This window comes from Trachemys scripta, chromosome 13 (genome assembly GCF_013100865.1).
Source record: "Trachemys scripta elegans isolate TJP31775 chromosome 13, CAS_Tse_1.0, whole genome shotgun sequence".
Lineage (NCBI taxonomy): Eukaryota > Metazoa > Chordata > Testudines > Emydidae > Trachemys > Trachemys scripta.
Genome location: NC_048310.1, coordinates 11,943,084 through 12,087,262, shown reverse-complemented (window position 1 = coordinate 12,087,262; position 144,179 = coordinate 11,943,084). Strand labels below are relative to the sequence as shown.

The following is a 144,179-nucleotide window of genomic DNA, read 5'->3' as shown; positions in this document are numbered from 1 at the left end:
TCCAGACCCAGAAAACAGCTCAGCACCAACTATCCCATGGTATTGTTAAATCCAGGAACAATGTAACCTGCCTGCCTCCAAACTGAACTTCACTGGATCACAAACTCCACCAGGTTATAGGGTTCTGTAACACCCTGACTCTGGGTGAGTCAGCAGCAGTGGGAATTGAATCTGTGACCTCTAAATCTAAAAGCATGAGCTTCATCTGCCTGAGCTAAAAGGCAAAATCTATTGTTTGCCAAGCTGTGGCAGGTTTATCAACCTCTACGTGTGGCCCAGACACCACTAGAGGGGGAGAGAGCACCACAGTGAGTGGGAGAGGGTTACACTTGCAGCTTTTCACAATATCCCCACCAGGGAGACAGAATAGCTGGAGTCAGGGCCAACAAACAACCTTCCAGTGTGATTGCCAGTCCAAGATGACCCATCAGAGCAACTCCATCCAGACAATGTGGCTTCTGCCTCAAGTCTCGCTCCGAGTCTGTTAGGACTGTCCCCCCGCCCTCCCAGCAAAATGTGCTTGCACAGTGTGTGCCCCTCAGTTGCCTTGCAGATATTGTGGGGCCCTCTCCAAACTCCAGGTACCAGACAGAACACTTTAACTGCACTGTCTCACATCAAGAGTTTGAAAGTTGTGCTACCACTGTCATGGTACGAAGCCTGGTGTACAATGTCTTGCAATGCCAGAAAGCCCAGCTCTGGTCATTACATAGCTGCTAAGTATCGGATCTTGTATCTGTTAGAAAAATAAAAGACTGAAGGCCCAGTTCTCCACTTTGTTACACCAAGTTTGCATTGACCTGACACCAGTCAAATCATCGGAGTCACACTGGTACAGAACTGGCCCTGAGCCTTTAGGCTGCACAAAAATAATTGCTTGAATCAAAGAAGTGAAAACAGAAAATATGTAACTGCACAGCTGCCACACAGAGGGCACAAGCTGCATGTCCCATCCTTCTTACAGACACACAACAAACGTCTTGTCAAACTGAGACTTGACAGTAACTATTGATTTGCCTTATTAAAGAATTACAAAGAAATATTAAAGGAGAGAAAAAATTCAGTATCTGCTATGTGGCCTATATAGCTCTGAAACTGTGATGCTTGTGTCTTCTATGCAGGACACCTTTCAGTCTATCTGAACTCAGTCTGTGTGCGGAGACAGCAGCTATTTTGTTCTCAGAATTGCTGCAGCCTGTTGCAAAGAAGATACAGACACTGCTCTCTCGCGCGGAGATTTGACTTTTGTTCTTTCTTGCTTTCCTTAATCTAAAGTAAAAAAAAATAATTCAGACTCTTTGTGTATGAGACAAAGTAACAGGCTAGTGAGCTGTACCTTCAGTATGAACAGGAATCCTGTATATTCTAGATTCTCCTTTAGGGCTGTCTTTCTGGTGAGAGTAAGTTTCATTAGACCCGACCACCTCAAACTTCAGCTTATCTGGTGCACCATGAGCCACGGAGACATTTATCTCCAGGTCTTTTCCCATTTCCAGTGCGTGGGAGGCTAATGCAGCCTGAAGACCAGATATAGGTTCAACTAAATGAACAGCAATGCTTTCAGAAATCTCGGATGTTGTTGTGTTGCTGGTTGCCAGGATTTCCAGTTGATGCACCCCGGGGCCAATCAGCTGCTGAGAGGTACCATCAAGCGTCAGATTGTGAGGGACAATTCCTTCCTTTGCGCTGGATTCAATCAGAGTTGTATTGTCAGCTGTTACAGTGTAGGTCACTCCAGTACCTGGAAGGTAGGATTTCAGAACTTGGTCACAGATCGTCCAACTCTACCTTCCTTGTCACATTCAGGTGCATAAATAAATGAGCCAGGCAACTATTGCAACAATGTTCTGCAAACATTCATCTCAATTTTTAAATTCATTCACTTCATCTGTTTTTGTGCCCCTTTTGTGTTTGCTTTTTATGAATATTCTAACAAATGAAGGAAGGAATGTCAGTGGAAACAACAAAATTCAAGCAAATAATATTGAATTCTTAATCACGAGCATGCAGACCAGAAGCCTTATTCTAAGAGTTCTGATCACCCAGTCAAGGACTAGAGATATGTCATGGGACATGTTCCTACAAGGTGCTGAGCACTTTGGCCCTGATTCAGCAAAGCACTTAAGCACATGCTTAACTTTAAGGCTCTGAGTATCCCTGTTGACTTCAATGGGACTTGTGCTTAAAGTTAAACACATGCTTATGTGCCTTGCTGGATTGGAGCCAGAGCGTTCACCCGGCTCCCTGGCAGGATCAAGCACTATGTGTCCAATCAAAACAGCATGAATAGTGATTATTGAAAATGTTCAACACAAGCTGCAGACCAAGAACCATCTATAGAAATTATTCTGTAAATAATTTTGAATAACAAATACATTTGAGAAAAATCAGTCTGTTTGTGACAAATTCATCTAATAAATGATTTGTACTGAATTATTTATCCAGCTCTAATATATAATTATCATCCTTTGCAGTTATTTAGCAGCTTTGCCCCACACTGACAATACAATCCATACAAGTGCTCCTGGTGACGATGTGCACCACTGACACAAGGAGACAAGTGTGCACACACAAGCAATTTAATAACTGTAGTGGCTGTATGCTGATGTAAGTTAGTTGAGAACCTTGAGAGCAAAATTCTCAGAATGCTTTACAAATATGAATTAATCCTAACAATCTCCATCTGAGGTAAGTCAATATTGTTATATTTTTTATGCAGATGGGCAGTTGAGGCACAGTCAGGGTATGTGACTTGCTCAAGGTCACACAACGAGTCTGTGCAGAGCCAGAAACCAAGGGATGGGACTTCCAGTGCCCTTGCTCTAACTATTAAACACAGTGCCAATAAGAGCAGAGTGTATTCTTTAGACCTATGCGCTCCTTGATTGTCAGACATATCCAGAAGAGAAAAAGGGTTGTGCTCACATCTGAAGTGTTGCAGAAGTTATAAAATAGCCTCCCTAGCACAGGGATGGGGCGAAGTTAGTTTGAGAAAGTTAACATTTAGTGAAAGCTTTCATTTAAAGAAATACAGATTTGCTTAGTGGAGATTCTGCCTGTGCCCACTGAACCTGCTACTTAACCGTGCAAACTGATTACTCTCACCTCCATTAAGTTCAACTTGGATCCATAACATCTCCCCATACAGGGTCCTGCAGTGAGAACTGTTTCCTGATTCGTACTTGCTGTAGCACCCAGTAATGCTGAGCTGATCCATCTTATCCTGAACGGTCACCAGTTTTTGTGCTGTAACATGCCATTCACTGGTTGTGCATTCCACGAAGACAGTAAACTCTCCAGGAGAGGTATACCGGTGTGTCACATTGCTGGACAGGCTTAAAATGCAAAGGGGACATCCAATTGTCATGGAAGGTTGCACTGTGAGGTTTATAGCTGTATTCTCTGAAAGCAATGGCCACCATTCCTGAATTATGGCTCTAAGGGAGATTGTTATCTCCTGCAACCACACTGATTCCTATTTTGCTTGCGTATTATTCCAGGGTTAAGTTTGTCTCCCTGTCCCCAGCTCATATGTCGTAACACGGTATGTCAAGGATGATCACACTAAATTTCTTCCCTCCCAATTTTTCATCCCCATTTAACCTACTGCTAAAGTCAGTGGGAGCAGAGGATACTCAGCATCTTGCAAGATCATCCCAGTGCTGGCCTCTTTTCTTCTTCCTAAGCATGGTCTTATCTATGCTTGTGTCGGGGACGGCGAGTCTCGAAGACCAGTCCACAGGCACCAGTAAGTTCCAACCTGTTACCCAGTGACTTGCTAACAAGTCCTCAGAACTAGAAGCTGACCTCCAACAGAGGACTCTAGTCCTGGGATCTGATTGGTGGAACGCTGGGGGTCCTGATTGGTTCCCTGCATCTATTTAAACCATGAACAGGAAGTTGTCCGTGCAAGTGAGTGTTCCCCCCCTCCCCAGACTGCTTCTCTGGGCTACCTACTCCTATTGCCTGACTCTGATCTCCTGGTAGTCTGACCCTGCCGGCCTCTTGACTGTCAGTCTGCCCTCTGGTATATCTCAGAATCTGATCTCCTGGTATCTGACCTGGCTCCCAACTCCTGCTCCAACCACTAGCTCAGACTGTCCATGTCCTACTCGTGACAGTTTAGATTTGTTGGCAAAAATGTCTTCTCACTGCTAACACTGGTGCAGCTCTACTAGCAGCATTAATGGTAGGCACACTACTATAGAAAAGGCTCCTGCAGCCACTGGGCTTTGTAACAACATACGGGAAATACTCCAAAGCACCTAAGGGGTTTAGGGTCACAAGTCCCAATTAATTCCCTTAAGGGCTTCTGAAAATCTCTCCCCAGGCTGTCTAGCCCTGCTCAAAGCCCACAGCAGAATAAGGAGGTGAGATAAACCATGGAATGCAAATAAATGCAGAAAATAAATATCCCTGGGACCATTATTTATTAACTATTTATTTATTACAGTACCACCTAGGAAGCTCAATCAAAGGTCAGGGCCACATTACAGTAGGCATCGTATAAACATATAATAAAGGTCTTATCTTGACTATGAAAAAGGTTGAGTTTAGATAGGACTTAGCTAACATGAGTTAGCCGAGATGGGTTAAGCGCAACCTCAGCTGGACCACTTTTTCCGAGTAAGACAAGGCCATAGGAGACAATCCCTGCTCTAGAGTGCGCCCAGTCTAGGTGTCAAACAGGACACAACAGGTGACAGAAACAGACAAACCGGGTTAGTGGGGGATTGAGGGAATGAGGTAACAATAAAAAAATGTTCACTTGCTGAGACATGGTCAAACTAAAAATAATACTGGGATTTTTTTTATAAAGCTCTTTACCTGTGTCATTAATAACACCTTAAGCTATTAACACTGAAAGAATGTTTAACAGCCACTTTACTTTTTGCCCTTTCTGCTCTTTGATTTTTCATTTCGCTCCTCTTGGATTATGTAAATTGATGGATGAGTTTTTAGACTGATTCCTTCTCTGGATTTCCCTGCACTAGAACAATGCAGCAAAGTGTGATTTTCAAATACTGCAGAAAAATATTTGGTGGTTAAAAGAAAAAGTTCATAGATTCCAAAGCCAGAAGGGACCATTGTGACCCTCTTGTCTGACCTCCTATATAACCCCAACCATTGAACTTCCCCAAAATAATTCCTAGAGGATAACTTTTAGAAAAACATCCAGTATTGATTTAAAATGGTCAGCAATGAAGAATCCAAGTTTTCTTGGAATTAGAATAAGATAAAGATAAACAAAGCACCATGGAACCATATTCAGTAATATCAGGTATGGAAAAATACTCTTTGGAAAAAAAACCCAAAATATTAGCCTTAAACTCCTTGGCAGTTTCTCCTTAGAAGGGCAGCAGGTGTCTCAATAATTTTGTGTGTACAGAATCTAGATGAAAGCCCACTAGAAAGAAAAGGAATTCACTCATACTGAGCAGATGAAAGATCAGGGCTGGCAGCTTGATAGAATAGGCATTGTTGCTTTGAACAATTTCAAAGCAAGTTACAGCAAAATCCACCCATCTTGCCTGCATGTCTTGTCACTGCTTTGTTTGCAGCATCTTAAGCGACATGAAACACAAAATACCAAAGCCTCTAAAACTAAAAAATCATGTATAAAAGCTTCATCTTACGTTAGAGGGTAATAGGGATCAATAGTGTGTCCATCTCCAGTGCTAATGATACAGGAGAGGTTGCCAGAATAGGGAGAGAGTAGCCATTTCAGAGAAACGGTAATATTTTCAAAGATAAAGCATGTATCAGTCACGGCTAGTTGCAAACCTGTAAAACATAATGCACAGAGCACAGCATCATCACCTGCTCATTGTAAAATTGTTTTCATGTATTGTTGGCATCTGGACTTAGTTGAAGCACAATTGCTCGATAATTGCTGCCTTGTTAAGACAATTGAGGGAATTCAAGACATGAAGTACTAAGTTGATTTTTCCCTGGTTTTGCTTGTCATGATTCCTGTTGAAACATAATTATACTCTTGAGTGTTTTGTACATACCTGAGATTCCTAGTCATATATAAAAGAACAGGAGTACTTGTGGCACCTTAGAGACTAACAAATTTAATCTAAGGTGCCACAAGTACTCCTGTTCTTTTTGCGGATACAGACTAACACGGCTTCTACTCTGAAACTAGTCATATATATTTATTCAAAGCCCTATACAGCTGCCATCTGACGTGACCTTTTTATGCAATTAATCTGTATTTAGCCGTGTCCTTTGCCAGAGTATGCTTCACTGTTCCAACCTAGCCTTCCTTGAGAATACGGAGCTGAAGGGGAAAAAAAATTGGGGGACTGTGTAGCTCAGGGCACTGGTAGTAGGCTATAGATTCACCTCTGGATCACTGGTCCTATTCCAGCCCAGTTCAGCACTATCTGAGGGCCGTTTGGTGGACTCATTTCAGTTCTGAGGGGACAAGTGTCTATGTCACACTAACTGATAACTTCTTAGCAGAGAGGCCAAGGATTGAATGGGCCTTGGAAATTTAGGAGTGGCCCTTCTTTGTCACAGCTGAAACACTTTGTTGAGGCAGTTTTGAGAATACTTGTTTTATTTACTGCCTCAGCTACACTTATTCTCTGTGTAAGCCCTGTGGCTTGACGCCTACCAGAGATGGGAAGTAACTGAGTGAGCTCTCTGATGGCATCTGCTGGAGAGCAAGGGGAGTTTAAATGAGGCAGTACCTCATTTAAATATCAACTCTGTTCTCTGCTGTCATCTACTGGAGAGCAAGGGGAGTCAACTGTGCAAGGCAGTATCTTATTTACATATTAACTGCAAGTAGTTTGGGGACACTGGGATATATAATTTGACTAAGTTTTGTACTTGGGGCCCATATTTTTGAGATTATCCTGTTGGGAACCCCCCTGGACAAAGCCTGGACAATGACTGGGTATGAGGTCATCCTGATGAAAGTGATGTTTGCTGAGGTGGGGTATGGGGTGGCCAAAGCTCCAGAATTGGCCTTGGAGTCTCCTGGAATCGGCATCAATCTCCTGGTGACTAGTGAAAGCAATCTGGGAGATTTTGATAGGCTATTTTAAGAAAATGACATTATATCATGTTGGGGGGGAAAATCTCCTGGAATAGCTTCAGTCAGAGTTGGCAACCCTAGTCGGGTAAGAGGCCTCGGACAAAGCCGGAGAGAAAGGGCAAAGAATGTACATTGTTTCTGGGTAGTAGAGATTCTGAGGGGTTCATAACACCACTGGTCCCCTTATATCTAGAAGAGCCAAGCTAAGAGCTATAATTGCATTAGGGGAGCAGAGATCACCAGAGGCTTCCAGTTGTCTAGCCAGTGGCAAGCAGAGGTCAGAGCCCTGCAGCAGTTTTTGTCATGTGAGCAGCAGACAGAGCAAAGCAGCACTTGGATTCACCCGCAGGTCACAGCTTGCAATAGGAGAGCAGCAGAGTGAGAGAAGTTGCACTACAGCGAGAACAGAGGAATTCATAGGAACAGTCTGTCAGCCTAGTGACTCTGGTGAGGTCTCCCTGTCCTAGGGTGACCAGATGTCCCGATTTTATAGGGACAGTCCCGATTTTGGGGTCTTTTTTCTTGTATAGCCTCCTATTACCCCCCACTCCTGTCCTGATTTTTCACACTTGTGTCTGGTCACTCTACGGCCTGTCCTAGCTGCTGAAATCAGAGAGCTGCCTACAAAACAGGGACCCTGGTTGTCCTCCTGGACTCTTGGAATCACAAACTATGAGTGAGGAAGCTGGGGACCAAAGAACTGAGATGGGAGACTGGGAAGCAGAACAAACTGCATCAGACATTCGGGGTCTAATTCTTTGGGACTGTGATTTATGCACCCCGAGGTAAATGGTGGTGGAAGGTATTGAACTAGAAATATTTGTCCTAGATCAACCTAACCTTTCTTTTTCTCTTCCCACCCAATAAAATTCATTTGTTTAAACCTCTGTGCTTGAGAGTGGGTACAGATTTGCCTAGCAAAGGCTCCAGAGTGATTTAGGTTCCCAGATTACTGGATGAGGGTTCGAACCAAAAATTAAGGAATGATTGAAAATCCCCTAAAATAAGGATCTGGCCCTTGTTGCTGCCAACACCAGAAAGGTTACATGTGGATACATTAAAATCGCCACTGCTAACATGCCAGCATCTTTCACAAGTACTGAGTTCACTCACACACATATAATTAAATTATTAAAAAAAGCAAATGTCTGTCTTTAAAGTTGGACCTGAACTTGGAACAGTATAGATGGAACCCCTGGGATTTGGGGGAAATTTTGATCTGGACCTGAACTTCTCCACTTGGGGCTTTCTCTGTGTGATGAATCCCAACACTGGGGAATTTAAGATCCAGGTCTGATATTCTTGGTTCAGACCCATCTCTAGCTTCTTAAACTATTTTAAGGAGCTATGTCACCAGTCATAATGTTAAAACATTGTACAGTATGGGCACTATGGCTACAACTTTAATACTTACCTTCCATGCAGTGATATTGAACAGACAAGTAGCTCCCCAATGTAGGACAAGGATCTCCAAAGAAGGTCCCATCTGATGCCACCTGGCACGCCTGGAGTCCGTGACACTGCCCTGGAAAGCATCACAGTCTCATGTGCACTGGCATTTGATAGATTAAAGTACTAAACTTTAAACTTCACAACAACTCAAAGAAAAAGTGGCTATTGAAGTAAAAAAAGGCCATTTTCATGCCATCGATTTCTGAGCAAAATGGGGGAAAGAAGGGCAGGAACAGATGATCAGACAAGCTGCATGGTTTTTTGAATCAGTCATGCTTTGGATGGAGACCAGAAAAAAACCCAAAAACTATTATTGTTACAAAAGTGGAAAGAACAAGGATGTGCATTGAATTTATGGTTATGTCAATTATAAAGTAGAACCCAATTTTTAGGTGTTTAGTAGATGAAATTGACATGATAACTAAATAGGATGGAAAGATAAATATAAGGATGAAATTATGAATTAGAATCAATGATATTGTGCAGGTTCCATGCCAGAGAGACAAGAGAAATGTGGGAAGAAATTGACTTTAATGGGATTTGTGCAAAGGGAACAATGGATGAATAAAGTCCCATGTGAACAGAAAACTTTGTAGCCTAAAATCTGGTGGATAAATACCAGTGTTTTTCACCTGCATGTACTTTTCTTCCATGAGGTTTCACTTCAACTGTCACTGGGCTCTGCCTTAGCAATAAACAATTAAATGTGTTCCATAAAATCTTAGTCTGATAGAAAGAATGAACAAGGCATGAACCTAAACTCTACTGATGAGAAAACTGTAATGAAATGACAGTGAGAGCTTTTGATCATGCTGTGAAAAAATGAGTAAAACTAAAAATGTAAGAAGTGCATAGCTGAATAGTAATAAAACCTAGCTTCTGTATAAAGGTTTTTCATCAATACAGCATAAAGCGCTTCACCATGTTTAGTGTATTTATCCTCACAACGCCCTGGTGAGGCAGAAAAGTATTGTTATCATCCCCATTTTACAAATGGGAAACTGAAGCACAGAGAGGTCAAGTGACTTGCCCAAGGTCACGCAGGAAGTCTCTGGTAGAATAGGGACATGAATCCAGATCTCCCAGGTCCTAGATTAGTGGGCTAACCATTTGACAATGGGCTATATACGAGAAGGCAGCTAGAATCAAGCTTGCGTATATGTAGTTTTTATTTGCCAGTAATGGGCCAAATTCTGCTGTCAGTGACACTAATGTAAAACTCAACTCTGGCCTTGCACAGGTGTTACTGAAAGCAGAATTTGACCCATGAACATCCACAGACATAAAGCAAGGTCAGTTGTTTTAGGTACCACACATTGTAGTGCTTACTGTAGAACTCTGACAAATGCTGCAGTGAGATATTTACCTGCTACTTCATCCTTGACACTGGTCCAGTTGCAATCCTCCTCCGTGTCAAGCTGGAGGGGAGTCTCCAATACACAGTAGTGAGGGGTCTTCCGCCCATAGAAACTGTCACCAATCTGAATGACTTCTCCTGACCCACATTGCATGGTGGCATTGAAGTTATCACAAGCAAGGCTCTGGCCAGATTCTGTTGGGAAAGGAAGAACAGATGTCATCTCAGACAAAGATATACAGTGCATCCTCTGCCACAGGGACTAGGAACAGCTTCTCTCCTACCAGGAATCTGTGTGGTCTTATCCTGCCCAGGAAATGAGACCCCCATGATGATTCCTGAAGGTGGGTCTCAACTAAAGTTATTTTGAAGTGGTTTTTGGGTTTTTTTGAAAAAACGGGGGAATTCAGATGGAATTTTCATGACACTGTCTCCATTTTTGAACAACTACAGAGCTGGTTGAAATGTTTAAGAATTGTGAATTTCTGAAAAAAAAGGGGATTTTTTGGGGGGAAACTGCAGTTCCCTCCCCCTTTTTTGATCAGCTCTTGCTCTAGTCTCGACTTAGTATACTGGCTCCTCAATGCCTGTTAGAATGAGCAAAAAGCTGTATTTGCGGTGTGAAGGAAGTGAGGTGTGGAAGGCTCTGCTGAGTGTGTGTATTAAAAAAAACAAGTTTAAGTGACACTGGGATGGGAAACAAAAAGGTAAAGTTGGCTGTAATTTTTCATCAATGTTTTTAATGAATAATGCCTTTTGTTTTGGGTTCATTTTATTGAAAGTTCTGGGGGTTTTTTAACAAAAAAAAGTAAACCAAAAAATTTCGGTTTTTGTTGTTTTCCCCCTTTCTCTCCCTTTTTTCTTCTCACCCAGTAGAACAATAACAACAACTAAAGAAAAAGAAGAAGAAAATGGGGAAAATGAAAAGAAAAGGGGTGGGGGGCAAAGAACAAAAAACATCATTTTTTTTTGTTTTGAAAACCAAAAGAAGAACATTTTTACAGACTTAATTTCTTTAAAAAATTAAAAGTGAATTAAAAACGAAGAACATTGAAAAAATATTAATTCAAAATTTTTTCATGTAAAAGTTTTGACCAGCAATACTTAAAGGTTTCAGGCTACTTGTAAGATCAGAAACAGCTCCTAGGTAACGTGTGATCTGCTTTAGGCTCAAGAAGTTGCCCAGGAGAAAAGCCTATTTATTCAATAGGGGGCTTGACTGTAGCCTACTCATGGAAGCACCCCTTACTCACATGTGAAGTCCCATTGACTTCAGTGGGACTGTGTGGGTGAGTAAGCATAGCAGGATCATGCCCCTAAACACACATACCTTATTCTTTGAGGGGCAAGCTGATAACTGTCTAGGATTCTTCCAATGACCTGAACTTATTTAAGAAAGAAGATGCCTGAAAACCCTTGGTGTCACTTACGGGAGCCACAGAAGAACATTGCTTCAGTTGCCCCACATTTAAGTACATCATTCTCCAATGGCAACTGTGACTGTTCCTCTTGAAAGCCTTGATTAGCAGTGCCAGTGTGTGCACACTGTGGTAATTGTGTGCTATCCTTATTTAATGGCTAAATCTAAGCCTAGCTGTATCTATAGCAACATGACCAGATTACAGATTAGAGCTGTCTAAATAAGCTTGTAACATAATTTGCTGTTAAATTCTAGTTGGGGCTATTATCTACTGCTTTTTTTTTTTGTTCTTTTCCTTCCACAAAGAAGGTTGTCATTATAGCTGCTCCCTCAGCAAATTTTGCATGGCATTTATGCTTAAAAAAAATAGGATTAATTGACTAACACTATCCATTCAAAACCTGTTTAGAAATGTGTATTTTGACTACAGTATAGTGCTATGGTTTATTATGCATCTAACAGTGAAATGGAAAGAATAAATCCCACAAGGTCTGTGAAGCTTTAACTACAGATAGAGACGCATGAAAAGTTCTGGGAAGAACAATAGAAGGGAGGAAAGCTTAGTTACAAGGCCATCTATCTATCTGTGCTTTTATACTGCACTTACCAACGTTGTATTTGAGCACTTAGACTAGTTTGTCAGACCTTATAGACATTCACGCTGAAGATTCCAAGCATATTAGAAATATGATTCAACCCTCACAATAGCCCTGTGGGGTGGTGGTAAATACTGCGATTCCCATTTTACACCTGGGCAAACTGATGCACAATGAGGTTATGTGAGCTGCTAAAGATCACATAGGGCTCAAGCCAACACCCAGTGAAGCCAATGAAAAGACTGCCATTGACCTCTATGGACATTGGATCAGACTCATAGCATGCAGAACTGATACAAGAACCTAGTCGTCTCTCCCACTCCCCTGCTCTAACTATTAGCGAAGTTTATTTGTGCCTCGATGGATGTGGACTGGAGATATTGAAAACAAGTCAGTGATTTGGATCAATCTCTGAAATGGTTGATTGATGCCAGGAGTTTCTACACTTCATTTCTGGGTTAATGAAGAAATAATGTAATGGAACCCATTGTTATTAATCCGTTTCAGCCTCTAATATTGCTCATTAAAGGCCTGATCCAAACCCCATTGCAGCAAAATCAATGGAAAGAGTCCCTTTGATTTTAAAGAGCTTTGGATTAGGCCCTATGGTAATGAATGCTGACCTCCTTCCAAAGAGAGGGGTGATCATTCTGGTTGTAAAGAAAAATTCCCTTTTTAATTTTAAATACATAAAATACTGTACTTGATAGTGGAGCAGGGCAGGAGCATTGCTAGAGCTTGTAGCAGCCTCTGCCGGAACACTGGATTCAGGGACTATGGATATTAGTCAATCTGCAACCAGACTCTGTTGCAAAAGAGCTGCCGTGTTGGTCAGCCCATCTTGTCCAATATCCTATCTCTGACAGTGACCCATACCAGAGCTTCAGGGGGAGTGTACTGAACAGGGCACTTCTGAAGTGATCCACCCCTATCTTCCCGGGTTCTGCTAGTTAGAGGTTTAGGGTAGCCCTAAACATAGGGTTGAACCCCTGACCATCTTGGCTATTTGTCATTGATGGACCTATCCGCCATGAATGTATCCAGTTCTTTTTAAAATCCAGTCATGCTTTTGGCCATCACAACATTCCATGGCACTGAGTTCCACAGGTTAGTTATGTGTCGTGTGAAAAAGTACTTCCTCTTGTTTGTATTAAACCTGCTGCTTATAAATTTCCTCGGGTGACCCCACATTTTTGTACTGTGGGAAAGGGTGAATAACATTTCTCTATTCATTTTCTCCACACCATTCATGATTTTATAGGCCTGTATCATAATCCACCCCCCTTGGTCGTCTCTTTTATTAAGTAGAACAGCCCTAATCTTTCTTAGTCTCTCCTTTATAGCCGTCCCATAACCTGGAGCATCTTTGCTGCACTTCTCTGAACTTTTCCCAGTTCCATTAAAGCCTTTGGAGATGGGGCAACCAGAACTGGACACAGCATTCAAAGTGTGGCTGCACCATGGATTTATACAGGGGCATTCTGATATTTTCTGTCCCATTCCTAATAGTTCCTAACTTTTTGTTAACCTTTTTGACCGCTGCTGTGCACTGAGCAGAAGTATTCAGAGAACTATCCACAAGGACTCCAAGAATTCTTTCTTGGGTGCTAAAGGCTAATTTAGACCCCATCATTATATGTGTATAGTTGGGATTATTTTTTCCAATATCCCCTTACTTTGCATTTATCAACATTGAATTTTAATTTGCCATTTTGTTGCCCAGTCATCCAATTTTGTGAGATTCCCCCCTAACTCCTCGCAGTCTGCTTTGGACTTAACTATCTTGAATAATACTAAGATGGCCGTGACCTTAGCTCTAGTTTACGTAAATGAGCAGCTTAAAATGCCTCACTCACATGAAACCGATGAGAAACACAAATTCTCCTTATATGTGGGTGTGTATGTTGGCGGAAGTAGTCTAGTCAGCACAGCACTCCATTTCATGGCTGCTTGATCCAAGCCAGGATTTACCTGGGTGGTAAGATTAGACACCACAGGCTGCATTTGTTTGGTTTCCTCTCCTGCTGGAGTGCCAGAGGGAACTACAGGATCTAGTCCCTCTCCTTACCTTAGGGGAAACTGCAGGCTGCAGTGCCGTACAGCAGATGTGGTTTGAGAGAAGACAAGAGGAACATGCTCAGATAATGGTTTCCAGTTACTCCTATGCTCCTAGGAGTTCAGAGTCCAAATTAACCAGTCACTAGTTGCATAGTGAGTGAATGCAGTGGCCTTTCATCTCTGGAACCTGCTTCTATTCTTGGCTTTGGGCACATGTGGAAATGACTTTGGTAGTCCCATCCTTGCCCCTCGTTGCAATCAAGATCCATATCATACAACAACCACTTCCTTTGTTGGGATTAGAACCTGAACCATCAAAGTGCTGAGTACCCACAACTCTCATTGACTCTGGTGCTCAACCCTCTCTGGATCTTTCCCTCTGCCAGCAGATAGGCAAAGGGGACAGCTGCCTGGGTTTTATGTTTTTTTTTTTAAATAAGCTTCATATTTATTTACTGAATTATGACTTTTAACGAATCCTGGGTAATTTAAACATTGCCTGAAATGCAGCATGCTCAGTTTTACCACCATCTGCTGTGCATCTTACCAAATTCACAAATGAAGTCAAACTCCTGACTGCAGTTTTCTGTCATGCCCCATTCATAGCTAGCGTTCTTCAGGATGTATCCACAATTGGCTAAGAGTGACGGCTGATCCTCATGCCAGTTGCTGTAGCTTATATTTGAAGTGTCCAACCAAATCAATGATCCTGTGAACAAAGTAAACCACATCGAAAATGTCTGTAACCATCACTTGGAGTTTGCCAGCTTCTGGAACTCTGGACTAGGCCTCCAGAGTCTAGACTACAACAATCAAGGCTACTGGAGTTGAATTTGGGACAGAATGGACTAGAAACTCCTGCTTAGGTCAGTAGGGAGGTGATAGGGTCAAGCAGTTTGCTGGGCCAGTGCTGAGTCAGGGCTGCTTAGCTGCTCTGGGAGAGGAGGGCCTGACTCAGAGACATAAAGGCATGTTTTAGTTTCAATTTGGAGTTTGGGAGCAGCTCAGAGAGAAGGAGAACAGTTCAGACTCAGTCTCTGATTAACTCCCCTTCCCCACAAAGGGAGTCTTTGAACTTCTGTAGGATCTAGCGCATGGGTCAGGCAGTTCCAGGCCTGCAGAGACCAGCAATGAGTGGCAGAGACCCGACTCGGCTACCGAGAGCCAGCCGAGTAGGTTGAGCAACCATCCCTTATTTTAAGGGACCATCCCTTATTTCATTGGTTTGTCCCTGTCACTGATTTTAAGAATTATTGATATGTATTGTAAGTACCATTTTAAACGTTAAATTGAAGCATGATAATTGCATATGTACTTGAAGTCAGTAGAAAGTTACAGGAAATGGTGTTTCCCTAAAATAGGAGTCGGCAACGTTTGGCACGCGGCTCGCCAGGGTAAGCACCCTAGCGGGCCGGGCCAGTTTATTTACCTGCTGACACGGCAGGTTCGGCTGATCGCAGCCCCCACTGGCTGCGGTTCGCTGTCCCGGGCCAATGGGGGCGGCGGGAAGCCGCGGCCAGCACATCCCTCGCCTGCGCCGCTTCCTGCCACCCCATTGGCCCGGGACGGTGAACCGCGGCGAGTGGGGGCCGTGATCGGCCGAACCTGCCGCGTCAGCAGGTAAATAAACTGGCCCGGCCCGTCAGGGTGCTTACCCTGGCGAGCCGCGTGCTGAACGTTGCCGACCCCTGCCCTAAAATATCACTTAAAATAAAGCGCTGTGCCTTATTTTTCTTGTGGTTTTCCTCCATCTAACAAATGTGGTCACCCTACACAGGACTGCAGCCCGGGGAGCCAGGAGAGGCCCTTGCTCCAACCAGAGGCAAAGACACTGTAAGAGGATCCAGCCAACATTCACAGCAACCCCTCAGCGTACCATCTGCCTAGGAAGGTGCCAGGGAAGCAGCTGGGGGTTGGGAAGAGGTGGGAGGTGAGAAATTTGATGATGTTTTAAGTACTTGTTAATTAACCCTAACGCTTTCCTTCCCCAGATCCTAATTTCCTGCTCCCAGTAAAGTTCCCCTTTGTTACACTGTTGGTTTTGGTGGCATTTCTTTGCTGGGGTTTGTGTTGATGTACTCTGTTTCCTGTGTATTGGATTTTATACTCCTTGCCAGCAGTGGCAACTTATTCAGTTTCCCAGGAGACAGCACTCTTTTGTGTCTCAGCACAATGAGGAAGTCACCTTGGGGGGAGGCCCCAGGTATCACAAAAAAGAACCCAGAACCAAACCCATATGAGGAGAGGTGACCAGCCACTCCAAGTAGCAAGTGCCAATGAAAAGGCTCAAGCCACACTTTGTGGGAGACATGGGCTATTGACAGTAAGAAGCACAGCTGTAAGACAAGTCCCGCAGTCCTTACTCAGACAAATCTCCCACTAAAGCCAACGGCAGTTTTGCCTGAGTCGCGGTGCTAGGATCAAGCCCATTGTCATGAGACATCTGGCACCAACATTATATAGCCTCTCACATGCTTATGCTGGAGTAATGTAGGCATGTTGTTCTGACAGAGATTCAGGTTTTCCTCCTGAGCAGGTATTGAGCCCATGGAAATCCAAGCCACTGCAATAATTGTCTGAATAATTGTCCTTGGATTAGAATTATAATAATATTAACAGTGAGGTGCCTCCAACATTTTAACGTAGGACACCCACAAAAACGCACTCCTCAACCTGTGCCAATCCCTATGTCTCGGGGTCCATGGACACACAAGGTGGACTGGGGATTCTAGTCTATTATATCTCCATTTAAATAAGAATACATTCTCATAAACGCGACTGAGGGGAGAAACACCACTATTTGTCAGACAAACTTATATGAAGCGGCATTTTGATGGAAATGCTCATCTGCAGTTCCTGAATAGGGTGAGCGGATGTCCTGATTTTATAGGGACAGTCCTGATATTCAGGGCTTTCTCTTATATAGGTGCCTATTACCCCTCCACCCCATCCCAATTTTTCACACTTGCTGTCTGGTCACCCTATTCCTGAAAAGCCTATGGAATTTATTGTCAATACATTACAGAGCTCAGCTTGCGCCATTGGAAGAGGGGGGATGAAGACCTGGAAAGGGACTCTGGTTGAATTCATTTTTTAAAATTGTGTTTTTAAATGCCTAGCACCTTTCATAACAGAGTCTTCCAAGTCTCAGTGATGTTCACTGAGGAAATGTATCCTTTTGCATCGCGTTTAGGTACTGGATCATATATATTCATTCATAAATTCATTGAGTTTAAGGCCAGAAGGGACCATTTGATCATCTAATTTGATTGCCTGCATATCACCTGCCCTTAAATTTCACTCAATTACTGTGTTTGTGTGTGTATATGTATATATTGTGTGTATACATATCTATAAAAAAGGGCAAAATTCTGCTCTGCTATACCAGTGAAAATCTGGGGTAACTCCATTCTCTAACTTTGTAGTATAGAGCAAGTCTACAATGGATTTACACTGGAGTTATGAGAGCAGTATTTAGCCCATTATTACGACTGATGAACAACCCTGCCGTCCTTTGATAAAGCATTTGAGATGAGTTAAGCAGAAAGCAAACAGGACATTGGTTTTTCCTTCTGTTACAAGCATAACATTCCTATAGCTTTCGGGACAGTAGATATTAAATATTGTTTCTATCCCCAATATATAGATGGGAAAACTAAGTCAGAGAGAGATAAAATGACTTTACCCCAGGTCACACAGAAAATCAGTAACAGAGCTATGAATAAAACCCAGGTTTCCTCGCTTACAGTTTCTTGCCCTAGCCATTAAATTAGGTCCTGCCTTGTGTTTGAGATGGTCTTTCTTGTCTACATGAGTGTGGATATGTGAGCATGTTTAAAATGGGCCATCAACTTGAAGAGGACCTCAGTAAGGTCTTCCAGATAGGGTCCATATAACAATAGTAGTTATATGTCCAGGTCTGTCGCATCTTAGGCGCATTTAACATGCGCGATTTCAGCTTTACGCGGCCAGCAAAAACAAAACAAAAAAACAAAAAATGAGAGAGAAATAACAATTTAAATACTGTTTCTGTGGTGCGGGCAATTCCACTCGCCATTACACTCAATGTAATTTTGACTATACGCGATTTTCGCTTTAGGCGTTGACTGCGGAACATAACCCCAGCGTAAGATGAGACAGACCTGTATTGCAATAGCATCTAGTGGCCCCAGCCAAAGATTTGGGCCCTACTGGGCTACTCACTGTACAAATGCATCATAGAAGACAGTCTCTGCCCCAAGGAATTTACAGTCAAAATACACAAGGCAGGCAAAGAGTGGGAGGGGGACAAGAAGTGCAAAGAGGTGAAGTGACTTGTCCAAGGTCACACATCAGGTCAGTAGCAGAGCTGGGAATAGAACCCAGACCCTCTGACTCCTGGTCCAGAGGGTAATGATGCCTCTCATAATAGAAGCAGCTCTGTAATACATTGGTATATGCCCCTAGATGTCATCTGATGATACTAGAACAAGAGTGACTCATCAGCAGAACCCTACAGTCGGGTTTCCTTGCATTACTACAGCGATGTAGTAGCTCTTTCAAGTTGCAACCTAACTTAAAAGAAGACACTATTTCTCTTTTGAGATCACCTACCTTCTGTAGTTTCATTCAGAAGGGAACTTGAGGTCAGTCCTATCCACCACTCCCTGTCCTCGGAGATATGTTTCTGCAAGAACTGTTGAGTTTCCCCATTTTCAATAAAAACGAGGTGCCCCCCTCCTCTCTCGCACCAGCTCTGGGCGCTCGTGAAAGTGCGCTGGAGTCTCACAAACTCATAGCACGAAAGGTTGAAAGCCACCTGGTACTTTGAACAAGGTATCCCCTCCTCAAGAGCAATTTGCTCCACAGCCGAACAGAGAACGAGAGAGGAGAGAACAGTGATTAGAAGCCACATTCTTAGCTTAGCGGTTGGAGCCCTCCATAGCACTGGTGTAATGCACCACATCACCCCGCTTTTTGTCCCTCTCTCTTCAAAGGCTTGGGCTGTCATCCTGTTACGCCATCAATCTTTCTTTTTCCTCCTTGCTGTTTGTCACATAATACCAGCAATAGCAGGGGGAACAGATTGCTCCTAATAAATAAAGGTTATTGCAGCTGGGGATACATGTAGCAAGTGTTGATGCTAAGTCACTGCAATGGGCGATATGAGAACCATTGTGTAAACGTCCCATTCCAAATCAAGCCAGTTTGCATAGTGGTCATTAGACTTTTCACCTCGTCCGTGAGTGGAAAAGATAAAGTTGATATATGTTGCCATTGGGCATATGGTACGCTAAGATAACGCCTCCCCGTCAAAGGATTCATTGTACTGAACATTTGTGGGTGAGTGCTTTACAACAACAAAAAGAGCTGTAATCAGTAGGAATGAATGAAGAATGAGAAAAATCAGAATTTAGGAAGACAGGGAATTATAGAGATGGGAAAGAACCAAGCTGCTCATCTAGATTCTTCTAATTGTCTTGAGTTTCTCTTAGTATTATTTCAGATTTTGGATGCTAGTGTAAGATATATATAATTATCATATGATATTCACTCTTCTCTTGTTTTAACACACAGCCGGGGGACTCTCAGCTGTTCCAGTTAAGTTTCACTTTGAGATTTTTGATGCATTAAATTCAAAACAAGTAAACAACCCAGGTGAATTCCATATCTGGTGACAAAAAAGAAAATGCTTGCATCATCCCCTGTGAAGCTAAACAGAGCTCCATTCTTTATACGATCATTGCTGCCTGTAGCTTTACGAGAAAGTGGATGAGGGACTTAATGTTAAAACAAACTTGTTTTTCAAATTAAAATATTGCCTTGGTTATCAGAATGTCTTGGGGGCCTTAAGTTTACATTGTAAGCCTGCGGATCTGACACCCTAATAAGAGGTAATGGGATGGCCTTTGGGAAGCTAGACAACAGTCTTTATGAGCTAAAATGCATACATGTTTTTGAGCTTGCCTGTAAAGGATGTCCTCCAGGTTTCCCAATGTCTGCTGGCTCTGCATGCCCAATAGGATTAAAGCTCTTTTTACCCTAGAATCTCAGGGCCTGATTTTCCTCTTGCACTGGGTATTACATGGTGTAACTGCACCGAATTCAGTGTGGATGCTCGATTTACACTAGTGTAAGTGAAAGGAGATTCAAGCTCTTACATTCGATGATAAATCATGTCTTACAAAGATGTGACACTTTTAAGTCGTACGCTTCAAGCCTTTCTTACAAAGAAAACTGTACGCACTGCAGCCCGTGAGCACTTACAGTATGAGTGTCAATTCAGACTGTCCTACAGCTCCCCTTCCCAGCCACTCCACTCGCTCAGCAGGGCACAGAAGAACTAAGGTATTTTAAGGTAAAATCATGCACTATAAGGTTTGTCACGAGGCGTGGAGCTGAATGTGTGCATTGTTTGCTTGGTTCAATACTGTATATTTTAATTACATTTGTCTGAAAGGGCCTTAATCCTCCCATGCCCTGTTGATCTGGCTGGCGTTGAGGAAGCTTTTGGACTTGATGTAAGTCCCTGGAACAGATGCTGTTTCTGAGAGCACAGGTTTCAGAGGGGAGGCCCAAATAGAGATGGCTGTGCTTTATCAAGTGAGTCTGACTCAGTGATATGGGAATATGCAGTTCCTGCAAACGATACACACTGCCATATTTGTGAGATATGCATCGATCCTTTCATATCTTTTGATCCTTTCTCTGCGGCTGAGAATCTAGTTTCATGCAGATCCTGTTAGAAATGCCAGAATTAGAGATGCCACCGGCAGAACTGATGCAGATCCAGAGACCATTGCAGTCAAGGGAAGTCTTTTCTTTGGCTTCAGTGGACCTTGGATCAGGTCTGTAAGAGCACAGGAGTGAGTAGAGCCGCCTAAAGAATAAAGCAGGTTTTCCAGACGAGTCCCCAGCTGGCAGTTTCTACAGCTGCGTGATTTTTTTTTAAATCTACTGTTGCCTCGAGTAACCCATCAAACCCCTATAAGTGAAGGAGATTAGAAAGTTTCTGACTTTGTGCATTTCACTGTCTCGTGAACAGGGGCGGCTCCAGGCACCAGAGCAGCAAGCGCGTGCCTGGGGCGGCAAGTCGCGGGGGGCGGCCTGCCGGTCCCTGTGAGGGCGGCAGTCAGTCTGCCTTCAGCGGCATGCCTGCAGGAGGTCCGCCAGTCCTGCGGATTCGGTGGCAATTCGGCGGTGGGTATGCCAAAGCCACGGGACCGGCGGACCTTCCGCAGAAACGCTGCCGAATCGGCATGACCAGCGGACCGCCCGCAGGCGTGCCACTGAAAGCCGCCTGACTGCTGTGCTGGGGGCGGCAAAACACATAGAGCTCGTGAACAGTCAGTTACTCTTCTGGTATTTGTGTGGGTCTTTTAATCAGTAGCAGTGGAGAGAGAAACATTTAAAGTCAGCAAAATATCTCTGTAAAGTCACCAAAATCAGCAGGGAGTTTTTCAGGGGCAGATGCAGTACCTGAAACTCCTTTAAACTAATTTTTGGAAACTGACCAGATTTCAAGTGGAAAGTGCCCCTTGAATTTAATGCTTTGTACAAAACATGATTTTTTACATTTTTCTTACCATATAAACTTATCTTCATTTTAAATAGCTTCGTCAAGATAGAAGTTAGTTTGGAGGCTTCATTGTACCGAGATACAATAGTTTGTTGTTTTCCTGGACTGTATGAAATGGGGATACATAGGGGTAACAAAAGTAGATCAAATAGCCATGTGCTGCTGATATATACAAAAGATCATGGTTGGGGATATGACTGCTTGATCTGCATTTGTATATTTCGATGTGGAGACATAAAAATGCTTAATTAAACCTCTCCCTCATTGTCCCATGTAGGTTGTTGGATGTGCAGTTGCTCACCACTAGGTGTTGAAAGCACTGTACAGCACTCTGGTTTCAGCAGGAAAGTGTTAACCATAATGGAGCATTTCAGATATCTGGATTTTGGGTCTGCCCAAAGCCATTCACTCTGTTTTTTGTTTGCCTTTTGCGAAGCACTGAGGTATTCAGACAGACTCTCTAAAAATGTGAAAGAAAGGGCAGGACATGTTAATCCTTGTTGTGTTGCATATCTGTCTGTCTGAGACCAGCCAGTCCTATAGCATGTGTTCTGTCCCAATGACTTGCTAATCTAAAGCACGTTAATCCAAATGAAATGGAGTTTGCAAAGTGATTGTGTCTTGCAGCTTTAACTATAACAGTGACAAAGCTTTTCCATATTTTCAAACCCTCACTCCAAGATGCAATATAATAACTATTTCATTTGTGAACTCCCTTGCTCCTATTGGAATAAGTCCATCATCTTTCTGAGAATTGTGTCTAGGGGTCCTCCAGAGCTTTTACTGAGTCTTAACCTGTCCTATAGCTTATACAAGATGGTGGCCATCAAGTGAAGCCTTCTGGAGGAAATCACTGTGCTGTCTGAAACATCAGAAAAGGCCTTGGTACAAACCACAATGAAATAAGGTCTGGTTGTCAAAAGCACCCTGCAAAACATTTCCCATTTTGGACCTTTGCAGGTGGTAGTTATTGAGTTGAAAGAAAACTGCTAGACTGTTGGGAAGTGTGATGGGGGGTCTACACCACACTGGCACATAAAAAGGTTAACTGGAGGTGAGCTCTCAATTAAGGTACCTGGTTGCACCTGGAGGATTGGCCAGGCCCAATTACTGATGAATCCCAGCTGGGAGAGGAGCTGGGGTTACTATAAAGAAAGGAAGTATGGCTCACAAAGGCAGAAAGGAGTTTTACAGTCTCTTGCTGGGATAAGAGAGTGGACTGTGTCCTGGAGGTTTTCCACTGAGGGCTGCAAACTCAAGCCTGAGGAGGGCAGAGGGGGGTTAAGTTAATACTCTTATTCTGGGATTTATTGGGGGATTTGAGAGGACAGCCCTGTGAATCCAAGCCCCTGTAGGAAGGGTAAGCTGTGGGAGAGCCCTACTTGCAAGCTTGATAGGAAGAAGTCTAGGAAGATAGCAGCAAGGAGTTGGAGGGATTGAACCTTGACTGTCTGTCTTAGGGTCCCTGACTGGAATCCAGTGTTGAGGGTGAACCTGGGTTCTCCTATCTGCCATTGGTGAGGTGGCATAAGCCCCTGAGAAGGGAAGGGATGGGAGGAAGGGGCATATGACCCACTGAGCCTAGATCAAGGACTGTGGGCTGGATGGAGAGCCTGGACACTTATCTTTTGGACTTCTTGTTATCCTGAAAGGGGTGCAATTAAATGCTGACCTGGCTGAGTTACTGGAAGAGAGATGATGGCAGGGCTGGAGCAGCTGTTAGGTGCTCAATGGAGAAAGAGCCTGCTATGCTGTACCCAGCCAAGAGGGGGTGTACCAGCAGTGGGAGAAGTCTTTGACGTTCTCTAGAGGTCAAGAGCTATGACCAAGACTCTCAAAAGTAAGGTTGGGTGCTGAGCTTGTGATGTTTTAAAGGGGCCTTTCTTTCAGAGGGTTTCTGCACTTTCTGAAAATCAGGCCCCTTTCAGGTGTCTCAAGTTTGGTTGCCAAAAATGGAGGCACCCAGAATCACTTGTTGGAACATTGTTGTGTTTGCAAATCTTGGCCTTTTCCCCTAAATGATTGTTATTAATTATCTGGCCCCTATTTGGCTAGTCTTAATTTCTACAACTCAGACTCTACCCTCCTGCCAATGGCTCTATATGTTGTCATATATGTTGCTGCATGACTCTTCAGGGCCCCAAAGGGGTTCTACTTAGTCATCAGACACCTGTGCCCCAATTTCCTTAATGAAGAGACACAGCATTGGCCTAGACAGGCTCCAGGAGCAGCTAGACCTCAGGAGGGTTTCCAGGGAGCTGAGAGGAGAAAGGTGGATCTCTCTGGAGCCCAGGTAGCTGTGCTTTATTACTAATGAGGTCTGTCTACAGAGGGCAACCTCCTGGGCAAAGAAAGCTGCTTTCTATTTCTTCAAAAGTGTGGGGAATGTCAGTGGGTAGATCCTGGAAAACTGGCTTAGGTGCTGGATGGCATTTTATTTTTCTGTGTATGTTGGTTTATCTGAGAAGCCGTCCCAGAGGCAGAGAGGGCATTTTAGGCAAGTAAATGATGGTTTTCTAAGAAGGAATGATTTTCTTTGGCTTCAAATAAGCCCCAGCTGACCTTTGATGGAAGGCTAGAACTGGGGCCTGACCACAGGCTGATGTAACAAACACATAGAAACAAAAAATTAATACGCATGGGAGACTGTGAAGGGAATGTGGTTTAGTGGTTAGAGCATTGACTGGGGATCAGCACTTTGCAGTTCTTGTTCCTACTTTGCCCTTGACTTGCTGTGTGAGATTTTGCTTAAGTCAGGCCTTGGTTACCAGAAACCTTAAATCATTAAGACATACCAGAGGTGCCAGCTCTCACAATTTTATCGCAAGTTTTGTGATATTTGGTGTTTTATTTAAATCCCCAGTTCCTAGAGTCGGGGCATTATGAGACTATCACAATTTACTTTTCTCCCCCCCCCCCCCCCCCCCACAAAAACGTTCTAGCCCTCCTGGTTCTGGAGCACGGCTTGAACATATGATCCCTGAAGTCTAAACAACAAGACGCACAAAAATAACCCAACATTTAGTTTTAAAATCTCATTATACTTAAGCCAACCTCATGATACTTCATGGCCTGACTCATTATTTTTGCACGCTTGGTTAATGCATGTCAGTTTTTGGAACCTCTGATAGTTCAGAGGTACTGAGCACCCACAACTCCGATTTACTTCAGTGGGTGCTTGGCCCCTGTGAAAATCGGGTCCTAGTGTCTCAAGTTGAACCACCACAACTGGAGGTCACTGTTTGGAAATATAAGTCGTACTCCTCATTCAGAATAGATGTGCTGCACTAGAGCCACCGCACAGGGTTACATTCAAACAACTGCAGAGCTCTGTTCTATTTCAAAACTTTCCTGTAAGGAAAGCATGACTCATCCAAGCATTTACAGTTCTCTAAGGTTCATATTTTTGAACTTTGGTCTCCTAGTTGTGGTGAAAACAGTTCCAAAGTCTTACAGGGGAGTTGAGCTCTGTGCTGGCACAGAGCATGCTACGTGGACCAAGGGGGAGGCAATATGCTTCCGTTAACCTGGGATGGGCTGGTTTGCCCCCGGTGTGGGTTAGAGCAGCCATGATGTTCTACTATGGGTAGGGCCCTACCAAATTCACCGTCAATTTTGGTTAATTTCACATTCAGAGGATTTTAAAAATTGTAAATTTCATGATTTCAGCTATTTAAATCTGAAATTACACAGTATTGTAGGGGTCCTAAGGTGACCAGATGTCCCGATTTTATAGGGACAGTCCCGATATTTGGGGCTTTTTCTTATATAGGCACCTATTACCCCCCACCCCATCCCAATTTTTCACACTTGCTATCTGGTCACCCTAAGGGGTCCTGATCCAAAAGGAGGTGTGGGGGTTGCAAAGTTATTGTGGGGGCGGTTGCGGTGCTGCTACCCTTACTTCTGCGCTGTTGCTGGCAGCGGCGCTGCCTTCAGAGCTGGGATCCTTGCCGGTAGCTGCTGCCAGGGCCGGCTCTAGGCACCAGCAAACCAAGCCCGTGCTTGGGGCGGCTTTTTTTTGTTTTTGTTTTTGCTTGGGGCGGCAAAAAACCTAGAGCTGGCCCTGGCCACTGCTCTCAGCGGCCCAGCTCTGAAGGCAGCACAGAAATAAATTGTGACCACCTTAAAATAACCTTGTGATTCCCCTCTGCCACTCCCTTTTGGGTCAGGACCCCCAATTTGAGAAAGTTGGTCTCCCCCGTGAAATCTGTATGCTGTAGGATAAAAGCACACAAAAGACCAGCTTTCATGGTGGATGCATTTTTCATGGCCAGGAATTTGGTAGGGCCCTAACTTTGGGTTATTGCAGCCCTGGAGAATGGTTGGGGTGTAAGCAATTGCCTGATGTGGCCTGGAATGCATCTATGTAGGTGAAAAGGGACCACAGAGAAGAGATTAATTCCCTCCCCATCTTTAAGTGGGGATCTGTAGTGTCTAGGTTATCCTAGCTGCATCACCGTGGAGGCAGAGAGAATTAAATCAAGTTCATTGCGAACCTGAAAGAGGTGCCCGCTTTGTTCCCATGACTCAGTCTGGGACTAATTCTATTCAAGAGTCGCTTTGTGTTTTAATTATTTGTATTAGCATAGTATCTATGAGCCTCCGTCATGGATCAGGACCACATGGTACTAAGGGCTGTACAAACACAGAACAAAAGGACGATCCCATTAAAATAAATTGAATCTACCAACCTGGAGAATGGGGTAGGGGTTAAGCCTCCAGCTAAGGTTAGGACTCAAATTTAGTATTAGGCTTTTTATTGGGATCAGTCCTTGGGCCATACTTATCAAGTACCCTCTAAAACCAACCTACATATTAACTGTCGAGTGTGATATACACCAGGTTGAAATAGTTCCTGATAAATCCAATTCTTATTTGTTATTCACTCATGTAAAATACGGTATTCACCTTGTAGCTAGGCTAAAGACAATGAGAGCTTCACGTAGCTATGAAGGACTTAGGATAAGTTCTACTTAAATGCTTGCTTATAAAACAATCAGGGAGAATGACTCCAGCATGTGCAGAATTTGTTCTTTTATAATCTATAGCCAGAGAAGATGCTTTACTTTTGTGACACAGTAACAAGGCTTTTCTGATATGATGGCTTATTTCTAAATGTGCCTTTCCCAAATTTCTTTGTTAGCAAACTCTCCTATATTATCTGCTTTTGGCTAAACCTATAAATAACTATGTCAAGCTGCTCCCTGAAAAGGCTCAAAATAATCTAGGATTCCAATGAGTTTGATAGAAAATCTCTGGTGAAATCAGCAGGCAAATGCAACAGCAGCCACAACAACCATCTAGACATCAGTGACATTCTCAGCCTGTATGTCTTCTGCTAGGATAAATGCTATGATATTCATTACCCCCAAAGCACTGACTCTTGCAGTTAGGTCTGATTTACATTGGAAGCCTACCATCTGGGCCATTGCCTTCCCTGTTCAGATCATCTCTTTATTCTCAGGTTTCAGAGTAGCAGCCGTGTTAGTCTGTATCCGCAAAAAGAACAGGAGTACTTGTGGCACCTTAGAGACTAACACACATTTATTTGAGCATAAGCTTTTGTGGGCTACAGCCCACTTCATCGGATGCATGCAGTGGAAAACACAGTAGGAAGATATAGATAGATAGATACACACAGAGAACATGAAACAAAGGGTGATACCGTACACACTATAAGGAGAGTGATCAGTTAAGGTGAGCTATTATCAGCAGGAGAGAAAAAGAACTGTTTGTAGTGGTAATGAAAATGGCCCATTTCCAGCAATTGATAAGAAGATCTGAGGAACTCGGGCAGGGGGGGAGAAATAAGCATGGGGAAATAGTTTTACTTTGTGTAGTGGCCCATCCACTCCCAGTCTTTATTCAAGTCTAATTTAATGGTGTCCAATTTGCAAATTAATTCCAATTCAGCAGTCTCTCATTGGGGTCTGTTTTTGAAGTTTTTTTGTTGTAATATTGCGACTTTTAGGTCTGTAATTGAGTGGCTAGGGAGATTGAAGCATTCTCCAACTGGTTTTTGAATGTTATAATTCTTGACGTCTGATTTGTGTCCATTTATTCTTTTACGTAGAGACTGTCTGGTTTGGCCAATGTACATGGCAGAGGGGCATTGCTGGCACATGTGTGTATATATAGATATATCTGTGTATATATCTATCTATCTTCCTACTGTATTTTCCACTGCATGCATCTGATGAAGTGGGCTGTAGCCCACAAAAGCTTATGCTCAAATAAATTTGTTAGTCTCTAAGGTGCCACAAGTACTCCTGTTCTTTATTCTCAGTGCTCTATAACACAGCTCCGTTGCTGCCCAAGCTACATTGGAGGGGGTTGGTGTTTTAGTTTCCTTAGAAAGGTTTGTCTAAGGTATTATGGGGTCTGTTCAAAGAGTGCTCTACAGCAGGGGTTCTCAACCTTTTTCTTTCTGAGCCCCTCCCCCCCCCCCCAACATGCTATAAAAATTCCAGGGCCCACCTGTGCCACAATAATTGGTTTTCTGCATATAAAAGCTGGGGCTGGCGTTAGGGTACAAGTAGTGCAATTGCCTCGGGCCCCATGCCACAGGGGCTCCTGCAAAGCTACATTGCTCAGACTTCGGCTTCAACCCCAGGTGGTGGGGCTCAGATCCCTGGGCTTCAGCCCCATGGAGTGGGGCTTCGCCTTTCTACCCTGGGCCCCAGTGAGTCTAATGTGGGCCCTGCTTGGTGGCCCCCCGAAACCTACTCATAGCCCCCCAGGGGTCCCAGGACCTGGACCTGTTGAGAACCAGTGCTCTACAGGACATAACCTCCATTAGCTCATTAAATTTACTTTCACTTTAATACTTACTTCCACTTAAGGGCCGAAAAATGGGATTTCCCTGTAATTGCTGAGTCTGTAGGTGCTTATCCTGGCCCTGTGCTCAGACTATCACACTGTTACTAGCCCATATTATTACATATTTACCCAGTGCTGTCCTAACCTCTGCCATAGGATGGGCTTACCTGAGTGCTGCACTGGGCAGCCTCTCCCCATCCTGACTGCAACATCACCATTGATTGTTTAATATTACAGCAGTGGCCTCAAATGAAATCAGAACTCCATTGTGGTAGGTCCTATACAAACAGCCTTGGCCTCATGGAGTTTAACAATCTAAAGAGCTTGGGCAGACAAGGAGTGCATTGTTACCCTCATTTTACAGACGGGGATCTGAGGCCCAGAGAGAAGAAGTGACCTTCTCAAGGTCACTCAGCAAGTTTGTGGCAGAGCAGGGAATTGAATCCAGCGCTCCTCTTGAGTGGAGCTGGGTTGAAATTTTTTGAATTTTGAAATATTTCAACATAAAATGGGGCCAATTCTTTTGTAAAATATGTTCCCAGTTTTTAACCAGTTCTACTCCTGAGTCCTCATGTGGGGCTTTAACCACAAAACCAGGCTTTCTCCAGGCCAGTCTGATGTAAGGATGCTCCAGTTAACTTTGAACCCAAGTTTGTGGTGGGAATAGTGGTGCTCTGGTCTCTAAGGGGTTAACTCTAGCTCAGTTTCCCCCAACCCTTCCACATACGCTCAGGGGGACGGGCTATAAGACTAGCTGCTTGCAAGAGAGAATGACTTTGGGAAGACAGGCTCCACACACATGGGTTGCAGGGCTGGGTTGACCCCCATGCTGGGCCATTTTCTGTCTATTTTATGGCTTTCAAGTAGTTTTCATTCTTGTTGTAGACGCCACCCTCTCGTTCTCAAGAATGAACCTTGAAGAAAAGGCCTTGAGACGGATTCTAGGCCCTGCTACAGCCACTTTACTCTGCTTCAGTGGCATGAAGGGGCTGCAGCAACCCTCTGAGGAATGCCTCCAGTGGAGCAGGGCCAACATAGACAGCTGCCCTTGGGTACTGGCCCTGGGGGCTGGCTGGGAGTGAGACAGGAGCATGTTGAAAGCAGGAGGGGGCTGTAGAACAGCTCATAGGGAAGCAGGTAAGGCTGCCCTAAATGAGAGTAATATCTAGGGCTGCTTTAATTTGTGCAAAGGCCATGCCACCCAGAGAGCAGCCTAGCATTAGGAAGTAGCAAAGAGAGTTTGCAGCCACCTTCTCTCCACCTGCTCCTCTGTTTCTCTGCATGTCCTGAGAGGCACAGCACAGAATCTGATTGGGTCACTGGCTGACAGGTTTTTTTCAGTTTTCTGACCTGTTCCACACAGCAGCCTAGCGAGCTCACCAGTGAGCTGTGCCATAGGGCAATTGAGATATTATCTTAATTAGCAAATTAACTCTTGCTTGATAACTTATCTTTACTGGGTACAAAAATTAACTTGCATTCCAGTTTTGGACACTAGAACGTGGAGAGGCTGGTATCAGAACCTTGGTGAGAAAATCTCTCATTTCATATGGAAAGAAGGATTTGGAAGACTACGTACTTTTTGAGCAAAATGTTTTAGGGCCTAGCTGCACTATAAGTCTAGCGGTGCCAGAGCTGATAGGGATCTAGCATCCCTCTGTGTTTATGCCATGGGTGGGACAATGTGGCTACAGCGCTGTTAGGTGAATGAATGAGCTTCAGACAAAAAATTAGCCAATGAAGTGATTAATTTATTTGTTTTGATTTATTAAAAAAAAAAAAAAAACCACCAGTCAAAGCTGCAGGCCCCTTTGCCATAAATAAAAATGACATATTTGGTGAAAACGTTCAAACAGCAAATAGATTTGCTCATGGACAGTTTGCAAACAGAGAGGTGCAATGCATTCAATACGTCACTCGTTGGGAATTATTCACCCATCTCTACACGTAAGTGATAAACCATCACAGACAAGTGAACAAAACAGGCCTATGTGGGGTGAGTGCCAAATGAGAGAGTAGGTGAGGGAGGTAATATCTTTTATTGGACCAACTTCTATTGGTGAGAGACACAAGCTTGTGCACTCACACAGGCTCTTCTTCACAGATAAAGAATAAAAGATATTATCTCATCCATCTTGTGGCTACCACACTGCATAGTGCAAAATGAAACATTCCTCTTGTAGCAAGGGGCAGTTGGGAGAATAGGGCATGGTTGCTCTCTGGGGCAGATTGGCCTCCCATTCTTCCATTCAGCCCTTGGCATATTTTTAGAGGAAATTTAAAAATTGTCTAGGGTCTAGTAATACAAGTTTCTTCAATTGCAGTCTCCTACTCCCTCCCCAGCCGAGACTGCTGCATCTCTTGCCCTTTCCTACACTTGATTGCTGTCAAGGTCACTGGGGGAGAAGCATATGCAAAGAGTGTCTCGTGATCATGCTGGTAATATGTCCCCTGCGCTGAGCATCAGGGTTAGCCTTGAACTCAGATAGCACGTGGAAGGGCTGTATGGGATATCTGCTGATATGTATTGACAGCTCACTAATGGTATAATTTAGATGGTATCTTAATTAGAGACCTGGGCTGTGAATTTATCATTCTAAACTTCCCCGACCTGGGTAAAATATTAACTAGCTTTGCAGTGTTGGACAAGAATGGTTGAACACAAAGTTGTCCATAGCATGGACGGAGCTGCAGAAAGGTTGGCTTGATTCAGAACTTCCAGCCATTGCAACTCCACTGACATGAGTGGAGTCACTCCTACTTCTCTCGGGTGTAAGTGAGAGCAGAACCAGACCTGTTGTTTCTTATGTTTAAACTGGTGCTTAGTTTATCTTCTGCTTATTGAGCTGCTGCTGAGCTTAGAGGAGAGGAGCAACTGACATAAGGCCAGGAGTCAGTTGCTACAGGAGAAAAGGATTACAACAGGTGGGATTCATTAATAATAATAATAAAGCTCTTCTACAATACGTTTCATCAGTAGATGGCAACTTTACAAAGTAGATAAATATCATTATCCCCATTATACAGATGGGGAAACTGAGGCACAGAGCCCAAAGTCATACAGCAGACCCATGACAAAGAACAGAGTAGAAACCAAACTCCTGAGTCCTAGTCCACTGTTCTGGTGGCTTGGCAGCAGGGTGCCTGCAAACAGCTGCAGATTAGTCTGCTGACTGAAAAATTAAAAATGCAATGAAGGGAAAAAAACACTTTGGGCTTTTAAAATTCTACCAAACACCGTAAACCAGAAGATAATAGGAAACACAGTGGAATCCCATTGATCTCTCCTACTGTAGATGCCTTCATACCGCCACCATCCATCACAATCTCACTCAGTCACACAGCCTAACTCCAGCCTCCGTGAGATTTAGATATATTCTTCATACTCATGCAGTCAGAAACATGTCTCGGTAAATTCTAGAACATGCTGGTTGAACATTAAAACACATAAATGGCCTGGCGTTGTTGGAGGTTGTCGTTAGGATTACGTGGCTGAGTGTGATAGTGAGTAAGTGAAGGTGTGGATTGTGCTTGGTTACACGCTATAATGGAGGAGGAGGCTGTTGTGGAATCAGACATCATTGAATGTTAGGGTGTTTTGATGACTGAATGAGTTGAGGTTGGTGTGGATATTAATGTTGGCTCAATTGGTAATAGCCTTGAGCAACCTTTACTCTCGGTATGTCTATGCTGCAAATAACTTGAGTTAAAATAGCAGTGAAAACACAGCTACCTGGCCTTTAGATCAGGTTAGCAGCTTGAGTTCAACCCCAATTCCCTGTAGGCATTAGTTTGAGCTGCTAATCTGAGTTAAAAGCGGAGGTGCTGTGTCTTCACTGCTGTTTTAACCCAGGTTAGCTAATCTGAGTTAAGAACACACCTTTTATTTGCTGTGTCGACACACCCTTACTTAATGATGTTGTGGTGTATTTACTTAAATGATGAATTTAATATTGCTGATCACATCTTCTATATGTAGAATGAACAAAGATGAATGTAGGAAAAGAGAAGTCTCATCATTTAAAAAAAAAAATTCCTTATAGAAACAATTATTTTGGTCAAAACGTTATTGGTAAACAAGTCCAATTATTATAATATATTAGCTATTGCTAGTATAGCTAAGAATGTTATCAGTAGATGTCAATAATTGTTTATAAGTGTTTACACTGGGTATAGGAATTATTCATAGATGATGATAAAGCTGAATGTTCTCTCTCTTTTTTTTTTCAAAAGGACATCAAGTTCACAAGGCAATAGTTAACCAAGATTAAAAAATACAGCTTACATCTCCTGGCACAATGAGATATCAGTCAATATAATTTCAGTAAGATATCAGTTCTGCTATTACAGTCCATATCTGGTAAAGTAATAATAGATGGGAAAATGTAATCAGGGTAGGTTAGAAACTGAATCCAACAATTTGTACCTTCACTTACAAGCATTGATGATAACTTGACTTTTACTACTGAAGGACCTTGAAATTAAAGTGATTTTGATAAATACTTGTGTTTGAAAATACATATAAGCAATAATATCATTGCTCATCTGCTTAGCAAGGTATTAATCTACTTCTTGAGTAGACAAACTACAAGTCCAAAGGTAAACAGATTGCTTCATTATGTTTATATTATCACACAACTATAAGTAGATCTGTGTGAAACACTCACTGCTGTTTTTCCACACACAAAAGCCAACATGCTTACAGTTTGAATTTACTTATTTTATAATAAAGGAACAAGACTAGGTCTTGTTTGGCCTGGAAAATTTTGTTTCCATTGGTCAGCACTGGTGCAGTGGCACTATTTGTAGTAACTTTTAGTGTCATTGCTAGTATTGACAGGAGAAAGGCACAAAATGTCCTGAGTTCAGTCAGCGCTGTATCTTTCACTGTTATTAGCACCTGTGCTAGAAAAGAAGTGCAACACTGTCTGATATAGACGTATATTGTGTGTCTGGCTCCCCTCGGCAACAGTCTGCCCTGAACTGAGTATTAAATGGCTGCCAAACTCTATTTCCAGGGAAAGTGCTCAGAAATGTAAAGCAGCCCTTTGGCTGGGAGGGATCTGACTCTGAGTGGCTTCCACCTGGCTCCCAAATATCATCTACATTTGGAGAACTCTCAACTGCATTTCTATGGCTATAGCTTGCTCTAGGCAGTCCTCCAGGACTAGCCTTAAAGATTCCCCCTTGAGTGTCGCTTCCAGCTGTCATGGCCACAGAGATATGGTGAGAGCAATGCCAGGCCGTGCGATGTAGTGCATCACTCTTTGACTGTGTGTAGTTTGGGACTGTGCTGTAGGTGGGAGAGAAGCTCGGGGATGGGAAGAGGTAGAGTGTGGATGGGGAAAGTGGAAGACAGAGAGAGAGAACAAGACAGAAAGGTGGAGGGGAATCTTTAAGTGGGGGCTCTAGATGGTGCAGGCAAGGGATTTAAAAGGGGGACTTGGAGAAAACGTGACGGGAGTCAGTGTGGGGTGGTGAGTTGGGAAATCCAGGGAGAGGGAAAGGAGCGGAAACTTGAGGGGGTAAAGGATAGATTTGACAAGGGGTGGGAGATGAGGAACTGAAGAATTTGTGAGAGGATAACTTTTGTAAATGAGGTAATGTGTATATATTGATTATTCAAATTAGGACATTGGATCATTTGCATAAAACCTCCAACTTTCTGTACCCACAGGCCTCGGAGATACAGTGCACAGAAAACACACAGCGACAGTGTTCTCAACTCAGCCACCGAAGCACCACCCCGGAGACCTGCTTGGGCTCAACCTGCTTGCAGGCTCTTCTGTTGAACCTGTGCACATCAGCTCAAGATTCAGCAGTCAGACAGTATGGGCCTCTTTCCACTCCGCTCAAGGAACAGCAAAATGGCTGTTCACGCTGCCAGCGGCAGGCTGTACTGAGGTAAGGCTGATACGTAACCATTGGCCTGATTCATTATTTTATCTCGAAGTTAAAATAAACCTATATTTCCTCACTTTCTCCTCCTGTGGTCCTCCTCCACTCCCATTCATTATCTCTGTTCCCTGCATCGGGAACTGTCTGCTTCCATCTTCAAATAAGGTGACTTAAAATGGGACGCTGTAGAACGTGGTCTACCTGGGCAACACACTGATAACCTGATTGCCTTGGCTTATACAGTCTGCTGAGGCAGACAGCTATAGTCCTGGGTACTGATCTCATGTCACTTCAGTGCCCTCACCTGCCTCTGGCAAACCAAGATCTGAGAGCTGCGGGGTGTCCCTACCACAGAGCGAGGCAAAGGTGTAGTCCTGTGCTATGTTCTTTGTCTTCCATTTTATAAAGAGAGTTTGATCCAAAACCAGAGTACAGCAGAGTAAACGCTTCCAGGGCAAGCTCTCAGATTAACTCTGAGCATGCACCATTTTGTGCTGACAATCAGCATAGATCTCAGGGAGGATCTTATTGGTAAAACTATATACTCTTCTCTTTGAATTTCAAAGCAAATCAAAAGAGACAGGCAAGAGAGACTGAAATCACACCCTGCCATGCTCTGACTGCCCGCCACCATCCATATTAGGCCAAGAAACTATCAACCAAGAAATAATCTACTGTCTACATCTGCCGAGAAAGCATTTGCTATAGGGTAAATAAACTCCCAAAGCAGAGGACTCAGTCTACCACAGAGGTAGAAACTCTATTAAGTGATAGGGAAATCAGAAATTTTATCCAATTCCCACCTTTTTCTTTTGCTAACAATATTATTTTAAAATAAATGTAATAATACTGTATGTAATATTACTGGTTGAACATAAAGGGAGGAAAAATACAGTTCTGTAAAAATACCATGAAAATTCATCACCCCAAATGCAAATGCCATCATTAGCATGATGATGAAGGCAAACTAAAACACTTAGCTTGCCATGGAAAAATTTACTTACCCCAGGCAAGTGGGAGAATTGAACTTTGTAAGGCTGCAACTATTGTATTAGCTAAGTGCTATAATACACTTGCCAAAACTTTCAAAAATGGCTCTTTAAAGTTTAAGTATCAAAACCTAAATCTAAGCAGCAAAATACACATTAGGGTTGATTTTTCAGGGGGGGCTGAGCAGCTGCATGGTCTTCCGTTCAAACTACTCTCACCAAGTTTTCTAATGACCTCTTCCTGGACATATCTCAAGGCCTGTACTCTATCCACATCATCCTAGGTCTTTCCAGTGGTGGAGTTAATAGGTTCCGGGGGTGACTGCCCCCCGAGCAGCCTTTAGGTGTATGGATGGCACCTTTTGGAGGCTGGAGAGTGAGCCTGCCCTGCATTCACTTGGCAGCAGTATCCCCTGTCCTGCGGGCTGGGCCTAGCTCCCCGCTCTGGGCATTGCAACGTGGTGCATGATGTCACTTTGGCCTGGCCACCCCTCAGTCATGACGAAGGGACAGCCAGGCCAGACCTGAGAGGTACTGTGACCTCGTGTGCCAGGTTTCAATGTGTGCAGAGGGGAGCTGGGCCCAGGCTTGTGTGCATTGGAGCCCCGCATGCCGGGTGAGTGCGGGGTGGGCTCGCTCTCCAGCCCATGACCAATGACCCATTGCAAAACCTGGCTCCGCCCCTGGATCTCTATGCTGATTTTACATTGTCACTCGTAGAAATGTAGGGTTGGAAGGGACCTCGAGAGGGCATCTAGTCCATCCCCCTGTGCTGAGGCATGGCCAAGTAAAAGTAAGTCAGCCCTGACAGGTGTTTGTCCAGCCTGTTCTTAAAAAATCAAACTTTCCTCAGTGTCTTGTCTTGTCTTCTCCTTTGACCTTCATGACTCTCCTCTTACCTCTCTGACAGTTTCTTCAGCATCTCTTTTAGTGGGTCCTCCTCTTTCCCATTGGTTGTGAGATTCCCACATGGCTCTGTCCTTGGCCGCCTCCTTTTTTCCCTTTACACCTTCTCTCTGGTTTATTCTCAGCCATTCTCATTATTGCAACTGCCGCTGGCGACTTGCAAATCTTCCTATACATCACAGGCTGTCCCATCATCAGCTTAACTGCAACAGGGTCAGTAACTCCTTGGGGCTGATTCTCAGTTACCTCCCGAAGGCCATGAAGGAAGTGAGGAGCAAAGGTGGTTTTAAGCCATCGTTGTGCTCCCCATTTTCTCGGACTGTGCAGGGACCTGTTTGGCTCCTGATGTAATTTAAATGAGACTCAGGCCTGCTTTACGTTCTGCTTCCGCTGCTCTCTTATTCGCCCAGTGCAGTCCACTCTGGCCATGCCCTCTTCATCAGGGCAGGGACCAGGGCCAGTGGAGAACCTTATGTTGCAAGTGAGGCTCTGTGCACAGGGGGAAAAAGGGGTGTAGTGTGAGAATCAGGCCCCTTATCTTTCTTCCCAAATGCTCTCCATTCTCTATCACTGCTAACAAACATATTACTAAGCCTGTGTGATGGAGGGTCACCTTTGATTCCTCCCCTCTCAAGCCCTCACTGTTAAAATCCTGGTGCTTCTTCACTAATGCTACAGACTCCAGCAAAGTACCTTTATTTCCATATTTAGAAGCTGTATTGTGTTATTGTATTATCCTTTATTTCTCTTGGAGCCCACAGTGTGTGAGGTGTTTTCCAAATGGAGAAGAAGGTACGCTGACTGCCTTGAGGAACTGTGCAGTGTGAAGGCAGACTAGGGTGACCAGATGTCCCGATTTTATAGGGACAGTCCCAATTTTTGGGACTTTTTCTTATATAGGCTCCTATTACCCCCCACCCCGTCCCGATTTTTCACATTTGCTGTCTGGTCACTCTAAGGCAGACCTGTGGGAAGACTGCAAGTAAGGACAAAAGGAGTAATATTCACAAGCAAGCAAGAGCTGTCATAGGTAATGAAAACTCCATTTTACATAAAATAAGCATGTAAATATTTTCATTGCTTAATCAGCTGTTAGGAGGTGATTTAAACATATTATGGGAACAAATAAGTCTCTGACTTCCAAGGTAATCTCACATAAAGTTGTATAATATTCAGTTGTACAAGGAGTCTTATCGTTCATGTTAAATGTAGTCCCTTGGTTTGCTCTGCAATCACATGCTTTATATTGAAATAATTCTTTGACGGGAGGATTTCAAAATGAACAACACTGGAATCAGCTAAGAACCTAATCTTGAAACAAAAGCAGTGAAGTTAACTCTTTAAAAAAAAAAAAAGGTCCCTAACCCCGCTTACTCACCATTACATGATTTGAGTGATGTTACAGCCCTTGTTTGTGAAGACAGCCATTTGTCATTCAGAGAGGTGCCCTTTAGCTTACTTTTCAACAGTCTGTTCAAAAAATAAAGCACAGAGCTGTGCACTGATCATTTTCTGCTACTTCTCAGAATGGCACAAGCTTGTATTCCAAAGAGAAGGATGTGATCAGCTCTGGAGACTTTTTTTTTTTTTTTATTATTAGCTCCTAAAAAACAGGATCACAGTAGCAGGTGGAGGTTTTTTGCTCTTTCCTTCAGCATTGTCATCTGGGCAAGGATCCCTATCTAATCAATAACCAAAGTTTCTCAGAATCCCTGGGATTCAGGTGGGATCAGACAATAGCCCCCTGCCGAACTGATCTCTTGTTCAATCATGAGCAAAAAGGCAAATGAATTAGTTCTCTCTGTCTATCAAAGGAATCGAGATAAAGAGTTAAGTGTGGAGAGGGAGGGAGAGAATTATAGTATTATATGTGCTAAGGATTAAAGAACAGCTATTGTAAATTGACAGACTATCAGCCACCAGCAGCTGGCTGGAGGCGCACTTTGGCCTATAAATAACAGGAAAGAGCTGTTCGCAGCCCAGTCAGAGAGGGGACCACAAGAGCAACACCAGCTGTGCAGGGGATATACAGATCGTTTAAGTGCAGCAGACATGGATGTGATCTTTGGTAGAAATAAAGAGGAGCACCCAGAGCCTATAAAAGCAGAGGTGAAAGGTAAGGACAATCTGTTCCAAACTGGGTGGGTATTTTTGTGTTTTCAAATGAGTTAATAATCTGGCACTTGTTTCCCCAAGACAACACTGAGAAGGGGAATTGCTGGGTCTAATGAAAGGGAGAATATGAGAGAGAGATGAATGGCTGTTTAGAAGATTGAGATCAGATCTTATTTCTACCCCCTAATTGCAGGACTTTTCTCACTTTATGGACATTTTTGGGTGTACATTTCCGGGTGTACATTTCCTGCAAGTAAGTTTGAAAAGGAGTCACTGAAACTGGTGGTTGTCGGCAAAGTCAGGTGGATTCAGATCTGGTGCCACCCCAATTCCCTCCCTTTCTCTTTGTCCTTTCAGTTTCTCCCTCTTTCCGTAGTCAGTCACTAGCCTAGTCACTTTCTTCATGTTCAGTTCAGAGGAGTGGCTGACATTGTCATTTTCACTTCCTGGAGACGGAGAGAGGGACTGTAACTCTTTGTAGAGCTGTTTCTAAAGACAAATAGAAAGGCAGACATTACTAATGCCAAGTGGCTTTATTACAAAGAGGGCAGAACAAGCCAGAGAAAAAGGAATGGTTCTCCTGAGACAGGATAATTTAAAGTCATATGATTTAAGTTGGTGATTTAATGAAAATCATTTTTTTTTAAATGCATTTTGGGTGAAGTCATTTCAGTAGATACTGTGACCATGGTTAGTATTTTTACCTTGATTTGATTGCCACATTTTATTTCATTCTAAAGAGTTTTGTGATGCAGCGAGATAAAGAATGATTTATAAAGAGTGGCTGTTGTTGGAACAGCAAGTAGGCAAAAGTGGCACCTTCTTAATCAAACGATCTGCCCCTGGTATGAATTCAGAGTAACATCTGCTGATGTTAGAGACAAAAACAAGATTGTATTGCTTTCACTCCTGTAATCGTGGCTAACACAGATAAGGGGTGAACTGGATTCTGTGTATTCTGGCTTGCAACCCTCAACCAGAATTACTTAAAATCTCACCTGCAAAATCTTTATGGATAGAGATGCAGTGCCTCAGAGGACCCAGCTTGACTCTCAGATTCCAGGTTTAGGTCATGGTGCAGAGACAATAAACACAGAATCCCACAATGCCAATTTTTAAAGTCACTTTTCAGAATAGAACACACTTAAAACAGATGCTGGTCCAGTTACTTATTGGTTGTGAAAACAAAGAGAATCTTTAAACATTCAATATTTTTTCAGTCAGCTACGCACGCCTCCCCTTCTCTGTGTATTTTTCAGTGGCTTGTATTATCACTCCCTGTATGTACTGATCTCAGTCTGCATTTATGAGGCCTTTATTGGCTTTCCTTGTTTCTAGGAACTTCACTGGCATCTCACTGTGCTATCCTGTCTAATAACATGCTCATTTAACATGACTTCATCACTGTAATATCTGATCACTTTTCAAACATTTATGGATTCATGTTACATCCCTCAGGGGACAGAGGAAAATATCATTATCTCCACTTTGCAGATGGAGGGGGAAAAAAATCTCACTAGGGCCCAGATCCTTAGAGGTACTTTAAGCATTACTCTGCTCAGCCTTGCAATGTTTGACCTCAAGGTGGCCTGCTGCTCAGTGGAATCTTCAGCCATGAGTTAGTCTCCGTCCCTCCCACTATAATGCACGAGGAAAGAGTTTTGTGTACGGAAGGGATTTTCAGAAGCCGGACGGCTGAGCAGGGAGCTGCCTAAACTAGCCTGGAATGATATGCTGAGGTGAGCGGCAGAGAGAAGAGAGGGATTTAGACACCTAAGTGGCTGACTCTGCTTGGGAGCCTCAGCTATGAATCCTCTCCTGGAGCTAGGTGCCTAAGACAGGTCACCTGCTTATGCAGCTCATGAACTAGTAGCTGAAACAGTGGCTGTCTGTCTCACCTATGTTTCATAGAATCATAGAATCATAGAATATCAGAGTTGGAAGGGACCTCAAGAGGTCATCTAGTCCAACCCCCTGCTCAAAGCAGGACCAATTCCCAGCTAAATCATCCCAGCCAGGGCTTTGTCAAGCCGGGCCTTAAAAACCTCCAAGGAAGGAGACTCCACCACCTCCCTAGGTAACGCATTCCAGTGTTTCACCACCCTCCTAGTGAAATAGTTTTTCCTGATATCCAACCTGGACCTCCCCCACTGCAACTTGAGACCATTGCTCCTTGTTCTGTCATCTGCCACCACTGAGAACAGCCGAGCTCCATCCTCTTTGGAACCCCCCTTCAGGTAGTTGAAGGCTGCTATCAAATCCCCCCTCATTCTTCTCTTCTGGAGACTAAACAATCCCAGTTCTCTCAGCCTCTCCTCATAAGTCATGTGCTCCAGACCCCTAATCATTTTTGTTGCCCTCCGCTGGACTCTTTCCAATTTTTCCACATCCTTCTTGTAGTGTGGGGCCCAAAACTGGACACAGTATTCCAGATGAGGCCTCACCAATGTCGAATAAAGGGGAACGATCACGTTCCTCGATCTGCTGGCAATGCCCCTACTTATACAGCCCAAAATGCCGTTAGCCTTCTTGGCAACAAGAGCACACTGTTGACTCATATCCAGCTTCTCGTCCACTGTGACCCCTAGGTCCTTTTCAGCAGAACTGCTACCTAGCCATTCGGTCCCTAGTCTGTAGCAGTGCATGGGATTCTTCCATCCTAAGTGCAGGACTCTGCACTTGTCCTTGTTGAACCTCATCAGGTTTTTTTCTGCCCAATCCTCTAATTTGTCTAGGTCCCTCTGTATCCGATCCCTACCCTCTAGTGTATCTACCACGCCTCCTAGTTTAGTGTCATCTGCAAACTTGCTGAGAGTGCAGTCCACACCATCCTCCAGATCATTAATAAAGATATTAAACAAAACCGGCCCCAGGACCGACCCTTGGGGCACTCCACTTGAAACCGGCTGCCAACTAGACATGGAGCCATTGATCACTACCCGTTGAGCCCGACGATCTAGCCAGCTTTCTATCCACCCTACAGTCCATTCATCCAGCCCATACTTCTTTAACTTGGTGGCAAGAATACTGTGGGAGACAGTATCAAAAGCTTTGCTAAAGTCAAGAAATAACACATCCACTGCTTTCCCCTCATCCACAGAGCCAGTTATCTCATCATAGAAGGCAATTAGGTTAGTCAGGCACGACTTCCCCTTCGTGAATCCATGCTGACTGTTCCTGATCACTTTCCTCTCCTCTAAATGTTTCATAATTGATTCCTTGAGGACCTGCTCCATAATTTTTCCAGGGACTGAGGTGAGGCTGACTGGCCTGTAGTTCCCCGGATCCTCCTTCTTCCCTTTTTTAAAGATGGGCACTACATTAGCCTTTTTCCAGTCATCTGGGACCTCCCCCGATCGCCATGAGTTTTCAAAAATAATGGCTAATGGCTCTGCAATCTCACCCGCCAACTCCTTTAGCACCCTCGGATGCAGCGCATCCGGCCCCATGGACTTGTGCACGTCCAGTTTTTCTAAATAGTCCTGAACCACTTCTTTCTCCACAGAGGGCTGGTCACCTTCTCCCCATGCTGTACTGCCCAGTGCAGCAATCTGGGAGCTGACCTTGTGCGTGAAGACAGAGGCAAAAAAATCATTGAGTACATTAGCTTTTTCCACATCCTCGGTCACTAGGTTGCCTCCCTCATTCAGTAAGGGGCCCACACTTTCCTTGATTTTCTTCTTGTTGCTAACATATCTGAAGAAACCCTTCTTGTTACTCTTAACATCTCTTGCTAACTGCAACTCCAAGTGTGATTTGGCCTTCCTGATTTCACTCCTGCCCCTTCCCCGATTCCCAGTCCCTCTCTCCTTCCCCCACCCGTTCAAGTCCCCCATGGTCTCCATCCCAGTCTCTGCCTCAGTTCCAATCTCCTTGCTCAGCTAGTCCCAATCTTTCTGCCGCACCTCGACTCCCAGTTCCCCTGTACCCGTCCCACCACCAGCCAGCCGCCATGCCCTTTCTCCCAATCTATTCTCCTCTCCCAGGTCTTGTACTCACTACCTTTGAATCATGCAATTTCCTCTTCCATGTTGCCTCAGCCCAGCAGGGGGCATTGACTCTCCTGGGCTCTCAATCCACCTACTTTTAGTTCTGGTGGTTGGATCTGGACCTGGCACAGCTCACGGCAGCCCAGAGCAGCAACTACAGGGACAGTCCTGTTCAGCCCAAACTGGAACCAGCTCAGAATGGATGGAATCTTCAGGGAATCTGAATGCTAAAATCCAAGTCTCTACTGAGCATGTGTGAACTCAGATTTTTCAAAGGCTTATAAATTGGCCAAATTTGGGTGGATTTTCAGAAGGATAGCAAAAGGCACGTCCCTGACACAAAGGCCAACCCCCGGTTAAACTTCAAGTCCTTGCTCCAAAGCATGGGGACAGGGAGCAGACAGGCCTAATACCGTTAAAAAAAAAAAATCACCAACATTTTTGAAAATATGAAGAACGTGGTCTTGTCCTGCCAGCCTCGTTCTCAAAACTGGCTGAACAATTCTGGCTGACATTTTTCAAAAAACATTCAGTCTGAGGCTGACACCCGGCATGGAAAATTTCAGTTTCGAAAAGTTCTAAGCAACTGAAAACGGGGTAGTATAATGGAAAGAATCAGGCAACCTTAATAAAAGGCGATTTATCAGGTCCGCCTTTAATACATTCCAAGAACGTTTATTTAACTAATACTGTATACACATTACTACTATTTATATTGTAATTGGTCCAGTCCTGGACCAGAATCCCATTGTGCTAGGCACAGTACAAACATACACACCTTCATATGGTATTAGGTTTGAAATTCTGTGCGGGGAAGAGAATAAACGGATGAAGATAGATGCACATTTGACTGTTCTAACAAAAGCTACAGAAGAGTCTAGGCTCTCTGAAGGGTTAAAATCCATGTGCATTTTATATAACAACCTGGTATATGGTTTTGCCAGCTCTTTTCCAGACCCAAAGTCCAGAGTTTGGTCTGGAGACCAAAGGCCTAGCAAATAGTGATCATCTAAGAGAAAGTTGGGGTAAACAAGATAACATTGCCTTTGATAAAATATGCTTGGTCAGTAGAAATGCCAGATGTTGAAGCAATAACTGAATAATTATGTTTCATCCAATGTTTCAAATTGAACAAAGGATCCCTGTTCCTATTGTGTTTCTCCTGAAGGGAAACAATCTTCTCACAGATCCAACCTTGAGTTTATGAAAAGTTGTCAGTATAAAGATATGGCATCCTTCCACCTCCCTTCCCAGGGACCAATGCCCTCCTTAAGACACACAGAAGACAATCTGTATTATCATATCCTTTTACTGTTTCTTTGCTTCAACCCCTAGGAATGTACCTGTTGGACAATCAAAGGAGTTGCTCCATTCCTATGGACCCCAAATCAGAATTCAACATATATATGTAACCCTTCTGCCCATCTAAGTTGGCAGCAACAAGGGCCGGGTTCTGTATCTAGGGGTTCTGTTTCAATAACGCAACGCAAAACCGGCTCGAGCCCCCACCCAGTGACCTGGGACAATTACATACCACCGCCCGGGTGCCTCTAAGAGGCAATACTTCCCCTCTCGCAAGCACGGAGTCTGAGTGTAGCAGAAAATGTTTAATAACATGAGGTAAATGACATCAGCATTAAATTGGAAAAACACCACAAACAGGATTCATAACACAAACCATGAACAAAAAAACCCACCCCAGCAATTTGGGCTGTGTCCTTTCCCTTTGGCTCTTGAATCCAGCAACCCAAAAATCACCCAGAGTCCCCAAAGTCCAACACCCCCAAAGTCTCTTGGGTCCAGCAACCATCCAAAGTCCCAAAAGTCCAACAAACCCCAAAGTCTCTGTCCCTGGTCAGTGCAGCCCCAGAGTAAAAGGGGGGCACGCAGGGTGTTAAGGGGCACCTTACGTGATCCAAGGCCAGCCGGCCGTCTCTCCATGGGGTTCCACCACAGCCTTCACCTCGAGCCAGTCTACTTCCTACTGTCCCACAAACTGCTCCGCTCTACGAGCTGCTCCAGCCGTCCCTGCAAACAACTTCACTCACTGTTCCTTGGGCCGCTCCAACCATCCCCACAAGGCTCCGCGCCACTCACTGCTCCTCCAGTCATCCCCACAAATTGCTCCACCAGCTGCTTAGCAATATAGCTTCGGGCTTCCCCACTAGTTAACACAGCACTCAGCTCTTAATAACGTTAGCTCTTTTGTGATTTCAGCTCACAGTAGGGGAGCCCCAGTGCTGGTGCACCATTGGCCCAAAGTGAATTCAGCTCAGCAGTCTGTAACTAAACTCCCAATAGAATCAAAGTTAGCGCTGACATTCAACAATGGAGAGAGGAGATGATGCAATTGGTGTTTCAAGCCCTCAGGGGAACCCATGCCATCAGGTACAAATACCTGTCCCCAGCCTCTCTCAATTCACTGGGTTTTGTAACCCATGCCCCTTGTCAAGCAAGTGCTACTTAGGTAATGGTGATGGACTCACTTAGTCCTTCTGTCATACAACAGTTCCACTAGCCTTGATTCACAGAATCAGGGTAACAAAACTTTATTCTTCCTGCCCCAACAACAGAGAAACTGGGGATCCCACACCAGCCAAAGTAACCACTTTCAGTTGCTGTTGTTTCATGCCAGGCGGGTGGGTGTGCCTATGCAAACAAAATCAGCCCCTGGAGTTCTTTTCCACACTCGCCATAATTCACCACCCGATGTCAGGGTAGAGCTCATCCTGACTCTGCTTACATATATTTTATACTAATAACATTTTATCAAAGTATTAATTAAATGTTAACTTGAGACCATGGGCGAAGACATTATATAACCTTTTAACCATTGGCTAATGTGCTATCTTGTCTTGCTGCAAAACCTATCCCGGGGTGTGGAACTGCCTACCCTGTCACTTTCCCGCGCCCATGGAAAATCTATATATTCTATTGTAATCAATTGATTGATAGTGTCTCTGAGCCTAATAAGTAAGGTGACACTCCGCCAGCGCTGTGTGTAATAAACTCCTATGCTTGACCTCTACACGGTGTGAATTTATGTCCTTCAGTCTCTGACAGCATAAAAACTCACTGATCACATTGTGGCTGTTACATGTGCAAACACAAGAACAGATAAGAAACCATCGCTGAAGTATTGGGGGGAGGGTAATATGTTTTTATTATTCTAGTCTTCTCATGTACCTCCCTTTAGTCTGTAAGAGTTAGCCATACGAAGAAAGTGGCTCTCTTCAGTATTGCCACTAGAGGGCTGAGAGTAGATAAATAATGTAAGTTTAGTATATTCCGGGGGGGTTTCAGATTGCAAAAGCTTTATTTCTTGTTAGACGTATAACAGAACTGGAGGGGAAAAACCATAAGAATTCACTCTAATGCTCTCTCCCCTTCCACCTCACTCCTCCCAAAAAGGATACATATCTGGAGGGGGGAAAAACACTCTAAACACCTTCCCTGCTCCCCCCTACAAACAGTACATAAGATGCGTCAGTGCAGTTTCCCAAGGCATGGGGCAAAGGACTAGGCTGGGGGGGGCAAACTTTTTGGCCCGAGGGCCACATTGGAGTTGCAAAATTGTATGGAGGGCCAGGTAGGGAAGGCTGTGTCTCCCCAAACAGCCTGGCCCATGTCCCCTATCTGCCTCCTCCCACTTCCTGCCCCCTAACTGCCCCTCTCAGATATTCTTATGGCACCTCCCTGGAGCAAATCTAATAACCCAGAAACATGGTCCTCTCCCAGTCACGGATGAGCAAGCTTGGCTCTTGGTCAGTTTGGAAAGTCCCTCCTTTCACTGGAAGTTCTCTTCTAATAACCGGCGTTAGACTAGACCACAAGCGTAGGCTACTCCAAAAATGTGATAAGCAGGAGATTGCTTCATGGACGTATCTCAGTCCTCTCTGCTCCCCTGGTGGGGGTAACAGTTGGGAGTGCACATGGCCTTGATAGATTCTTATATGTGACTTATGGCCTAGTGGTGATTGCCATTGCTTTTCACCCACTCACATTCCCACTCAGCCTTTCTTAAAATACTCCTAGAGGTCCCTTTTCAATTGCCCTTTGCACCAGCAAAAAATTAGGGAACCAGTTGTTCATGGCTTAATTAGGTGAAGGGTCACCTTCCTCTTTGCATCAAGGCTGAGAGACAGAGTGGCCTTAGAGCCTGTTAATAACAAATCCTACTTAAACTACAAAGAATTAAAGTTTATACCTAAAGAAAAGTAAAGTTTTTACACACCAGGCTTCAGTCACATGGACCAATATCCCTCACAAATTACATGGCCTTTTATTATTTTTCCCACAGGACCCAGCCTCATTCGTTACACAGGATGGACCTGTTCTGGGGCAGAGCAGGGCTGTACAGTGAAGGAGACGGTTGTCTGTAGGACCCGTGCTTCACTTGTTGCAGAAGTTGGAAGGTGTGTAGCAAAGGAGGCAGGGGATTGCAGGAAGAGAAAGGATGGGCTCTTGGTTAAGGCAGCTGAATGAGTTCCTGTGTGATGCTGGACAAGTCAGTTAAACCAAACTTTTCACAAGTGTCCACTAACTGTGTGTTCCTCATTTTCTGGGTGTCTGTCTTGAGCATCTGATTTGCAGAAATGGTGAGCACTCTCAGCTGCAATTGAAGTCAATGGGAGCTATGCTTTTAACATAAAGTGCTATATAATACTAAGTACTCTGAAAAATCAGGTCATAGGTATCTTAAATTGGGCACCCAAAATTGGTGGATAGTTTTGACCTTAATTTCGATGCCTCAGTTTCCCATCTGTAAAATAGAGATAATAATAGCTCCTCATCTCAAAGGAGTGTTGTGAAAATACGTTAATTGATGTTTATGAAGCAGTCAGATACTAGAGCAATACATTTCACAAAAGAGCCTATGAGGCAATGAATAATTAGAGCTGACTAGAGGATGACCATTCAGTTTCAAGACAGCAATGATTTTTTTCCTGTCGAAAACTGAGTCAAAATCAGTACATCCCTGCAAAATGCTTCAGCTTTGATGGAGCCAGATATTTTGACAAACATTTTGTTGAAAGTATTCTGATCAGCTCTATTAATAATTCTGTCTTCAGAGCAGGGTTTGAACAGTGTGTAGTGGGGTCTCCCATTGAACAATGAGGAAGACACAAAATATTGAAGAGCTTCTCATTAAATGAGTGCCATCTATTTTGTGCACTGACCGAGGCAGGGGTCTTGTGGAAAAAAATAGAATGTGATAAAGTAATTAAAGACAATAGCACATGCATACGACAAAGGAAAAAACAGGCAAGCTTAATTCTGGCATTTCCTAACTTGTAAGTGCTTGACTTTGTTAAAAAAGCATTATGAAGGTTGCAAAGATTTTTTTTTGTGACTAACATGTGGTAACTTAGCTGATTTCTTGTTCCTCGTGTGTCATAAATCACCAAATCCCTATATCTTGTATCCAACCCTGGACAGCACTTCTGTATTCTCAATACAATAGTTATAATCTTTATTTATACTCTCAGAATTGACATTATTAGTATTCTGAAGCACTGCCATCATGACCCTTCATTACACTGGGTAATTTTATTAGTGGGATTGTTACTGGAATTCAACCAGCCTTCAGTTTACATTGGCATCTACTGAGAGGCATTTGATCTATAAATGACTCCTATAATTTATTTCTGGTAAGCCCTGGCTTTTGCTGGTAATAGCACATTGGGATTAGATGGATAATTTTAAAATGAAAGTTCAGGAAGAAAATGCTCCTCCCTCATCAATCTCTTATAATTAGTAAGTTATGTTCAGGTAATTTCATGTTTTCAGTTTTGCATATAATTAGGGCCACATTGGCATACCTAAATGGCATGAGCAAATACATAGTTGTAAAATCCTGACTTGCATCATCCATGTACCTGCTTACCTTTGGAAATTTGTCCTGTAGTGCACAAGGTCACCTTTGACTTGGAGTGGAAATGAGCTGTATCCTTTTTCTTTACAGGTGAGCTACCAAGCTGGCTGCAGGGGATTCTTCTTCGCAATGGCCCAGGCATGCATACAGTGGGGGAAACCAAATATAACCACTGGTTTGATGGCTTGGCTCTGGTGCACAGTTTTACATTTAAAAATGGTAGGTTGCTGCATTAAAGCACGAGCATCCAAAACAAGTCTTGGTCTCTAAACAGAAGCATAAGGTTTTATAACTGTGGGTGGAGTTTGCTTACAATACTTATACATTGAATTGTTTCAGATGCTTAGCTAAAGGTCCTGTTAGACCTGTAGTTGGTTAGGGGTCCTGCAAAACATGGGACTAACAAGGGCCTGTGTAGCTAGTGAACATCAAATGAAGGGCAGGACAGTCAATGCAGTCTTACAGACACAGCTGCCAATGGTGGTAAGAGAGAATGGGTGGTGGTCTTGCCCTTCTCAGTGCAACTTTCCTTCTCTGAGGTGGAAATGCTGTGCTCATCTCAGAAGGGGAATGTGCAAAAGTAGCTTCAAATCAGCCTTGCATGTTCCCCTGATCCTGAGGTTTCTGTGCTGGATCAGTCTTTCTAAAGGCTGCTCTAATTTGCACCAGCTGCCATTGGCCCCAAAGAGCCATTCAAGAACCTTAGGATTGCTGGGCAGCAGGAATGCCCAGCCATGCCCTTTTCTTCCAGCTACAGCCCTTCTCTGGCTGCAGGGAACAGGGGTGCCAATGGTGCATAGGCGCCAACTTTCTCCGGTGGGTGCTCGTGCCCCCCCACGTCCCAACTCCATTCTTTCCCCGCCCCTCCCTCCCTGCGCCACGAAACAGCTGTTTTGCGGCGCAAGTGCTTGGAGGGAGGCGAGAGAAGCAGGACGTGGTGGCGCACTCACGGAGGAGGCGGAAGTGAGCTGGAGCAGGGGGTCGGGGCCACGGGGAGTTGCCAGTGGGTGCTCAGCACCCACTAATTTTTCTCCGTGGGTGCTCCAGCCCCAGAGCACCCACGGAGTTGGCGCCTATGGTGCTAGGCGCTGCTGTAGTGGCTCAGTGGCACAGGATGCTCCCCCTTACACTGCGGTGGCAATCCCTGGGTGGCATGAGACAAATCTGCTCTAATGCAGAGAAAAAGCTGGCTCATAGGAACTAATGGAAATATTTCAAAAAATTTAAGTTAGTTATGTTTTCCTCAAGGATGTTAGCACCCATTAAAGGGCCATGTCTTTCAACCCTTCCTGAGGTTGACTTCAATGGGCACTGAGGTGTCCGAGGCGCTCACAGGCTTGTGCTGTAGGTACTATGCATAGAGCTGTGCAACACAGAATATTTACACCAGGGGTGAAATCCTGGCTTCACTGAAGCCAATGACAAATCTCCCTCCGATTTCATTGGGATCAAGATTTCACTCTAGGGCAGGATTTCTGGTTGACTGGTCTAGATACCATGGTTTTGAGTAGATATTAAAGTAAAGGATTAAGAAACCCAGCTCACAATAGAAGTTGCATTTCTATTTACAATTTCCATTCTGCAGCTGTTTGGAAGCGCATAGCAGCTTCTGCCTGCACCAGAGCTGAAGATAGCCATGGTGCATCCAGGAGGTATAGAGACTTCGCTACTGTGCTTCTATCCAGAGCCCCAGTAACGTGCACGCAGGGCCGGCTCCGGGCACCAGCAGAGGAAGCACGTGCCTGGGGCGGCACATGGTAAGGGGAGGCATTCCGTCCATTCTTGGGGTGGCGCAGTTCGGGCGGCTTTTTTTTTTTTTTTCCTTGGGGTGGCAAAGATGGTAGAGCTGGCCCTGCCTGCACAATTCCAAACTGAATCAGCTAATAATCGGGGTAGGGATAGCTCAGTGGTTTAAGCATTGGCCTGCTAAACCCAGAGTTGTGAGCTCACTCCTTGAGGGGGCCTTTAGGGATCTGGGGCAAAAATCAGTATTTGGTCCTGCTAGTGAAGGCAGGGGACTGGACTCAATGACCTTTCAGGGTCCCTTCCAGTTCTATGAGATAGGTATAACTCCATACATTTAATAGTTCCATCATGCACAGAGGTTTATTTGACATGGGCAAACAGCCTATTTATATTATGGGCTAAAACACCCTTCTTAGGATTTGAACCTAGTTATGACAGCAGCCAAGAGTGAAACTAGGCCACTTTGCCACTTAGCTTGCAAGTCAGGTCTCAGGTATATTTACTGCTCTTATATAAACAATACTTAAATGACTGTCCAAATCCTACTTGCCACCCTCAGGCAAGGTGCTGGAAATGATCAGAAGCAATATTTCCTCCGTCCATACCAATCTCTTTTTAATCTCAACCTGACCATACAATACGGAAATAGAATATTATTTCATCTGCTTTAGAACATAATGGGGGCTGCACAACATACAAGCTTTGTAGGAGAATTGGGTTCCCTGCCCCCGTTTGCTTTTTATTTTCCATTGCTGTTTTGGGATGAGAGATTCCAGAAACACGTTTCTTGTCTGCCTGCCCAGTTCAGTGCCTCTTAAGAACGCAGCCATAAACAGAAATGGCCAGACATTGAAACTGCCAGTTTATTGCACCACCTAAACCACAGGGAGTTGTGTTTGTTCAGACACACAAGCCTATATGCTTAATCTATACAGGCATTCCTTCAGACCTAGAAGAGTGCTGATTTTTTACAAACACTGGAGACTGAAATTTGCCAAGAAAATTGATTTCTGCCACCCCTCCCCCATTTTGTCTGGAGATACATACTGTTCTCCTGATGGAGGAACCATGGGCTGGTGATTCAAACACAGATATAAGAGTTCAAGGATCTGGGTTCTATGTGTGACTCTCCCTCAGACTTTTTATGTGATGATTGGCAAGTCACTTCACCTCTCTGTGATAGTTCCTAGTTACAGTTCCTATAAAATGAGAATAATAATCCTTCCCTACTTCACAGGGGTGCTGTGAAGCGTAATTCATTGTTTTACAGGTTTTCAAATATGTTAGTGATGAGTATCATAAAAATGCCCATAAATAGCTGCCTGCTCTAGAGAGGAGGTTTTTATGAATGTAACAAAGGGTTATTCTGGACTAGGGGTGGGTTAGATGACCTAATAGGACTCTTCCTGCTCTGTAATCATCATCCGAGAAATTAGAGATTCTTCTTGGGGGCTGTTTTAGTGACAGCATCATTGTGAGTTTAAAGGAACTGCCTTTAAAAGCTTAAATGGTCAAATTTAGTAAAGTGGGACTTTTAAAAAGGAAAAAGTCATGTTGTCTTTCATAATTTTAGAACTCCTTCAATGTTTGTTGTAACAATTCCTTAGGAACTTGAAATTTACAATTTATTCTTCCTGCTCCTTCATGTGTACATGTAGATAAGTCAATATAGAGTTGCTTTCGAGTGCTGGCATTTTTAGTTTAAAACCTTTTTCTCAACACAAAATATTGCCTAAAAGTTTTGTGAACCAAGTAAAGTGGGTAAGTCAAAATTTGGGCTATCAGGGTTGACAGCCTATAAACAATGGGAATAAAGTACAGCACAGCCCCATTTTCCCCTGAAATTTTTCAGAGAGACAAAACACCTTCTGAAAAATGAGGGGTTGAAAACAATCTATAGTCTGCTTAACTGGAGGCCAACCAGATGAGGGTCTACTGTAATTTCTTTATCTGACAGGTGTTCTATATTAATTTTCTAAGGAAAATAAATATCTTCTCAGTATGCATGTAATACAAAGATTTTGTTTGCCCTTTGTCAGGCGAAGTTTACTACAGAAGTAAATACCTCCGCAGTGACACATATAATTGCAATATAGAAGCAAACAGAATTGTGGTGTCAGAGTTTGGAACTATGGCTTATCCAGATCCATGCAAAAACCTATTTGCCAAGTAAGCAATGTTTTTCCAATGAGGTTCTGCTTTCTATTTCTCCAACACAACTGCTTTTCTATTCCCCCTCTGCACATACAAAATAAGCCCCTCTGTTTGTATGCAAGTTTAAAATTGACACACCATTGGCAATGCCAGGGATCTGATTCCCAGTCTCTGTATACAGTTTTAAAATTTTAATACTCACTTATAGAAATCAAAGGATGTATTGGCACATTGCAAGTAACAACTACAAAGTTAAGTCCTGCCTGTGTGTGCTGGAGTTATTACTTGCAGTTCTCCAATAAATCTTTTGATTTCTTTAAGCAAGTATTACAGAAAACTATGAAGCAGTTTATGCCCAAAGTCTTTATTTTAACGCTGTTGTAATATGATAGGGAATATTCTTGGGAATAAAAATGTATTGTCAGAAGGAGTATTAATCCACCATGTTCTTACCAAAGCCTGTTGAAAAAGGTACCAATCTCTATGACCTACTGGGCCAGACTTTCAAAATGTGATCTCTAATGCATGCAGAAGCATGCGCACACACACACACGATAGTGTCTACTCCCATTCAAGTCAATGGTTATTTTGCCATTGACTCCAATAGGAGCAGGATTGGCCAGATATTAGATGAACTGTTTGTGCATGCAAAAGCAGCAGTTGTGTGTGTTCATACTTCCAGATTGGGTTAAGAGTGGTTGAAAATTTGGCCCAAAACATGTTGTACTGTGTTGCTGTAGGACCAGCCAGCAGAGATAGTTCAAATTAAATAATAAACCCACTTCCAATGATTGTGCTGCAAACAGGTCACATCCTGCTCTCCAACAGCATGCACAACTTTCAGTTCTACGAGTGGCTCAAGGGGAGGATAACACAAAACAAGTAACAAACAGAGCCATGATCATTTCTGTTCTATTTGAAAGTGAAAGCAACTATAAAATAGCTGATCTTCTCAAAGATTAATGAATGCATATGAAATTTTCATCCCCACAGGGCATTCTGCTACTTGTCCCACACCATTCCTGAGTTCACAGACAACTGCCTGATCAATATTATGAAAACTGGTGAGGATTATTATGCTACAAGCGAGACTAATTTCATTAGGAAAATTAATCCTCACACTCTGGAGACATTAGAGAAGGTAAAACATGGTATCCAACATGGATGCTTTATCTGCTAATGAATACGGTGTCATGCTGACCTTTACAGCCTCGGGGTGTCAGGTTAAAGGCGGCCAAATTTGATATAAGTAAATGTAGAAAAATCAAATGTTTTTTTTATCCTGTGCTTCCTGTGTCAGAATAGGCCATTTGGGAGCCATGGAGACTGGAGTAGTTGCTGTAGATGCCAACTTATAATGTCAGTTATTTTAACTTACAATATTTTATTCTTCATGTCTTTCAAACTACAAAATACCCGGTGTCTTAGGGTAAGTATTGGCTTTTGCAGTTTTAACTTGTGCATAATCCTACTTGGCTGTAGGCATAATGTCAGGTCTTGTGCTTATGGCCTCTGATTATTTGGATTATTCCTTTTGATTAATGGTCCTACAAGCTCGCCCTATTATGCAACAATTTATATAATGTGTAATTAATTCTCTAGGCCAGTTATATCACAACTTTCTCTGTCCTTATACCATCTGAATTTCCTTATGCAAGACATTTCTTTAATTTTCTAAAAAAGTGAGTCTAAATGCGTTAAGACATGGTTTTTAGTTAACCTTTTCTACTATGTATAACTTCCCAGTCCCTATCCCCTCCTATAATACTGTTTATCAACTTTAAATAAATCATGAAAGCTGCTGGTTTAACAGCCTTGCTATGTGAAGCCCATTCAGTAAGGGATTGGCAATGGCAATTACCTTTGCTTACACAAACCTCTTCCCGTGTGCCTCATCCCGGAAGTGACCTTCAGGATCAAAAGCTCAGCATCCATGACCCATTCAAGCCCCAAATAATAATAATTTAAGCACATGCTTTAAGTCCCACTGAATTCAATGTTTTTAACTTAAAGACTTAAAAGTTAAGCAAGTTGTTTCCTGAATTGGGAGGCTTTCCTGAAACAGGGCATGAGTCTTTGGCCTTTGTGCTGGGGTTGCCAATGGGAATGCCGCTAGTGCCAAAGGTGATGATAGGTTTTGTGATGTAGGCTAAGTAATTTCACATACTCTTTATAAATCCTTATGCTATCACTTTGTTAGGTTGACTACAATAAATATGTAGCGGTGAGCCTGGCGACTTCTCATCCCCATTATGACAGCGCTGGAAATGTTCTCAATATGGGCACCTCTATCGTTGATAAGGGGAAGACAAAATATGTTATTTTTAAGATTCCTTCCTCAGTGCCAGGTAAGAGATGGCTTGTGCTAGTGTCTCTGAGTTCCTTGTTAGTTTGTTGTTGTTGTTTTCTTCTGAAGGTGGAGGGCTGTGCCACAAATGGTCTAGAAACCAACTGAATCACTGTTTGTTTTTTAACATCACTTCTTTGTACAAAGATATTTGACATTTCACTGTTAAGGTGTCAGGTAGTGAGAAACTGCATGTAAATTACATTCCATTTAAATTATAATATTTATACATTTTTAAGTACATACGTGTGTATAAATTTATAAGTACATTCCTTAAAGTTATTTTGAAAAAGACTGACAGGACTCCTGAACTAGCTGCTCGGCCTGGTTGGGTATTTGGTGTTTGAAAAGGTTCATCTTTATCACTTTTTCCTGTTCATATTTCAGTACAGAAGAATGTTGTTGTTTCAGAAGGATTGGTCCCTACTCCTAGCTTGCCATTCTCTGTGTTGTGAGATATGTTAAGAGATAATGCACAGAAAATAAAATGTATCCAGCATGTAGTATTTGGTGTTTGAATTTGTAAAATGTGTCTTTCTTTATAAATATATTTTCAGGGAAAAGGACAGTGGGTGAAAATGCTTATAAAAGTGGGGACAGACAGTGTTTGGTTAGAGCCAGGCATAATACATGAAACTGTATGTAGGTCCCATTCCTCACCAGCTTTGCCAATGTTAGCCCTCACCAAAGCAAAGGCTGTTCCTTGATTTCTTTGCACTCGCGTCGCAGCTTGTACAGTCACTCACCTTTTCTTCTTCATGGTGATCTACTTTCTGTGCATTTCTGTTAAACGTAGCAATGGGGCAGGGCCCGGCTGCTAACGTAGCTGTTACTCTATGGCCAACACCCCAGGATTGAACTTGGGCCCTCCAGAGGGAAAAGAATGAACGGCTACAATTTAAGAGCCAGGGACTATAGGTAGGGTTGTAATAGACTCACATAATCTGTGGCACAGAGGGTGACCAGAAGCGCAAGTTCACCAGGAGGTTACACTAGCATGGGGCCATACGGTCCCTTCTGTACAGCTGTCAGTACGTACAGTACTTAACTTCTGTCCCCCTCCATGCTGGAACTTCAGGGGCAGTGGCCTGTGAGAAACTCTCCAGGGGCTGGGAGTAACTGCAAAGGCTCAGGTCCTCTGCATGGATGGCCCTGGTCTTATCTGTGTGGTTGTCGGTTAGGGGGCCAATTCCCCTGCTAATCCTGGAGAAGGGAAGGAACTCTGCCCCTAAGAGGAGAAAGTAAAGGAATCTCACTGAGTGGCAACTATTATTTACATAATTACAGTTTATCTTTCTAATTTATGTTTAGAGAATGAAAAGAAGAAATCCTGTCTCAAACACCTGGAAGTGTTGTGCTCTATCCCTTCCCAGTCTCTCCTTCACCCAAGCTACTATCACAGTTTTGGAGTTACAGAAAATTATATCATCTTCATAGAGCAGCCATTCAAACTGGACATTCTCAAGTTGGCAACTGCCTACTTCAGAGGTGTCAACTGGGCGTCCTGCCTTTCTTTCCATAAAGAAGATAAGGTACCTTTCCTACTATGTGCCAAGCAATGAGGGTAGCCAGGACAATAACCATTCCCACTCTATACTATATTTTCCCTTGCTGCAAAATTTCAGTCACTTCCCATTGGAGGAATGTGTTCCCCCTCTCTTCCTATATATATTTTCAGTAGATAGGATTCTTAAGGAAAGATCCAGCTATCTCACCTCACCTAAAATTCCCATAAGTAAATCTCTGGTGTTGAGGTACCTGAGAAAAAGGATAGTATTGGGTACTATTAGAAATATCCCACACCAGCAGAGAGATTCTGCTCCATCTGTCATGTCAAGTAACCATGTACAATCACCTCTAGTTTAAACAACATACTATATAATAGTATACACATTTAGGTCTATAAGTGTAAAGACTTTAGTTGAGATTCTAATCACCATTCTGGCTCCTTTACATGAGGCAAGAGGGCCAGATTGGCATAAAGGCACTCTAAAAACCCTGGATTCGCCTGAGGGAGAATTCTCCTAATGCAGAAACAGAAGAAGGCAACTGCAGGCTGTCTTCTGAGGATGCCCCTGGTATGCCAGAGTTGGAACCATGTGTGAGAGGGCATGTTGGACCTCTGCATGTAGCACTGTGGAGATTCCGGTCAGGTGAGACAGGTGACTGTAATTTAGACACCTCCCAGGGGTCCTAAATTTTTATGGGGGCCACTTCAGCTCCCAGAGCAGCCATGAATTGGGAAGGTGTAAAGGTGGGGTGAAAGCTCCCGCCTCCAGCTTGCATGCTCTGTGCTGTGCCTCTTACCCAGAATCTCGCCTCTTAATGGCACAACCGAAGTACTCCAAATACAACATTATAAACAAAGCAAATGTGCCATCATCGAGTTGGAAACACTGGTTTGCAATGAAATAACATTTAAAAAAAAAAGTATTTGTTGCTTACTAAACATTAGCGTGTTTGACGTCTTTCAGACTTGGATTCACCTCATAGACAAAAAGACCAAAAAGGATATATCCGCCAAGATTTATACAGATGCCATGGTCCTTTTTCACCATGTGAATGCTTATGAGGAGGACGGCCATGTTGTTGTTGATGTAATTTCCTATCCAGACAATAGTCTATATCAAATGTTCTATTTAAAAAACCTGAATGAAGAATTGGAGAAAAACACCAAACTCACTGCCATACCAGCCTGCAAGCGATTTGTGGTTCCTCTGGGGTTTGACAAGGTAACATTTAATGTATTGTATTTGAGCAGTAATTTTGAATAACTCACTAAAAGAAAAAGCGTATGAAGCATTGGTTTGCCAGGCCACGTCCAAATTCCTGATTTTTTAAATGATATCCACAAAATTTGGGGGGTATGTAATTGTTTGTTTGTGTGCACAGGGCGATTTATATTTGCACAAGCAATGGGCAGTTACTTGGTGCCAGCTTCTGATTCCTTTGTTCATGGAGAAAGGTCCTGTTCAACTTGACTAGTCTCTTCAAAGTCAATGGAACTGTTTGCGGGGCAAGGTGCTACCCCACATGAATACATGTATCAATATGGCCCTTGATTGGCAGGTGCAAATATGGGTTTTTGCACGTACAATCTGATGCCCATTAATGGAAGCCTGTGAAAAATCATCCCTCACGCCACCCCCGCAATTTACCCACCAACCCCTCCCTGAAAAAAACCCCTTAGCTGCTTTTCAATAGTAATTTTATGAAGATGATGGGATTTTTATTTCAATGAGAGCTTTACTAAAGTGGGGGAAAGGATCAAACCTTTCTGTAGCTTTGAAACAGCTTAAATGTTTTACATCATTGTTTTGTAGGAAAATCTGATTTACTGCTCAGCAACTTGCCAGGCAAGTTTCAGCCTGATTCAGTTTGGAATGGCTGATACTGTCTGCCTTGTTACGCCCTGGAAACTGGGTCTTGTTAATGCCATGAAAACAGTCCTGCAGCAATGCAGGAGGATACATTTGATGCATGGAGAAGAAAAATGGCTAATAGCCAAGATGGTCAAGGATGAAACCCCATGCTTTGGGTGTTCCTAACCTCCCACTGCCAGAAGCTAGGAAGCATGACGGGGATGGATAAATTCAAATTGCCCTGTTCTGTTAATTTTCTCTGAAGCATGTGGCAGTGGCCACTGTCAGAAGACAGGATACTGGGCTAGATGGACTGTCGTTCTGATCCAGTATGGCCGTTCTTGCATTCTTATGATGAATCCGCTCAAATTGTCCTGCCTTCCTATCTTGCAGTCTAAGAATTCAGCAACGTTGTACAGAAAGACCTATACTGAAAAATCTCATTGAACTACTAATGTGAACACTCGGGCATTTTCATTAAAGTAAATATCAGTGTTACGCTTTTTAAAAAGCACCAAATGACATCAATGTATGTACATGGTGTCTGTTTAGCATAATATGTGAGCTAGATAACACCCTCCCCATGCACGTGCGCGCACACACACACACACTTAAAATGAGAAGCCATTACATTATTTTTTTATACACTGGGCCTTTCAAAGGAGTTAAAGGGATCTGAGAGTCCAAGCCCTATTGACGTAGGTGCCTCACTCCCTTAAATGACTGTGAAAATCCCAGCCTTTAGCCCTAACTCCCAAATAACATGATGAATTTACACTGCTTCTGTGATAAAGCAAAAATACCATCTGGCTGACATTTTTATCAAGTTTGACCTATAGCTGATTTATTAGAATCCCCTGCAAATTAAGGGCTTTTAAATGGAAATGCTCATAGTCTAATAATGCAAGAGAAATGCCTCTGAGAAAGCAGCCTTTTGAAGTTGGATCATCTGGCTTATGCCAAATGGAACCTAATAGCAATTTACATACAGTAAAATCAACCTTGATGGAAGTCCTAAATTAGAAATATGTCCTTTAAAATTTCTTGTTGTTTTTAGCATTACTCTCTCACAGGAAGGAGGGATAGCTCAGTGGTTTGAGCATTGGCCTGTTAAACCCACGGTCATGAGCTCAATCCTTGAGGGGGCCAATTAGGGATCTGGGGCAAAAAAAACCACCCCCTGTAAAAGACAGTACTTGGTGCTGCTAGTGAAGGCAGGGGACTGGACTCAATGACCTTTCAAGGTCTTTTCCTGTTCTATGAGATAGGTATATCTCTATATATTACTTTTTTTTTTTTTTAAGGGTGCAGAAGTAGGTACTAATTTAGTCAAACTTCCATCAACTACTGCAACTGCTCTGAAAGAAAAAGATGGAAACATCTATTGTCAGCCTGAAATGTTATGTGAAGGTGAGATGTGTTCATTAAAAATCTTCCATTGTATTTTCTTAAATGTAGGTGCATTATAATAACAGAGACTAGTATGATATCGGGGGTGCTCAAAGTGGGGGTGCTGGAAGTGTGACAGCACCCCCTGGCTTGAAATGGTTTCCATCATATACAGGGATTACAGTTTGGTTCAATGGCTTTCAGCACCCTCACTATACAAATTGTTACAGCATCCCTGCTAATATCTCTTAAATACTCCTATATAATCTAGCCCTGATCTAGCAGTCGGGTCCTGGAGGTAAACAGTGAGGTGCCGCATGGCCACATGGTTTCATCTCAGTAACCTAACTGCTAGATCCAGGCTAAATGAATAATTAATGTAAATCTAATGTGAATATCTGTCCAAGGACCAGGTAGATTACGAATGCTCAAAATATCATGACATTAAGGTTTCAGGTCAGATCTGAGATCATGGGATCTAAATATGCAAGATTATCTATATGCATATCTTTATCTATTTTTTAATTTGGGGAAGAGATCTCCAGTTGCACCTCACAGGTAAACACACTATATTACTATGTATTTTTGGAAAAATGAAAGGTAACTGAACAGTAAGAATATAAATAGATTGGGGGATTATGAGCCTGTGGCTAAACCATGAGAGTGAAATGTCAGTGGTTTATGAATTTGTATCACCTATATACTTGTTCAGCTTTCATTTTTTAAAAAAAGATATCCATATATCTGTACATAAAGTCTAAGCAAATTTAACTTAGTCCCTGCCAAGGAATATATATTGCAGAAGTTAACTGAAGATCTTTTCTGAAGATCTTGACTATATGTGCTTCATTTTTTTTAACATGTCTTAGATGTACAGTTGTGCTATTTTCCTTCCTTGTTACCAATATGTATGTTTCACTTTACCTGTAGGAATAGAGCTGCCTCGCATTAACTATGATTATAATGGCAAAAAATACAGATATATCTATGCAACAGAAGTTCGGTGGAGTCCAGTTCCCACAAAGGTATAATATAACTCTGATTGCATATTGCATGACTGTATTCGTATAACCCAAATCAAATTAAACAGTGTGCAAATAGTGAAGGCAGTTTATTTCACTAGCTAACCTACATGGTCCAAATTATGCCCTGACCTACATCCATACAACCATAGCAAAAATGCCTGGTTGTGAGGTCAGAATTGGAACATTACTAGCCTGTGGTTCTGCTCTGTAATGTGAATGTTCCAAAAATAAAAAAAATCCACATTTCTTAAACAAGTAAGTCACAACAATATGTTTACGTATCACATTTACAAACTCCGGCACTTAAAAGCAAAAGGATTAAAAGATAAGGACATAAGTCCTACATTGCCACATGACAAAAACTAAAACAATTGGGCCAGATTCTCAGCTGCTATAAATCAGTGTAGTTTCATTATGGAGCTATGTCCACTTAACACCAGCTGAGAATACGGACTGTTGTTATTACCACATACAGAGATGCCTATTTCATCACAACGTACCCTTCACTCTGACCCTCTGATGTTTTCAGGAAGCTTTAACTTGTGTTGGGGCACCAGCCCTAGACTGGAAGAGCCTCAGCCCCACACCCCTCCATGATACCAGTTTTTAAAGAGATACTTCTTAGAACACAAGTTCATTATAAGTTGCATCTGACGAAGTGGGCATTCACCCACGAAAGCTTATGCTCCAATACATCTGTTAGTCTTAAAGGTGCCACAGGACTCTCTGTTGATTTTTACAGATCCAGACTAACACGGCTACCCCTCTGATATTATAAGCTGGACAGTCCTATTAACTGAGGGTAGGAGAAAGTTATATAGACAAGCTGGCTCTTGATAATTGTCGCTCATTCAGCAAAATCTATCCTAAAACCTACTGAGAGAATATAAGGCCAAGTAGATAGAGTTCACTAATTGTTCCTGTTTTTAATTTTCCCAGCTGATTACAAAATAAAGTTGGATCTGTAATATTATATAGACGATGATGCAATAAAATGTTTGTCAGCGTATCTGACACTAGCTCAAACAAATCAGCAAGTTTGTGATTTCTAACAAAGATAATCCTCCTTTACAAATGACTTAAATAAAACCATAGTTGTTAAGAGGTGGGGTTTTTTGTTTGTTTTTTTACATTGGGCATCTGTGATATGCAGTAGGTGCAATGAAGACATCTGATATTGTTTTGTATATTGTATCTTATAATTCATTTAAACACCTTTGAGTTCTAAATCAGGGATCTCTTCAGATTTTGGGTTCAGAATGGGAACAGTGATTTACCTTTAGCAGTGCAGATGCATACAGAAGATAATGGAGCTGAATGTGAAATAGTAACTCTGTCATACTGGGCGTTGGGTTGCTCAGGCACTTAGCCCATTGCTGAGATGTGGAGATATTTACTGCTATATTTACAGTACATGGGTGAAATCCTGGCCCCATTTGTTTATTAGCTACTTAAACCATCACAATGAACTGATTTTGCTTTTTGCAGTGTGGTTGTAGTTGTGTTGGTCACAGGACATTAGAGAGACAAGGTGGGTGAGGTAATATCTTTCATTGGACCAACCTCGGGTGACGAAAGAGACAAGCTTTCAAGCTGACAATGAGTTCTTCTGCTCTGTGTAAACTCAAAGACTTGTCTCTTTCACCAACAGACGTTGGTCCAATAAAAGATATTACCTCACTCGCCTTGTCTCTTTGATTTTGTTTTAATATTTGTCTTGTTTAACTACTTAAGGTTTTTACTTCTGTAAAGACTGAGGTCACACAAAAAGAAAATGATTGAACCACAGGACTAAGCATCAGGAGGTTCTGAATTTTATTCCTTGCTTTGCTATAAGGGTCCTGTGCGACCTTGCGCAGATCACTTAAACTTTGTGTGTCAGGCTCCTGTTCTGTAAAATGGGGGGATAATATTATTGACTCACCTGACACAGAGATGTCATCTGGCTTAAATAATTAACTAACTTTTGTGAAATGCTTTGAGATCCTTGGTTGACAGGTATAGTTGTGATACAACTATACAGTATCAATTTCTGCTCTCAAGTCTCTAAAGTGAAATTGTCTCCTATTAAATACAAACAAGATTCTGTGGCTATACAGCCACTAAACATGACTGAGGAGCCTAAAGTTTTCCAAATATTTCATCTGGGGCATGCTGGAGTAATTATGTCTCATTGCTTCCTGACTTGCAGTACTGATCCTGTCATTTTACCCAGCCACTCTGTTGTATGGTACACAGCATGATTTTGAAATTAAGAGCTAGAATGGAGACTGAAGAATTATTTTTGTCTTAATAATTTAGATAGCAAAAGTTGATGTTCTGACAAAGAAAAAGCTCAGCTGGGAGGAGGAGCACTGCTGGCCAGCCGAGCCTATCTTTGTTCCCAGTCCTGATTTAAAAGAAGAGGATGATGGTAAGCAGACTGCTCTTGTAAGAAATTGGGGATAAATATATATATATATAAGTATGCAGAGCCCTTCATTGTCAAGATGACTTGCAATGAAGAATCAGAAATTTTAACTGTTTTATTGTCAATGACCTTTAATATGAAATCTATTCCACTGAGCAACAGTGCGATGGGGTAAGTAAAATTAGCCTCAGCCATTGTGGTCCTGCAAACAAAGATGTCTGCTACTACTTCTCCCTAGCTCTGTAGACCATGGAGATGGAGGTCCTTAACTTCTTTCACCATCTGCCCTAACCTCTTTCTCTCAATGGCATATTTTCCCCATTAATGGTAATTTTTTCTGTTAATGGTAATTCACATTAAGCGCTCTTAGATCTTTCTCAGTATTATTCCTTCATCTTCTCCTTGGTGAGCCATGAGGTCAAAGACCATAAGGTTGTCCTTCTAAGATAAGATTAGCTCAGGACCCTCCTCATCTAGTGTCCCATTACCAGCCATTGGAGATATTTGCTGTTAGCAGTTGCAGATCGGCTTCATGCCATTGTAGGCAGTCCTGTCATACCATCCTCTCCATAAACTTATCAAACTCAGTCCTGAAGCCAATTAGGTTTTTTGCCCACCACTGCTCCCCTGGGGAGGCTGCTCCAGAAGTTCACTCCTCTGATGGTTAGAAATCTTCACCTAATTTCAAGCCTAAACTTGTTGATGGCCACTTATATCCATTTGTTCTAGGATCCACATTGGTGCTTAATTTTAATAACTCCTCTCCCTCCCTGGTATTTATCCCTCTGATATATGTATAGAGAGCAATCATATCTCCCCTCAGCCTTCTTTTGGTTAGGCTAAACAAGCCAAGCTCTTTGAGTCTCCTCTCATAAGGTAGCTTTTCCATTTCGAGGATTATTCTAGTACCAGCTGTACCATCCTAATAATTTTGTCAGTGAAAAAAACCCTGAGGCCCAGAGGCCATCGTGTGATATACTATCATATGCTTTCTTATAAAGTCTATAAAAACTATGTATGTATTTTGATCATATTCCTATTTTTTCTCGAGTAGTGTATGAATTGAAAATACTTGATCCACAATTAACCTATTTTTCCAGAATCCACACTGATAATCTCTTATTATTTCCTCTATCGAAGCAATACGTCTATGTAAGAGTATCCAAAATAAGATTTTATAGGAGGAGGGAGATGACATGCCAGTTCTTACATTTCATTGTGTCACCCTTCTTCAAAGTTGGGCATATGACTGCCTCCTTCCACTCCTGCAAAGGAACAATGGGCCAAATTCAGCTCACATGTGTGCTCCCAAGCTGGACTTTAAAAATAATTGGATTTTTCATGTAGCCCACTGGAGCCATCTTTTATCAGGTTGGCATCAAAGAATTCTTCAAAACTGCTAGACTGAATGTCCTGAAGCCATCTAACTACAGACCAGGGCCAGCAGATACAGTAGTATTGCAAGCTCCCACGTCATCTCCTGCCAGTGCTACTCTGGAGGAACCACCTGCAGTGGTGGGTGAGGAGTGCAGTCTTTAGGACCCATTCAAGTCCCTAGCCTCACAGCTGAGATGCCAAACAATGTTACCAGTTGTGATGTGGACACACAGTTAAATACTTAATTGAGACTACTGCTTCAGCATCTTTTCTTTGTGGTATACACCAGGCAGACCAGCAACAGGATGGAGGCATTCATTAGTTTTTTAGCATTCTTAGTTAGACTTTTTGATCCACAAAGCAGTTTTCATTGCTGTCCTTGGTTATCCAGACTTATCAGTTGATGATGTTGCCTTTTCTATTTGGGAAAGCAAGTCTGTTTGTTTCTCTCTTTTTGAAATACATTCCTTATTTATACTTTTTTAGGTCTTATTTTATCCTCCATTGTGACATCAGATCCCAGGAAAGCACCTTTCCTGCTCGTCTTGGATGCTAAAACATTCACAGAGATGGCTCGGGCCACAGTTAATGTAGACTTGCATCTGGACCTGCATGGAGTCTTCATACCAGAGAAGGATTTGAACACAGAGCGTGAATAGAAGTCTCTTCCTCTTACTATGTGAACATTAAAATGTGACAACCCACCTAACTGACCCTAAGGAAATACCCCTTTTGTCATTTGTGAATCACCTTATGTCAGGGCAAAGAATAACCAAATACTACATCTATAAAGTTACTTTTCATTACAAATAATAGTGATATGCACAACAGGCAAGTAACTATTGCAAAAAAGCAACATTTAACAGAATACAATCAAAGGTTACATTCTGAACACTCCTCTCTCTTACACATTACAAGTTGTATACACTATTTGCAGTGAGCTGTGTTTTATTCCATATGTCACTGACTGACTATACTGAGGTACTGTATTTACAATATGGCATACAGCATGAGTCAGGCTTGCCCAGTTTGTATAACTTTCATGGATTGTTTCAAGACAGCATATGATCAAAATTCTCTCTCTCTCGCCTGTCAGAAATCCTGATATTTTTAAGTATGAGCTACGGCAGTAATGATTCATAGAAATCTGTTTCTTTGGTGCTTGATTTCTAAAGCTCCACTAAGACCAAAGCGAAATGTCTAAAGTATTGCAGCTTTTTGATCAGGAGCCTAGAAAACTTCTGCAGTATGAATCATTTTGTGGCATTAAAAAAAAGGGAGCGGGTGGTGTCCTTTGTGGAAGAAACTGAAGCTTAAATAACAATTTCAAATGGAACATATGCTTTTATTAACACTTAATTATATTTTAATGATATTTAAATTAATCTTTACCTTTGCACTGTAATTGTTTTCCCTTAGGAATATCTGATTTGGCATTTAACTACATTGTCTCAAAGATAAATGGTGATTTGTCTCTTTACCTCTAATGTTGTAACCTCTCATTGTTATGCATGTATTACTAGCAGAGCTCAGATACTTACGTTTAATGAATTGCTTCCATTAATGTTACAGAACCTAATGAGTGCCCAGTCCTGGCCACTCACTGGGACTGCTCTCAGAGGAATCCAACCTTCCGCTGCTGGGGATCCTTGGGGTGGGTTAAGCTTCAGCAGACTGCCTCACTGGTTCCTCCCTTGGCCCCTCTGGCACGTTTCTTGGGCATTGACTCTCAAGCAATGGGCCTTCTTCTTGGAAATGAGGCAGCTTAGTTTACCTGCCCCAGGTTCTCAGAACCAGCCCTGACCCTCAAGCCATCCCAGTTACTTAAACGCACCCAGAACTCCACTCAAAAGGGGTGAAGCTTCAGGTGATGGTTTAACTCTCTCCGGGGGATGCAGCAATTATGATCACACACCTTGCACAGTCTAACACCTTTATACTCTTTTTTTACTTAATCATACAAAGCACAGAAAAGTACAGATCGTACAAAACAAATGCATGTCCCTGCTTCAGTTTCCTCACTACCCCAGGCCATTCTTTGGGTGGAGTCTGAATCCCTTGGGTTATCCAAAGTCCTTGGGGCCATCTGAACTCAGGAAAGCAGGCAGGGACTCCTGGCCCCATGCAGTTTTTATATGCTATGTGACCTCTACCTCCTGGTGCCCCTTACCCAGCTCTTTGACCTTGCTCTATGTTTCCTCTTCCCATATGACCCCTGTTCCTCTCTGTTTCTTTATTTTAAACCCCTCCTCATCACCTGGCCTCCTTTGTTCTACGTCTGGTAAATTTCCACTGCTCCTACCTTACCCCCTCCTTTCAAGAGAGATAACTTAGGGCCTATCTGCAGTGCAAGTATAACTGTGCACTAACAGGTGCTGTCTATCTTTCCTCTGGCGAGGCATTTGCACCATGATCAATTTGGAGCATCTGTGTTGTAATATGGGTATGCTGTTGTTGCAGTGGACAGGACAAATATTTCCTAATGTGATTATAAAACTCTTTTGTCTTCCCCTATACTTGCAGTTTAAAACATTGTTAGAACCCAGAGGTGCTAAAGCACTGCAGAAAAGCATGGTAGTATATGACTATTTTTGTACTGTAACTGGGCACTTAAGGTGCAAATTTCTCTAATGTTGCGGGAGGATTTATTTGTCTTTGTTCTTTGCTCAATAGTTTTTTAGTACTGCAGGCTTATCTTTTTCATATTTATTTTTAAACTTACACATTATGCTTAAAGTGGAAGGAAAACTATCTACCTATTTGTAATTAGCAATTTAAATTCTAAGTACAAAGAACATATAGCATGTGTTTAATGAAGATGTACAGAGTCACAGGGCTAGATTCACAAAGAAAGTTAGGCATGGTGAGGTGCCTAGAAAATAATTGGGCTCCACAAGGCCTGAGTTCGGTGCCTAGGCTCCTTATTCAATGAATGGAGAGAGACAGGTGCCTCAGAATGAGATTCACAAAAGCCAGCCAATGGAAGGTGTGAAATTGAGGGTATGCGCTAAGTCCTGCCCCTGTCTTGGTGATAGAGACCTAAATCCAGGCTGCAGGGAGGTGCTTCCCTCTGCTTGGGAGTCTCTGCTCCAAACCGTCGCTTGGCATTAGGCACCTATGGTATTTTAGTGAGGAGGTAGAGGAGGGCCTACCTCATAACTTTTAGCCCAGGGGTTAGGATATTCACCTGCGATGTGGAAGACCTGCAGTTCAAGTCCCCCTTCCACCTGAGGATGATCTGAACAGAGCTCTGCCACCTCTTAGGTGAGTGCTCTAATCACTGGGCTGTAGGATATTCTGAGGAGGGCGCTCCCTCAGTCTCACATGTTGAAGCTATTCCACTGTGGATAAATAATTTTAAAAAGTCATTAGAGTAGGGAGATTGGATCCTGGGTCTCACACGTGACTGTGCTAACTACGAGGCGGTAGAGTCATTCTCATACTCATCATGTGCTCTCTCCCTCTGGCCCAATACTTCCTTCAAGCCACAGGGGAGCATCTGCACCGGGACTGAGGGAGCCCCACAGCCCAGCGTTAGGGCACTCACGTGGCAGATCCCTTTTCAAAGCCCTTCTCCCCACCAGGTGGAGGGGGACTTGAACTGGGGGTCTCCCACATCCCAGCTGAGTACCCTAACCACTGGGCTAAAAATGATGAGGGAGCTCAGCCTCTTCCTCCTTCCATTTTGTGCAAGCTTCCCTATAAGGGCCTGCTTCAGTAAGTGAGCTATGAGCACACTTACGGGATCAGGCCTGTTGGCAATGTAGGTAGAGGAACGCCTACTTTCCCCTAGTTTGTGCACCGCTTTGGGGCGTAGGCATTCAGACACCTGGCATGGAGCTGCAGTTCAGATGTGCAGAGGCCCACAATATCAAAATGGCTTGAAGCCAGACTCTAAGTTAATCATGCAGTTTTTGGCATCCAACTATTTGCATGCACTCCAATAGCTTTCCACCCTAAAATTTAACGAGCCATTTCACAATGTGATGCACATGCACAAATAGTAGTCTGTGAGGTTTTCAAGACACACATACACCACTCCACTCCCAGTGCCCTAGAACTTCACCCACTAAGGAACAGATTGATTACCATTTTATAAGTAACACAATAACACCACCAGTGTAGAAAACTACACTTAAAATAAGAGTGATTACTTCCATTCTTTGGAGAGTGCCATTTTAAAAGAAAGCCAACTTACTGTCCTTTATCTGCAAACACTCATGTAAAATAACTCTCATCTTTAAAATTTGTTGGGCTTCAAGTCATAAAACAGGTGTTTAACCACCACTGCAGTCTTCCCTTTAGTAACAATGTGGGGTTTGGACTCCATCTGTAGTAGAAAACTCAATTGTTCATGTTAATTACCATAGACTTGGTAGTCAATATACAGCAAATGGGATTCTTAACCAAGTCAACTTCTTTAACCTAGTCAGCTTTGGGACTTTCTGACACTGGTAGATATAAAATGTGGTACAGGACAATCTTTCACAAGAATAATTCAGATTGGTCTACTAATTTTTAAAGAAGTATTTGGGATTTATGTTGAAGGTAGAAAAATGGTCAAAAGTCATTGTAAGACTTATTTTCTTTATTCATCGCTTTATTATTCCTGAGCTGCTCCATATATAGTTGGGCTATGTAATGCAGGGTGTGTTAACATGATTTCTACTGTCTGCTTAAAACGAGAGAGAAGCAGTACAAATGAAGAACATTTTCCGATTCAACAAAAAGCCACTTACCAACCCAAAAGTGTACTTCAGCTCCCATTGACTTGAAAGCAAGATGGCTTGGGCCATAACTCTTTAGAATCCCAACCTACCCATCCAACTTGATCCCTGATCAAGAATAAAATCACCCAAAGAGTTGCTCCAGCAGAATTGTGGAAGAAGTTTCTTCTTTTAAGATGTAATTTGTAGCTGATTATGACATACTGTCACTTGTAGGCTGAAAATATCAAGGGGTGTGTGTTTTTGCAGACTCGTACAGGGCTCACTGATTACTCTGGGGTGGCAACTTGGCATAAATCTATGCCTGTGGAAAGGATATGTGGTAATCAGATGTATATCACAATGACTTGGACCCCTGCCATTCTTCACCTTGAACAAAACTGAAGGGCTTGATTCCCCTCTTGCACCAATATAGATCAAGAGACTACCAGGAGAATCTGGCCTAGTGCCTTCAAACTGTAGTAATATAGATTAACTGGCCCCAATTGAATTTAGAAAACAAGAAATTATTGTGCAGCAGAATCAGGCTAGTAGGGATATAATTACTCCAAAGATGTGACCATTGGCCCTCTAACTGGTACCAGTACTCATGTGATCTTTATCAACTAACCCAAAGGTTTCATTAAATGGCAAAAATAGCAAAGCAGGACAATTATTTTGTCCTACTAAAACTGTGTATTATTTGTTACACCTTCCCTTATTGACCTACATATGCTATATGAGGAAGCCAAGTCATGGTTTATTAATCTGAAGGAAAACCAGATACACAACCATATTTTCCCTACATAATAACCCACGCAGGTGGCAGTAGAAACATAACAACTTATTTGTTTTTAAATAAACCAGGCCACTTAATGACAGCTTTCAAACTAATTTATTCAAAGCACTACTCCCTTGGTTGTGCAAGCCCCAAAGTATGAGTAATAATGTCCCTTTCATTCATATATATATACTGCAAGGTGCAGAGTGCTTGCAACTCCCACCCACCTCAACAGTTGAGGGGCCTTGGCACCTCCTTAGGTCTCCCCAGCCCAACCCCACTCAGTACCTTGCACCCAAACCGGAAGATTTAGCCTGATGATATTTAAAAATATATATTTATCCATGTTTTATATCACACTGACCATGTACTGGAAAGTATTTCGCTGCTGGAGTTCTAAGTCATGTAGTCCCTCTATTTTTGTGCTTTCTTTCTTTTATGTTGTACCAGGACATTAAGCACATACTCAGTTTCTGTCAACATTTATTTTTCAGATGTGCACAACAAACCTGGAGCATGATATTCTTGTTCTGTTACTCCCATTCAGCAAAGCACATCAACAAGTGTTTAACTGTAAGTTTTGGCTTCAATGAGCCTATTCACATATTTAAAAGCTAAGTGCTTGCTTCAGTGCCTTGCTGTATCAGGGCCTATGGTGCAGATCTCCCAGTGACATCACTAGATCTGTGCCTTCATGAAGAACAAAATATCATAGTCTAGGGATACTGTGTGACTCAGAGAGGAGAAAGTTGCCTTTGCAAAACCACTCATTATTTCATCTTCTCATGTTAAAATTTTATTTAAGACTATTACATTTTGATTCTTCGGTAGAAGAACTATTGAACAAGATGTCATCAAGCTGTTTAAGCCATACACTTAACATGTTTTAAAAAATTAGTATTAATTTTTGTCCTCCTGATTTCAAATACATTTTTGTTTTAAAAATAATTTCTGATATCTTTGCTTTAAAGAAAAGCGAGTAATAAAAATATGCATCTGAGCTGTTATAGAAGGGGATCAGACACAATGTAACTTTGATAGAGTAGCATTGCAGTTTTTAAGGCATTTTTATTCAGTGCCAAATTGTAATTTTGATATCATTTAAACACTGACTGCTATTAAGGAAAGGAGAATCAGCTGGAATCAGGCCATTTCCTAATGTGCAATTAAGGCATGTTAAATATATGGCCTAAAAATCTTGTGTACAGTCCTTTTAAATAAAGTCTCTATAACTGGAAAAGGGCCAGCCTCTGGTTCCCTTCTGGGAATGTTACTTTAGCTGCCAGCTGCGGCTCTGAAAAGAATGAATGAATCTCGCTTTATTTATTTCTTATTTTCTTAATTTTTTTCTTGTTAATGCCTAAAGTCTTTAGTTTCTCCTAATGTGAAAAGATGTCTTTCCAACAAAAGCATCAGATTTTATAGGAAAAAATATAAATATTGTAAAAAGCAGAATAAAAAAGATTGAAGATGTGAACCTGAATTCGGGCGACCGATTTCCAGAACCCTCCAAAGAGAAAAACTGACCCACCAGCCTTATTTTATTTTTGCCTCTCCATTTTAAAAGCAATACTAGCAATACTGCCTCCAGGGATTCCCCCTACCCAATAGCTCTGATAGATAAGAATTGAAGATCCAATCTCACATGTTGCCATAAATTCTCATTGACATCAAACCCATTCAGTCCTTGGGCTTCTCCTGAGACGATCAATGAGGAGGAAGAGGTGGAATTATATTTTAACTTTTGAGCTGAGAACACAAGTCTATCGAAGCTGGAGTAAACCCACCAATTCATTTCCCAAATAAAAATGAAGCTAGACTAAAACCACCAATATATTTCACATTGGGCATTGGATAACGTGAAATACATTGGTGGTTTAAGACTTTGCCCTCAGCACAAAAACTACCATAACCCTTCATCCCTTCCCCATTTTTGGCAAATTTCAGCATTAAGAGCAAGAATTGAATGGTATGAGCAAAGAGAGAGAACAGTCAGATCCAGGTCAAAGTTGAGGCACATTGGCAGGAAAATTTAGTGAAGCTTGCCCAGCAGTGCCTGTGCTGTAGCTGTTTTGAAGCGGAATTCTTCAATCTCTAACACAGTCATGCTGCCACGTTTCTCCTGTGTCTTTCAACTATGGTCAAACAGACGGTCACCTTTTTTCAAAGCCAAATTCACTTTAAAGGAATATAGGCCAAAATTATTTTTATTTTATAAAACTATTTCCTCACCTGTGTTGCAAACAACACTTTGATTAGACCTGGAAGAATATTTAAATCTAAATTTTCTTCACTCTGCTTTCCACTTTTTTCAGCTTCAGCAAGATAAGTGAGGCAGTTTCTTCTTTGGGTCTTGTGCACTAGATAGTTTGTGGCATTGTTTGGCTGGAGATGCTGTGAGGAGAACTTTGACCATTTTAACTTTGTTTTTACAACTTTTACAACTCTAAAGACCAACAGAAATGTTTGTATATCTGGAAAACAAAACACAAGACAACACATACACAACCCTTCACCCCACAACTCCCCAAATTGAACATTGGGCTGAAAGTGACCTGATAATGACATGACCCTTTAAAGCAGTGTTTGTGATCGATAGAATCTGCCTTCATGGCATTGCACGCCAGAGCCGTATACAGAAGTGGTGTGCTTCTAGCTAGCTAAAGCATCCCCCAGGACATGTATACCTTCAATAATAGAATGTAGGGTTTGGAAGGGGCTGAGTGCATATCTTTCAAACCCTACATTCTATTATTGAAGGTATACATGTCCTGGGGGATGCTTTAGCTAGAGGTGTGATAGTGCCCTGGGGCAAGCTAAACCAATGTAAGGCCTAGACTGTAAGTATGGTCAAAGTGGTATAACTGCCTCTAGTGTGAAGGTAGTTATACCAATATGAAAGTGCTTATAACTGGTATAATGTATTCCCATAAGAGAAGGGGAATGAGGTATACCACTATAAATGGACTTGAAAGGATTATTTTTTTATCAGTAAATGTCAGTAAACGTGTTCACCAGTCACAGATCCACAGGATCTGTGCTATGCTCCCACTTTTAAACAGTCTGTTGGAGTGTGTGCAGTCTGCAGACACCCAGGGGTCATACTCTTCCTTAAGGGTAGGGCAGGTGGCCTCAAAGCTACCAAGACTGAGCATCTGGGCTCCAGCACTCCTGTTTTACACTGTGAGCTCTGCACACTCTTCAGGGACCAATGCACCTCAGTGAGCATCTGCAGTGATACCAGGCAGCCTTTTCAAAACAGAATAGAATTTGTTAGTCAATTGGAACACAGCAGCGAAAAGTCCTCACAGCCAATCAGAGCTGCCCAGGCAGGGGGACCCAGCTCCAGGGCCAGCAGAGTCCTCAGGGAGCAGCAACTGTAGGGACAGGACCCAGGAGTCCAGGCTGGAGCAGGTCAGTCCAGGCTGCTGTGGGGAGTCCCAGACCCTCCCCCTGCCTTTCACGGCATAACCTGATGGACGGGGACATGGGCTGGGGGCTGCTCTTGGGCACCCCGGCCAGGCTTACTTTTCCACTGCTGCTGGAGCTGGGCACCCGAGCAGCAGCCACCGCTCTCTCCACTCTGCCTTCAGAGCTGGACAGCTGGAGAGCAACAGCTGCTAGAGGGTGGCTATGGGGGGGAGGTGTGCTAAGACAAGTTTTGGGGTAGCTATAGCCCCTGCCCCCACCCCTCCCCAGAACCGCTCCTGAGCAAAGGTCAAGACATAGTTCATCCTGGCCAAGCCAGCGTTCCACCCAGCCAAGGTGCTAGATAATCCATTTTGACTCTCTCCCTATTGCTCTTTGTCAGTCCCAAGTGAGAGCTGCTGAGTTTCTCCAAAAGCCAGCTCGTAACCGAGCCACCCGATGCCTTTCAGCCCACTTCATTCTACAGGGCCACAGTGGTTTCATGTGCTCCACCTGCATTGTTAGGTGTAAACTGTTCAGTCCTTGAGGCTCCATTGTCTTTCCTGATCCTCCATTGATATGGGTCAGTTTCAGCCAGTCCTCTAATGACCCATTCATATCACTCCAGATGGTTCTCTGACACACACTCTCGCCCCTCAGGTCTCCAGCTCTCCCCAAGAGCAGCTTTTTAACCCTTTGGCACCCAGGGGATAGCAATCTCTAGTCAAGTTACTATTGGCAGGCATATTATTCATTAAAATATTATTACAAATTCCCACTGTGTCACATCTCTTCCTCCTTTGAGAGCAAACTGAGTGGGGTCACTTTAGCCAGTGACCTAGGGAAGTTTGAACCCACAATCATTATTCATAGCTGTTACAGCAGGGGTCGGCAATATTTGGCACGCGGCTCACCAGGGTAAGCACTCTAGCAGGCCGGGCCAGTTTATTTACCTGCTGACGCGGCAGGTTCGGCCGATCGCGGCCCCCACTGGCCGCGGTTTGCCATCCCAGGCCAATGGGGGTGGCGGGAAGCTGCGGCCAGCACATCCCTTGTCCGTGCCGTTTCCCGCCGCCCCCATTGGCCCAGGACGGCAAACCGCGGCGAGTGGGGGCCGCGATCGGCCGAACCTGCCGCATCAGCAGGTAAATAAACTGGCCCGGCCTGCTAGAGTGCTTACCCTGGCGAGCCGCGTGCCAAATGTTGCCGACCCCTGCATTACAGCATAGATCCACTTGGTAGCTCTCCTACGGGGCACTTTCCAGATTCTTACAGACAGCAGTTTCCATAGCACAGTACAGAACAGTTTCACATCCTCCCCTTAGGACTTGTCTGATAGATGACACGAGCAGGGTACACATGGGGAGTTTTATGCACCCATCTGCTCTTTTGCCATCCCAAAACCTTTAGCTTTGAAACTGGAATGGGATCCTGCCATCACCTCCTTCCACTCACCTTCCAGGGGGTGAGGAGGGCAGTGATCCCACATTCCTCCATGTGTCAGCCATCTTGGCTGCAGCCTGGGGTGTCCTTACCTTTAGGCTGGGGAAGTGACCCCCCCTTGAGCATTTGGGGGGATCCAGGTAGGTTTGTTCACCTTGAAAGCTCATCTTAACCCAGCCATATTTCTGGAGCTCTGGAGAGGCAGGGTAACACGGTGCTCCCCAGCACTGACAGACCCCGCCACTGGAGTTGGGCCTTCACCCCAGGACTGTGCATATGGGAGGAACACATTTCCCCTCTTGGGATCAACCTGTTGCCTCCTCCCCACTCCTTGTGGGCAGTGATTTGGGGATCTCTTGGTTAAGAGAACCCACCATGTTTATGGCCACCACATGACAAGATGCTTCTTTTACTAGCAGCAGTATTCTGGCTGCTTTACTTTTCTCTGGGGCTTCTCTCATGCCATGACAGGGCAAACGTTTGGCAGTCCTCCTTCTCTGCACGTGTCTCCTTGTGCTCAGCTCTGCCTCTGCTTCCCTGTAAGGATAGGCAGTGAGCGTGTGCCTTTGGTCATAGCACTGGGCTCCGGGGGGGTCACTCCTTAGCTAGTGTGACTCATACCTCTTGTGTGGAGATGGGTGAGGGCTCTTCCTCCCACCACCCCACTCAGTTTCATGTGTGTGCTTACAGACAGGAAGGTGCCCTGAGCTTAACAGCCTTTTCCTTGTGTTACTGCAAAGGGAGAAAACCGCTCCTGCTCCCTGCCAGCCACTCTATTTGCATTTTGGCGAACACCTTCTGTCACAGCCCTCTGGCTCCCTGTTACCGCCAGGTTCAAGCCCTTGGCTGTTACAAGAAGAGTCACTGGGTTTTGTCTTAAAGTGATACAGTCATTCCTAAGGAGGATGTCAAAGGCGAGATCATGAAGAACCCTGCTGCCAATCAGTCCTGTGTCTGTACAGGGATGCAAGCTGTAGGCAGGGCACATGGCTTCACATTTGGAACCTTAACCCAAGTTGTACATCCCTTCAGTGCTTGATGGAGTTTTATCACACAGGGTTTGACAAGAGTTCTCTGCCCCAGAATCTCTCCACTGGATAAATATCTCCCCAATATAACTATCACCTATCCTCCAAAGCACTTACAATCCCTCCCAGCTTGGTATCCTCTGCAAACTTCATAAGTATACTCTCTAAGCCATTATCTAAGACCCTGATGAAGATATTGAACAGAACCAGACCCAGAACTGATCCCTGCGGGGTGTCACACATTTGGTGTTTTGCGGACCAGAAACCTTTTCCTATGAGCCTCAGGTGTCAATTCAAGCTTAATCAGTAGAGCCTTTTTGAATTGTTCATAGTCCCCAGTATCATCAACTCCATCCATCTGGCTATATGCCTCTATCACAGTGGGACCGAATAAGGGGGTGACGACAGTGGTGTCGGTCCACAGGATCAACCTAGTTCAAACTGCAAGCCTTCTCAAAGGCAGTGAGATAGTCATCTATATCCTTCCCACACCTTACATTGGCGCCACAGTTTGGTAAGTAGGCTTCCCCTGGTCTCTCCAATCAGTGCAACATCACACCTTTAGTTAAACAAGTACAGCTTTTCATTTAGACCAAGCCCACATGGATAATGCTTTGCATCCAGTCCCCTCCCATCCCTAGGATAATGTAAAAAAAAAAAAAAAAAAAACCTAAATGGATGTTTCTCCCCTAAATTTTAAAAAATAAACATTTCTCCAGTTTGTCCAGGCCAAGGCACCAAACATCCCGAAGGCCATGTGACCAGCTGCATGAATTCAGAACTGCCCTTGGCAGAGACCTATAAGGCGGTCAGTCCCCAGCCTTGGGAATCACTTTCCTTCCCATGTCACAGCAGTTACAATGGCTGGTGCCAACAGCAAGGTCCCTGCTTCCTAGGCCCTACAGTGGGGCTCAGGGGAGGCCTCAGAGGGTACGTCTACACTACACTACATTGTAATTCCAGGTCTATGGGACTGGGCTTGCAGACTCAGTTTCCAAGCCCGGGCTTGAGCACCCACACTACCCTGTAAAGCTGTGTTTACACCTGAGTCTGATGTGCTAACACATCCACACCGCACTATGCAGCCCTTCTAACTCGGGCCTGTGGCTTGCGCGGCATCCACACAGCAAAACAACAGGGCTTGTACACCTAAATCACAACGAGCCTGGGGCCCTGACCCACCCCGCGGCAGCACGGCCCCAGGACCCAGGGCCTGAGTCAGACTGATGTGTGTCCCCACGGAAGGCGGCTCGGGCTCAGCCCTGGGCAGAGGGGCGCAGTGTGGACAGACCCAGGAAGAAGGAGGGGAGTTGGGCGGGCGAGGAGAGGGCCGGGCGGGAAGCCCCGCGGGCGGTGCGGCAGGGCGGTGTACTGGGAGGACCGGGCGGCGGCGGCCTCTCCCCAGCCCCGAGGCCGGAGCCGTCCTAGCTTCCCCCGCCGCCCCGCGCGGGTCTCCGGCTCCTCCCCGCCAGGCGGGGCCGGGGAGCGCAGGGAGATGATGTCAGCTCCGAGCCGGGCCGGGAGCGATGGGGACGGGGCAGTGAGGGAGGAAGCCGGTCGCCGAGCAGTCAGGGGACCGAGGAGGGGGACGCGGCAGCCCGCAGCGAGACGGAGCCGGCCCCGGTCTCAGCGGTGGCCCTGGCGGGCGGCGGGGACTCGACCCCGGGCGGCGGCGGCGGCGGCGGCGGCATGTCGGGCCAGAGCGCGGTGAGCGACCCCCAGCACGCCGCCCGCCTGCTGCGGGCCCTCAGCTCCTTCCGCGAGGAGAGCCGCTTCTGCGACGCGCACCTGGTGCTGGAGGGCGAGGAGATCCCCGTGCAGAAGAACATCCTGGCGGCCGCCAGCCCCTACATCAGGTGAGGGGGCTCCAGGGGCGGGCCTGGGGCCCGGGCCGGGGCGTTGGTGAGGGAAAGGGGCAGCCCTGACTCCGCGTCGAGACCCTCAGCTCCCTGAGGCACCTGCCCACGGCCCCCCTCGGCGGAGGCAGGCGAGCCCGTTGCCCCGCGGGAAGGGCGGCAGGCCCAGGGGCCGTGCCAAGCTCAGGTTCTTCTCCCCGGAAAGTAAGTTCAGCCCCGTGCGCCAGCCTTGCAGTGCCTGGGCACTTGCTGTGAGTGTGAGGGCTCTGCCAATTCCCCGCCCAGCCCCTCTATTCCTAGGAAGCCGCCGGTAAATTGATACAGGAAGCCTGATTTTTGTTTTGTTTACCAGCATTATTTATTTAAGTGCCTATCAACTTGTTTCCATTACAACCTGGCAAACACGATCTCAGCTGGGGAGAGAAATGTTTATTTTTGAAAATTAAGGGGAGAAACATCATGCGTTTAGCTTTTTCCCAAGAGGAAATAATTAGACGGTAGGGTGTGTGTGTGTGTGTGTGTGTGTACTTGTGGTCATATAACTTAAAATAAAAAAGCTTTTGTTTTTAAGGAGGAAATCTAATTGCCCTTGGGATTTCGGAGACCAGTTATGAACAGCTGAGATAGAAGTTTCACAATCTGCTGTATAGATATGCTGTCAATGAAATCTAAGGCTTTTAATACTTTCCCGAGTGTGTACTTCTACCCTTCCAAAGAAAGAGCTGCTACAGTCTAGCCATCAAAACACACAAAAAATATGCTTTATAAAAGAAAAGTTTAACTTGACCAATTTTGCAATTCAAGCTGATTAAAATTTTGTAACTGAGTGTTTGTAGAATGATCTGAAATGCCTGTGGCGGAAAAACGATATTCTGTTGCATTAACTCATGCCTTTATTATGAGGTTATTTGTTTGTTAAACAGAAAATGTCCCAAACTATTACACTCTGAATACATTTCCCAGACCTGAAAAAGAGCTCTGTGTAAGCTGTAGATCTTGTCTCTCATATCAATAGAAATTGGTCCAATAAAAGATAGTACCTCATCCACTTTGTCTCTTCCAAACTACTTAAGCAATATTAAGGGCATGATTTAAACCAACAAGCCAGGAAAACAGAAGTTAATACTGAGTGGTAGGGAGATTATGAAACTAAAGGACACTGTTTCAGTATGGTTTGTTGTTCTCAATAGTATGTACTTTGTATCGTGCTCTCAGAGCAATGCACATATGTTGAGTAATTTCATCTTTATAAATGATGGGTTTATTGTCTGTCAGATGCCCTAAACAAAGTCAGCACTCTAGGATTGGTTATTTGCTTTTTGTAAATCCATGTGACAGTTTGGCTCTTCCAGAGTTTGTAAACTAGTCATTATCCTGCTTCACTCTTGATTTAAAGATTTTTTTTTTTAAAGCTTGATTTAGCATTAAATGTATTGCCTGTGTCACAGATGATGTCAGATGTTTTATTTCTGGCAATATGTAAGCTTCCAGCAGACACTTATTGGATCTGAAATACACCTATTTTAACTTTAAAACTTAAACACAGTATGAATGGGCTGCTTCTTTCTTTGTACAAAGTTTTGCAGTTCTCTTACCCTAACAATATAATGGAATGTTCTTCGAATCTCACCAGATATACCATAGCCTAGTCTGCATTGGGAAAACTGGCTGTTGTTGGCAATGGGTGTCAGCAACAGTTACAATCAATACTGTGGTGAACACAGTTTAACTGCAGTGTAGGACAGGACAGACAATAGTCAACACAATCCTGGTTTCTGAATTGGTGCTGAACAATTTGTTCTAGAATGTGCTCACAATTAAACCATAATTACACTGGGTTCAGGTGCAGCCATTGTTAGCAATGGGAAACTTTCCTAGTATAGTTAAAGCTTAAGAATCCAATGCTGTGACAATTTTGCCTTTGATGGCAGGATATTTACAGTACATGGCAGTGTGTGACTGAGAGTACATGAACTAAAAATGATTTCCATAGATTATTTTTTAAACATTTTAAAGGATTGTTCCACTGTTAGCAGGTGGCAAATGTTTAATTCTCTCCTTGTACCTGAAGAGGCAGTATATGGCCGAGTATTATTAAAGTAAATCCGAAATGATGGCAGGCCTCTTTTAATACTTGGGTACTTGCTCAGATCCACTTCAGTTATATTTGCCTATAAAAGATGCTATAATCATCTGCATAGATTGGGCTAGATGTAGATGACATGTGCAGTTGAGTACTTTCTGGGAAGTACATGCGTGATGGTTGCTTGAACGTAATCAATCAGGCAATACTACTTGGTTCTAGGCTTCAGTTTAATTTAGTCCAAGTTTACAAACTGTTTGAAATTGTTACACATAAATGAACCCACACTCACTGAAGATGAGCATCTTGGAACAATGCTGTGCATCATATATTGTACATGTCAGAACTTTACTAAATGCCTAAGGGAGACTACGTGCATCAGCCCTCGGAATTAAGGGCATGTCTTTGCTGCCCCACAGTTCGGACTACAGAGATGTGAATAGCAATGTGCACCAATGTGCTGCATGTTAACATAGTCCTATTCAAACAGGGCTATGTTCATGTGAACTAGGAACCTTTTGATGTGTGCCTGCTGCATCCACATGGGGGAGTTACAGTGCAGCACCTTGGTGCTGACTGCTATTTATACCCCTGTAGACCAGACTGTGGGGCAGTGTAGACATGCCTTAAAATACATTGTTTTATTTGGGTTAAGGAAAAATGCATTCTAGAAATTGTTTCCCTTCAGTATTCATGGCAACTCTAAACAGATTTCAGATAGTACTGTATTTTCAAATATCGTATTATAGCTTCAGCATGCATAGCAATTAAAACTAAATAAAAATATACAAAATGAAACCGCCACCAACTGTATAACTTTTAAATCTGACTTCATGATTATTTCTGTAGTACTTTTACTTCTGCATGATAGTGGAGAGATCAAAAAAGAACTATTCCCTACTCACTCAACTTAAATGCTAATGCCCTGATCTCTGCAAGAGCCCAAGGATTTGCTGTGTGGGTTGACTTTCAGGACTGGGGCCTAAAGTTAGATGTGACACACAGTGGGATAAGAAGAGAGAGGGTATAGAAAACAGGTGACAGTGAAAGAAAATTAGATGTATAAATAACAACAAGCATTTTATCCATTTTTTTAATGTCAACATTAAGGGAGAGAGGTCAGTGATAGAAAGGCTAATCAAAGAAATGAGTTTGAAATCAGTGTGAGTAATGTGGGTAGGATTTGGCCCAATATTTTAATGCCTTGTTGCCAACTGAATATTTCTTAGAATTACTCATTTTTGTTAGTATTTTAGATAGTTCCCAGTAGGATTTGAAGTTAATGCCTTACTGAGGTTATTAGGCTGCCGAGAGGGGTTTAGAGAGATCTTATTCTTGCAAGGCTGGTTTAACCAGGGTAACAGTGTATCTATTTACATTAAGTAGGCTACTTTTGCAATTGAAAAGCCCATACTTCTTTTTAACTAAAAGATTAGAGTTATTGATTGATACCTTAAGATCAATTTGAGATGCTCTCTATGGAAGAAAAAATTTAATATCATGCATTTTGAGAGCACATGAACTGCACCCATGGATATGTGCTAGAAGAGTTAAGGTTACTCAAGCACAAATCCCACCTTCACAAGGAACTTGCTAATTAAAAGTAACTTTCATTGACCTATCTTAACACCCCACTATCATGTTTCTCTCACCTTCCTATTCTTTTCAGTGAATTCCCTTGGGCTTCCAACATATAACCAACCATAATACAGATACCAGGTTCCTCCGAACCAAACTCTGAGATACACTGTAATTTTGCCCCTTCCCCCCATCCACTTTTTACCCATGCTGCTCATCTCCCTATTTCCACCCTTCTCCCTGCCTCCTGTACTCTTCTCCTTTTCTTATCCCAGCTGTCTAGCCTGACTCCCTGACTTCTCAGGGTCTTTAGTTGAGCAAAAGTGGTAAGGCAGGGAACTGGCATTGGAGAACAGAAGTGTCCTGCAGAACTTGACCGTTCAGTAGTTTTTCCTTTCAGATGAAATAGGTCATGGCAACTAAGGGAATTAATTACCTCTTCGAATCTAAAGATAAAATTTAGGAAGTAGCCTGTGACTGAGATGTTATGGGACTGTGTGTATGTGTGAAATGTAGAATGTCTAAAGGCAAGGCAAAAAACAGCTTAAAAATAACGTGAGGTCATCTTTATGCATCATAAAGGAGTGGTAAAGTTAAAGCGATTTTATTACTTTACTCTGTAGCTCATCTTTAACTTTTATATAGGTGCCGTGAACATTATTCCCATTTATTGTTGTGCAAACCATATTAATTTTTAAATGGTACTGCATTTCTGAGATATGCTTGTTGTTTGCTAAATTTGGTGTCTGCAAGATATTCTGGAGCTTGAAGTCATCCAACTTAAGCCTAGACTAAGGATTCTAAATGAGGCCTTGTTTGTCTGTCTTGAGAACTCAGTACCAGACACCATCTCCTAGGTCTCAACACAATATGGGTTCACTTCACTTCCATGTATAGGTCCCAGTTTAAGGTTTAGAATTAATGAAACTATTCTAGAACCTTACCTTAGCCAGGAAGAAGTGGGTGGGTGATTACTCTTGGGAAATCAGATTTGTACTTATCCAGTATGTGAGGTGGTACTTTAAATGTAACCAAATTGGGAGGAAGTAGAGATAATCATTAGAGCACAGGAGTCAGACAGGAGTTTTTGTTTCTATTTCTTGCTGTGTCACATGCACTGAAACCTTGGGCAAGTCATTGGTGGTCAAATTTTCCAAAGCTGTGTACTATCTGCCCAAATCAGCATGTAAATACTTAGGTTAGGGTGTGTGAGAGAGAGGCTCAGCTCACGCCCAGCCACCCCCTCAGAAAATCCCATGCGTCTGTATATATGCTGATGCACTGACATGGCTACAGAGAGAGGTGCATGGCCTGTTTTTAGATTTGCATGGGGATTGCTTAGACTAATAGTTGTGACTCAGGCACATGTATGTCAGGAGACACAGATGAGTTGGTTTCCCACTGGTCCTCTGACAGACGGGTTACCCATTGCAGTTAAAAATGGCAGCTGCTGAAGGAAAGGAAAGAAGGGTCTGGCAAATAGGCAGCAATTCTGAAACTGCACAGGCTTACCATACAGAAGGTCTACATTTGCCAGTTGCTATCTGCCTTTGCTTCCCATGTGGACACCCATATTGCATTAGCTGGGATGCAAGTAAAAGAAATCTGCTTAATCCATAAATGTTTGTTGGCTGAAGTGGCAGTAAGGTCTTCACTGCTGAGTTGACCTGGGGGCCTGTCATGACTCTTTTGTCCAATCACGTTTGTAATACTATGAGGGCAGTGAGATCCAGGGAGACTGGGTGACTGCTTCCAAAGGCACTTTATACATGCACATATTTGGTGCCACATCACTAGGCTTGAGCAGAGGAGAATTACAGCATACCATTTTGCACCCTCTAGAAGTGGTCCTTTTGATATCTTGACTTGTCGAAAGGGACTCTGTTACACAACCCAGGGAAAGTGAATAGAGCTAGGTCTATACTGCTGGTTAGGGATGTGATGGCTTCTTATAACATTTTTATACTGGCAAAAGCTCTAGTGTAATAATAATAATACCTACCCCTTTCATAGGGTTTTTCATCATTAATTCTCAAAGTGCTGTACCAAATGAATCAGTATCATTATCTCCATTTTACATATGGGAGAAACTGAAGCACAAGGAGGTGAAGTGACTTGCCCAAGGTCACCCAGTGGGCCAGTGGCAGAGACAGAAATAGACTCCAGGTCTCCTGAGTCCCAATCAATACTCTACCCGGGGTGTCAAACTCAATTTACCTAAGGGCCAGTGGCAGTCCTCAAATTCTCCCAATGGACCAATGTCACTCATGCCACCCAGAACCTGCCTCCCAAAAACCCTGTCCCCCCAAAAAACTCCACCCCCCACCTGCCTAAGGCTTTGGGATGGAGTTTGGGTGGGGGAGGAGGTCTGAGGTAGGGTATTGGGGTGCAGGCTCTGGGAGGGAGTTTGGGTGCAGAAGGGGTGAGAGATTGGGCTCTGGGAGGGAGTTTGAGTAGAGGAGGGGGTCTGGGGTGCAGGTTCTGGGATGGAGTTTGGGGTCCGGGGTATGTGTGGGGAGGAGGTGCTGGCTCTGGGAGGGAGTTTGGGTGGGGGAGGGGGTCTGGGGTGAGGCTCAGGGAGGGAGTTTGGGTGGGGGAGGGGATGTGGGGACCGGGTGCAGGATCTGGGAGGGAATTTGGGGGTGGAAGAGGGTGAAGGGGGTGCAGGCTCTGGGAGGGGGTCAGAGGTGCGGCGCTTACCTGGGGCTCCAAGGCAGGGCGGGTCGGGGGACTTCCGCGTACTTCTGCCCCCATGCACCGCCCCCACAGTGTCCCATTGGCCGCAGGGGTGCTCGGGCTGGGGGCAGCGCTCGGAGGCACAACCCTGCGCCACCCCTGGGCCGCAGGGAGCGAGCAGGCAGATGCCGCTCAGCTCCACTGCGCTGCCGGGGCTCCTGAGGGGGGAGCGCTCAGGGGCAGCAGGAGGGGCCAAGGGAGAGACCCGGCCCCAAAACTGCTGGAGCCCCGCAGGCCACATTGGGGAGGCTCGCGGGCTGCAGATGGCCCACGGGCTGGGAGTTTGAGACCCCTGCTCTAACCACTAGGATCCTCTGCCTCCCGTCAGGGAACTGGTATAAGCTATACCAGCAAGAGCATTCTTGGCTGGTAGTTTTACCATAATTTTCAATGTGCATACCTAAATCTTTGAAAATTGTAACTGTCTTACATGTGCAGAACAACAAGGGCCTGCAAAGGCCTACAAACAATGCTGTGTGCTTGCATGAGACTCATTGAAAACATAACCCTTACCCCCTCTGGGCCTCATTTTCTCCATCTGTATAATTGCGATAATAATGCTTTTCTATTTCACAATACTGTTGGGGCTGTTTAAATTAATATTTGCACTTATATTGTATCTTTCCTCACAGGATCTTAAAGCACTTTACAAAGGTATTTCTGTCCTTGAGTGGTGTGAACTCTTTTGCCTTTTTTAAAAAAGCGACATTCAGTAGGTAACATGCAAAGATTATCTGTCTAACCTGGGTAATAGCGTATTAAAGAGAACACTATTTGCACTGGGCTAGACAGTTGGATACATCTTCAGGCTGTTACTTGGGTGTTGCCCCTTGGTCCCCACTTGTCCACACACACACACCCCTCTCACCTGAGTTTAGTGATGCTTTACATTCTGGGTTAGCTAGTCTGACAGGGGATGTAGGTTAGTGCTCAGATGCCACTTTCACTCAGGTTAGTAACTGGCCCACTCTGCACTGAGGACAAAGAATAAATCACTCAAGGGCTGATAGTCCTCCAGTGCCTTCCCACAATTGCTCCCATGTACCCAGAAGGACAAACAAGTTCTTCCACAATTCACTGGGGAAATTATACAGCAGCTCAGCTTACTGCATGCAGCACATGGGATGTGACCCAGAAACCTAGCAACACACATGCGATTGCAGCACTGAGGATGCAGTAAATTGATTTGGGATGTGCCTTATGGCTGCTAACAACTGATCTAGGCTGACCTGGGTGCCAAGCACCTGAATTGACTGCAGTGAAGACATAGCCTAGGAGACTTAAAATGATCCTCTCTTAGGATCAAATCAGTTCATTTCTTTTATGGTAGACCTTGCTGTGTTTATGCCTGTGTGGATTATTGTTAACAAAGAAAATTTTTGAGGTCATATTTATAGATAAAATAAGCTTTATTATACAGTCAGTGCTTTGAAGGGTTAAGTATTGTATTTGAAATTAAATTTAGACTTTCAGCTACATGGATGTGTTTGAAAACGAAGGACAAAAACTATTGCTGTGCTTAGCTGCAGCAGACGTATGCATATGGTGCTATTACTAAGTAATCTCCTAATTTAGTAATGTATCTATTACCACATCTTACTTTTTCTCTAGTAATCTAATTTGGTTTGTCTCGGTACAATAATCTTGTATATGTAAAAATAAGCACACAGTATTTTTCAACGTGTTTAAAATTAACTCTAACCCCATACTCATGGAAATAGCTTTCAGGCAAACAAATACTGTAGTTTATTTATATATTTTTGGTCATGTGCAAACTTCTCCATTCAAAACTTGAGACCAGCTCATCTCATAGAGGCTCTTAAATAAAACAAGCCTTGAAACTAACAAGATGTTTGCTGCCTTTAGGCAGTTCACGCTGCCTGTGTTGTATTCCTTCCCTTATCCTGTGTCAGTCTTGTCTATTTAGACTATAAACTCTGAGGGGCAGGGACTGATTACTATTCTGTTTGTGCAGTGCCTAGTACACTGGAGCCCATAGGCACTACTGTAATACACATTATTAACAATAAACAACCTTAGGATGTGAACCTCTCTCTGTCAACATTTAACTGAACTGGATTTGAATTGGAGACCAACTGTGAAAGGCTTTGTGTCACATTATTAATCCCCAAAAAGAACAGGAGTACTTGTGGCACCTTAGAGACTAACAAATTTATTAGAGCATAAGCTTTTGTGGGCTACAATCCGAAGAAGTGGGTTGTAGCCCACAAAAGCTTATGCTCTAATAAATTTGTTAGTCTCTAAGGTGCCACAAGTACTCCTGTTCTTTTTGAGGATACAGACTAACATGGCTGCTACTCTGAAACCTATTATTAATCCCATGTTTCCATCTATCCTAAGTACTATTGATTTACAGCGTTTTGATTTGTTGTTGTGGAGTCTGTGAGAAGACAGATGACTAAAATGTCTTACTGTATACATTTAGTTCTAAGCATTGCTTAACACTGGACTTAATAATCAAGTGCTCTTCAAAATCAGTCTTAGAATTTATGTAAGATTTTAATTAGGAAAATAATATAACAGCCACAGTATCATTTGTCTTACAGCATTTATTGGCTAATAGAAGTGTTGTCTTTTTTTCTTCATGAGTGCTGGAACTTTCTCTCTGCTTTTATTTGTTTAAATTTCTCTTTGTTCAGTTTCTCTCTGCAATTACAAAAAGTTTCTATAGATGTTTCCTAAACATTTCTATTTGAAAACAGTCTCCTTAACTCAGGGGTTCTCAAACTAGGGGTAGGGACCCTTCAGGGGGTCGTGAGTTATTACATGGGGGGTCATGAGCTGTCAGCCTCCACCCTAAACCCTGCTTTGCCTCCAGCATTTATAATGGTGTTAAATATATAAAAACATGTTTTTAATTTATAAGGGGGGTCGCACTCAGAGGCCTGCTATGTGAAAGGGGTCACCATTACAAAAGTTTGAGAACCACTACTTTAACTGAATGAGACTGTGACATTAATAATAAAGTAATTTAATGCAAAATACTGCTGTAGTTAAAGTTGCGGAAGCACTCTTGATGCAAGGCATTAGTTTTATCAGTACATGTCAGAAAAAACAACTTTAGGGACTGAAATTTCCTATGCTTACCCTCAGTCCAAAGTTGAACTCTCACCCTTTCTTTCAGCTCAGCTGCCTTTTAATTACATACCCACAAACCACGATGTACAATGGTAACACATGCTTCAATGTGCAGGGATTGAAGCCATTCTGTAGTCCAGGGGTGGAAAGCTAGTTTTCACCTGAGCTTCAATCTTACCTTGCTCATAGAACTGGAAGGGACCCTGAAAGGTCATCAAGTCCAGCCCCCTGCCTTCACTAGCAGCACCAAGTACTGATTTTGCCCCAAATCCCTAAGTGGCCCCCTCAAGGATTGAACTCACAACCCTGGGTTTAGCAGGCCAATGCTCAAACCACTGAGCTTCTTTACCAATCTCCCTGAAATGGCACATACTTTTAAAACTACTTTTGTGATTTATTCCAAACTTCCTAGAAAAATTCTACGCTGAGATGCAGTAATTGGGAGAAATCCTGGCCCCACTGAAGTCAGTGAAAAAATTCCTATTGACTTAAATGAAGTTAAATTTTCAAGCATGGTGTTTAAGAAGTATCCGAGTTGTTGACTTTCTGAAAAACTTTCTAACTTTCGTCTGGTTTACCATATCCTAAAAAATAGCTTGGCCTAGAAACTCAATGTGTCTGGTCTTCCTGAGAAGTGTTTTTTAAGAGCGTCTTTATTTGGATGGGAGCATGGTGGAACATAATGATCTATATAAAATGAGATTGTAATGGAGTATACAGTGCTCATGCTAAGGTTGATAAGGAAGATGTTAATTAGGGGCTTGTTAAAGCAGGACTATACAAAGAAGGCCTCATTGGCAGAAATTTAGGTGCCTAAAGGCCTTTTAAGTGCCTAGGCTATTGGACATCAGCTAAGCAGGGTTTTAAGAATCTAAATTTTGGACTTAAGTGCCTAAATCCCTTTGTGGCGCTAACTCATTTTGATTTTACACAAAAAGTTGTAATTCTAAAGAGACAGAGGTCGCTACAATATGAGTGTCTACTAATCAGTCATCTTTCATACTAAACACAATCAATTCCAAAAATATATATTTACAGCTCAAGTCCTTAAGAATGCAGAGCCATAGAACTGGTGAAGGTCTGTGCAATACCCTAGATCAGGGTTCGGCAACGTTTGGCACGCAGCTCGCCAGGGTAAGCACCCTGGCGGGCCGGGCCAGTTTATTTACCTGCTGACGCGGCAGGTTTGGCCGATTGCAGCCCCCACTCGCCGCCGTTCGCTGTCCCGGGCCAATGGGGGCGGCGAGAAGTTGCATGGGGGAGGGATGTGCTGGCTGTGGCTTCCCACCAGGGTGCTTACCCTGGCGAGCCGCGTGCCAAACGTTGCGGACCCCTGCCCTAGATGCAGAGTTGGTTGAATTGATAAACTTGATTTTGTTTTCAGTGGCCTGTTCTACACATACAAAGAGACTATTTTCTTTATTTGGACAAGATAATTCAAATTTGAGAAACCAATTGAGAGTCAAATAGAACTCTCTTCTGGCTCCCTTCTCAGTTCAGACCAATTGTTTCCTCCACTGTACGTTCTCCTTGATCTCAAACTCTCTTTCTACCACATTTCTATTTATGTAAATCAGCCTGTCACTACCCAGGAATTGTCGTCCTGGATCAGATCACTGGTTTATAGTGTCTGGTATCCTTTCTTTGGAAGTTCCAGATGCCGTAGAGGAAAATGCAAGAAACCCTGTAGTGTACAGTTATGGAATAATAAGAGGGAAATCTGTTCCTAATCCCAAATAGTTAATGATAGGTTTCAATCCCGAGGCATGTGGGTTTATACCTTTTTACAATTTTATCCTATCTAGTGTGACTGTAGCCATCTTTGCAAATATATACCCCTTTTTTGAATCCTTCTAAGTCTTGGCCTCAGTGGGTATGTCTATACAACAAAGAAAAACCCGGTGCCAGCTGACTCTGACTGTGGGGCTTTCATTGCTGTGTGGACTTCCGGGCTTGGGCTGGAGCCCAAGTCAGCTGGCACGGGTTTTTTCTTTGCTTCGCAGACATACCCACTATCTCGTGCCAGTGAGTTTGCACTGTGCCATGCTGGCTGTATGCATCATTGCCTTTGCTGAAATCCTCATCTGAGCTCCTTTTCTCCTTGATTGTCTCATCTTCCTTCCTCATAGCCTCCCAAGATCTCAGTTGTCCAGCTGTCTGCCTTCTCACATCTACAAAGGAGTGACATGATCATGCTGCCATCTTCACACTGTTTTACTGTTGTTGTTTTTTTAATAATTGATTTTCATTTACACTGCTTCATCCCACAATTACTATAAAGGTTGGCTAAACTTTGCTGCTTTCTTCTTTCAGGTGCCATGGTGATGGGAATATATAAAGACCTGAAAAAATAGTTCTCTCTGGTAACTCAGTAAGGCTAATGTTTTCCAATTATGATGATCTCATCAAGTCACAAGTTCTAAATTATTAGCAGGGACCTGCCACCTCATATTTTTAATATTTTTTTTTATAATGTGTAGATTTAGCAACCCTAATCTGTAGTTGGTCTTGTTCCTTTCTAATACCTGTTGGTAATATGTTTGAGAGCAGAGTTAACAAATTGGCAGACAGTTTGTATTTCTAAGCAAGGCAAAGGCCCAGCTCTTGGTTAAGAGCCAAACTCCAGGAATGGCATCTGTGACGTTGTGCAGTCTATATGGTTTTGTAAAAATATAAGTGAATATAATGTAACTGGGATATGCTTCAAGCAAAAGGTCTCTTGTAAGGTATCATTACAAAGCTCATAATCTACTGAGTGTGATCATCCTATTTGTAGAAATGTACCACTCTTGTATCTAAAACTAGAAATATAAAATATAACTCTGAGGGCCTATTGTAATTATGTAAAGTGTGGGCCATTAAGGATGGTTTGGAATCTTGATGACTCCCATTGTCTGCAGATGGCTGTATTTACCTGTGAGTCTTCCTGTATATGTAAAAAGAACAGGAGTACTCGTGGCACCTTAGAGACTAACAAATTTATTAGAGCATAAGCTTTCGTGGACTACAGCCCACTTCTTCGGATCCATACAGAGTGGAATAAATATTGAGGAGATATATATACACACATACAGAGAGCATAAACAGGTGGGAGTTGTCTTACCAACTCTGAGAGGCCAATTCAGTAAGAGGAAAAAAAACTTTTGAAGTGATAATCAAGCTAGCCCAGTACAGACAGTTTGATAAGAAGTGTGAGAATACTTACAAGGGGAGATAGATTCAATATTTATAATGGCTCAGCCATTCCCAGTCCTTATTCAATCCTGAGTTGATTGTGTCTAGTTTGCATATCAATTCCAGCTCAGCAGTCTCTCGTTGGAGTCTGTTTTTGAAGTTTTTCTGTTGTAATATAGCCACCCACAGGTCTATCATTGAATGACCAGACAGGTTAAAGTGTTCTCCCACTGGTTTTTGAGTATTATGATTCCTGATGTCAGATTTGTGTCCATTAATTCTTTTGCGGAGAGACTGTCCGGTTTGGCCAATGTACATGGCAGAGGGGCATTGCTGGCACATGATGGCATATATCACATTGGTAGATGTGCAGGTGAACGAGCCCCTGATGGTATGGCTGATGTGATTAGGTCCTATGATGATGTCACTTGAATAGATATGTGGACAGAGTTGGCATCGGGCTTTGTTACAAGGATAGGTTCCTGGGTCTGTGGTTTTGTTCAGTGATGTGTGGTTGCTGGTGAGTATTTGCTTTAGGTTGGGGGTTGTCTGTAAGCAAGGACAGGTCTGTCTCCCAAGATCTGTGAGAGTAAAGGATCATCTTTCAGGATAGGTTGTAGATCTCTGATGATGCGCTGGAGAGGTTTTAGTTGGGGGCTGAAGGTGACAGCTAGTGGTGTTCTGTTATTTTCTTTGTTGGGCCTGTTTTGTAGGAGGTGACTTCTGGGTACTCGTTTGGCTCTGTCAATCTGTTTTTTCTGATTCCTGTATATGTGTGCTGGCAAGTGAGTAATGAAGTCTTGCAGTGACATGTGATCATGTCACCTGAACTGGAATCCATCTTTAACCTGGTGCTTTTCCAGTGAGGGGGGGTGGAAACCCAGAGGGACAAAGGGTTCCCGCCTTATGCAAAAGATATATAAAGGGGTGGAAGAGAACAAGGGAGAGAGGAGCCATCATGAAGAATCCCCTAGCTATCACCTGAGCTGCAACAAGAGCTGTACCAGGGGAAAGAATTGTGCCCAGGCCTGGAAGGTGTCCAGTCTGAGAAAAAGCTTACTGAAGTATCTCTGGGGGTGAGATTATCTGTATTCAGTTTGATTAGACATAGATTTGCGCATTTTATTTTATTTTGCTTGGTGACTTACTTTGTTCTGTCTGTCATTACTTGGAACTACTTAAATCCTACTGTATTTAATAAAATCACTTTTTATTTAGTAATTTACTCAGAGTATGTATTAATACCTGGGGGAGCAAACAACTGTGCATATCTCTCTATCAGTGTTATAGAGGGCGAACAATTTCTGGGTTTGCCCTGCATAAGCTTTATGCAGGGTAAAACAGATTTATCTGGGTTTAGACTCCATTGGGAGTCGGGCATCTGAGTGCTAGAGACAAGCACAGTACTGTGAGCTGTTTTCAGGTAAACTTGCAGCTTTGGGACAAGTGATTCAGACCCTGGGTCTGTGTCTGGAGCCAGACGGGAGTGTCTGGCTCAGCAAGACAGGGTGCTGGAGTCCTCAGCTGGCAGGGAAAACAGGAGCAGGGGTAGTCTTTGCACATTGGGTGGCAACTCCCAAGGGGGTTTCTGTGATCCAACTCGTCACAGCATCCTTTGAACAGAAGTGGAGATGACAAAGTAGGCAAGTCATAGTTTCAAAATGATGCCTAATGCATATGGAAATGTTTTAGTAAGAGTCTGCAAGCTATTTTCAATTTCAAGTTGTTATGAAGTGGAAGTTAGGAAACATGAGTTATATAACAACCAAATTTAGGTGGCACCTGAAGCAGAATGGTGGCTTGAAGCTTTATAATTGAGATGCTAAGTTAAAGTTAACCAGAGAGAGATATAATGACAACTAGTATTTTTTTATACTAGCTAAGCTGTTACCTGTTGAATAAAATTGTACGGGTTTTTGTATTTTTTTTTTTTTTATTACTTTAGAATAGTTCAGTTCACTTTCCAAATGCGTTGTCATAAAAAGATTAAGGATTTTTAAAATGTGCTTCTTATATAAGAGGATGTGCCTTAAGCCTTGTCTATGCTGCAGAATATACCTGTAGCTGAATTGGTTCTGATCACAGTTTAAGACAAGCTGTGATCAACACTTTCAGATGCACCTGTTGTCACTAATGAGCATGTTTGTGGTGTTTTGTAGGGTGGACAAGGTTTTCTAGTTGGGATTAGTTATGATTCTCCCATCAGCAACCTGTGCAGCTAAATGAGTATAAACAACAAATGTAGACCAGAAAAATTGCAATTTGTACCAGCTGAGATTATCTAACTTTAGAACCAAGATGAACTCAACTGTTGCAAATTGTAGCTTCTTTGTCTATGCTTGGGTTTTGCATTGGAATAGCTACAGTAGTTTCTGCCCACTGATAAGGGTGGATTAAAAAGAAGTGATTTTCTTGGGAAAAAATCAAAATTTAATTTTTTATTTACATTGTATATTTTTTTATTTTATTTAAATTATAATTTTTCTTTTTAAAAAAATGTTTTTAAAATCTGAATTACAAAATATGTTAAGGCTTTGATTTATTGTCTCTTAAAACATTTAAATAAATATGCTGAATCCCCATAAACCTTTATCAAAAACTTTAGTTAAAGGCTACTTCTCTAGTCTATAAAGAAAAATCAGGGGAAAATATCTAACTTTTGAGATCAAGCTTTATAAATATGTCACAATAGGTCATGTACTGTTTTAAGGGCTTGATCCTGTGGGGGATCTAGAGGCTGTCCTACTGGGTGTAAGAGACTGTAAAACTCATCACAGGCATTGGGAGCCAGCCTCTGGTTCCAAGATACTACACCATCGGGATCATCCATTGAGCTCACCCCAGTCATCTCATGTGCCTATTTTATAGTCTCTCTCCCTAAGCTTTGCTTAGCTCAGTTCTCAAGTTATGAATGTTTATGATTCCACCCATCATTCACCATTTTCTAACATACTAAAAATGTATAGCTAATAAGAATTTGAAAATAGTAAGATATATAATGGCTTAAATAAATGTATATAGTTATAACATACCCTCCGAGGTAGCAAAAAAGATATACTAAGTCTAATATGAAGGCTCTGTTTAGTTGTAAATCAACATGTTTTAGTAGTTATAGCAACCAATGAGAGTGCATCTTTTTTTAGAAAATAACTGAAGAACAAATGGAAAGTTAACTAAAATGATTATTTAAATCAAGGCTTTCCACATGGGGATTTAAATAAATCCACCTTGCCACTAATGGCTAAAACCCAGCTATAGACAAGGCCTCAGGATTGACTGGAGATTCTACTCCACACTGGCTGTAAATCCTAACTCCATTGACTGCAGCAGAATAATATCAGATTTATAGTGGGGCAAATGAAATCATGATCCAACACAATGCCTTTAAAACACAGTAAAATGAAGCAAAAAATTCCAGTGACATATACAAGTGGGGCCCTAACTTGGAAATGCTGATGGTGCTAGAAGAACATGCTGAGTGCTATGTTTTAACTGTCTCTGTGGCTGCTGTTTGAAGGAATTGTCTTGTTCCCCCTATAATATGCAAAAACTTAATTATCTAATTTTTAGCCAAACTTATTTTTTTCTATACTCTGAAAAGCTTTAAACTAAATGCAATCCTTTTTTTCTCCTCCTCCTTACAAAACAAAACCAAAACAATTCTCCTTCCCTCTCCCCCTTTTTTTTTATTTTTTACACTGAGCTGTTGTCTGGATCATTTTGCCTTAGGATCTGACATTGCTCATTCTTTTCAGAGTACCTAAAAACCAAGTACGTAGGCAAAATATTTGGAAAGCTGGCACTCTCTACAGGGTGTGGTGAAGACAGATATCTTTCATGTGTGCTGCCAAAGGGCCGGGGTGTGACCTGAAAAATAAATCCTACTTGTTTCATTGTAACATGTATTTTGGAAGAGGGGGTGGGTGGCATTAAACTGCTTCATCATGTTTCTATGTCTGATCCATTTTATAATGTGATCTAAAAAATTTTGCATGTGCAAAATTTCATCAAGAGGAAAGTGTTACAGCTATAAATCCAGACACGTTATCAAATGTCTAGCTTTTTTAATGGTAAAATTAAACAAGACTTAATTAGTGTTAATGTGGGGAGGTGGTGCTCTGATGGCTGATAAACCCATATGTGGGACCTGAATTGGGAGGAGACCAAGGGTATGTCTTCACTACCCGCCAGATCGGCGGGTAGCAATCGATCTATTGGGGATTGACTTATCGCGTCTAGTGAAGACGCGATAAAATCGATCCCCGATGACTCTGCCGTCGACTCCGGAAATCCACCGCGGCAAGAGGCGGATGCGGAGTCGACGGCAGCGTGGCAGCAGTCGACTCGCCGCCGTCCTCACAGCCAGGTAAGTCGACCTAAAATACGCAACTTCAGCTACGCTATTCACATTGCTGAAGTTGCGTATCTTAGGTTGACCCCCCCCCCCCCCCCCGGTAGTGTAGACCTAGCCCAGGTTAGCCTTAATTGTGTCTTGACGTGAGTAGGTTTGTACCTAAATCTGCAGAGGAGGTTTCAATGCTTATTATTGATGGGGAGTCTGGAGTATTGCCTTGACATGTTCAAATCCCTCTAACTAGTATTGAGTAGAGCTCACTGTCTAATTTGGGATTGAGTCACTACCACAAACATGTTTTAGCCTTAGGCCAGGTCTACACTAGAAACTTGTCAGGATAGCAGTGTTGGTAAGGGATATTACTTTATTTGACACTTCTGAACTGCCCAAAGTCCAAATGTAGATTCAGTTATACACCTCTACCTCGATATAATGCGACCCGATATAACACGAATTCGGATATAACTCAGTAAAGCAGTGCTCCGGGGGGGCAGGGCTGCACACTCCGGCGGATGAAAGCAAGTTCAATATAACGCGGTAAGATTTTTTGGTTCCTCAGGACAGCGTTATATCGAGGTAGACGTGTACCAACAAAAATGTGCTTTTGCTTGTATAGTTTATTTTGTTCAGGGAACTGATATAAGCTATACCAGCAAAAAAAATCTCTTTTGTTGATCTAAGATGTGTCTATGCTAGGAGGGTTTGCTGGTCTAGCTATCGTTTAGTTATGGCTTAGTCTTTCTGGTGCAAAGTGTTAATCCAGGAAGGAAGGTTCTTTTTTTTCAAGTGAGAAATTGTAGGTGTTTGTTTTTTGTTTTTGTTTTTGTTTTTTTTTGCCATCCTACAACAGCTTTGTAGGCATTTTTATGAAGCTGGGTGGTTTTCAATGTGAGATAAAGTAGTTGAGAATTTGTTACTGTTCAATTTCAAAGACGAAAGATTCATTTCTTATTGTAACCTATCAAAGGTAAAATAAAGGGGCCATGAAGACTGAGCCCCAGACTTCCTTATTGTAGCCAATTGAGGTACACAAGAATAGGGCAGTACTCTTCAAAAAGGTTGAAATTGCATCTCTTTTTTTTTTGAGAGTGCGGAGGCTTTGCAGACATAATATATATGTCTTCCACTTAGGCATTGTTTTTTTGTCATTGAGGAACATGCCAGCATTCTAAATGTTAAAACTGTATTATAACTGGTGTTACTACTATAGAAATATATACTGTTATCTTGTTATTGTTCATTCACAATAAGTAAGCTACGCATTTTATTCATACACATATCTATATATTTTTTTCCTTTCACAAATATGTCTGACTTGGTTGGATATTAGGGACACAAGGTGGGTGATGTAATATCTTTTATTGGACCAACTTCTGTTGGTGAGCGAGACAAAGCTTTCGAGCCACACAGCACTCTTCTTTAGGTCTGGGAAAAGTATTCCCAGTGTCACGCACAATGGAAGGTGGATATGTCATTAAGTAAAATGTTTATTTCTACATGTGCCTAGAAGGATCAAACTTACATTGGCCAAGAGTAATGTCACTTTGAGTTTTACTGGTTTCAAATGGTATGAATCTGCTGAAGTCATTTTATGCCCTTGGATGTGAATGTGTGGTTCTGGTCAACTTCAGACTTTGTCCTTAAACATGGGCCTTTTCTTTTCATCTGAAGTATTCCTATATGTATGTGAATTGTATATATTTAGTAAACAGCTGTCATTCTGTTTTTCATATTGTCTTACACAATGGATTTTAAGCTGACTAATAAAGATTGCATTTCCTTGAATAATGTAGAAGAGCAGATTCTGGATTTGCACATCTGATATCACACAGTTTTTTTGCTCACTTTTTCAGATACCCTACATGCTCTGTGGCTTCCTAACAGGAAGATGGGATTTCATCATTTTATTTATTTATGGGTATCTATATATAATTACACACACAACATTTTGTATTTATTATTACTGAATGAATAGGAAGCAACTTCACGGTATTATACTGATATTAGAAATTCAACACTGTATTCAAATTTTAAGTGAAAGTAGGGAAAACAAATTCTCAAAATACCCTAATAAAATATGCTGTCAACCTGTTGCAAATTAAATGGTTTAAGAAAATAGTTTAAAAAAAATCCTCTTAACCTTTCTCCCTTATTTTTCTTCTACTCTTCCTCTTATAGAAATCTCTCTCTCCACTCCAGTCAGCAGGACTCTTCTCCCCAGGATAACAGCAATATACTTTTGCATACATTGTTTTCAAAGGTGAATTTGGAGCAAGAGGCTGTACTTATTCCCAGGCCATCAATGTAATAACAAATATGGCAGCTATTCTAGTGGGGGAAAAAACTTGATGCCCTGGAAGGGGAGGGCAAAGTTGAGAAGTGGACAAACAAAAACTCCACTTCACCCCTTCTTCCCTACCCTAATTCCCTTTTTACTGGTTGATACGATATTTTCTTTGCTGTTTTGATATGTTGGGTGGTTTTCTTGGGGGGAGGGGGAGAGAGGGGTGGGGAAGGGGGTTGCCCTGCATGTAAATCTTAATGTTCTATTTCCTTAAGGTGAAATAAGAAAAGCTGAAGCAGCCTTCTCTGTTGATGCCAAACAGCTCCAAAGTTCGGAATATTGTATAGGAGCCAATCAGAGAAAATACCTTTGCCTATTCCCAAATTAGAGAATGCAACAACCAAACTGCAATTTTGTAAATCTCTGCATGCTGGGTTGCTGCTAATAACTGTCAGCCTCCCCAGTCACTTAGATATGTGTGACTATGCAGCAGGTATGCAACTCAGAATAAATCAGTGTCCTGGGAATAGTAATTAAGTATCTGCTAGTCTACCATCTGTGTATACTTACTGGCTGAAACATCTCTATTTAAATAATTTCAAAATCTTACTTTTAAAATTAAATTATAGAAATTCACAGTTACGCACAGCCCAACCTCCATACCTATACCTACTTTTTTTTTTCACACACTGAAAACAAATAGAAATTTCAAGACCACTTTATCTCTCTATCACATAGCCTACTTTTAATCTTAATGTATTAACATTTTTGTGCTCACTGATGAAGAGAACCTGTCTAATGGATAGATAATGTGGTCTTATTGTTTCCAGTTGTCCTCAGGATAGAATATGGGGGTAGAGCAGGGGTCAGCAATGTTCGGCACGCGGCTCACCAGGGTAAGCACCCTAGCAGGCCGGGCCAGTTTATTTACCTGCTGACGCGGCAGGTTCGGCCGATCTTGGCCCCCACTCGCCGCGGTCCCCCGTCTCGGGCCAATGGGGGCGGCGGGAAGCGGTGCGGGCGAGGGATGTGCTGGCTGCGGCTTCCCTCCACCCCCATTGGCCCGGGACGGCGAACCACGGTGAGTGGGGGCCACGATCGGCCGAACCTGCCGCGTCAGCAGCTAAATAAACTGGCCCGGCCCGCTAGAGTGCTTACCCTGGTGAGCCGCATGCCAAACGTTGCCGACCCCTGGGGTAGAGTTAAGATTGAAAGGGGTATATTCAGTGTGCATTTTCATGGTTCTGAATATACACCTCTACCCCAATATAATGCGACCCGATACAACACGAATTCGGATATAACGCGGTAAAGCAGTGCTCCGGGGGGGCGGGGCTGCGCACTCTGCCGGATTAAAGCAAGTTCGATATAACGCGGTTTCACACGGTAAGATTTTTTTTGGCTCCTGAGGACAGCATTATATTAGAATAGGGGTGGGTGTGTGTGTGTGTGTGTATATATATATATTTATTTATTTATTTATTTATTTCTGGGTTTCTTATATTTGTACTTTTTCTCAAAAACACAATCCCCCATACCCTAAAAGTACAATGTTCTCAAGATTTTTTTTTTTCTGTTCTTTTTTGGATTTGGGCTGAAGTAAGTGATTTCAGGTTAACCATTATTATGGCCTGAAATAGGACACTGTTTAAGACAGTCATACATTTGGTTAGTGCTGTTTAGCAGTTTCAGATCTATCTCATAATAGGAGGGTTTCTGTGTGAAGTCCATACAATGAAGTGATCTAACTAGGGTGTGTTATGATGCTAAGATCATGATTAAGGCTGCGAGTCTGTCACGGAAGTCACAGATTCCACATGATGTCTGCAGCAGCTGGTGTGGCTGGTCTGGCGGCCACCTGAGCAGCTTGGGCAGCCCCTGGGCCAGCCACACTGGCCACTGCTTGGGCAGTTTCGGGCCACTGCACCCCCCCCCCCCCAGCAGCAGCAGGAGTTTGGGTGTGGGAGATGACTCAGGGCTGAGGCGGGGGGTTGGGGTGCGGGAGGAAGTGAAGGCTCTGAGTGGTGCTTACCTCAGTGAGGGGCTTCCAGGAAGCGTCCAGCATGTCCCTGCAGCCCTTAGGTGGAGGCACATCCAGGCAGCTCCACACGCTGCCTCCACCCGCAATTCTGCCCCCACAGCTACTATTGCCGTCCCCCTCTTCTCCCCACCCCCTAGCACCAGAGGAGGCCTCGGGTCGTACCCCTCCTCCCCCCCGAAGCACCTGCAGTGCCCCGGCCATGCCCCTGCCCCCCCCGAGCATCCAAGTTTTAGTCAGGGGTATATAGTGCAAGTCATGGACAGGTCACAGGCCATGAATTTTTGTTTACAGCCTGTGACCTGTCCATTACTTTCATTAAAAATCTCCGTGATTAAAATGTAGCCATAATCATGATTCCCGATTAATAGGACTAGCCTCTTAAATTATATTAACCTAATTTCCCCAACGTAGCTGGCATAAAGTCTGTTTATTATATACATTACATCTAGATTCAGATCCCCACACCCTGTTGGAATGCTCAGGTATTTTTGTGACATCCTTTCTTCTAACAATATCCTGTACCTTGATTTGAGACCTTCTGCGAGGAAGTACCACCCGTGATGTTTTGGTAACCAGATACTGCAGACTTATTAGTTATTATTTTTCCCCCCAGAACAAAATTGAACTATAATCCTCCAAAGGATGATGGATCTACATATAAGATTGAACTTGAAGGGATATCTGTCGAAATCATGAGAGAGATACTGGATTACATCTTCAGTGGGCAGGTATGGTGCTTAACAGACTTATTGCATCTTTCACTGTCTAATTCAGCAGCCCCAGTTAGAGATAAACCCCTGCTTTTTGTCTTATCCTATCATCCAAAAAAGGAAGCACTAGTGAACTTTGTGCTTTAAGTCTTTGCTATTAAATGACTTCCATACGCCAGAATGCAAGCTACTGGTATGAACCAAAAATAGATTGTAAGCACAGATGTACTTCTCTTGCTCTGCTTAATGTCATGTATCCCAAGAAACAAACTTTAAACAATAAATGTTAAACTTAAAAAAAACAAAAACAAAGAAAAACCATACTAGTTTCTTCACTGAGTTGGTTTTAAAGCATGTGTGATTTGGTAGTTGTGAAAGGTGTCTGGATTGGCAGCCTGGGAGACTGAAGACCTTCACAGAACATTTTCTATCTGGGCAGTCCAAGCTTCCCACCTCATTGCCTCGCCGGTCCATCAACTCCAGCCATTTAAGGCTGACAAAGTTTTTTTTTTTTTTTTTCTCTCCAAACCCATTCCGTCTTCCCTAGTCCCTACTAAGACTCCCAGCAAAACACATATTAAAATCCGCTTTTGGTTTGCCCATCAGGAACCAGACTGACATTGCCAAATTAATTTCAAACAGGTCTCCAAACAGGCATCAGGTGGCATCGGCTCTTGGTTAGCTATTTTTAAGAAAATAATTTAATCATCAAGGCCACAATAAAGAAGAAAAAAGTGCAGTTGGGGCTATAATGTCTCTTTTCTGTGTGTGCTGATTTGTCTTACCAGCAAAATATAGTTTATTTCCTGGATGAGTTTAACAATTTCATGGTTCCTTCAGACAAAACACCCCTTCAGGTGCCCTCTACCCAGCTAAGTTGCCCACCAGCAGTGGCTTTATCCTTCTGCATGGTATTTTCGAATCATCTTCTACAACTATGGTATATTCCATTATTCAGCCACTAAGGGCAAGTCTGCACTGAAGTGCTACATTGGCGCAGCTGCAGCGCATCTGGTGAAGACATGCTATGCCGACGGAAGAGCATTCTTCCATTGGCATAATTACTGCACTCCGTAAGGTGTGGACAGCGCTTAGGTGGATGTAAGTTACGTCGCTTAGAGGGCTGTCTTTTTCACACCCTGAGCGACGTAAGTTATGTCAATGTAAGTGATCCTGTAGACCAGCCCTAAGAATCAGTTATAAAGTTATACCAGATTGTGAATTGTAGTTGTAACTTTTTACAATAAACTCTTGCAGATCAGGCTAAATGAAGACACTATCCAAGATGTTCTGCAGGCAGCTGATCTCCTGCTTCTTACAGATCTTAAAACTCTGTGCTGTGAGTTTTTAGAAGGTTGTATAGCTGCTGAGAACTGTATTGGTATTCGGGACTTTGCACTGCACTATTGTTTGCGTCACGTTTATTACCTTGCCTCGGAGTATCTGGAAACTCACTTCCGAGATGTCAGCAGCACAGAGGAGTTCCTGGAACTGAGTCCCCAAAAACTGAAAGAAGTGCTATCCCTGGAAAAGCTGAATGTTGGAAATGAAAAATATGTATTTGAAGCAGTAATTAGATGGATCTCCCATGATTCAGAATTAAGAAAGGTTAGAGTGCAGTAAATTACGTAGTTTGTTTAGTAAATTGGGCTCACATTCTGTGCTTGTTTAAAATTACTTGATGGGAATACAGTGCAGATAAATTCTTTTTCCTGTATTCTTGCATTTCTAGGATTTAGATATTACACTGTACATAAAGATGGAAAATAGAGTGGGGCTGTTGAGCTGAAGTGTTGCTTATACTGTAGCTGCATCCTTCCCTTTTAGTAGATAAAAACACTGAATGAAGTAACACAGTTGTTAGTCTTTGTGTGTTTTGATGTATGAGCTCATTTCTGGGTGAGGGGAAGTAAACATTGTTTGCCACAGGACACAGAGACTTAAACTGTGCTTTCTAAAATAGTTTTATTTAGAAATTAAGTTGTTTTATCCATAAAATATTTTCCAGTATTTTCTGTATATAAAATAAATGCATCACATAAGAATTCTCTTGGAGCTATATTCTAAAGTATGGTGAACACAAAATTCTGTTTTTTAAACTGTTTTGGAAATTTTGAATGTTTCTGGTTCTCTAGGTTCACCTGAAGGATGTCATGTCAGCAGTGTGGGTTTCAGGATTAGATTCAACTTATTTGCGTGAGCAAATGATGAGCGAACCACTGGTACGGGAGATTGTCAAAGAATGTAGCAACATTCCACTCACTCCACCACAGCAGGGGGAGGCAATGTTAGCTTCTTTCAAACCCAGAGGTTATTCCGAGTGTATAGTGACTGTTGGTGGTGAAGAAAGAGTGTAAGTATTCAGTATGTTACCCACAGAAATGACTTGTACTATTTAAGCAATTAGTGAGCAGATGGTAACTTTCATAAAAATTATATCATATTGCCTCTATATAAATCCATGGTACATGCAGATCTTGAATACTGCATGCAGATGTGGTCGTCACATCTCAAAAAAGATATATTGGAATTGGAAAAGGTTCAGAAAAGGGCAACAAAAATGATTAGGGGTATGGAACGGCTTCCATATGAGGAGAGATTAATAAGACTGGGATTTTTCAGGTTGGAAAAGAGATGACTAAGGGGGGATATGACAGAGGTCTATAAAATCATGACTGGTGTGGAGAAAGTAAATAAGGAAGTGTTATTTACTCCTTTTCATAACTCACGAACTAGGGGTCACCAAAATGAAATTAATAGGCAGCAGATTTAAAACAAAAGGAAGTATTATTCACACAAAATACACAGTCGGTGGAACTCCTTGCCAGAGGATGTTATGAAGGCCAAGACTATTATCTAGTTCTTTTTTGAACCCTGTTAAGTTCATGGAGGATAGGTCCATCAATGGCTATTAGCCAGAATGGGCAGGGATGGTGTCCCTAGCTTCTGTTTGCCAGAAGCTGGGAATGAGCGACAGGGGATGGATCACTTGATGATTACCTGTTCTGTTCATTCCCTCTGGGGCACCTGGCATTGGCCACTGTCGGAAGACAGGATACTGGGTTAGATGGACCTTTGCTGTGACCCAGTGTGGCCAGTCTTATTATTGATAAAGAAGTGCAGTTAATATTAACCCATTTAGTGTTGAATTAATTGGGCACATTTACAAAACTTGTTTTTAGCATGGTTAGATGTGCCTAGAACACCTTATGTTTGATCCATTTTAGAATGTCCGATATCTTCAGTGAACGAGTTACTTAAACTTCTGAAAATCCATCTTTAACAAGTATTAAAATACAAATAAATATGTAACATTATCATAGCGCTTTACATGTTCGAGACACCATCCAAACGAAAACTACTCTAATCACATTTAATCATACATCCATTGATTGGCTGAGTGAGGTTTGTGAAAGTCCTTACAATAGCAGTGTAGTTCCATAGCAAACTTATGATTAAAACATCCTTAGTGTTGATAGTGAGGTAGAAAGCCGAAGACACAACTTTTGTGGTACCATAGGCTGGTGCCAGAAAAATTTTGTTCAGACTTGTAAACTGAGCAGGTTTGATGTGAAAGTCCTGATTAAGAATAAATATGGAACACCAAAAGCAACACTTATTTTACAGGGTTTTTTTTCAGATCAATGTTACATTTTAATAAAATATCAAATTTCTGCTTTAGCATCAGGACCTACCGGCAGTGCCAAAGTAGATTCTCTGTTTGTTACATTGAGATTTAAGGTGACCGTGCCCATTCTCCTTTCCTTTTTCAAGTACTTTGTGGGGTTGGGAGGAGGGAATTGTTCTTTGCTGACCCAGCTCAAACTTTTGCTCACTATTGATAAAACTCAGTAGCACATCCTGTTCCGTTACATTTAAAACTCATTCTACAGGGAGAAGAAATACTAATGTTCTATGATAGTATAATCTGCTTTTTATATAAAATTCCTCACTAGCTAGGGCCATAGCCAATTTCCTTGCATCACATATTCTCTCCACCTCCCTCCCTCTTGCCTGTACATTTACAAACTTGTAAGCTCTTTTGTTCTGGGACCGTGTCTTTGTGGCATTTTCCAGATGCACATATTTATGAATCTATACTTAAAATACTTGATTAATCAAGCAATTTTAGTGACCCTGTGTTGTAAGTATTCATATATATAGAGAGAGAGAGAGACAGACACACAGACAGACACACAGACACAGATGTTATTTCATATATATACATATTTCCTCCTTTTTCAGGTCACGGAAGCCAACAGCTGTGATGCGATGCATGTGCCCTCTTTATGATCCTAATAGGCAACTCTGGATTGAACTTGCCCCTATGAGCATTCCAAGAATCAACCATGGGGTACTCTCAGCAGGTAAATGACAGCATGTTACTTTACACTCCATTGGCTTTTTGTTAAACTCACCAGGTTGTCAAAATGGGGTATAGTTTGTAATGTCATTTGCCTTCTTAGAGCAAGCTACACTAGAGCCTGTTCGTTTTCACCCCACACGCCTTCCCCCAGTATGCTGCTTTGTCTTATGAAGATCTTGGAATCATACTTTGATATTTTGTTGGAATCTGCTGAAACTGTCGCTATGGGAATGTTTTACTCAAGTAACCACACTATGACTTCCGTAGTGTTGCACTGGGTACACCAGTGCTGAATTTGGCCTGTAGAGTCTGCACTGATGGGTTAAACCACAGGGGAAAGTACATTCTTTACCCTTGCCAGTCTGGAGTCCAATATGGCATTTTTATGAACCTGTGATTTCCAAGATGTAGCTCAATGCCCTGTGACGAGTATTGGTGTGACTTCCATTTTAAAATCTTCACATGCACTTTGTTTTACAGAAGGATTTTTGTTTGTACTTGGAGGTCAAGATGAAAATAAGGAAACTCTGAGCTCTGGAGAAAAATATGATCCTGATACCAATTCATGGAGTTCCTTGCCACCAATGAATGAGGCAAGATCACTACCCAACTGTATGGGGGTTTATTTTTCCTTTGAAAAATAGAGGATGGATGATGTAGTAGTTAGAGCACTAGCTTAGGACTTGGGAGATTTCTGCTCTGCCAGAAACTTCCTTTTGACCTTGGGCAAGTCTCTTGGCCTCTCTGTACCTCCGTTCCCTGTCTGTAAAATGATGTAATAGTAATCCCCTACCTAACAGGAATGTTATGAGGATAAATACATTAAAAGATTTGGAGGCACTCAGATGCTATGTTTATGGGGGTGAGGGGGGGTCATATAAGTTACAGTATCATGGACAGATGGTACTTATAGAATGCAGTATAGGTCAGACCAATTGATTATTTCCAGCTGCTTGCACTTGATCCAACTATAAAGCCATGGTGCAGATTTTTTTTTTCTTATATATTTCCTAAATGCCAAGTTTGGATTAGTAATAACTGCAGCCGCTGGAAAATGTTGTTTGTTACTGAAGAACTAGCTATGGAGCTGAGCTGCAGAATTCCTTATGAACTCTGATGTTTGGTTCTGTTCATAAAATAACCCATTAAGTGATTATATAAAAATAGTATTGAGAATCTAACATGATGAGAGGATTGGACCATGCAGAAGGATGCACATGAAATGGGCAGGGTGGAGCAACGCATGGAAAGTAACTTGAATCTTAACTTAAACTTGCCAGTTTGGTTTGGGGGTCGGGTTTCTTTTTTCATGTTTTAGCTGCCATCAAAAAGTGACTATTCCACTATATATAAATTTAAGTCCGGAAAGTCACCTTTTTGGGGTGTTGATTTTTTAAGCAGGTATAGGATTTTTTTATTTAAGAAGTTGTTGATTGTGCTCCAGAATTTTCTTCACCAAAGGCCTCCTATTAAATAACTCATCCTTGCACCTGAGGAGATTTCAGCATAGCTCTTTTGGTGATGACTGTGGAGCCTGTAGCAGTGGTTTTTACAGCCTACTGTGAATAAGGTTAGAGAAAACATGTTTAAAAACACTTGCACTCGGACTAAACTACAGGTTCCACCACTGCTACCATCAGGAGAGCTGGACCAATGGGGAATTATGGGTCCAGATTGTTTATTTGCAGCATTGATTGGCCAGACCTGGTCACTGTAAGGGGAAATTCTTGCTTCCATATTAGTTGAAGAATGGAGCATGGTCCATAGTTCAGATCCTTGAATACTAAAGAAACATGCTACTATTCAGTTGCTGAACCTCTGTTTTAACTTTAATGCTCTTATTTGTGCTAGATTATGTTCTTATATTCTTTTATTAAATTAGAGAATAAAAACTTGCTTCAGAGATTGATATTTTGCATTATAACTTTTTTTTTTAAACAGAGGTGATCTGAGTTACAAACTTCTGCAGTTTGAGCAAGTGTTAAAAATGATTACACAGCCATTACTGTTGTAACATGCTCCTACAATGTTTATTGGTGTCTCCTATAGGCACGGCATAATTTTGGTTTGGTAGAGATTGATGGAATTCTGTATATTCTGGGAGGTGAGGATAGAGAAAGGGAGCTACGCTCTATGGAGTGCTATGACATTTATAACAAGACCTGGACCAAGCAGCCAGATCTGACCATGGTTAGAAAGGTAAGAACTACATCATAATTTAGAAAAGTATTATTGTTAAACTCTTTTTAAAGTCCCTATTCAAATATTTGCACTGTTTATATTACAGCTTTTACTTGACGTGAATATTTCTCAATGAAAGTAACATGGGGGGGGGGAGAGGAATCTCTCTCTTCTTTCAATTTATATATCAAAGCAAAATGTTGTTCTAGATCAAATTTTTATAGACTGTGCTGGTTGAGATGCAGTTTGGGTAAACCAAATGTCCTTTTCTTTGTATAGCTTTCATCTTTCCATTAGATGCAAAATTCATCAATGGTGATTAATTTTAAAATGAAAGAGGAACTTGTGCTGGTCTTTTTTATGCATGTTGTTTACTTGTTTAATGATACTGTCCTTTCAAAATAATGTAAAATCTTATTTCATTTGGTCTGATCTCTTTTATGTTATTACTAAAAATGAATAAACTTGAAGGAAAAACTAATGCAACTACATCAGTCTGACTAATGAACATTTAAAAGCTAATATATCCTACAGCTAATTCATCAGCTTTATTTTCTAAGCAAAGTGTTCGTAATGCATTTTTGTACAGTCAATACATTTTGTTGAAGAGAACCTTAGGAATCACTGTGGAAGGTATAATACATGGGAATAAATGAGTTTAAAATGTAGGAGTCACTGTACAAACTGAACTGTGTCCCAATGTGAAAACTGGTTTACCTTCACTCTTGCTGTACTTTTTCCCTTTAGACAGAGGTTAATAAGCTAGTGGACTGTTATTTATGGTGGTGGCCACAATCCAGTATAAGTCCTATATTTTTTAGCTAATTATAAGGAGCAGTTTTAGGGGATACTTGTTCTACTGTTTCTACGGAGTAATTCTAAATGAAAATGGGGTGGGTAACTCAATGTGAACTTGTTTTCTTTTCTTTTCCTAGCAAACACAAATGTTTTTCTTTTGCTGAAAACTAGAAATTCAGTATTATTTATTTATTGTTAGAAATTGCTTCCTTACTGCTCAGATTGTGTTGTATTGAGACTGGCTGACTACTGAACTATGACTTTGCCACATCTAGAACACTGAACATAGTCTGTTTAAAGTACTATAGATTTCAACTTCTGATTTTTCTTTTTTTAAAGATTGGCTGCTATGCAGCTATGAAGAAGAAAATCTATGCCATGGGCGGAGGCTCCTATGGAAAACTGTTTGAATCTGTTGAGTGTTACGACCCTAGGACTCAGCAATGGACAGCCATCTGTCCACTAAAAGAGAGAAGGTGAATAAAATGCACATGCACATCCGGGTTACAAGGACACTTGCTTATCCTTTAAAACCAAAAATAATATGGATTTAAAAACATGATCCAAACCCACCTATTTTAAAAGAAACTAATAGACTGTTAATATTAATTACAGTGTGGCTGTGTGCGTGTCTGACATTAGTGTATGTTTACTAGTCAACAGCTTGTGCAGCTGTTTTAACACTAAGGCCCGGGTCATTTGGTATGATGAGACTGTTTTGTGCCACCCTGGTAATGCAAAGCAGTCCTAAAGTTGGCAAAAGAGGTCTCAAGGTGGATTCCCTGTGTCTCACTTAATTGTTGGGTGGTGTGAAGCTGTCATGGTACCTACTACCCCAGCAGTAGTGCTGGAGAGGTGGGATGGGAAAGAGGATAGCCAGGGCACCATGGTGTAGGCCCCAGTGATTTCTGGCTGCTGACACAATCCTTTGGTGCTCCTATTGCTACTGCAATTTAGAGCAGTATTTTCAGACAACTCCATGGTCAAAGCCACCTTTGACCCCTTTGCTCCTAGGAGCACTGGATACTTCTCATTTGCAGCTGAAGATCTGTGGCCAAAGATGATTGTTTCATGTAGACTCCCGATGTTGCAAGAATTGCTGCTATTCTACAGGATGGGGAGGAGGGGGAAATGGTATTGTCAGTATTCGAATTCATACTGAATTTGAACTTAGATCTTTGTTTCCAAAGAGATACTCTGTTGCTCTATTATTTTGTACAATGACTTATGAGCGGTTTTAAATATTACTTCATACTTGTTCTAATTCTGCTGAATATGGAAGAGGAAGAGAATTATGGTAGGGCATGTACAGGATTATGGGTATACGGATTAAATATTATTTGTTTCCTTCTCCTTTTGGCCCTCAGATTTGGGGCAGTGGCATGTGGAGTTGCCTCAGAGCTTTACGTGTTTGGTGGAGTCAGAAGTCGTGATGATAATCAGGCCAGTGAGATGGTGACATGCAAATCTGAATTCTATCATGATGAGTTTAAAAGGTAAGTAGTTCTGGCTGTAGACCTAGAAAATCTCTAACGCCTCTCTTCCCCCCTTTTTCCTCCTTGTGGTGTAATACAGCATTGCAGTTCACATAATTTTTCAACAAATGTCAATTATTCTTGTCCCTCTTACCTCAAAGAAACTGACCTAGATATTTCTACCTGTGGTATCAGTTTTACCAAAGGAAGTGGCTGATAGCAAGCTGATGGCTATGCATAATTCCTGGTTGTTCTTAACTTACAAGGTCTAATATCTGCTGTGTTTCTTTTTCTCCTTATTTCACTATAAATCAGGAATGTGCTATCGTTTTTATAATCTGAAACAAGATTTGCCATTGTCAGAAATTCTAAGAGTTTCAAGGAGTGAGCTGGTGGGGATAGAGGGGATAAAAATGTTCATGTCTCAAGACCTTATCTTTATATATAAAGACTTGTGGGCTTTCCGTAGCACAAAAATAAAATAGTGGGATCTAGGTTGATTTTTATCTCGGAAGATGTAGATTTAAAGTGACGTCCTCAACTTTGGTATGAAAGAACCTAAAGGAAAAATAACTTTTTCTCTATTTTTTCCAGTTTGTTTACTTTGTGTATAGTCCAACTATAATTGGTTTCTCCTGTTGCTTCCATGGTCCCTTTATATAGCAATAGTGGGGGAGAGAGGCTTTGGGAAAACCGTGATTATAAACCAACAAAAATGGCAAGGGGGTTGGGGACTCAGAAAAGAAAGATCTAGCTTCTGAAATTGTGTTAAACACCCACCCTCACTGACTGCCATTCTTTTGTACTGAAATGCTTCCAGATTGCATCTGTTTTTCAAAAGTTGTAGGACTCCAAATCCCATGTTAACATGATAATTTTAAAGCTTCCAGCACTGTTGATTGATTCATGTTAAAGTTTCTAAAAAGTTTGGAAAACCCTGACCTATTCAAATTTTGGACATGGATGGGATGACAGGTAGGTTGTTGTCACTGCTTCTTAGTGAGTTTAGTACAAATGTTGATAACTGGCAATGGTTTAAAAATTATTCCAAGGATGCCACTTTTAAGCAGACATGTTAGATGAGGGAACCATAGTAGATTCTATTCAACTGAGTAAAGCTCTAACTATTCAGCAGATAGAATGAGGGGGTTCTTACAGTAAGATTTGGTATTGATTCTTGTAAAGCTAGTAAAGGAAAAGGCGAATTAGTAATACTTTAACTGTCAATGTTCACTACACTTGCCAAATTTTTAAAGAATATCTCTCAAGACTATAAGGTCTCTTTCCCTCCCCCCCAGAAAAAAATAAACTTCACTTTCATTTTAGTCATCATCTGGGCCAGGATTTCAGACAATAGCCTCCATGGCTTGCAGATGCCAATAACTGAGAGTGCATTTAGGGACCTGGACTTCTAAGTGTCCTGAAGCACAAGTGTAAAATTATGCCTAGGTTTATTGGTGCCTGCAAAAATGGAGAAATGATGAAGACCAAGATAAAAATTTGGCCCATAGTCCAGAAGTAAATGATGGTATTATTCCAGCTTTGTAACTTATGCTTCCTGTCTTGGACGGTATGGTAGCTTCAGTAACCAGAGCAAGAATGGATAGTATTTTTTTTTATAATGCTGTTTACCAGAAGAGGGTGCTATATTACCATGTGATATTTTGGTTGTATAAATCTTGGTAATGAAGATAAGCCGTCATTGATATTTCAAATACATTCAGAATGCTGCATAACTTGAATATAGTTCATCTTAGTCATTAAAAGCATTTTAGAGCCCAGTGAAGTTGTAACTATTGCAGTTGCATCTATTTCAAAAAGACTGTATACAAAGAGGCTGCATTTTACAAAACAAAACACTTTTTATAGTGCTCGTATTCTTTGAAGAAAGATTGCTGGTATAATGAAATGATCATGTTTCTGATCTAATACAGTGTGTGTTAAGTTTCAAAATGAGGGTAAGTTGGCTGCCCTTGGAAAAACATGTAAAGCGGTCATTTTTCTCATCTAATTCAGCCTTGTCAGTTCCTACTTTTCATTACCTGAATTTGAGTGGAAAGCTGAAATTTAAATAATTGTTCAAATCCGTGAATAATATATTCTAATAATAATAAAAAAATCTGTACTGCTTTGCTTGGAGTACAGGATCTTCCACTTGTGTCATATAAAATATATGCTTTGTTATATACATCATTATAACTTCACTAACGCTCTGCTGAGCATGAGTTTTGAATTAATTGGGTAACATTTGCTCCTCATGTTACACACTGATTCAGCAGTATGTCATTACTATGATATACACAAAAATTATATCTTTACCTGTTTTCCTCTAATTAATCCATCTTCTCTTAACTGCATAATATTAGTTTGTCATTGGACAATTTACTTGTTCCCACAGCAAGGGTATTGTGAAGGAAATTGCATACTTTGAAGATGCCTCTACAAAAAGGCTTTTCTTATATAAAGGAAAAGAAAACATCTCAGATCCCAATACCATTAGAAAGACAAAGAGTCCTGTGGCACCTTATAGACTAACAAATGTATTGGAGCATAAGCTTTCGTGGGTGAATACCCACTTCGTCAGACCCACAAAAGCTTTTGCTCCAATGCATTTGTTAGTCTATAAGGTGCCACAGGACTCTTAGTCTGGATCTGTAAAAAGCAACTAACACGGCTACCCCTCCGATATTAGAAAGACTGTGCACTTAAAAATTTTTTGTCTAGTTAAAATGCATGGATGATATTGGAACCACTTATTTTCTTACTGAAGCTGCAGTAGTGTTGGTGTGTATGCATATTACTCACAGCTATCCAGAGTATTAGGTTTAAGGAAATATAATTGGGATTTCGCCTCTGTGTTAAATGGAGCAGCAGCAATGAGATTAGTGCAGGGGTCGGCAACGTTTGGCACGCGGCTCGCCAAGGTAAGCACTCTGGCGGGCCGGGCCAGTTTATTTACCTGCTGACGTGGCAGGTTTGGCCGATCGCGGCCCCCAATGGCCGCGGTTCGCCGTCCCAAGCCAATGGGGGTGGCAGGAAGCCGTGGCCAGCACATACCTCACCTGCACCGCTTCCCACCACCCCCATTGGCCCGGGACAGTGAACCACGGCAAGTGGGGGCCGCAATCGGCCGAACCTGCTGCGTCAGCAGGTAAATAAACTGGCCTGCCCGCTAGGGTGCTTATCCTGGCGAGCCGCTTGCCGAACGTTGCCGACCCCTGGATTAGTGCATAATATGCATACTTTGGCAAGATACTTACAAAAAACCTTTTGGACTTTTCCTTTATCTGTTGATTTTTGTGTACTGTACCACAGCAAGCCAATTACTGTTGTGTAGACAGAAACTAAATGTTTTCTGTTCTCTGGCACTTGTGATGATAGCAGCATCCCCTTGTACAATTTGCTGCATGAATAAACATCTTTAGACTATTGACTGGAAGATTCTGACATTCTCATTGCTATGTTCATAGCAGAAAATCAAATTGTAAGTGGGCCCCAACAATGAATTAAAAAAACAACAACAAAAACTTTGCCTGTTTTGGCCCAACAGCTCTGAGAGAAGCAGAAAAATAGCAGCTGCAGCATACTTGCAGATCATGGCGATTTGAGGTTCGTTACAGGTAGCAGATTCTGGAATAGTCTGTACATTGTCATGAAGTACACCGTCTTTTGAATGGAAACAAATTTTTCTCAATAAATCCCCAGCTGTCAACTTAGCCATTTGATATTAATAATATTTATTACTTATATAGCAACATATACGTGCAGGATGTTCCAATCCCCTTCCTACAGCCCTCATCCCTTCATTCTAACTCCTGGATCTTGTTACTTAAGAATTTGGGCCTCATTTTTGTTATCTGATCTGCACAGTCAGACCTTTACCCCCACAAGAAGCCCCATTGAAATAAAAGGGCTCTGCACAGGCTCAAGGGTGCATTGGTATGGAAGCAGCAAGTATGAACTGAATTGCAGGAGCGAGGCCTTAATTTGTTAATGCCTTTACCTCACTCTGCCAATAGGCTGCCACATATAGTTTTAGTGTTCATAGTTCTCCTCTGCCCCCACCCAAATTAATATCTTTTTCTGTTGTCAGAACTTTTATAATGCTTAGCAGTTTGCCTACATCTCTTCATACCAGATGAGGCATTTTAGAAACAAACGTCTAAATGTTGGGATCTGTACAAAACTTAATTATAAAGACAACTAATAAAATAGCTTTCAGAGCTTTTAAAGGGAAGCAAGGTGGAGTGTCAGCATATATTGTAATATGATGTGGACAAGGTTAAATAGTTTTAGTAGTCCTCATGACATCTTAAGTGTTGCTATATCTGAAAATCTCACTTTTTAAAATTCTAAATCAATTTGGTTTTGGAATGATCTTGCATCTAGGTGTATGAATTTGACTGATGATATGTAGGTAATGTATTTTGCACTCCAGGTCTCTTGGGATTGTTCTATAATCGACATTGTTTGAGTTTGTTTTAACTAGGACATATTGTTCACAACCAATGTGGATATATTTAGATAGCTTTAAAGGCAGTTTTGAAAAGATGGGGTGGGGGTGGCTTTATGTCTGAACTCTCAAGACCACAGATCAAGGCAACTCAGTCTTTCATCCCTCCAAAGTTTTATCTGTTGAGTAACATCCAGCTCACTTGGGTGTATCAGGTGTGGGGATGGGAGAATTTGGATGATAACTTTAAGCAAGATTTTGGCCCTAAATCTTGCTTAAGAATTCTTCATTCCTCCAACATACTGTGCCACATTCTATGAGAAAGCTGGCTTCTGCCCGGCTCTACCCGATAAACTGCTGCATTGCACTGGTGCTCTGTGCACTGGATTTAAGCTGCTTTGATGGTGTCTGGGTTGAAAGGCACTATTAAAATTTGTATGAATTTTTTGGTGGTTTTTTTTTTCTGTTTTAGAAGTGATGCCTTGTTAAACTGCATTTTTAAAAATGACTAATTTCTAGAATATTTCAGTATTTGATAGAGAGAAGCCTTTAAATAGGATGTGCACAGATTTTTTTTTTTTTTAATTTGCAACAAAATATTTATAACAGAAGCAGAAAAATGCTCCCATGAAATCTACAAGGATTTCTTCAGTATCCACTCTGGAGATACTGGAGATAAAGGAGATACTGACTATGCATAAAGTGCTGTCAAATGTATAAAGTAAAATTGAAAATAGATACTTTTATTTATAAGGATTGTGTTCACAGTAGGTACACACTTTAGACAGTGTATTTTTAATGTAAACTGCTGTATTCTGTCTCTGTACTTCACTTTTAATTCAGCATTAGAACCCATACCAATTCTTATGAATTACAGCTGTTTGGGCCATGTTGTCTTTGTATTCACGTATTGCTTTAAAAAAATGAGAAGCTCCCTCTCCCTCCCCCGTCATCTTCAATGGAGACATACAAACATATGTTGTTAGTCTTACATGCCTTATCTATCAGCTCTGTCTACAGTTACAAAGGAAGCTGTCACCTCCTCTTCCTTCAGTTTGATTTCAGCAGAACCATTTGCAGAAAATAAGTGCACAAAAGAGTAGCCTTACAAAAGCGCACTTTGTAGCTCTTGAACATTGTGACCTTCTCAGTACAGTATATTTGCATACTGTGCAAATAACAGCAGGCAAATAAGCAACCTACAGTAAGTTGGAATCTAATCAAACTCTGATGAAAAATGACCTCTTGCCCTTCCTGTTTTTGTTGCTTCCTTGCTTAACTGTTACAACTGCTAGAATCATTCCTGAAAAGTGTGGTTATTTTTTAAATATGTAATTTTCAAGAGCAATTACAGCTTCTATTATTTCTATTTTTGGTTCCGAGCCACAGTAGAAAAGCTGTTGGGCTCTTAGCTACTTTTGGGGTCACAGGCTCATAATCCTTAAATTTCTGGTGTAAATGAACCCAAAAGCTTAATTGATTCACGTGATTTCCCAGCACAAACTGACATCAGGTCCATTAAGAAAGAACATGTTTTCAGTGGAGTTGTGAAAAGTTCTCACACTTCTGCATATTCAGCATACCTTTCTGTATTGGTGTACTTCCTAGGGTTGCCAACTTTGATTGGAAGAATTCCTGGAGATTTCATCACAACATAATCTTTAATTCCCGGCCAATCCTGGAGGGTTGACAACCCTAGTACTTCCTCCTACTCAAAGTAGTCTTATTTTTTATTGTAAATCAAATTAAATCCCCCCCCCTTATTTGCCTTTTATTCAAATTCAGTTTTTTTGTCAGTTTATCTATATCTAATCTAGAAGTAGATTCTCGGATGTAGTGAAAATATTGGTATGTCCGTTCCTTGCAATAGGTGGAAGCAAAAATGAAATCTTAGAATCTCTGCTTCCCTGACTGTCCTTTAGTGAGGGAGGTGGAAGAGAACCAATGAAGCTGCCCTCCTAAAGGTTCTGCTCTGTAGGGGGGTCGTTGATGGTAGAAGGTTGCTCTCCTGCCCCATATCTCTTCAGCTGCAGCTACAAAAAGATCTGGTGCTTTCTGCAGAATCCCCTTCATTCATGTAAAACAGTGGTTCCCAAACTGGGGTTCGCAGAACGTTACAGGGGGTTCGCCAGAAAAATTTCACTATTGGCGGACAGAGGACCCTGGGCATTGGAGACAGCAGGTGGGACCCGGTTGCAGGGCAGACACCCCGAGCCACAGGGAGAGTGGAGCCGGGCAGTTGGGGCTGGCAGCCTGAGCCTTGCCCCTGTCAGCGGGGGCCGGCAGCCCGAGCCACAGGGAGAGTGGGGCCGTGCAGTTGGGGCTGGCAGCCCGAGCCCTGCCACCGTGAGCAGGGGAGCCAGCAGCCTGAACCCCAGCCCGAGCCCCAGGGAGAGCGGGCCCGGGCAGTTGGGGCTGGCAGCCCGAACCCCAGTGCTCCGTGCGAGGCTGGCAGCCCGAGCCCCAGGGAGAGCGGCTAGGCAATAGGGGCTGGCAGCCTGAGCCCCGCCCCTATCAGAGGGGGAGCCGGCAGCCCGAACCCCAGCCCGAGCCCCAGGAATTTGCCAAATCTCATCTAAAGCCAGAACCACAGCCCTCCTTGTTACCACCAGCCACAACCTCACCCGAAACTAGAGGTGAGTGAAAAATACCAAACATTTTTCACAGAAAGTTTTGAATTTTTTTCACATTTTTCAAAATTCCCCAAGAAAAATTTACAAAAATCTGAAACGGAAAAATGGTCCATTTTCAAAAACTGTTTTCATGAAACGTTTTCTGATTTTTGAAAACCAAAAATGAATTTATTTTTATTAGAAACCATTTTTTTAAAAACAAAAGCCAAAAAAACCATTTTACAAAAACATCTTTGGTTTCTGGTTTTTCTATGTTCGTTAAAAAAAGTTTCAATTAAAAATATTTTTCAGAGGTTCATAAATTCCGGGGCCCGGCAGGTGCGGCATCCATCACACTGAGGAAATTTAAACTTAAATCCCTGAAAATATTCATTTTTAGGAGGGGGTTCACAAGATTTCACAATTTAGTGAAAGGGGTTCGCGGGCTGTTAAAGTTTGGGAACCACTGATGTAAAGAGCTGTAAAACTGCCAAAAACACTAGGGGGTTGTTTCCATACAGCTCCCACAGGGGTACAGAAGGGAAGCAGTGTGTTTGCAGCAGAGGGTGTTTGTCTGTAAAAACTCTCTCTTCATCTGATTCACAAGTTTGTAGCCCGCAGGGCTTGTGAACACAACTATTCTGGTAGGCTTAACAGTTGAACTTTTCTAGAGTGCTGTGATAGGAGCAGTTGTTTCATGTTGCCTTTCATTGTGAATGTTGTCCTTGGGCTCCTGAAGAACTGGCTGTGGTTTTCTCCCTACACACAAAATACCTTGTGTATGTGGTTTGTTTTTGTTAAATAATGCGAGATGCCCAGATGTTGTACCAGTTGGTGCTATATAAATGAATAAAACCCCACCATTTTAAAGTAACCCTGCAGTGGTGAATTAGACCTAAAAGTCCTTTCTCCAGGTTATAGCGATTCACTGTGAGTTTCCATGGGAACTAGAGTGAGTAGCCACAAGCAGAGTAATTGGAGCTTTTGTAAACTTCAGCTGATCTTGAAACCTATACTTGTAGATCAGGGGTCGGCAACGTTTGGCACGCGGCTCGCCAGGGAAAGCACCCTGGCAGGTCGGGCCAGTTTATTTACCTGCTGACGCGGCAGATTCAGCCGATCGCGGCCCCCGCTCGCCGCGGTTCGCCGTCCTGGGCCAATGGGGGCGGCGAGAAGCGGCGCAGGCGAGGGATGTGCTGGCCGCAGCTTCCCACCGCCCCCATTGGCCCGGGACTGCGAACCGCGGCGAGTGGGGGCCGTGATCGGCCGAACCTGCCACGTCAGCAGGTAAATAAACTGGCCCAGCCCGCCNCTCCCTCCTCTTCCAGCCAGGCTGCAGAAGGATGCTAGGCTCAGCGTCTCACTTCTCCCTCGCATTCAGCAGCGGCCACAGCACCTCTCCAGCTTGCTGCAGAGAGGAGGGGATTGGCTGATGGTGAAGCCCAGGGTTCCTGTATAACACCTTAAACTTACCTTCAGCCACGGGTCAACAGGCAGGATTAGGGGCCATTTCTGGCAACATTGTTTATTTCACAGTTGTTGGTGAGATCAAGGGGCAGTTTTTTTCTGCCCTGGAACCAATACACAGATACAATGGGAATCGGCAACCATTCCCAAATTCAAGTCTATCCTTCTCCATCAGAGGATAGATGTGATGGCCATTGAAATGTTACTTTAAAAAAAAAATTGAGAACGTGGTGGGAAGATGTGTCATGATGATCGGGGATTATTTTTGTCAAAGGAATTTTGCAAAAGCAATGAGAGAATCACAAGAAAAGCAATTAGCCTGATAGACAAAACCACAGAGATCGGAGGTAAAAATCTGGCTATTTATTGGAAATTATTGTGCTGCCTTTGAAAGAAAAAATAGTTTCCATTCCATCCTATTAAATTGAATTACACACCTGAAATGTCATTAGGACATATGGGCACAATCTCAGATCTCTTTCTGTTTTGTTTCAGGGCAGGTCCACACTACCCGCCCGATTCGGCAGATAGAGATCGATCTTCTGGAATTGATTCATCGCGTCTCATCTGGACGCGATAAATCGATCCCAGAAGCGCTCCCCCGTCAACTGCAGAACTCCTGCTCGCCGAGAGGAGGAAGCGCTGTCGACGGGGGAGCTTGCCTGCGCTGCGTGTACCCGCAGTAAGTAAACTGAGTTCGATTTAGGAAACGTCGATTTAGTTGCGTTTCCTAGATCGATCCCCCGCCCCAGTGTGGACCAGCCCTTTGAGACCCAATAGGCTGGTAAAGTCTGGGTCAAGTTAACTTGGGGGATGGAGAGAATCAGGCAGAGCAGATATTTGTATCCACCTTTCATAAAAGTTGTGTGAGGGTGGGTAGGGAGTGGGAACAAACTAAAAAACCCTGCCTCTCTCTATACCATACTACCACAGCTGAGATCAGTGGAAGTACTGAAGCTGGAGCTTCCCTTGGTCCATAGGAGAGAGCTGTTGGGAGGCTGTTCTCTGTAAGGGCGGGCCCGATGACTTTAGAATTTACTTATCCATCCATGTTAACTTTCAAGGCATGATCGAAAGCTCATCATCTTAAGACAACACTTGAGGAAGGCTGATGTGGCGGGGAGTGTGAATGCAAGCTGGAGGAAAGAAGAAGTCCTATCACTGAAATTAGTGTCAACTGTAGTTGGACATGCCGGTGGGGGTTTTTTATGCACTTTAACACCACCACCTCCCAGATCCCTGGAAAAGGTAGCAGTTACAAGGTGTATTACATATGTTGCCTGTAAACAGTGGGGAAAAGAACTACCATCCATCCTATAATAATTCAAATGTTTCAAATCAACTGGAGAAACAATGATCGCTTCTTGGCTCTCCATGAGCTGAGGGGTGAAAACATTATTACTCAATCAATGAACCTTCTATAGACAAACCTCAGTATTGCATGACTGTGTTGCTGATGAAATCAATGCAATATATACATGACAGTTTAGAACTAAAATTATGAGTTTAAAAGGGTGTATTATTCAAGGTGAAATGATGCAACAGCTGTTGATGGTAAATTATGAAGTCTCCCGATTGTGCTGCTACACAGCTCTTAAGTTTGAACAGCTGTTTCCATTACAAGCACATCTTTTTCAGGGATTTATAACTGTGCTATAAAAATTTACTCTGGATGAAACTTGGAATGCAGCGCAGCGGCCCAGAAGCACTTTTCTAAAGATATTTCCAAAGTAGTTTGAGCCCATTAAACAGTTTCAACACAGAGGAAGATACTACAATTTTTTAGCGGACTAACTTGTGTGCTTCCCCCCCCCCCTAGGTTTGAAGGTTGGGCTTCTATAAAGGGATGGGTTTTAAAACAAATTATTTACAGCAGTAGCACTGACCCTGGTAATGCACTGGTGTGTTTACCAGTGTGTTCCAGACCAGTGGTGATTAGAAAGGATATTTTGGAGAGATTAAGTGACTTACCCAAAAGAAGCCAGGAATACAGCCCAAGTCTCCTGACTCTTAGCCCTGTACCTGAGCACAAGACTGTCCTTTCTCCTTGTTGTAAACAAAGTATGATGCTATTTGCTTATTTTAAAGATATAAATCTGAATGTACTGAATCGTAAGACTGGAGTGAGCTTCTGTCATATATGATACAGAAAGCTCAGAGCAAAGTAGACATGTAGTCATCTAATTCTTAGTTTTAATCAGCCCTTACAAATAGTTCTGTTTCTTTTTAAAATAACTTATTTGTATATCGACCTCCCCTCAAATTAACTGAGTTGAATCAAGAAAGAATTACTTTTGAGTAATGAATGGGGATGGTACAGGAATACAAAAGTGTCGGCAACATCTGTAGGGATATTTTTCCTTAACTCTCCAGGTATTTTATCCAAAATCTTCAGGACTCCTTTAGATTTTTTTTTTTCTCAAATGTTCTTGTCCTTACCCATATTGTTTTTTATGGCCCATGTAAGGTTACTTTTAAGTAGTCTTGATTATGCTGCTCTGAACTGTAAATAAAAGTACATCAGCATCTGTAGAAATGTGACAGGAATCTGTAGAGGTTTGCTTCAAAACCATGGAAGAGACAATTAAATTGGCAGCTCTGTACTTCAGTTATTTACAAGCAGACAACGGTATAAACCAGTCTTGTCAGCATATTTGTGATGAATACACGTTAGTTTTCTGGCTTGCAAGGGTATTTGTAGGAACAATTGGTCTTCAGTCAGTAGGAAAGTCAGACTGACATAGTGTTGAAGATGGGGGATCTCTTTAATGAGAAAACAGCTGTGATTCCTAGTATTTCAACGGGGGTGGAAACCAAATAGAGCATAATATAAAATTGGAAAACCTGTCTTCCTGTCCGAAAAGGCTAGACATTTCATTCACTTACCAAAAATCCTCGCAATCTCAGAGTATCTACTGTCCTGTTCCTGGTTTAAAAATAAAACTCATCAACTGCTGCACACTTCTTAAGTAGTAATTTACTTCTGACGATGACTGAGTAGGTCTACGTGGTTGGCATGAGAATTTTAGGGGGGAGATACGGGGAGTGTCTGGTAAGAAAAACATTGTATAAGAGCTTGCTATTTCCTGTACTGTGTCCTAAAATCAGCACAAATGTAAAAGCAACTATTAGACCGAGACTTTTCAAAGCTTGCTAAAGTCTTGCCTACCCAAGGAAATTGACCAGCATAGCTGTTGTGGAATAAGCTATTTCAGAATAGCTCCCCATGTGGAATTCTGGAATAACGTCCACACAGGGAGCTATTGTGGAATAATTGAATAGCTTATTGCACAATATCTTTGCTGATAGACAAGGACTAAGTGGGAGCCTCTTTCTAAAATGTCAGTTTGCATGATTTTGCTTACGTTTATAATTGGTAAAACTGTTTGTTGAAAAGGTTCTGAGTTTTTAGCTCACAGATCTTGTCAATAATTCATATACAAAACTTTTGCCTTTTCTTACAGGTGGATTTATCTAAATGATCAGAACTTATGCATCCCAGCCAGTTCTTCCTTTGTGTATGGAGCTGTACCTATTGGAGCCAGTATTTATGTCATTGGAGATCTTGATACAGGTTAGAATCAGAACTAGTAACTTCAGGTTGCTTGTTTTCTTCTAATTTTCTTAAGTTTTAAAATTATTTAAATTGACTTCTTAGAATAAAAGAGTAAGATTTCATATTTTGGTACAGGTTTCAAGATTTTGAGTCACATTGTGCTCTCAGTTGCCATTGGCCTAGGAGGTGGGGGTGGTGTTATATTAAATTGGCAGATAACTAACAGCAGAATTTAGCCTTTTGACTGGAAATCCTACTTTTGTATTTCTGAGCACCAACACGATCTAAAATGCCACAGAAGTTTTAAGAATTCTTTTAGGATATTTTGGTTGATTACTGCTGCTAAGGTTAGAAAAATAGACCAAGGCTAATAGCAAGTTCTTGGATTTGTGTGTGTACAGTATAGAAGCAACCTCAACTGTTCCTCAAAATCATTGTCATTGGTATGTCAGCAACTTTGTGCATCTGACTAGCCTACAAATTGAGTAACAATAACAACTCGTAGTAGGATTATGCTGTAGAGATTTCTGCAACGATGTCATTGCTTCTTTGCACTAGTAAATGTTGCTAAGAGAATATATACCAAGGATAATCACCACACATTTGAAAGAAAGGGGAATAATGAAGTTATGTAGGAAACTTTTTAGAAACTAGTGTTACAAGTTTAACTAAGCACTAGTTTATCTCTTCAAGATGTAATATTTTACTGTTTGAAGGAAAAAATCCTGACTCTCGATATGTAACTGAGTAGATTATAGCTTTAAAGCAAAATGGCAATCCTAAAGAAGAAGAAGAATGAGGAAAAAGCAGAGAACCATGTTCTAAAAGTAATTTTTCTAAAAATTCTAAACATTTATAAAAGTAACTTTTTATTTCTCAATGAATTTTTAAGAGACAGGTGAATACACTGCATATAATAAAAATCTGGGAGTTAATAGTTTGTAAACATGGCAGTGAGTGTTTGTACTTTCTTAGTACTGTTATAAAACTGTGTGCATAACTGATCAAAAGCTTAGTTTTTCACATAGGGCTCTTTTTTCCTAAGTATTTTATAAATGTGCAGTTTACATCTGCCGCACGGAGCTGGCATAGTTGCCAAGTAAATACTAAGAAATCTCTATAGTAGTTTAAAGGAAGAAGAGCAGATACCCATGGCACTTCCAGTAATGATTAGAGTGGGATACTGGTCTCTGAAACATTAGAGAATTAATTCAATACATCCTGTATAGGATATTGATTTGTACATCCACAGAACTTCTCTTTAGCTTCTGAAGTATATGGACCTATTCCTTACTTGTGGTGAATGTCTGACTTTGTTTTCCACGTTTTTTTTCAAAGGCCTGTATTATAATTCTTTGCTTTGGAACTTGCCCAAAATGACAACAGAAACTAGGCCATATGAAACACAACATATATATTTTAATCATAATTGCTAAACCTCTTTTTCCTGGATGTTCTCTTTCACATGGAATGCTCCATCTTCCATCAAAGAACCCATTCCACTGGTGTTTTGAAATCCTCAAACATTGTAGCTTCTAAAGTTGGTATTGCCTGTACCAAATGTTTGAAACTAATTACTCTTGATGTCATCTACCTCTCTACTGGCTCTTGAAAGATTTTTAGCTTACTTTCATGGCTACCTATGTGTAACTGAACTTTCAAAAAATAAGGTAAAATGGGTCCCAAATTTGTTGCTGCTCTTTCCTTAGTTTTGTTCTTTTAAATACAGGTTTTTCTCAGCTTTACTTTCTTTTGAAGACTGTTCCGCCAGCGTATTCAGAAATTGATCAGAACAGTTTTTGTTTTGCATTTGGTCTGGAAATATATTGGCATCATTAGACTTAAATTGCTTGATACTGTGTAACTGAGTGTGCAATGAATGTTTTTTTTATTTAACTTTAGGTACCAATTATGACTACGTTAGAGAGTTTAAAAGGAGCACAGGAACTTGGCACCATACTAAACCATTATTTCCATCAGACCTTCGCCGCACTGGCTGCGCAGCCTTGCGGATTGCAAACTGCAAGCTTTTCCGACTGCAGCTTCAGCAAGGATTGTTCCGTATTCGTGTTCCTTCTCCATGATTAGTCCTCTAAAAATGGAAGAGATGGGAAGAACCTGACACAGTCCACCATAACATAGCTTTATATAAGGAAAAACAAAGCTATTGCAACTGAAACTTACATTATATGCTGTGCTTTGGTATGGTATCTGTTTTTGTTTGTTTTAAAATGCTTAAAAACTTGAGTCTCAGCTCTTGTTTGGGGGATAAATAGCTGTATATTAAACAAAAAAATACCATGACAAAGAGAACACCTTCAGTCCTAACTATCTAAACAATTAAACTACACTAATGAAGGAGTTCCTTGTGTCTGAAGCAGGAAGGAATGGGTAATATAACAAATTGTATTGAAACGTAAAAAAAAATTAAGGTGCATTTCTCCTGAGGGGAATTGATAAGAGTTAGCATGCTATCTTCAACTGGATAGCTTTAATACATAGATATGCTGTATGAAAACCAACCTCTCTGGTATACTGCAAGACTGTTCTTCATCTGAGTCGGCTGGAAGGAGATGTTGGTTATTGCACCTTTATTTCTGGCCCTTCCTCACTAGTCAAGGTCTGTGCCTACAAGGGTGGAGGTGTACATATGTTTTTCGTTCATTTCCGATGTTTTCATTCCTAAGGATCTTTTAAATATATTTAAAATTGAACTAAGAATTACAATATATTATAGATGTGTAAACCGTTTTTCTACACTGTGTCATTCAAATGGTCTGAAGATTCCGTGTATTGGTGGGCCAGCATGCATTCTTTGTGTGGATTTTGGAAGCTGCAATTACTGAAATAAAGGGAAGGACTGAGGCGTGGAATATGTCACACTTTTACTGTGGCTGGTAAAGGAATGCAGCACGAGTTGCTTTTCAGAGAGAAATAGCTGAAGGGAAAAGGAGTCCTAACTTAAAAATCACTGCAAGTTTGCAGTGTTGAGGACGTGTATTTGTGCAAAAGGGGAGAAGGAAAGGTGGGGCATTAAAAAGGATATATATGTATTGTGAAAACTTGATTTCAGGTTCCTGTTTTAAAGGAAATTATACAGGCAACTTATATTGGGATCAGAAGCTGGTTTACTAATGACCTCTGTGCTAAGGTACAGAGTCTTGATTACTGCTGTTTGGCTTTGAAAGCTTGTTTTAGAATGCAGTTGTAGTGAAGAATTTATTGTCTTATGTTTTTTTCCTTTTAAGTCTTGTTAACACTGCAAGTAATATTTAATGGAGTTATGTTAATAGGAAAGATCTGCTGGTAGAACACACTTTACCTCATTACTTAATTTCATTTTTGTTACTTGTAATGGGTGACATACAGCACTAGAAAAGAAAAAAAGAAAGGAAAAGAAAAAAAAAAGGAGCTGGAAATGCAGTTGAAACTTATCCTTATCTCCACCCTAAAAAGACTCTTAATACTCTGTAGTGTTGCTGGTACTGTTACAAGACACTATTCTTTCCACTCTGAAACTTTGAAGGACCTCCTCAACCAAAAATCAGTGGGCCAGGTTTTGCCCTCCGTTATACACGTATAAATCCAGATTAACTCCTTTGATCCATCCTAAATAATCTTCTCAAATACAGACCACAACTAGAACAAAATAGCTAGGGTTCACCTATCTAAAATTTCCTTAATCAAACATTCCAAGACTTACTAATTTTCATCATCATTCTGTAATGGTAACAGAACAATCCAGTTAAATTCTACCTGCAGTTATTGATTTAGTCCCTTGATTTTTGTAATGCTGAAGTGCTGCAGAATCTGAAGTGTATACAATAACCTATTTTTAATCAGTATATTTTTAATCGTTTTTTACACATTGTAGTAGAAATTTACTTGACTTAGTATTTGTCTTTAGATTTGTTATATTATGCTTTATTACAAAAATGTAAACTGCTGTTTCCATCTTTAGATTTCGTGTTGAAAAAGTTTGTAAAGATTCCCACTTTTTATAAATTAAAGGCTTAAGGTAAAATGTTCAAAATCACATAAGTTCTGTTTTCAAAAGTGATTTAGTCATTTAGGAGCCGAAGGCCTGGTCTACATGTAAAATTAGATCAACCCAGCTACATTGCATAGTGGTGCTGTGAAAAATTGTGTGCACAGTACAACATAGTTAGGTTGGCCTAACCCAGGTGTAGATGCAGCTAGGTCAACAGAAGAGCTTTCTGGTTTCCTATTTCTCCCTAGTGCCTCTCAAAGAGGTAGATTAACTACATTCACTGAAAAACCCCTTCTGTTGATATGGGAAGCATCCACACTACAGCCAGAGCTATACCACTATAGCGCTGTGTGTAGACATGCCCTAAGTCTAAAGAGCCTAAGTACCCAAGTCACTTTGAAAATGAATTTTGGCTCCTAAGTAATTTAGATGCTTTTGAAAACTTTACCTAATATCTTGCAAGAAGTACCTCCTGAGAACTGAAATTAATGAGAGCTAATGGCATTCATCGCCCAGCAAGACTGGGTAGTAAATGCACAAAATAAATTTAAATAAATCCCAAATTCTGTGTGCTCTGGCCATGTTTTATGGCAAAAGTTAATAAGTAAAATGTTAGTTTACATTTAACAAGGTAAAGTAGGATGAACATTAGGGTTATTTTTGCATTTTCTGAAAAAGGAAAATAAAATAGTCTTGTGTAGCTAAAATACTCTGTTGGATTTGACAGAGTCTAAGCCACTTATTCTGAAACACCTACACACGTTTAACTTTAAGCATGTGAATAGTTCTATAAGCTACTGCAGGATTGGGGCCTAAATTCTTTGAACCAATGATTGTACATTTAAGTGTACAGTTAACTTCCTGTGTACACAGTGCATGCGTTAAGGAGAACCTCTATCATGCATGCTTAGTATGCAGTTTTTAAATGGTCGTGTCTTGAATCAAAAGTATTTTTTGTAAAATCAAAGGCCTCAGTGAGAATTGTTTGGGTCAAGTTTCAAACTTCAGCCATTTTTGTTTTAGCCCAATCTTTAAAAAAAAAAAAAAAAATGGAAAATGGGAATAGTGGTGGTTTGTGTTTCTTTCCCTTAGGTTGAACTTTACAATAAATAAATAAAAAGAGGATTTTGTTCACTTTACCAAAAAAAAAAAATTTTGCCTTAAGGTGGAGCCCTAGAATTGAGAACTTCAGAATAAAATCTGAATGTTTTGGCAAGTAATTAAAATTAATAAATAAAATAAAAAGGGGTTAATGGTTCTGCCACCGTAACAACTTAACGCTGTCATATTCCTGTTTTAAGAGTGTAAGCCTGTGGCTTCTTTGCTAGAAGGATAGAGGGCAAGTTCAAAAACAGAAATAATTAGTATAGTGCATGGTTTCTGATAAAGTTTTTTGCTTTGAGGACTCTGGCAAAGGCTAAAGAAAGATCCACCTGGCACCTTTTCCTCCCCAGCCAACCAGCGTGGCATCCGTGTAGTAACCAGTCTCTGGTCTTTGAAGCCTGGGAATCCAAGTCTGTTTCTACGCATTGTATAATCACATGGGAAATTTGTGCTGCTGAACATCCAATGCTAGATTGGATTTCAAATTCACAACCTCTTGGCTTGTTTACCCTTTATACAGCTCTAGTTAAGAGTCCTCTGCTTAACTATAGCAAAACAGGTCATTTCTCCTTTTAATATTTGACCAGCAACAGCACATGATTTATCCTGACAATGCCATGTCAACTTTGCTGTCCTCAATCAAGAGACTTGCAGTAGCCCTGAAGCTCTCTTTAAAACTAACAAGAAACGAAGATGAATCTGGAAATTAATCCCAATTTTTAAAAGCTGCAGACAAACTTGGGTCTGTGGGCCTGTGGAATCATAATAACTCAAAAGCATGTTCAAACATTGTCTTACGAGTCGGAGTTATCGCTGAAAATAGAAAAGGTGAATATTCATCAAAGCTACTGCAGCCCTTGACTTTACCTTTATACATTGGGTTCCCCTTCCAAAAAATCCCTGGCAGTTTAGTCATTTTTTCAAAGGAGTTTAGTAGTAGTACTTTGTAATTTTTATTTTATTATTTTTTTGTAGTATTTCTTGTGCTTGCATGTCTTGGTAATTGCACAATGGTACAAAAGTGAATGTTTATGTTTTAAGTGCAGTTTCTCTATTCAGTAATTCCATAAATATACAGTCTATACAGAATGATTGTTTTTGGTGTTATGTATTTGCCATACACGGTGTAATATGCAATAACAAAAGGAAAGCTGTTATAAGTGCCAAACTTTTGGTTTTCTCTGTATGTACAGATAATACACTATTCTTCTGTTCCAGGGATGTTTAAAATTCACTGTGTTTTAAAAAAGTGATTTTTTTTTTTTTTTTTTTTGGTAAATTAATGCTACTTTTAAACACTGTAAATCTCTTTATTATTTTTAATACTGTTCTGCGGGTTTGTGTTACTCTACATTGCTGCCTTGAAACATCACTCCATGTGATGCATATGGTCACTCTGCTCTTTATTAGGGCACTAGTTACATGCATGTAAATAAAAAATGGCAGCTGACAATAATAATATTTGGATAAAGTGCAATTCATTTTAACTAATCTTGCCTGCAGAAGGAAGGTTGTGTCTCAGGTTACGTCACAGCAAATGTGAGTATTAACAGGGACACAGAAGTACTCATAGGCTATAGTTCCTTATATTGTAAGCAGTGTGTATTTTTGTGTCACTCTCAATGACACTTTTCAAGGAGTTTTGTGTTGTTGCATTTAATTGAGGATAAAGATATTTTCTGTTCTTGACATATTAAGCATTCTGTCTGGCTTTCTCTTAACTTTATTTTGTTCCTGAGCTGCGTGTATAAATTCTGTCTCTAGGGTTCATTAGATATTTTATTTTCAATTAGAATGTACTGATTCTCAGTTAATTTGCAGGATTTTGGTGCTGTTGATGTTATGGTGATGTTGAACTGGTGGAAAGTGTTCAGCTTAGATAGACATTAGTACTGTAACTTTTTTAATGTTTGCAATCCTCTTGCTTATTAGTGTGATTTAAAAGCTTTCTTTACCAGGTAGGGTCCATGTTTTAGTAGCATGCGACCGTACATCATAAAGGAAAATATACATATATTTTGAGGCACAGCGTTTACTTTCGTAAGCCTTACATCTGGGGTTGCCAATTTTGGTAGGACATATTCCTGGAGGTTTCATCACATGACATAATCTTGAATTCAAGATTAATCTTTAATACCTGGAGACTCCCGGACAATCCTGGAGGGTTGGCAACTGTACTAATATTACTCATCTAATAAGATTTAGGGCCTGATTTTATGAAGTGCTGATTGCATTCCGTGTCCATTGACTTGAAAATAGCACTTGGCTCCCTGTAGGATTTAGTTTAGAGGGAATAAATAAATAAATAGGCTTTACTTCAGAATGCACAAGCAGGTGTTCTAAGGTCTGTTGGTAGGTTGGGCCTTTTGAATACACAACCTACCTCCAAACCCTCAATAGGGTGCAATGTTAAATGTAATCACTCTAGCAAGAACCACTTGTTTATTGACAGTACTTACTAAATGCTGTAATAATATGGCAGCCCTACTGAGTTTGGCAAAATGGCAGATGACATTTCTGTAACTTCATAGTTGGACTAGTTACCAGTTTTTAAATAAAATGTAGATTAATATATGCTTTAAGACTAGTGAACACCTTTCCAAGTGCCTAATTAAACAGACACAAAGCTTTCTCTGTTATGTGAAATAGGGACTATGGTAATAAATGCATTAAATCATAAGGCATTACCAACAGGTGAGGTACTTTACATTTATTTCAGAGATTTGAATCCCTGAAATTTTCTTAGCAACCCTAAAATAGGTAGCTTGCATGCTACTTATAAAAATTTAATTACCAAACTAAGGGGAAAATTTACCTAATAATAGTTGGAGGTCACCTGAAATACCATGTTGTAATGCCTTAAAACTAAACTGGAAGGCTGGAACTTTTCAACATAATAGCTTATATCTTGTTGCATGGTGTCTTTTTTTATTCAATTCCAAGCAGGATGAGCATGTGAATACCATATACATCTGTCACAGAGTTGCTCAGATTGTAAATGAATTATGCCATCAACTAGATATGGCCTTCTCATTTAATAATGAAATGAGACCGTATTGAGACCTTTTTGGGAAAGGGAAGCTTTCTTGTTACTATCTCTAGAAGAAACTCTTACTTAAAGTGTTACTTCAGTGATCAGTTATGAAAATGTAAATATGTTTTTTTTAAATTATACATAGTAAGTACTTCTAAATCTGATTTCCCTTCCCTCTCCATATCAATACTAATGTTAATGTATTTTTTAAAGCTGTATTTAATTTAAATCCAGTTTGGGGGCCTGATTTTTCAACCAGGTCCCAGCTCTGTCTCTGTTTTTATTGATGTAATCTTGTGCGTGCACATGAACACCTGCATTTAATTAATGGCAGGCTAAAAACAATTTTTTTGCACAAAATTGCACCTTTAAAATCAAAGACCATTGCTGAAAATCTGGGTCTTAATGTGCAATAGGTAGTAGGCTACAACATATTTATCACTGGCTGTTCCTGAGTTTCTCTCTCTTTAGTGAATTCATGTGTTTGAGAGCTCCAGCTAGGCAGCATCTGTTTGTTTGATTAATTTATTCATGGAGCACAATAGGAAAACATAGATTCTAGCTTAAAGGTAAGAAGTAAGCGATGTCACTTATTGCTTGTATTAATTGTTTGAGTTCAAAAAATGTAGCACTACAGCTGAAAAATTAATTTCAGCCTTTCGTTGTTAGAATAAGAGCTGGTAAACTGTAGATGCTTTGCAGACAAATAAGACTTTGTTCCCCAAAACTTGGAACAAGAAATTTACTAGCTTCCCTGAAGGTTGTATATTGACTAAGAGCCAGCAGGGGCACAAAGAAGGATGTCTGGTACAGTAATCAAGTTGTACTAAGGTAGCATTCATTAAAGCACTTGTTAAGGCTTCAGATAATTTTCAATAGAAATCAAGAGATGCAGTCACATGAACAAATGCATTCAGAATTAGTGTTAAACTTTTTTGTTGGTGGCTGTAACACACACTAAGAATAATTTGTGGATGATCTGCTGAAATACAATTCATCCTTATTTTGGCACAAAAAGGGCTAATGTTTAAGCCCATTTGAGTTGAATTTTTTCCCTGGGGCTCCAAAACCTAGTCATTTTTCTCATCATACCTGGAGGTTTGTTTTTTTTTAACACTAGAGAAATATGTTTCTCATTGAGACTGTATAATATTATACAGAGTAATGCAATATTGTATTGATACTAAAGTGCATTTGATTCAGACCTTACATAATACTAATAGTGGGCTTTTAAAATATAGCATTAATATTAAACATGAGAGTGAGGAGGGAAATATCAAACTCCAAGAGACAGGGACACGCTTATAGTCTTGTGGCAGGCCAGGGCAAAGGGCCCATAAATTCTTGCATAAGTGCTGCCTCCTTTGCAGCTCCTGGCATTGAAACCATGGCTAGAATGATCCAGTGCTCCAGTAATCCTCGGCTGCCAAAATGGCCTCTGGTAGAAAACTGGCTGCAACTGGCTTCTTTTCCGACCCTCTCCTCAACTGCACCCATCAGGTATTCAGCACAGCTAGGAATTTGGGCCTAGAGCTCACTTTTCAGTGTTAATGACCAATTGTCTAATCAAGGGGCAGAGGATTTGCAAACCTCTATTAGAAATCCAGAGAGGCAGCTTTCAAAACCTTACGGAATCAGAGGGTCACAGGTTTCCGGCCATTCTTGTGGAGGGCCTGCTATTTAACTACTTCCTACCCTCTCCATTTTAATCCCTAAATTTGCATGGAACTGCATGGAATATGCCACAAACAACTCTACTTTTCTATATGCTAGCATTTTTCCACTAGCTTTGTACTCTCTTCTATGCTAGGCATTTCATTTAGCTTAATTCAGTTGTGCATTTTCAGTTAAGACTTGCGTTCCATCAAACATCTAGAACACAGGTTCGGCCGATTACGGCCCCCACTCGCTGCGCTTCGCCGTCCCGGGCCAATGGGAGCGGCGAGAAGCGGCGCGGGCCGAGAGATGTGCTGGCCGTGGCTTTCCGACACCCCCATTGGCCGGGACGGTGAACCGCGGCCAGTGGGGGCCGCGATTAGCCGAAACTGCCACGTCAGCAGGTAAATAAACTGTCCCGGCCCGCTAGGGTGCTTACCCTGGCGAGCAGCATGCCGAACGTTGCCGACCCCTGATCTAGAATTACAACATGTATGGGTTATAGTTCACCTGAATACCTATGATCGGTCTATGGATAGAACTTGTGTAGCACGCTTCCACGTATCTGTTTTATTTGTAGCAGGAAGTATTTGTCTTTTTAATAATTTGTCCTTTGATTTTTTCTGATTGGGGATAAACCCTTATACCCAGCTACCTCCGTGATTTATTTTATTTTATTTTATTTTATTTTTTGCACTTTGCCAAATTGTGGAATTTTTTTTAGATTGCATTCTATCCTTTAACAAAAGGCTAGAAGCAAATGGGAAGCAGGGTGGAATATTGCCATTGTTCAAGGATGGTTTACCCTAGTTTCCTTTAACAATGTGTGTCTTCACTAGCAGGCATAAGGGCTCTCCTGCAGCTGCTGCAAGACCATTACTTGAAAGTAACTAAACTTGGACTGCTTCTTACATTTACAGCTATAAAAGGCAGTTCTTATGGCTTTAAATAGGAAAGTACTTTAAAATCTTTGCACTTATAAGTGAACTAGACCAGTTGGGCAAGCTTCTCTCTATTCCTACTGTATATTCTGCTCTTTGTGTGGTCTTGATTACATCTCCTTTGAAGTAAATGGAAAAACTCCTGTTGACTTCATTGATGTTGTTGAATCAGGCACTTTTTGTGTGGAAATCCCAACCTGCCGAACTAGGAAGAGCAGACTATCTAAGTTGATTTCCATCTTCCAGATTTGAGAGCATGATTTTGCCACCTACTTTGGAACCTTCTGGTATCCAGCTTCTGTTCAGTTTGAATAAAAAGGGACCAGTTCATTCTTTGTCTTTCCTAAAGGTGCTGTTTTGACACACTTCTGATTTCTTAAACACTGTGTTTGACTTGTTAAAATGCCACTAGTAAATTGATAAGTTAGTGCTTTTTTCTTGAATAGTCAGTGCTTATATGCAATTATCTTTAATTTTGAACAGCTCCATAACTTGTAAGGGCCTTAAAGACGCAAATGAAAATGTTAAGAAATAGCCTTCAGATCTTTTTGTAAAATCAAAATATGAAACATTTCACAAAGGAAGCTTTCCTCAAAATATTCATATTAAATTGTTGTTCGGATAAATTTAACTCCATTAAACTAAAATTGTAATGACTGTGCATGTTCCTGCAAATGGTACATCTACTTTGCACTTGGGAGGTGTATCCTGCATCCTGCCTGTGGGGAGCATTCCCACCCCTGTGGCTCCCTGATTTTTCAGGGTTCTGGGCACAACTTAGCCTCAGGGCTGATCCAAGTTGCATTTGGTGCAGTGACCTACAAAGGGCCACTATAGCAGTTAGGGACCACTGCACCACAGTGGAGCTCTGGGTATGGTCTCCCTCCATCCCCACATATTTTCCCCTCAGCCTTGCCACTCATGTGGTGTGTTGGCAGCTTGAATTGGTATAGCTTTGTTTGCTTTGCATTCCCAGAGCAGCACAAAACAGACTTAGTGGGTCTGACGAGCAAGTCCCTTAAACACTGGCTAAGGGATAAAAAGCTATCTTTTAATCCTGTTTTCTTTTAATCAAGATCATCAGCTCAGTTTGGGGAATTGGTAACTGACAATTATAAAAAGTTTTTGATGCCATGGAGAACATAGAAGCTCTTGCTCCTGCACCAGTTGGGGGAGGGGGAAGAATCATGGGATTATAGCCATTTATGAGCCCATGTCACTTGTCCAAACATAAAATGAGGTCAGCTGCCCCCATGGCAAGCATTACAAACTTACCGAGAATCCTCCATGCTGGGATCCCCTAAGTGAAGGGGCGTGGGCGTTATATGCATTGTCTGCTTGCCCGTTGGGGAATTCAGCAATAAGTAACGGAACCTAAAGCATCCCCATTCTTCACTATTGAACCTTCCCCCATTTTTAGGAATGCTGAAGGAGGGGACACCAGATCCAAACCTGCTGACAGATAATCTCTGGATACGTCTGCGCTACAACTGGGAGGTGAGATTCCCAGCTCAGGTGGACATACACAATCTAGCTCTGCTCGAGGTGGCATGCTATAAAGAGCAGTGTGGCCATGGTGGCTCTGGTTAGCTGCCCTCGTACATATCCAGGATCTCAGACAGCGTTGTACTTCGGTGGCTAGCCTGAGCCACTGCCTGTGTGGCCACATTGCCATTTTTAGCATGCTCACTCAAGCAGAGTTAGTATGTATATATGTGCCCAAACTGGGAATTATGTTTCCCTGCTGCAGTGTAGACGTGGCCTCTGCATGGAAGGCCATGGCCTCCTGCAGCTCTCTGAATATTGGTAAGGATGGGTCCACATCATTTCCTACGTAGCAGGTCAAGAAAAAATGGGATATACGAGCCCTAGGATATGAGATGGAGGTGGCATTACATGTCACTACATCATGTTTGAAGTTTGATGTGATTTTACTTTGCTGTGTTACTGGCAGGACTTTAGGAAACCGTGAAAGCGTTTTGCTTCAGTTCTCCAAATTTCATTGCAATTAACTCCATGTTTATCTAATGTCCATCCTCTGAAATCTTGTAAAACATGATTTTTGCATGGATCTAAAAATTCAAAATTTTCATGTTCTTCATTGAAAAGGTTGATAATATTCCAAACAAGATAGTTTAAGCTCAAAATATTGACATTAAGAAAGGCTAGAATTTTTGCTCAAAAAAAAAAAAGATGTTTTGAGTGTAAATGAGAAATAGTAAAATTTCACAGGCCTTTTATGAAAATGGAATGTTCTTTGTGACGTTGCAACAAAATGCAAATCTCAACAATTTAAAACATTTTTGTTCTGAACAAGACTAGGATAAGGCTAGGGCTCCCTTTGGTTGTGGGCCTGCAAGCGGTGGTTCTGTAGTTAGTTCAGCCCTGCTGTCTAACACCTGTGGCAGAGTAATTAACTGTCCTCTTGTGCAGTATTGCCATGTTGGTGGAAGCCTTGTTACTGGAAGGTAATGGAAATTTGGGAGTGAAGGATATGGAAGTCTTACTACTTACTTTCTACAGTTTAGCAAATGTAATAAATATTAGGAAGAATTTGACAGCTAAATTCTTTACAAATGTATAGAAAAGAACTATAGGGATGTGTACACTTTGTGGTTAATTGTTTGAACACTTTTCATGATCTTTTTCTTTTGGAGTCTGGCTATTTGAGATTCTTCTAATCTTCCCTTCCAAAGAAAAGTCACTGTTTTCCTTCATACTCTGTCTTCAGGATTTGCCTTCTTTAAACCAGGTATATACAATAGTGTGGATCCGGTTGGGTGGGGCTAAAGAATAATAATAAAAAAACACTCATGCTCTTTATTCGGTCCAGTCTTGCTGCTGAATCATATGCAGTCCCTACTTGGCCCTGAATATGTTTTTTGCAGTGTTGTCGTAGCTGTGTTGGTCCCAGGATATTAGACACACAAGTGGGTGAGGTAGTATCTTTTACTGGACCAACTTCTGTTGCTGAATGAGACAAGCTTTTGAGCTGCACGTAACTCTTCTCCAGGTGTCCTGAAGAAGAGCTCTCTCTCGCTCAAAAGCTTGTCTCTTTCAGCAACAGAAGTTGGTCCAGTAAAAGATACTACCTCATTCACCTTGTTTCCTTACTATGTTTTAGCACTAGACAATGCAATAACAATCCCAATAGAGCATTTATAATTGCATTAGTCGTTCAGTGATACTAGTGTTAGAAAAGTCAGAATGTTGACATCCCCATAATGACTAGCCTTTGCATGGTGCTACTCCTGCAGTATCCTACGTCAATATCTTCTATGACAGCACTATTTTATGGGGACTTTCCTGTAAAACCCTGTCTGTCTGGATCAAGGAAAATGTCTTGTTGCTCTCCCATAAGAAAGTCTTCAAGCATAGTTCTCTAGAGATGTGCTCATCTGGTCGGTCACATATACGCAGTTTAGGAACAAGGTTAATACATCACCGAATTGTTCATAGACTGTCATTCTATAAACTTGCTGGTTGTTGAAGGTTTTAACTTGGATTTTTTTTTTTTTTTTTAATTTATGGAAACTGATCTTTTATTTCCATCTTATTCCCCACTCCGGATCTTCATTAATTGACTTAAAACTGAATAGTACAAGTCACTCGGGGCCAAATCGGGGAATCAGGTTGGGGTTGAGTGTATCTGCTTGAGAGATGGGGCACTGGAAGAGCCCTGACTCATGATAGTAGGAATCCTCTTTAGCCTCACCCTGCCTCTTCCACAGGGGAAGGACTGGAGGATCTGTGCAACTGAGGACCCTGTGCAGTCACAAAAGGATCACCATGGAGCTGAGCCTTTTGCAACACAGGGGTGCATGTGTTGTGTGGCTTTTCCAAACACAGTCCTTTTTCCCCTCCCACCATCAGCCCTACCACAACAGCTCTATTGCATGAGAGGCCTGCCATGGCCATGGAAGTGGGGTTGGATTTTTTCACCTTATTGTCTCCCCAGGTTATTCTGTCTCCATCTGCAAAATGGGAGTGTTAATGGTTAAAGCTTTTTGAAGATAAAACTTATATAAGTGCTAAGTTTTTAATATCAGCATGTTTTGGCTTTGATTTTTTTTCTTACCCACTCAAATACTTGTCTCTTTATACCATGCTGACCTTAGATTAGGAAAGCTTTTGATGGACTGGTGCCCAAGAATCTCACATCCAAATAAACTACATCCACCATTTTCTGCCAGATTTTTCTCTGATTTGTTAAGCATTCTGACTCTCTTTAAATAATATACTTCCCAGTGTGAGTCCCACTAGTCAGTCTCTTATTACTATTGCCAATAACCTTTTCCTGTTGACGCAGAGCTTCTAGACATGGAGCCAGATCTACCACCACTTGGAGTGAGTGTCATTCCATTAACTTCATAGCATTTGTACTCCTTTATGCCAGCTGTATATTGGGCCATTGTAACTTGCTGGATCCTTCCAGGTAAATGTAGCTCTTGCATGTGTCCCCATGTCATCCACTGGTGCTTCTGATATTTTCAGAAATACTTGCAGCTTGGACTTTTCAAAAGAGCCTAAAGAAGTTAGATACCAAAAACCCAGCCTAAATCTGTTCAATGTTGCAACTCTTGGTTTTACCACTTACATCAGAATTCAGAGATTGATCCTGTGTGCTCTGGAGTCTTGCTAGAGATCCTGATTTCTCTCACTACTTTGTCTTCCAGTAAAGTTTGTTTTGTCTGGTGGTGTTTCTATCCACTTTCACTCATCCCCTTGTCAACAGGATTAAAAATGGAAAACATTTGCCTCTAACTGTACGTTGTACTGGTAAATTATCCTCTTCCAATTACCATCTCTTGCCTGCATTCACTTTTCACCTCTATATTAACCTCTAGGTGGACTTTTTGGTTTACTGAACATATTTTTACCTTACCCCATGCCTCTTTCTTAATCCCCATTACTCTTTTTTGCCCTTTCTAATTAAGGTTAGCCTTTGTTTACTTGTACATATCACACTGTGAAGTGTCTGAAATAACGCTGCTTGGCTAAAATTAAATGTCTTGTTGGTTTCACTTCAGTCCTAAACCCAAATTCTTCTATAAAACAATGCAATCAGAACAAAGTCTGAAAGTGTTTTGTTTTTGTTTACTGAAAATGTTAGAGTCTAGGAAATATTTTTCTTCCTTAGAAGTAGCCAGTCCACATTGTTAGCAGATTAGAAGTTTCTTATGCTTCCATATTCAATATTTTTAATTGAGAAACATTATTTTCGGAAATGTACAATTTTTGTACTTTGATGTCAAAGTGGCCTTTATAGGAAAAGCACATAAAATATTTAGATTAAAATTCATTAGCTATGTAATTTTAGTGGGGATTTTTGTATTGACAGGGTTTTTATGCATTTTTCAAAATATACTTACTGTTTTGTGTTAGAAATTATTAGTAATATTTTTTAAAAAATACATCATGAAATTTTCCCATGGTTCCTCCTTCCATTCCATTCAGTTACTACAAAGCCCTTAGCTAACCCTGTACATTAATTCCCCCCTACACACGTATTTTCATAGTGTCAGTATAGTGAGTTATAGGATGGACTTGTAGCTTTAAAGGAATAATCCTAGCAGTGTGGGCAGAATTCTGGAACACTTTATCTTTTGAAAAGAGCAGTGTGCAGTAATTCAGTCAGACTTGACCAACTAAGTTACCAAATTTATAGTTGTTGTTGTAATTTCTTTCCATCCTATAGTTTTTACATTTGAGTGCTAATTACATAATATGTACTACTTGTGCAGTATGCAACTTTCCATCATTATATCATTGTGGCATTAATGGTCACGAACCTGAAAAGTTCCAGAGTTCTTATGGCATCCCAGTTAATGGGCTCTGAATTAGAACTAGATGAGATGTATTGAAAAAATTAAGTATACATGTAATTGGATTGGTTTATATGTTTTCCCTTAACTGATGCACAATATTCTTTTAACATTAGTGGAAACTATAAAGTAATTGAACTTGCAATTAAATTGTAAACAAAATTAGGCTATTGGAGAACTACTACAGGGAAAAATAAAAAGACTGATTTTGAAAACTGCAGGTAGAAAATATGAATCGCACAACTAATTTGCATGAGCAATTGCCTCGACTGCCTATGCAACATAAGGTATACGGTTTGCAAAAATCAGATCTCTTATATTTTATCATTACTCTGATTTAGTTCATCTTCTCCAAAAGATGGTTATGGTTATGTTTGCTATTTAGGGACTTCCAAGTGAATGTTTGTCAACCCACACTTCACTTTTCATTATAGTTTATATATATTTTATGATTTGTTGGCGTGTTTTGCTTAATTCCACATCTTTCATAGGTTAGCAAAAATCCAAGCTCCTAGGAATAGTTATGAACAAACATTATTCATGCTAACATATATTCTTGTTTTTTTTTTTTTAAATGTGCAATTTTTAATGGCACTTTGTGACCTACTGCTGAAAAAATGGGTTTTGCAATGGAACAAACTGTATTAACAGTTAAAAGAGGACTATGTGTACTTGAATGTTTTCAAGTGTTGAAATTGGTAATTTTTCAAGATGTACCCTCAAATAATTTGGTAAAAATGTGATTTGAGAGCTTTATAATACATTATTAGGAATAATATGTTGCTGAATTTACTTTGTCATAAAATCTCCCAACAAACTCTCTGATCCACCTCCATCAGTTTATTTTCATGGAGTAATCCTGCATAACTTTGCAGTTACAATGTGGAACAATTACTTGATTCTTATCAGTAACCTTTCTTGCAGAATTGCTTTATGGTTTACATGTTTTAATGATGCAAAAAGGGATACAAAAACTTTCCTGGATTAAGTAGCACTTACTTTGTTTACATGTTCAGTATAATGTTGAGTAACTAAGGGGAGGTTCCCATTTAAAAGCACATGAATTGTGCTCTGGGGACTTAGTTGCCAATGTGCAAATTGTGCTGTAATATTGTACCAAGGATCAGTGAAAGTGTTTTATCTTTTTTAATGTAGTTTGTATTGACCGGGTTTTATAAATGTCAGAAAACAGAGTGTTGTATTTTGATCTGAAATTTGTGTATGGTAAAGTAACCTTTGCTTTATGTATTGGAGGTCCGTTCAAAACTTGAAATATTTTTTAGAAGGGTACAGACCAAAAGTAATTGTCTTAAAGGTGTTTAATAAACTAACCAAATAAAACATTAACGGTTTGAAGACTTGTTAATTACTTCATGTTATACCTAATGCAGCTTTTTATTTTTCTGACTTTTTTAAATGGTGAAATGTAGTTCAAAATTCACTTTCAAAGTTATTGGCGTCTTTTAAACATGATTACTGAACCACCAAAATTGATTATTTCAAGTGAAATTTTCAGTGTTTCCCTTTTCTTCTTTAAATGGAAGGTTAAAAAGAGGGCACAACTTGAAATCTAGTCATTTTTTTTAAAAAAAAAGTAATGATTAGTATTTTCAGATGCTCCACTTTACCCTGGGTCCCTTTGCCAATTTTTATAATTTTACACTCAAATTTTCCTGTCTCATTTTCATGCAGCAGCAGAAAAGGAGGGAAACATTTTAAAAATCTACACACACACTGTGAAAGCTTAACTTGCACAAAGTGCTGTCAAATATACAATAGATAAGTTTTCAAAAACACATAAGTCACATAGGCACTTTTGAAACTTTCAACCAAAGTAACAAACAGAAAAATAGAAAAATAGATGGGTAAATAGGTCACATAAAGTACAAAAGGTATGTATGCATTCTGTCTTTAACACAAAGTATGCTTGATAATGTTCCATTTATTAGGGGTTAGTATATGATTGATAGTTAACTATTAGTCCAGGTCAATAGGTTGCTTATGGCCATATATAACCCCACTTATCAATGTAGTTATAATAATTTATAACACTCAATAGTCATCTCTGAAACATGGTTATAACAACATCTATTAATTATTAACATTGTATAAATGGTACCTTAATATAAAGTATGATCAGTTTCACACATACAGAATGGGAAGAGACTGTCTAGGAAGGAGTACGGCAGAAAGGGATCTAGGGGTTATAGTGGACCACAAGCTAAATATGAGTCAACAGTGTGATGCTGTTGCAAAAAAAGCAAACATGATTCTGGGATGTATTAACAGGTGTGTTGTGAGCAAGACACGAGAAGTCATTCTTCCGCTCTACTCTGCTCTGGTTAGGCCTCAGCTGGAGTATTGTGTCCAGTTCTGGGCACCGCATTTCAAAAAAGATGTGGAGAAATTGGAAAGGGTCCAGAGAAGAGCAACAAGAATAATTAAAGGTCTTGAGAACATGACCTATGAAGGAAGGCTGAAAGAACTGGGTTTGTTTAGTTTGGAAAAGAGAAGACTGAGAGGGGACATGATAGCAGTTTTCAGGTATTTAAGAGGGTGTCATAAGGAGGAGGGAGAAAACTTATTCATCTTAGCCTCTAAGGATAGAACAAGAAGCAATGGGTTTAAACTGCAGCAAGGGAGGTCTAGGTTGGACATTAGGAAAAAGTTCCTAACTGTCAGGGAGGTTAAACACTGGAATAAATTGCCTAGGGAGGTTGTGGAATCTCCATCTCTGGAGATATTTAAGAGTAGGTTAGATAAATGTCTATCAGGGATGGTCTAGACAGTATTTGGTCCTGCCATGCGGGCAGGGGACTGGACTCGATGACCTCTCAAGGTCCCTTCCAGTCCTAGAATCTATGATAGATACATTTTGCACTTTCTTAGACCATTGGGGCTTACACATCTTTAATAAAAATTAGATGTGGGTAATAGATGAAATTCAGAAGGATGAATCTTGGGAGAAGCAAGAGGATGCAATTTGAAGAACTAGGTAACAAAAACCTAACTAGTGTCAGAGTCACAAGTTCTTCTATAGGTTAGAAAGAGTTCTGTGTGCGTGACTGAAAGACCCTTCAGTGCTGATTCTCATTAATCAGAAGCTTATCAGTTGTCATGGTGAGACTAGAGAAGCAAGATTTTATTCTTCATCAGGAGCCATGAATTTTTGTCCCAGGCTCTTCACTTGATCAAACAGTCAAACCTGACCTCTTTTCCAGCCAACCCAGATTCTCTTTTTTGCATTTAATGAAGAAACGATGGCTCTGACCATTTTGGAGGCACATCCTCTCCAGACTCTTCTCTAGAGTGGCTCCTTTATGCAATAAAGTATATTAAAGAAACCAAAACTAGAACCCAAATTCAGACCTGCTGCAAGTGGGTGCAGCTCCAACATTTCACATGGTTGTATTGGGACTGTTTGGCCCAATTACTTTGGAATAACTGGTAAATTAGTGTTGCACAGCTTAACTCACAATTTAACCACCAGTAGCCCTCTTACATTGGTGTATGGCTTATAGATCTTCAGCTAAGTGTGATAAGCGGCAACATCAATAGATGGTGACTGGCTTGATACTAGGAATGTCATCTCTCTGCTGTGCTTCAGCAAATAGTTAATGCTGTTCCTGTGTCTCTTACTTCCTAAGAGAGCCGTTAGGGCTCCGTCCTGGGAGGTGCTAAGTCCCTGTCAAAGCAAGTGAGAGTTGGAGGATGCTCAGGGCCCTGTGGGAAGCATTCAGTACCTCAGAAGATATGACCCTGTGATATGAACACTGGAATTCCAGAAATGATGCCTTGTCCATGCAGGAGGTAAATGCTATTTTGGTTGCAATTCTGGCAGAATTTGGACTCCTTAGGATATGGAATCTGTCCACCACCCTCATGTGTGCTGTTGGACTGCCTAGGCTTAATTTCAAAGGCCTTTTATTGAGGCTGAAACTCAGGCCCATGACCTCCGACCTTTCTTCTCTGCATCTACCCCATCCCAACCCTCCAAAACCAAAATTGGAAACAGCAAACTGCAGATCTGGCACCAGAGAGGTCTGAAGAGGGTAGACTTAGTGGCCATCCTTGGATCTGGCCAGCGGTAGCCCAGGCTGCCTAGTTAATGTCCTCTTACGTACGCCAATATGGCTAAAACAGTTTCTACTTCCATGAATGAATCCAGGTCCAGTAACAAATTTGTGACCAGGTATCAGGTTCCTTCCAGATACACACAGGTCAGCATCCGTTTAAGCCATCTGCCTATAACATGGCTAAGCGGCAATTGTGTTTAGCTGAGAGAAATACTAAAAAGCAGACAGGTGGTCCTTTCATGGTGGGGTCTGCATGCTGTTACTCCGATGTCATTGGAATCTGTCTTTGGAAAGAAGCTCTTCCTATTAGTAGATGGATAATTTCTCTTTTAGAGAGCAAAACCAAGCTACAGACCTTATATTTTATATATCCATAAATAGGCTTTCTTTCCAAAGGTCTCAAAGTAATTTGTACGCTATCGGGGGTGGGCAGTGAAATGCAGCTAACTCTAGGGTGGAGGGCAACGTCCATTGCTGGTGAGAGGGCGACATTTTGGTCTGAGTCGCCAAAGGCCAAACTCTGTAATTATGAAAATAGCCTTGGGGTCTTCAATGTCCATGCACATCTTGGCAAAGATCTCCTGTGCCATACGCTGCATGCCAGATAGTTCACTGCCAGTATCTATCTTAGTAGGACAAGGTGCTGTCAGTAGTTCCAGCAAGACTTGGTATTTCAGACCTCATGGTTCAGGCTATTATGCCATCCGCTCTCTGATACGTGGCTAGAGCATGGAAATCTGTGGTCCTGTCTCTGGACTCAGTGTATGACCTTGGGCAAGTGACTTAACCTCTCTGTTCCTCCGTTTCCCCATCTTGTGCAAAGTACTTTTAAGATTCTTGCATGGAAAGTGCTATGTCTGTACATTCCTGGACTTTCCTACCTGCACGCTTTGCAAATCATTCAGCTTTTGACCCCTTAGCGGTTCGAAAATGAAAACAAAAAAACAAGCCTCCGCTTTCTGGGTGGGGTAAAATAGAAGCTTCAAGCCTTCGGGGGAGCAATATCTCCACTGTACATGAAAGGCAAAGGAAACCCAGCAGCAGTTAGGATTCTGGCCTGTGGAACAAAGATAAATCCAAGTTCAACCTCTCCTCGTTGTTTCCAAGTCTCCGTGAGACAGAGGAGATACGGCAGAGCCCATCTACGCAGCAATAACCATGGGAACACCAGCAACAAAAGTAAATCAACATTAGATTCTGTATCATCGAGCCCATGTTTACACTGGAGCCCTCAGGTTGTCTGCACCAACCTCCCTGGCAGTTGAGTCTGGATCTGTGCTTCATGTTTATGTAGCTTTTGCACTTAATAAAAATAAAAGGTTTTTACGTAGCAGTTCTGTCCTCCAGATAAATTTGAGCAATGGGCCTTTCATGTCTGCTTAGGAAAGGCACCTACTGTATTTACAGAATACTGAGGTGTTTGTTCTGTTAACTGCAGAGCTACCTTCCCATGCTGCCCCTTCCTCAATGCTTCCCAAAACGTCATGGTTTTTTGCCTTCCCTAGCACATTAGGCCTTGCTGAGTACGGCAATGCCCTGCCCACAGTGGCTGAGTGGATGGCCACCACAGCACTCCTAGCCCAAGCTCCTTTGGTGTAATGTCTGCTCCTTTGGCTGTGCCTTTTTGCCAGTAACACGCACAGGGCTAGAGCCACAAATGGGCTTAGGCACCCAGGTCCAAAATTTAGATCTTCAAAACCCCAGTTTAGCTGCCGCCTAAATATCTGCTGCTGAGATCCTCAGACTCTGCAATCCCCTGCCTGTCTCAGCAGTGGGACCTGAGCTGGTAAGCGTGCTCTGAGCATGCCTATTGGATTGAGCCCAGCACAAAACACTAGGGGGGTAGCCCTCTTTTGGATCTTATCGTCCAGCGATTAGAGCACTCACCTGGAATGCAGGAGACCCAGGTTCAAATCCCCCCTGGGCCTGATGTGGGGCAGGCACTTGAACCCAGAGTCTCCTAGGGGAGTGCCCTAACTGCTCAGCTATAGGGCATTCTGAGACAGGGCTATCTCTCTCCTCTGTCTCCTCTTGAAGCTGTTCCACTTTGTATCAAATAATTAAAGGTGCATTGGGCCAGAGAGAGCATGAGAATGAAGCTAGCCCAGTGGCGAGGGCATTCACCTGAAGGGTAAGAGACCACCACTCAAATCCTTTCTCCACATCAGGCAGAGAGAGGAACTGAATCCAGATGTCCCCACTTTGGGGAAGTGCCCTAATCACTGGGCTAAACCTCTACCCACTAGACCATCTGTCCCCCCTTTGTGGCGCATAGCTCTGCATTGCCAGTACAGAAATCTGTGGCACATTGAAAATGTAGGGAAAGAGGATTTAATTAGCCAATACAAGGGATTCTGCTGATCAGATTTAATTCAACAAAGCCCTCCATTTTCTTTCATGTATTTGAAGTTGCTGAAGAATTGAGGTCCAATTTGCTGCAATGTCAATGGGGCCCTGTGAAAGAATAAATAATGTAGAGGTGTATTACTCTTGCCAAGATCTAGATCAGGGGTCGGCAACGTTCGGCACGCGGCTCGCCAGGGTAAGCACCCTGGCAGGCCGGGCCAGTTTATTTACCTGCTGACGCGGCAGGGTTGGCCGATCGCAGCCCCCAGTGGCTGCGGTTTGCTGTCCCGGTCCAATGGGGGTGGCGGGAAGCGGCGCGGGCCGAGGGATGTGCTGGCCGCGGCTTCCTGCCGCCCCCATTGGTCAGGGATGGCGAACCGCGGCCAGTGGAGGCCGCGATCGGCTGACCCTGCCGTGTCAGCAGGTAAATAAACTGGCCCGGCCCGCTAGGGTGCTTACCCTGGCGAGCCGCATGCCGAACGTTGCCGACCCCTGGTCTAGATCTTGCGGCGTCTGCTCCAGGTGAAGCCACTTGGGTGTTTTGTCATTGACTTTGATGGGAGCCGGCTCGGGCTATTATTGTTGCTCCCTTTGCTATTCAGAGTTTAAACAGGCAAAGCTCTTAGTCTTTCTATGCCTGTAAAGAAGCCTAAGCCCCAAACACCCAGCCTGGGATGAAGGAGTTGGCAAAAGGGAATTTACGGTAAGAACAAATGTATTTTTATCCACCAGGATATGCTTATCGTCAGGAAAGGGAAAGCCACGCAGCAATCCTATCTCTGGGGAAGGGGAAGTGTCGCATGTGACTCTAGTTTTTCCGAATTCTTTCCAAACTTTGAAACATTTTCTTTTCTTGCTGTGCAACGTCATCAGATTAGTCCACAGAGCAAAATATTCATGAGCCTATAGGCTAGGCCAGGGTTGCAGGTGAAAAATATTAAAAGCAAGGCTTGCCGTTTTGCTAGTGCCTAGGATGAACCATTTCCCATTTCGTATTCAGCAAGGACCTTTGGAAGGAGTGCTTTGAAATGGATCCATGTTTTGCTTTTTATTAATATATTAAGACTCTAGCCAGAAGCTTTTAATTTTTCAGGGCAGCTTTGATGTTCTTTGTTTTGAAG

The 144,179-nt window shown here is 41.9% G+C and overlaps 3 protein-coding genes across 4 annotated transcripts in view; 2 read left to right on the top strand and 1 right to left on the bottom strand.

Moving 5' to 3' along the window:
• PKD1L2 (polycystin 1 like 2) overlaps positions 1-18,897 on the bottom strand; it is a 63,875-nt gene extending 44,978 nt beyond the window's left edge. Inside the window, exons 1-7 of the mRNA XM_034788793.1 lie at positions 18,528-18,897; positions 14,482-14,643; positions 9,870-10,055; positions 8,466-8,576; positions 5,637-5,784; positions 3,106-3,335; positions 1,337-1,741 (exon numbers count right to left, since the gene is read on the bottom strand). Coding sequence (XP_034644684.1) covers positions 1,337-1,741; positions 3,106-3,335; positions 5,637-5,784; positions 8,466-8,576; positions 9,870-10,055; positions 14,482-14,643; positions 18,528-18,879 — 1,594 coding nt within the window. The 5' untranslated portion in view covers positions 18,880-18,897. The remainder of the gene's footprint in view (positions 1-1,336; positions 1,742-3,105; positions 3,336-5,636; positions 5,785-8,465; positions 8,577-9,869; positions 10,056-14,481; positions 14,644-18,527) is intronic.
• Positions 18,898-34,087: 15,190 nt separating this feature from the next.
• BCO1 (beta-carotene oxygenase 1) lies at positions 34,088-65,376 on the top strand. 2 transcript variants are annotated; one of them, XM_034788773.1, is made up of 11 exons: positions 34,088-34,218; positions 48,177-48,305; positions 51,872-52,001; positions 52,980-53,127; positions 54,187-54,334; positions 55,645-55,865; positions 56,808-57,065; positions 59,000-59,105; positions 60,015-60,109; positions 62,411-62,522; positions 64,383-65,376. In XM_034788773.1, the coding sequence occupies exons 2-11, from the start codon at positions 48,227-48,229 to the stop codon at positions 64,553-64,555; spliced, it is 1,470 nt and encodes a 489-aa protein (XP_034644664.1). In that variant the 5' UTR covers positions 34,088-34,218; positions 48,177-48,226; the 3' UTR covers positions 64,556-65,376. The 2 variants fall into 2 exon arrangements, with proteins under 2 accessions (XP_034644664.1, XP_034644663.1); XM_034788772.1 differs by lacking the exon at positions 34,088-34,218 and adding an exon at positions 38,030-38,223.
• Positions 65,377-76,804: 11,428 nt separating this feature from the next.
• On the top strand, positions 76,805-122,328 carry GAN (gigaxonin). Its single transcript, XM_034788628.1, has 11 exons — positions 76,805-77,118; positions 99,081-99,195; positions 100,435-100,785; positions 101,313-101,530; positions 103,423-103,544; positions 104,024-104,136; positions 105,593-105,742; positions 106,862-106,998; positions 107,890-108,018; positions 119,994-120,103; positions 121,988-122,328. Exons 1-11 carry the CDS (start codon positions 76,952-76,954, stop codon positions 122,167-122,169), a joined length of 1,794 nt encoding a protein of 597 aa, XP_034644519.1. The 5' UTR covers positions 76,805-76,951; the 3' UTR covers positions 122,170-122,328.
• The last annotated feature ends 21,851 nt before the right edge of the window (positions 122,329-144,179 follow it).

Bases quoted from the DNA above. Each gene is read 5' to 3' on its own strand.
- BCO1 (XM_034788772.1), top strand. From the start codon at position 38,160: ATGGATGTGATCTTTGGTAGAAATAAAGAGGAGCACCCAGAGCCTATA. The intron at 55,866-56,807 runs GTACCTTTCCTA...GACGTCTTTCAG, and splicing joins CTTTCCATAAAGAAGATAAG to ACTTGGATTCACCTCATAGA. The intron at 59,106-60,014 runs GTGAGATGTGTT...CTTTACCTGTAG, and splicing joins GCCTGAAATGTTATGTGAAG to GAATAGAGCTGCCTCGCATT.
- GAN (XM_034788628.1), top strand. From the start codon at position 76,952: ATGTCGGGCCAGAGCGCGGTGAGCGACCCCCAGCACGCCGCCCGCCTG. The intron at 101,531-103,422 runs GTAAGTATTCAG...CTCCTTTTTCAG, and splicing joins GTTGGTGGTGAAGAAAGAGT to GTCACGGAAGCCAACAGCTG. The intron at 104,137-105,592 runs GCAAGATCACTA...TGTCTCCTATAG, and splicing joins CCTTGCCACCAATGAATGAG to GCACGGCATAATTTTGGTTT.